Genomic DNA, 144179 nt, shown 5'->3' on the forward strand with positions numbered 1-144179 from the left:
TAGAATCATCAGTAAGTTATCATCCCTTATTTTTCTCAGTTGGCTATCAACATTGATTCAGCTTTCATCATTTAAACACAAATCTCATTTTTTTTTCAATTTAAGATACAATATTAAAAAAAACTCATGCCTGGCTTTATTTCAGTGGTTTTATTCTCTGAATTTAATTGTGCCTATGCATTTTCTCTATTTTTGTGTTAATATTTCTTAATAGCATTTTAAGTAATTTACAACAAAATTCAAGACAATATTGTTAGCTCAGGCCTCTCTGGCTCAGTGAAAAATACTCATTAATTTTTGGGGGAAGAAAACATAGGAACAGTTATACCACACTTTTGATGTAGCACTTGTTCTTAATTAACTCTAATAGACATGATATATTCATTTTCTACCTCCTTCTCTCATATTTCATCTTTCCTGTAATTTGAAAACTTAAAAAAAAATTTCTTGGGTACCATATGACTATGTGTGGACTATTTTTTGAATTTCCTCATCTTAAGTTATTTTAGTTTGATAAAGTCTATTGTGTTCATCATTTTTAACAATAAAGTTCATCAGGTATAAAGAAACTTGTGAATAATAATTTTCATGTCAGTGACATACTATCATGAATATTTAGAATGAGAAATAGTTTACATGATTTTTTGTGGGACTGTAATGGTGACTTTAAGACTAAAAGCATCTCTGTTCTTCAACTGTGCTCTGAGACCATTTGAACTGTGACATAAAAGGGAAATATCACTTCAGGAATTTAAAAGAACACGAAATATCTGGAGATATATCGGAAGGCATATTTGACATTTCTTATATGCATCCTATTTAAAGGCAATCAGAATAAAGTGGAGACATAGTGTGTATTAAGACAAACACTGATTAACAGGTGTGTAAAATTAAAATTCCACTAGAAATACCAAGAAACTTGTAAGCATGAAGGAGGAATATAAAACTCAAACTTAAGTGTAATTTTTTAATTAAATTGCTAAAATTGTTCTATTTAAGCCATAAATATCAACTTTGCTTTGAAAAACACATGGAATGATATGCCATATCCTCCATATTATATTTAGATAAAAATCTAATTACAACTAACAACTGCAATAAATATATATTTGACTATTTTCTTAAAAGATTAAAGCAAATGTATCATTTTCTTAGAGTCCTCCCAACTATAAATACCAGGTGTTCTGAAAAGTCACCTCTGGATCACTCAAAATTTTTGCTAATGAAACACGTATAATTATTCTGGATAAAATTATCAACTTTATTAATTAATTTTAAAACCATGCAACCCCAAATGAAGAGGCACTGCTGAAAGCTCAGCTGGATGAGGCAGATTAAGCCTTTTACTTTGTCTAAATCCTCAACATAAATCTTGCCTTTGAATTATCAAATTTGCCACCCCTTGCCTCTGAAATATTGATTAATAAAGACAGAGGAAAGTTATTTCTAGTCCAGGAGCAGAGAGTAAGATAGAGAGAATATTATACTTGAGTTAAGCAGGTGGAAAAAAGATGTCCTGGATCCTTCTTTGAAACTAGTTAGTAAAAGATGATCACATTTTACCAAAGATCAATCAGGTTGAGGTTACACACCCTTCTCCTTTAGATGTGTTGAGAGGATGGAGTCTTAATAGAAAATTTCCTCTCTTGTTGTTTAAGCTTGAATGTGGGGAAATATCAGTAGTCCTTCCAACTCTGAACACATTCTTCTAGTATCTTTTTCCTATTAGCCTATCAGCATAAAAATCTTAGTTGGTTTTAGAAGAGGAAAGCATTTATTCAAAGTTCCCATTTCAGTGGTTCAATTCTCCTCTGTTGCTACTCTGGTAATCTCCATTGGTCTTTAAGAGTATCAGTTACTTTTAATAAAGTAAGATGGGAACTGAAACTTCCCAAAAGGCTTTCTACCTTTTACTAAGATTTTGACAGTGTTTACATTTGTAAAAAATTTGCCTTTTCTGATGTGTATTTGTGTAAGAGGCTCATTTTAATATATAAGTATTTCCCAGAAATTCTTAAACTCTCTATTTTGGATACTAATATGTTACAGCTGAAACATGAAGGGAAATAAAATGTATGACTATGGTCCTGTGCTACTTTGAAATTATTTCCTACCTCTCAAATTATATGCATTTCTCAAACATATTCAAAATGCTGAATAAGGAGATAAATCAGAGTTCTGAGCTTTGGTCCTCTTTGGCTCCCATTGTTATTTATATGCATATTTTAATAAAATTTAATAATTTTAAAAGTTTATAAACCAGGCCTGTAAGAGGCTCAGAAGTTGCCAAGCTACCCTAACAACAAATAAGAAGCTGAACAAACATAAAATCAACAATTGTTCTCAGATTCTTAAGAGATGTGAGGTCACAGGGCAAACAACTGCCCACAAAACTGGACAAGTAAATACAGAGAATCACAACTTACCAGAGAAGAAACATGCCATAACCAGTGTGGGGTAGGGAAACTAGAACTGCAATTGACAAAATGCTGGAGGCTCAGAGCGGACTGCTCTAAGAGTTAAAAAATTCAGCAGGACCAAGTCATTGGGCACGCTCCACAATTTATTGAGTTTTACTTTAGATAGCTCTAACCAGGTTCCCACAGTCAGTATATGAGAAAAATCATCTCATGCTTCCAGTGTACAGAGGGGAAAGGGAACAGTTTGAAATACTCCAAAGCATTCTGTTCTTAATAAACTCAGCCTTCAGGAGAAACTAATTTACTGGTGCCTAATCCACTGAAGTATTATCAGATCCTAACTAATCCAGGGGAAGGGAGATGTCCAACTACAGATGGGTAACCTTCCACAGAGAAAAAAGGAAATACTAAACTTCAGCCCCCTCTAACCATCCTGTCCTACTGAAGGAAAGAAAGAACTCATGAGCGCATGTGAAGCTTACAGTCTATAGCACAGATTCACTAAATGACTGAGACCTAAACACAGGATAATGGAGTATTTCCCACTCTGACAGCTCATCACCACATTACAGCAGTTACTTATATGTGATAGATCATGTCTAGCTATCAAGAAATAATTACAAGCCATACCAAAAGGCAAAACCACAATTTGAGGAGACTGAGCAAGCATTAGGTCCCAGACATTGTGGGGATATAATTAATAGTGAAGGCCTCTAATGAAAGAGATGGTAATCCTAAGAAAGAACCAAAATGAAATGCTAGAGATTAAAAACACTGTAACCCTGTAACAAAAATGACAAATGCCTTTGCTGGACTTATTATTAGACTGGACACAGCTGATGTAAGTATCTCTGACCTTGAGCATAACTCAATAGAAACCTTAAAAATGGAAAAAAACAAAAGCTATTGAAAAAGGAGAACAGCATATCCAAGAAAAATGGGACACTACAAATGGTGTAACATACAAATAAAAGAAATCCTAGGAGAAGAGAGAAAGAACAAAAAAACAAATACTTAAGGGACTTCCTGGCTGTCTGGTGGTCAGGACTCGGTGCTTTCACTGCCGTGGACCTCAGTTCGATCCCTGGTTGGGGAACTAAGATACTGCAAGCCACATGGTGCAGCCAAACAAACAAACAAAAAACGAAGCAAGCAAATAGAAATATCACTTAGGCTTAATAATCACTTAAGCTTAATAATCATTTAAGCTTAATAATCACTTAAGCTTCCCAAAATTAATGTCAGTCACCAAATGCAGACACAGGAAGTTCAGAGAACATCAAGCAAGAGACATGCAAAACAAACAGACAAATAAAAAAACCCTAAACCCTACATTTAGTCATATAATTTTCAAAGTATAGAAAATCTAATATAGAGAAAAAACCGTGAAGAGATGCCAGGGGTGGAGGGAAACCTCATAAAGTCAGGAAGGTAAGAATTATATCTGACTTCTCCTCAGAAACCATGCAAGCAATAAGAGAATTGAGTGAAATATTTAAAAGGCTGAGAGAAAAAAATAAACCAGTGTAGAATTCTGTACTGTACAAAATTATCCTTCAAAAGTGAAGGAGAGGGACTTCGCTGGTGGCGCACTCTTTAAGAATGTGCCTGCCATTGCAGGGGACACGGGTTCAAGCCCTGGACCGGGAAGATCCCACATGCCGTGGAACAACTAAGCCCGTGTGCCACAATTACTGAGCCTGTGCTGTAGAGTCTGTGAGCCACAACTACTGAGGCCACATGCCACAATTACTGAAGCCCACAAGCCTAGAGGCCATGCTCTGCAACAAGAGAAGCCACCGCAATGAGAAGCCTGCGCACCACAACAAAGAGTAGCCTCTACTCACTGCAACTAGAGAAAGACTGTGCATAGCAATGAAGACCCAGTGCAGCCAAAAATTAAAATTAAAAAAAAAAATGGAGAAATAAAACCTTGTAAGAAATGTTAAAAGTTGTTCAGAAAGAAGGAGAACAATATAGGTCAGACAGAATATACATAAAGAAAGGAAGAGCATAAAAAAAATGAATAACTGAAGGTAAAATAAAAACTTTTATTTTTTATTCTTAACTGATCTAACAGACAATAGTTTACTCAAAGTAATAGCAATAATATATTCAATTATGTAGGATTATGGATAATGTATTTGTGTGTGCTTATGAATAGGTATGAATAAGTGAAATTAGTTATACCAATGACACAAGGGATGAGATGAAGAATTTGGATTATTCTGATCCTATAAGGTACTTGTACTACTAGTGAAATGGTATAGAGCTATATGAAATTGGAGTTGAAAAAGTTGTAAATAAATGCTAACTCCAGGGCAACCACTAAAAAAGTAAATATATATATGTATACATATATATGTATACATATATATATAAACATATATTCTAAGAAATGAAAAAAATGAAATTAGAGATAATGGAGTCATACTAAATGCTCAATTATAACAACAAAAGCAGAAGAAAATTGGAAAACAAATATAGGAACAAAGATCAAAGGCAACAAATAAAGAAACTAACAAATATTGTAGACATTAATCCAATTAAATCAATATTTACTTTGAACATCAATGATCTATATGCATGAGTTAAAAGATTGTTAGAGTGGATCTAAATACAACACAAAAATACATGTTGTCCATACACAGAAAAAAAAACATTATAAAGACAGAGATTGAAATAGGTGGAAAGAGAAACATAGACTGTTTTAACACTAATCAAAAGAAAGTGGGAGTAGCTATATTAATCTCAGATAGAGCTAACTTCTAAGAAAGAAAATTTATCAGGGAACAAATGGGGCACCCATTTTTTTATATGCTCCGAATAACAGTGTGTCAAAATATGTGAGGCAAAAACTTGACATATAGAACTTAGGGGATAAATAGATGAACCTACTATTACAGTGGACACTTAATACCACTCTTTTAGAAATGGACACATCCAGCAGGCAGAATATCAGTAAGGACATAGTTGAACTAAATAACACCATCAATCAACTGGATATAATGGACATCAACAGACTACTTTATCCAACAGTAGAATACACATTCTTCTCAAGTTCACATGGCACATTAGCCAAGACAGAGAAATTATGAGCCATAAAACACACCTTAACACATCTAAAAGAAATCATACAATGTCTGCTCTTAGACAACCGTGAAAGTAAACTAGATCAATAACAAAAAGATACACTGAAAATCTGAAAATACTTGAAGACTACACAACACACTTCTAAATAACACACGGGTTGAAGAAGAAATATCAAGAGAAATTAAAATTTTTTGAACTAAATAAAAATGAAAACACAACTTATCACAATTTGTAGAATACAGTGAAAGCAGTGCCTAGAGGGATATTTACAACATTGAATGTGTATATGAGATAAGAGGAACAATCTAAAAATCGATCATCTAAGCTTCATCTTAGAACTAGAAAAATAAGAGCAAATTAAATCCAAAGTAGAAAAAATAAATTATAATATTAGAGCAAAAATCAATGAAATTGAAAATAAAAAATCAACAGAGAAAACTCAATGAAGCAATAGGCTAAAGAAGGAAAAGCATATGATGATATCTGTAGATACAGAAAAAGCATTTGACAAAATCCAACACTCGTGCATAATACAAATTCTCAGTAAACTAGGAACAGAGGAGAACTTTCTAAAATTGGATATTTAGAATATTTACAAAAATCCATCAGCTAACATCATAGTTAATAGTGATAAGCTCAAAATTTCCTACTAACTTTGGGAACAAGGCAAGGAAACTTCTTTTCATCATCATACTGGAGTCTTAGATAATGCAATAATAAGAAATGAAAGATACAGATATTGTATACAGATATACAGATATTGTATACAGATATTGAAGGAAGAAATAAAACGCTTTTTGTTGACAGATAACATGTTCACTTATGTAGAATATCTGTAAGAATCAACAAAGAAACTACTGGGACTAATACATGATTATAGCACGTTTGAAGGATACAAACTTAATACACATAATTCATTCACTTTTCTTCATACTATCAATGATCAACTGGAATTTGAAATTTAAAATGCAATGTCATTTAAATTGGCACCCCCTACAAAAAAAAGTACTTAGGCATAAGTCAATATGTACAAGATCTATATGAGAAGAACTACAAAATCTGTTGAAATAAATAAGAGCTAAATAAATAGAGACATAGTCCATGTTCATGGATAGGAAGACTCATTATTATCAAGATGTCAGTTCCTCCCAGCTTTATCAATGGATTCAATCCAACCATATTCCCAGCAACTTACTTCATGGAAAGCAACAAACTGAGTCTAACATTTATATGGAGAGGTTAAAAAGTCTTAATAATCAACACCATACTGAAACAGGAGAATACAATTGGAGGACTGATACTGCTCAATTTCAAAACTTACTATAAAACTGCAGTGATCAAGAGAGTTTGCTATTGTTGAAAGAACAAAGAAATGAATGAAGTGGAATAAAGAGCAGAAATAGATCCACCTAAGTACTGTCTACTCATTTTTTAAGGTTTTTTATTCCTCCAGTTTTATTGAGATATAATTGACATATAACACTGTGTAAGTTTAAGGCATACAACATAATGGTAGTCAAGTAATCTATGACAAAGAAACAAAAGCAATAAAATGGAGCAAATATAGTCTTTTCAACAAATGGTGCTAGAAAAACTGGACAACCACAAAGTAAAGAATGATTCTAGACACAGAGTTTATACCTTATGCAAGTGTTAACAAAAATGAATTGAGTCCATTCCATGAAAGAACTGAAAGTTGCGATTCATTAAAATAAAAATTTCTGCTCTGCATAAAACACTGTCCAAAGAATCAAAAGACAAGCCACAGACTTGAGGAAGATATTAGAAAAATACATATCTGATAAACATCTGTTATTCAAAATATACCAAAATAACATTTAAAGCTCTGTGATTAGAAAACAAACACCCCAATTAAAGGATGAGCCAAACACCTGAACAGATACCTCACCAAAGACATACAGATGGCAAACAAGCATATGACAAGATGTTCCACAGCATATGTCATCAGGGAAAGGCAAACTAAAACAACAATGAGATACCACTATACACAACTATGACAATGGCCAAAATCCAGAATACTAACACCATCAAATGCTGACAAGGATATGGAGCAATGAAAACTCTAACGCACTCCTTGTGGGCATGCAGAATGCTACAGTCACTTTGGAAGAGAAGTTGGCAGCTTTTAAAAAAAGCAAAATATTCTCTTGAGATCCCACAATTGCACTCCTTTGTATTTACACCAAGGGGTTGAAAGTATATGTCCATACAAAAACCTGCACATGAATGTCTATTGCAGCTTTATACAAAATTGCCAAAAGCTGGAAGTCACCAAGATGTCTTTCGGTAGGTAATAAACAGCTTATCTTTTTAACCACTGAATAATATTCTATCAAGCCATGAAAAGACATGGAAGAACCTTAAATGTATATTAGGTAGTGAAAGAAACCAGTCTGAAATGGCTATTGATGATAGCCATGATTCCAACTATATGCCATTCTGGAAAAGGCAGAACTATGAAGATAATAAAAAGATCAGTGGTTCCTGGGGTTTGGGAGTAGGGAAGGATGAATGAGCTAATACAGATCATTTTTAGATATCGCAAGATATCGTAATGGTGGATATATGTCAGTATACATTTGTCCAAACCCATGGAATATATAACACCAAGAATGAAGCCTAATGTCAACCAAGGCTCTGGGTGATAATGATGTGCAATGTAGTTTCAATATCGACAAATATACCACTGATAAGGGATGTTGATAATGGTGGTGGTTATGTATGAGTGGAGGCAGAGGGTATATGGGAAATCTACCTGCCAGTCAATTTTGCTGTGAACCTAAAAAAGCTCTAAAAAATAGTCCTTTTTTGAAAGAAAGTTTATTGTCGATCCTTGGTTTAAACAGAGGAAAAGAAGAAAAGGAAAACTAAAAATATACAGAGCACTGGGGTAACACTTCCAACCAATTGTGGATATCAATGAAAACAGTCCTTGTGACTTAGGACTTTTTATTTCAGTTGACAGAGATGGCTAATGCTGTTCATTGTACTTTTTCCCCCCACACATATGAAGAGATACACACTGCTATCTAAAGAGAGCATAATATACTGAACACACTGAGATAATATCTTCTCCAATATATTCTGCAATTGTCATTTTTTCTTTAGTCTCAGGTTATTAAATAGCCTAAGAAGAAACCAGGTATTAGATTCAGATAGACTTACATCTAAATCAAAATCCTACCACATCAAACACAAGAAAAAAATTTTTGAGATAGTTAAACACTCTTATCTTTACTTCCCTCCTTTTACTGAGTGGATAGTAGTAGTCTGCATGACAAGACACATTTTCTCATTTTGGGAACACAGGAGAAGTGAGAGCAGTTTAGTAATACTGAAACAATTTTAACTTTAAAACAAACTAAAACCTTGCAACACTCTCATTTATGGGTTACAGTGTGGGTTCTTCTTCTGATGTTGGTGTGGGTTGGCATGGATTTGATAACACATTCAGTTATCTTATTAGAATTAATTAACCATTTACTATGGACCAGGAGACAAATTAGGTGCTTTTTTTTCTTTTGTAATTGCATGAAGATCTTACAGCAGGAAGTCTAGTGCTGAAGTACAAGAAGGAAAGATTTTGGGTCAAGACAAACCTCATGCACAACTGCATGTATCATTTAAGTCTTTCCCAATAGCAGGGATATTGTTGGCTATATTTAACAAGATGAGACACTATTGCTTGTAAAAGTTCTGTGAAATTAGATGAAAACTAATTCACTCTGTCATTTATCAAAACTTTTGCATACACATTTTGTAAGATCATAAAAAAACTAATTTTTAATATTTGATATTTTAAGAACGACACTTCATCTTTCCTAATCACCTAATTTACTTGCCCCAAAATAAAAGCATCCTTCATTTCCACTTCCTTTTACATAACAATATAAGAAAAGGAAATGTGAGAATTCTGAGATTAGTTATAAACTAATTTATTCTTAGAAGACCTACTATTTACTTCCGATAATTCTTTTACTAGGTTTGGCTTAGAAGTTGTTACCCTGTTCTTTCTATTATCTCTAATCCAAAGTGATCAAGATTTCCAGGTACTAAAAACACAAGTATAAATTATTATATTCCTTTTAGTTGCAAAATCAGCAAATGTTTGAATTTCTACTTAAAGAACACCGTATAAATCCTGCTAACACTTGATGGTTTTCTATGACATTATCAACTAGTGGTTAAAATGCTTATAGTTGGATAACTACAAATGTGGACAAATCAACTTCCAAGGTCAGATACCTTTCAGTGAACTCCCCCAACATATCTTTTGTTATTGAATAAAAAAAAGGATGGACATACTCTGAGGAATTTCAATGTTTTTCCTCCATGGAATGATGCTTATTTAATTGCATTATTTTTAAAGTTTAATTCAAATTTTTATTTTTGCCTTGTCATGAAATGATGTTCCTGGTCATAACAACATGTCCTGTTCCTCAAAAATTTTACAACTGTCTTCTAAAATTCTTTACATTCCATCATATTTAGGGAGTATCAGTTGTTTTTGCCTATTTGGGTGGGACACTGATACAATAAACTTGAGGTTTGCTGGGGAATTCCAGTTCTGGTCATGGGGTAGCTTATATTTTGAATTAAGCTTTCTACCAAAAGCAAAAATAAAAGCTAAAAGTTAAAAAGAAAGAAAAATATATGAAGGCACTAGGGAGCAAATAAAATAGGCAGCAACTGAAGGATATAAGAGTTTTGAAAGAATAGACACCCTTTTTTTGGAGGCATGATTGAGTCAGTTCATAGGAACATCAGAGAATAAAGCTCAAACAGAAAACACAGACCCACTGGAATGAGGAATGAGAGGAGAAAGTTGATGTAAAATGTGGAGGGTGAGGCTTTGAATGAGGAGCTGCCTTGTGGGAGCCTCAAAGTATGCATAAAAGTCATTTAATACATCTGAAAATTTCCAAACTCCTACAGGTGTTCAGAGGGCAATGCCAAGGAGCCTCCTGTAGAAAAGGCGGTGGGCAGCTAAAATGCCATGCATATATTTAAAGAGCTGTCTGGTCCTAGAGAGATAGTATTCTAATTCAGGTTCCAGATACTTAGTGTAATTAAAAAGTAAGGTTTTCCTACACCCTAAAAATAAAGGGGAAAATCCATAATTAATAACAGATGAAAAAGAATACCCCTCAAAAAGGAGAAAGAAACCTAGTTTTACTTTATTAGCCTGCCATGAAAAAGAAAATCTCTTAGGAGAAAAATAAGATCTACCAAAGCACCTAAATTTATGCATTCACAATCTCAGAAATCCAGTTAAAATGACTTAGGCATGCTAAATATCAGAATCAAACAAACTAAGAGAAACAACAATTAAGAGAAGTAGAATGGTAAGTGTTTCATGTTTGAGAAATAGGAAGAAAATTTAAAATAACTATAAAATATAGGAAAAATAAATTGTTAAAAATGAAGAATTTTAGTAAAGAATTAGAATAAAAACTAAAGTTGGTATTCTTGAATTGCAAAACAGTATCTGAAATCACCATTTTATTGAGTGGTTTTAATTAAATCTTAGATATTGCAAAAATAGGATTAAAACAGATTAACACATAATAATTGAAATTTAAGCACAAAGAGTTAAGACTAAAAAACTCAGCAAAGATTGAAAGGCATGTGGCATACTGTCAAAGTTTGTAATGTGCATAATTTGTGTGCTGGAAAGAAAAAATATACAGAATGAGGAAAAACATTTGTTTGAAAAAGAGTACCTGAGAAGTTTATAAAATTTATAGAAGACAGAAATCCACAGAGTGCACTCTGAGCAAATTAATCACACACACACACACACACCCAACAATTAAAGTGTGGAAAATGGCAAAAGCATTAGAGAAATTAATATACAATGTTAGCATAATATAATGTGAAGTATTATATATCTGAAGTAATTATTTATAGAAGGTAATATATTTTATGCATATACAGAAATACACATTAATGCTTGGCATAATTAAACAGCATGTTCTCCAGTGTTTATAGTACTAACATGATGGCATTGTATTATAATTATACCTGAAAGTGTACTAAAAAATCTTCTAAGTTATCAGGGAATATGGGGGGGTGAGACATACGCTTTTCATATAAGCAATAATAAAATTGGTGGTTGAGTTTTCAACAAAAATATAGAAACCAAAAAGACCAGAAAAGTTCAGGACACAATTCTGCAGGTCCTAAAATTTTGCTTGGGGAGTAATAAAGTGATTAAATTGACAAAATTAAAAAAAATAGAAATGAGAAAAAAACGCAATCACATTTTAAGTTCTAAAATTTTAAAGCACGCAAACACTTTTATATGAAACATTTTTTTTTTCAGAAATGACAACATTCACAAATAAAATTATATGGGGAAAGATTTTTTTCTATTGAATACATTTAATACTATCACTAGTGGCCAAAGACTTTATAAACTAGTAGTACATAAACATAGTTAAGAGTTTTAACTATATTAAAGATGGGGAAAGATTTTTTAAAATAATTTTTTGGTAGATCTCTGTAAAAGAAATTGCTAAAAAACCCAACAAAACTAATAAAGAAAAAGTAAAAGGTGATATGTAAGATATTTCAGACATTAAAGTTTTACGGCCATGAATTTGGCCACTTAGATTTTAAAAATACTTGAAAAATAAAACACATCAGAAATAAAGAAGAAATAAAATATTTAAGTAGTTCTGGATCAGCTAAAGTAGTATTTGAAATTTTAAATTTCCTCCAAGAAAACTCCAGTTATTATACCTACTTCGTAAAAGCATATCAAGAGATTTTTCAAACCTTATTTTTGTATTAATAGGCACAACTTCACCATTAAGAGAAAAGATTTTTTTAATCCATCTATCAGCATGATTTAGTAAAGCTCACTAAATATAAAGAAAAGTAACTTTAAAATGCACAACATGGGGGATTTAGTCAATGAAGATTACCTTTCATGCAACCCTATTTGTGAGCACCATATAATTTAAAAGGATCTGGCCTACTCATCAGGAAACCCGTATTCCAGTATTAGAATTTCACTGTCTAGCTGTGTTACAGAGGAAGGCCCATAACTTCTCTGGGTTTCAGCTCACTGACTTTTAAAGTGTAGTGATTTGACTAAATTGCCTTTACAGTCAGTTGTTGGTAAGTATTTTAGGTTACCATGGTTTTTGAACAATTTTAAAAACAGTTTGAACATCTGTATCCGTAACACAATATACTGTAATACAGTTAAATGTAAAAGGGTCAATTATATATAAAGAATACTCGTGAATTTTAAGAGCCCACCTTAAGAATCTCTAGTTATCAAAATATGCTTACATTTTTGGATGCTGTTAGGAATTCATGTTTTATTACATATAGATGGAAAGTAGTGAAGTTAAACAAAGTATTTACAAGACTATCATATTTATTACCCGTTGACTGTTCACATAAAATAATATTTTATTAGGTATGTTGGCTATATTACACTATCTGCTTAAAATATCGTAAATTTATTTTTAAGAAAAAGTTACATTTGTGAAGTGCATGAGCTCATGACGTTAATTTTGGTGGTTATATATAACACAGGTTAAGCAAGAGAATTTATCTTGCTTATGGAATTAGTTCTGGCTCATTATATCATGTTAAGTTTTCTCAGGAAACCTAAATAACAGAGATGTCAGATCATCTAAAGGCACAGATGCATAAAATATTTGTTTCTATGAGCATCCCAATTAACTTTGAAATCTGGGATTCAGATATTAAAACAGAAACCACTTTTTAAAAATTATACCACATGTTGCTTTTCTACTTTGAAAACTATTCCATATATCTCCAAACTTTAAAGGACTATAATCTCAACAAACAAATTATTACCAAACTGATAGATGAAATATTATGTACAGTGGCTCTCATACAGTATTTTCCTTCCTTTAGGAGCAATCTATCTAGTTTTAAGACAAAAAGTTAGCTAGTTGAACAGCACCTTGAACTACATCCCCTTTCCATCTCACCTTTTAATTTGTATGTATAATTAGCAGTTGTTTTTTTTTGTTTGTTTGGTTTTTTTTTTTAAGGTGCACGGGCCTCTCACTGTTGTGGCCTCTCCCGTCGCGGAGCACAGGCTCCGGACGCGCAGGCCCGGGGGCCATGGCGTACGGGCCAAGCCGCTCCGCGGCATGTGGGATCCTCCCGGACCGGGGCACGAACCCCTGTCCCCTGCATCGGCAGGCGGACTCCCAACCACTGCGCCACCAGGGAAGCCCTAATTAGCAGTTTTGTTGGTGACATGCTGAGCTATGTCACTAGTCTCTCTGTGGATTTGCAACAAATGTCCTATAAGACAGATTCCATCCTGGCTATACTTATTATATATTCTCATACAACTTTCCCAGTAGTTGTAGAGTGGTATCTAAAGTGATAACAGTGGCAGCACTTAGTTATACAGATAGGAAAGAATAGGATGCCCCAAATATAGATGTGTAAGAATAGAATGCATTCAAATTTTTGGTATAACAATCAATAATCATTTGGACATATAATGAGCACACCTATTTCCTGCTGTGAAATATAAGTACTAAATAATGAGTGCAATAATAACAATTTTGTAGAAATGCACAGCATTTTCACATGATGCCTAATGCTGACAAAAAATTTATTAGCATGTTTTGCATGCATTTGTATTCAACGTTGTATTTTTTGTATGTACTTGTATATGATGTTGTATTACTGTATTCTATGAAACATTCATTTAAAAATCACTAAATCATACAAATTATGTTTAATTTCTTCATCCCTATTTGATAAATTTTGAAATTTTTGAGGTGATGCTTCCAAAAATAAGTTGGTAATTGGGACAAGTAAATTTTAGGCTTGGAGTGTTAAAGTGGATAAATGTCAATCAGTTTATGTTCTAATAAATTTGTTAAGACATTTTTTGTGACCTAACATGTGATCTAGCCTGGAGAATGTTCCATGAATGATCTAAAAGAATGGCTGTTATTCTGTTGTTAGGTAGAAAGTTCTGTTTGTGCTTGTTAGGTCTATTTAGTGCTATTCAAATCTGCTGTTTCTCTATGGATTTTCTGTCTGGATGTTCCATTCATTATTGAAAGTAGGGTATTTAGTTTTCTACTATTATTGTATTGCTGTCAATTTATTCTTTTAGATTTGTTAATATGTGCTTTATATACTTGGGTGATCTGATGTTGGGTTCATATATTAATTATAAATAAATGATTTTTTTACTTCTTTAGTTCCTTAAAATTTGCATAAAAGTATAGACGTGTTCTTCAACTAAAGATACCTAAGGTGCAGATCATAAAGATTTGTTTCCACACGTATCCAAATTAATTTTAAAATATAAGCTTGAGACATGAAACATACAGAAAACACTTTTATACACTAAACATTATTTTGCTTTTCTAGTTTTAAAACTATTCCAATATTTTTTCCAATTTTGAAGAACTATGAACTTAGCAGCAGTAACAAGAAAACTTGTGAAACCTCTAAAGGCTTTGTAATTCAATAGCTTAGGCTGAAACATCAAGTGGATTCAAGAAGTAAATGATTCTGGTGAATTATGAGGCCAGAAATGTCTTTTGATTCATTTTATACACCACTGCTCCAACTTGTTTTAGATTCCTGAATGGTCCCCTTTAAGAAGTGAACCTTGCTATTTTCATTTTTTGTAAAGTACTTAGATATAATGAAAGAATATTTAAAAGGGAGTAAATACAAGCCACATCTTACTAACACACTTAAAACCTGAGCATCAGCATTTTCCAGTAATACCAACTGAGGTCATAGTAATGTGACATAGGGGAGATATTTTTAGATGTCAACAATTCATTCCTATAGTAAATGGCATTAAGATGGACAGCTTTTTATTTTACTTTACCCCATCACAATATGACACTTTCTATTGCAGACTAATTGTAAACAAATCTTTTAAATAATTCCAAAATCTCCAAATGACATTATATTCTTAAATTCCTTCAAATTTTCAAAAGTAAATAGATTATGCTTATCTTTGCATCTTAGAGAATTGTATCACAAAGATAATATACTGACATAAATTTCACAGGCAGAGCAAATTCTCTGGCTATTGAATGAAAACATCCTTTATGTTTTTGTTACCATTACATGAGTCCTAGGTAAATGTTTCTTCTCTTCTTCTCCCAACCCCCTTTTTGACTCCCTCAACAACTATATTATTACTATATTCTAGTCATATTTCCACTAAAACATTAAGAAACATAGAAGCAGCAAGATTTGGAAATATGAAATAATTTTTTTAATATTTTCTTTCTTCTTTACCACCCACTCCATAGATGTTATACTTCGTTTATTAAGGACATACATTTCTTAATAACATTTAAACTGTGTAATGGGATGTTCAGTTCAATGCATAAATATACTCTCAGAAAACCTGGTCAATTAGAATGGTGGGAAATGGTGCTTCCCTAAGACTACTGAGAGCATGATTTTAAATGAAGCGTGACAACAGCTCAAAAACGTGCTACTGAAAGCTCTCAATAAAAACATAATTTAAAGATGAATATGTTATAGAAGAATAGTGTTGTTTAAATAGGGGTATTTCATTAGAAAACAAAGGCTTAGACAACAAGCCAAAGAATTAATTTCCCAGAGCAGTATTCTTTTGGGTTTTTTTCTCCATTGCAATTGCTGGATACGATCATATAGGTTTTAATGTTAACGTTTAAAGATTTTATTGGATGATAAAATTTTGCTGGAAACTCTACTGCAGATTTTAAGTTTAAAGTAGAATTTATTTGGTAGCGTATGTAGGAGTGTGATCTGAGATAGGAGCACCACCATTATGAGTTATATATGCTGTCCAGGGAGGTGGGAGTAAGTACTGTGTGGCTTTTAAATATAATTTACTGGTTTCCAAGTTCCCAGCTGAACTGTGGTCAGGTATAGCAAACTGGTGAAGCTAGAAGAAAGGTTAAGACAAAAATGTAAAATCATCTATATCCAAAATCAGTGGTTACGGGATACACACAACAAAAAGATGTAAAATACAATGTAAAAACAGTAACATCAGGGGGGGTAAAAATGGCAGGGTTGATAAAAAGTGTTTGAACGTAAGAGGTCAACATTCTAAAATAATCATATATATATATATTGCTATATATAAACCTCATGGTAACCACAAACCAAAATTCATAATAGTTACACACAAAAGAGAGAAAGGAATCTGGACATAACACCAAAGATAGTCATCAGATAAGGGAAAAGAGCAAAAGAAAACAAAGGAACAAAAGCAACTACAAAAACAACCCCAAAACAATTAACAAAATGGTAATAAGTACATACCTAGCAATAATTACTTTAAAAGTAAATGGACAAACTGCTCCAATCAAAAGACACAGAGTGGCTGAATGGATACAAAAACAAGACCCACATATATATTTCCTACAAGAAACTAACTTCAGATCTAAAGATACAGAGAGACTGATGATAGTGAGAGGACAAAAAAAGGAAATGAAAATAAAGTCAGGGTAGCAATACTTGTATTGGACAAAAAAGACTTTAAAACAAAGACTGTAACAAGATACAATGAAGCACATTACATAATGATGAAGGAATCAATCCAAGAAGAATATATAGCCATTCTAAATATATATGCACCCAATATAGGAGCAACTAAATACATAAAACAACTAACAGACATTAAGGGGAAAATTGCCAGTAACCCAACATTAGGAGAATTTAGCACCCCACTTACATCAGTGGATAGGTCATCCAGAAAAAAATCAATAAGGGAACACTGGCCTTACATGACACATTAGACCAAATAGAATAAATATATATAGGACATTCCATCAAAAGACAGTAGAATGCATATTCTTTTCAAGTGCACATCAAATATTCTCCAGGATAGATCACATGCTGGGCCACAAAACAAATCTCAGTATATTTTAAAAAACTGAAATCACATCAAACATCTTTTCTGACCACAAAACAATGAGACTAGAAATCAACTACAATAAAAAAACCCTGCAAAAACACAAACATGTAGAGGCTAAGTAATATGCTACTTAACATGAAGTAATCTAAGAAGAAATTTATAAAGCCTGGAGACAAATAAAATGAAAACAAACTGATCCAAAAATCTATGGGACACAGCAAAAGCAGTTATAAGAGGGAAGCTTATAGTGATATGTCTACCTCAAGAAGAAAAAACAACCCCTCAAATAAAGAACTTAACCTTACACCTAAAGGAACTAGAAAAAGAACAGCAACAATAACATGCAAAGTTTGTAAAAGAAATCATAAAGATCAGAACAGAAATAAATGAAATAGAGACTTTAAAAGTCATAGAAAAAATCAATCTAAGAGTTGATTCTTTGAAAAGACAAACAAAATTGATTAACCTTTAGCCAAAATCAAGACAAAGAGACAAAATCAATAAAAGGAGAAGTTACAGGTGATACCATAGAAATACACAGGATCATAAGTGATTACTATGAAAAATAATCTGCCAATAAAGTGGATAAGTTAGAAGAAAGAGACAAATTAATAGAATGTACAATCTCCCAAGACTGAACTAAGGCAAAATAGAAAATATGAATAGCAATTACCAATAATGAAATTGAATTGGTAATAAAAAATCTCCCAAAGAAAAATGTTCAGGAACAGATGGTTTCACACGTTAATTCTACCAAACGTTTAGATAAGAATTAATTTGTATCCTTCTCAAACTATTCCAAAATATTGCAAAGGAAGGAAATCTTCTGAACTCATTGTACAAGGCCAGCATCACCCTGATACCAAAGCCAAAGCCACCACAAGAAAAAATTACAGGCCAATATCACAGATGAACATAGATGCAAAAGCCCTCAATGAAATATTAGCAAACCAAATTCAACAATACATTAAAAAGATCATACACCATAATCATGTGGGATTTATCCCAAGGATGCAAGGATTTTTCAATATCTGCAAATTCAGTGTGATATGCTACATCAACAAATTGAAAAATAAATAGCATATGTTTGTCTCAATACATGCAAAAAAAAGATTGATAAAATTCAACATCCATTTATGATAAAAACTATCAAAACATATAGAAGGACATACTTTAATGTAATAAAGGCCATATATGACAAACCCACAGCTAACATCATACTCAACAGTGAAAAGCTGACAGCATTTCCTCTAAGATCAGGAACAAGTCAAGAATGCCTCTTTCACCACCTATATTCAACATAGTATTGAAGTCCTAGCCACAGCAAGCAGAAGAAATAAAAGGAATCCAAATTTGAAAGAAAGAAGTAAAACTGTCAGCATTTATAGATGACATGATACTATACGTGGAAAATCCTAAAATTGCCACCAAAAAAAAATGACTAGACCTCATAGGTGAATTCAGTAAAGTTGCAAGATAGAAAAATTAATTCACAGAAATCTGTTGCATTTCTACACACTAACAACAAACTAACAAAAAGAGAAATTGAGAAAACAATCCCATTTACAATTGCATCAAAAAGAATAAAGTATCTAGGAATAAATCTAAGGAGGTAAAAGACCTGTACTTAGGAAACTGTAAGACACTGATGCAAGAAATTGAAAAAGACACAAACAGATGGACAGATATAATGTGTTCATGGATTGGAAGAATTTATATTGTTAAAATGACAATACTACCTGTGGCAATCTACAGATTCAATGCAATCCTTATCAAAATAACAATGGTATTCTTCACAGAACTAGAACTAATAATTCTAAAATTTATGTGGAATATGAAAGGTACCAAATTTCCAAAACAATCCGCAGAAAAAAAACAAAGCTGGAGGTATAATGCTCCCTGATTTCAAAATATAATACAAAGCTACAGTAATCAAAACAGTATGGTACTGGCACAAAACAGACATATAGATCAATGCAACAGAAAAGAGAGCCCAAAAAATGAACTCACATTTATATGGACAATTAATATATGACAAAGGAGGTAAGAATATACAATGGGGAAAAGACAGCACCTTTAAGAAATGTGGACACACACATACACGAAGTGGACTATTACTCATCCATAAAAGTAAAAAAAAAAAAAAACAATAAAAAACCACACACACACAAAATTTTGCCATTTCAAACAACATAGATGGACCTGGAGGGTATTATGCTTAATGAAGAAAGTCAAACAGAGCAAGTCAAATACTATATGTTTTCACTTAGATGTGAACTCTAAAAAAAGAAAAAACGACAATAACAAAACAGAATCAGACTCACAGATATATATAGTGAACTAGTAGTTACCAGAGCGGAGAGGGGTCGAGGGAGGAGCAAGATTGCAAAACGTAATCTAGGAATAAAATAACTAAGATTCAAGGATATAATGTACAGCACAAGGAATATAACCAATATTTTATAGTAACTTTAAATGGAGTGTAATACATAAAATATTGAATCACTATGTTGTATATGTTAAACTAATATAACACTGTAAATCAACTATACTTCAATTTAAATGAAAGCAAAGAAATACAAAACTAAAACCAGAAAATACCTTATAAAAATATGCCAGGATCTGTATGCTAAACCTAAACAGGTTGACTTGACTGTTGAAACATAAGACTTAAATAAGATCCAGAGTCTCCTAACATAACTGGTAAAATACACAGCAAAAAATGTTTTAAATACCTGTCATTCCAAGAGACATAAAAATCACAACTGGAATGAGAGAAGAGAACTGATATCAACATTAAGAATAATCAGATGGTGGAATTATCCAACAAGGGCTTTAAAGCAGCAACGATAAAATTTCAACAAGAAATTGCCAATTTCTTGAAACAAATAAAGAAAAATTTTAAATCTCAGCAAAGACATAGAAGTAACAAAAATAAAAAGGAAATTATAAAACTGAAATACACTCTAACTGAAAACAAAACAACCCTCACTGGGTCTGTTCAATAGTAGTACAGAGATGACATGATATAGTTAGGACAGATACATAGAATATACCCAAATGAAACATCAGAGAGAATGTAGAATTAAAAAGAATACATCCTCTAGAACTTATAGGACAGTAAAAATCAACATTCATACCACCAGCATCTCGGAAAGGAAATACAGAGCTGCTGAAATAATGGCTGAACTTCTCACAGTTAGTGAAATATATAAATCTACAGATTCCAGAAACTGAGAAATACCACAAATAGCATAAATCCAAATAAATCTATACTGAGGTACAGCAAAATTAAACTTCTGAAAACTAAAAATAATCTTGAAAGCAGCCAGAAAAATAAGACATTACCTATTGGAGAATCCCTAGTTCAAATTACAAAAAAAATTCTTATCTGATATCATGGAGTAAGTAGCACAATATTTTTCAATTACTGAAATAAAAAAAAAGAACTGCCAACTGTGTCTTTCAGGAATATTCTTCAGGAATGGAGGTGTTTAAATAAATGAAGACCATTCAAATAAGAATGAGCAAAGCTGTTTGTTCAGGGCTTGCTGCAACAAACGAGTCAGACATCATCAGTTACCTTCTACAGAGACTCCAAGACAAGCAGAGGAAATGAAAAACTTCATAATGATAAAAAGGGAGGCCTTCAGGTATGCCCTGATTGGAAGCTGTTGACATGGAGAAACTGGAGGCAAGCTAACTAGTAACAGGGTATCCTAAGGGATTAGTTAGAGGAACATATTTGGCTTTCACCACTTGGTCCTACATTGGAAACAGGGACAAAAAAATAAGCTGTCAGTTATTGATCAAGTCCTGACTGGGGCTGTCTGCTACAGAGGTTGTGGTTTGGCTTCCTGGACTCACTACTGCAGGTTGCAGGTAGAGTACTATTTTAAAATATGGTGTGACTGTTGTGTGGATAGTCAATCTCTAAAAAAATTAATAGTCATTCTCAGATGAAGGAAGCTAAAAAACCTACTGTTGAAGAATGGCTAAAGAAGTTCTTCAAACAGAAACAAAATGATAAAAGATGAACTCTCAAAGGATCAGAAAGAATGAACAATGGAAAGAGCATAAATGTGAGTAAATGTAATAGACTATATTTCCATCAAGTATCTAAATACATAATACAAATTCAAATTAAAATAATAACTGATACTCAAAGCAATGATCTTTAAAAGGTGACAAATATAAAGGGACCAAAATAAGATTTTTACACTTCACTGGAAGTGGTAAACTTATAGCAGTAGACTGTCATAAGTGTGTGTGTGTGTGTGTATGTATATCCCCACTAGGAAAACTCTACAGAGCAATATAATAATTTAAAAATACCATAAATCAGTCATCATGAATCCTAAAACATGCTTGTGTAATTCATAAGAAAGAGAAACAAAAGAATGAGAAACACAGGAAACAAATAGAAAATGAATAATAAAATAATAAGCAAAGGTCATTTACCAATATTTCCTGCAAGTGTATACACATGGCAAATAAACACATGAAAAAAAGTTCAATATAATTAGCCATTAGAGATATGAAAAATAAAAGCACAATGAGGCATCAGTTTACACCTATCAGAATGGCTAAAATAAAAAATAGTGACAATACCAAATGCTGGCAAGTATATGAAAAAATTGAATCAATCTAACATTGCTGGTGGAAAGGTAAAAATGTCACAGACACTCTGGAAGACAGTTAGGCAGCTTCTCATAAAACCAAGCACACAATTAACATACAGCCCAGCAATTCAGTCTTGGCCATATACCTCAGAGAAATGAAAACTCATGTTCACACAAAAACCTGTGCACAAATGTTCATAGAAGCTTTACTCAGAATAGCCACAAACACCATATACATCATTCAATAAGCAAGTGGTTAAACAAATTGTAGTAATCTGTATTACTCAGCAATAGAAAGGAACAAACTATTGATGTACTCAGCAACTTAGATGAATTTCAGAGGAATTATGCTGAATGAAAAAGACTCAAAATATTACATATTTATGATTTCATTTGTGAAATTCTTGAAGTGACAAAATTATAGAGCTTGAGAACAGATTAGTGGTTGTCAAGATTTTTGAAGGATTGGGGATGGGAGGAAGGTGGGGAGGAAGGTGCTTATAAAGGAAACAAAGATTGACATTACTAAGACAGTGGAGTAGTAGACCCCAGCCTCCATCCCCACACAGAGATCAACAATTGACAGCCAACCATGAACATAAAACAGTTCTTTGAGAGCTCTGGAATCTGCTTGGCAAAACTTCAGCAACACTGTGGAACAAAACAACTTGAGAATAACCACCTAAAAAAGTGAAGAATACCTTTTTTTTGCCTGCATCATCCCATCACTCAGCATTACTCAGAGCCAAAAGGAGACTAGCTAGGAAAAGCTCTCCTCAACTTAATTGACTTTTACTCTACCCACAGACCAGCAAACCAGACATACAGAGATGGCTAGGAGTAAGGAAGAAAAGTGGGGGCTACCAGTATCAGCCAAGCAGCGGGAATGACCACAGTTCTCAGACATCTACTCTGCAGACAACTCCAGCAGCTTCTGGCACTGAAGGCACCAACAGCCAACACTGGCATCCCAGACTCCCTGCAGATTTCACCATTTTTCACCCAACAGGTATCTGTGTTTACTTTTGCCAGCCACCTGAGTCCCTCCCTTCTCCCTCCCCATCTCCCTTGCTGGAAACCAGGACCCACAGAGGCAGCCATCCCAGACCTCTGCACCTCTGAGTATAAGATGCCTATCTAGAACCCCACAGCTGACTGCAATCTGCAGCTAGAACAAACTACCAAAAAAGAAAAAGGTGAAATAAAGATGTTTTCAGACATACACAACCTAGAATTTATCACCAGCAGAACTTCAGAAATTCTAAAAAACAAGAAATTTTAAAGGAATTCCTTCAGGTATAAGTACTATAACACCAGATTAAAAAGCTCAATCTACACAAGGAATGCAGAGCACCAGAAATGATAAGTATGTGTGTAACTCATGAAACTTACATTCCTGGAATATATTCACATTTTCTCTACCTCTCTTCTTTGGCCTATCTGAAGTTTAAGTCATCTTCATGATACAAGGTTATAAATTTGGAGTCTAAAGGAAAAACCTGAATGAAAATCATGCCTCTACGACTCACTAGCCACGTGATCTTCAGCAAGTATTAACTCTCAAATATTACTTTTCCATCCAGAATTAGCGTGTCAATACTGTTCTGACATGATTAGGTATGGGGATGAGGTAATGTATGTCGAAACAGCTAGCACATTATCAGATTAATAATAGTTAATCATAAAATATTGCCACAGTTTCTTTCTTGGTCCAAGATTTTGTCTTTCTAGTCTTGCCCCCAAATAACCTTGTTATTACTGAGATCTCATCTAATTTTCTAGCATTAACATTTAGATTCTCCATCTTATCTCTCATAGTTTAAAATAAAATTTCTTTCTGAGTTTACAGAATATGTTTAACAACAACATCTTATTTTCTTGAAGCATCTCTGAAGCGTTTTTGTTGACTTGTGTGTTCATTTCTTTGCTATCACCATTTTAGGACAACTCATTGTTGCACTGAGAGACTAGGCATGTTACTAAGAAATTTTTTTCAATACTGTCTTTAAATTGTCAGCAATTCTTTCATTTCTTTAAAGTCGTATAAATATACTGATTATGATAGATCTTATCTTTATAGATTACAAAGGACAATTTGCTGTTACTGATGGTTGTATCAGTCAGAGCACTAAAGAATTTTTGAGTTAGGCAGAAAATATACTACCAATATTGTAGATTCATTATCTTTTGGTGACAATGTTTTTGTTCAGGTCAGATTATGCTATACACAAATGTTAATTTCACACTTCTGTTTCCTGAACTCTTAAAATTCAATTATATAAATATTTATTAAACATCAACAGTATCTCATGTACCATGACTGATATAAGTTACCATGTAACTATGTAAGATATTTATGTTTTCAGCCCTCAAGAAGCCCAAGGTCTCAGGCTGTTTTCATCCTTGCTTGCTTCATCTAGGAAATATATTTCCATTTAAGACTCTATTAAATTTAAATAATTTTAAGTAAGTTGCTTGAGTATTGGGAATCTTCCCCCTTCAACCTCCCACCTCCAAAAAAAAGAAAAAAGAAACCAACAGTGAAAGAGAACTGGCTGGTACAATTAATAGTGAAAAGGAAAAATATAGTTTCCAGTATTACATATTCATGCAGTTCTCATAAGAATTAAATTATAAGCAATGCTATACTGTTTATGGAAGCATTTCTATATCTGTCAAAATAAAACATGCTAATATGAATTCACCAGAATTCGAACAGTTAAACACATTTAGTTTGTCCTCAGTTTTTTTTTTTTTTTTTTTTTTTGCGGTACGCGAGCCTCTCACTGCTGTGGCCTCTCCCGCCGCGGAGCACAGGCTCCGGACGTGCAGGCCCAGCAGCCATGGCCCACAGGCCCAGCCACTCCGCGGCATGTGGGATCCTCCCAGTCCGGAGCACGAACCCGCGTCCCCTGCGTCGGCAGGCAGACTCTCAACCACTGCGCCACCAGGGAAGCCCTTTGCACAGTTTTATACTTTTTTCCTGACAGCTATTACTCCTCAGTTAATCAGCAAGAATATGAGAACATATAAATTAAACAAAAAACTAATAACATCATGATTTAATAGTATTCCTTTTTCTCAACTTGCAGTTATTAAAATTAAAACTCAGACTTCATTCAAATGAACAGTGGAATTTTATACCATTTTCAGATCTACTTTTAGCTTCAGCCCAGCAGTAGCAAAAGTATTCACTCCTTTGCAAAAATCAGTAGGACAAGAGACTCAGTCCTGTTACATGTTTTTTTTTTTAAGAGAACATTTTTACTCCAGTAAGTTAATTAAAACTCAGCAAACATTTTATCAGCATTATGAAAAATAATTTAAGTAATAGTAAATAAGATTGTTCTTCTGATTTATATTATATTTTTGTGGGTATTTTTAGAATCTTATTTGTAAAGCATCTTCATAACTCAGTAATGTCTAGATTGCTTTTCCTTTTGAATCATATGGCTTTTCCCCATGAATTTTGAATGAAATCTGTATTTATATCCTATATAAACTCCTCTGTAAGCAACACATAACTACTAACAGTGTATAAACAAGTATAACGTCAATAATGCAGAAAAACACATTCAATATATTTAGTTGTTATGAAGCTGTAGTTCTGCATAAGGTTTTTCTTCACTGACATATAACAGAGCTCAAATATATGGGAAAAGAGATTGCATAAATATGAATGGTAGCCATTAGACTGATACAAATGTTTATCAATCTAACCATTCATCTATTTATTAAACAATTTTATGGACTACATTAAAAATATACTATTAGATATTTTAAGCAATGTGCAAAGTTATATAAGATGGGAAATAATTTAAAGTTATGTACAATCTCCTTATGGTGATATCCAGATACTATATGAAAATTCTCAATACATAAAATGTTTTTGGATTTCTGCTGACAATAATGTTTATCTACACCAGTTTGAAAAGAAAGGTAAAATAATAACCTCCTGAACGTTTTCCTTTTCCTACTCATCTCAAAGATACAAGAAACTGTTTACCATGTCAAAATTATGCAACACTATTAGACATACTGAACACAAAATACTATATTTTCCAAATGTATCAAATAAAGAGAATTTTAGATCAAATGCAGTTAAGCATTTTATTTTTAAAAAATTTTAACTTTACTTACGAATTCAGAAGAATTTAGACTAGTATTATTAATTTATGGTCACTCTATAGTTCATTTAGTTTTTAAGTCCTGAAAACACTCACTAGAAACAATATTATTGTTCTCTACTTCTTGCCTTATAATTTTAGATGGTAAGCAAGATATGCACAAAAGTATATTTGGTTTTTACTTATGGTTTAGAAAATAGTAAGATGGTGAAATGTTTTGATTTAAGTCTCTAAATACAGACTAAGCTCTCAATAATTGAAGTTCCATATTTTTGTTGATTTAAAATATACAAGACTCACTTTGGTCTAAGAAACTTCTTTGTCCAAGGAATTAAGTACAAGAAAAGTACTGGTCATATATGAAAAAAGAAAGGAGAATGTATTGTGAAATACATATGAAATATTTTGGTAACTTGAAGGTAGTTAACTAGAATCTAAGTAACGAGCCTCAGCATGTGTCCTATTATTATCACATTAGATCATTAATTCTTGAGGAGATCTATGTCCTCACATATATATTTTGGACTCTCAGCAGAAAATTATGCACTGTACTCACATATATACAGTGACTTTCATTTGAAATAGAACAATTTATCGTTTTATTAATTAACAAAGTTATTTATTAACAACTGTTAATTAACGATTGTGTGCATGTATGTACACGTGCATATGAATGTATACACGTATGTGTTGTATATACTTACACGTATACATATACACTTACACGTATACATATACACACATAAGTAGGTAGTTTATTTCTGTCCTTCAGAATTTGTAGTGAGAACTGTGTCCTGAGAAAACAAAATAAGATTCCTATTTAAACTATCTAGAATGGATTTATACATTCTCCTCATCTAAACAGTGATATAAGACTTGGAAAGCTAAAATATCAGGGCATCTTTCCCTACTAGCAATTAGTAAAATAATAAAAGTTAAAATGATACTAAAATATAGGCATTAATTATTTTGCATAGATGTCTCATAAAAAGTTGAAGAGAGTCATCCTGGAACAATATCTCTACATATCATAAATTGATATTTTCCCTTTTTCCTAGATATGTCCTCTATAAATTACTTTTTATAATCATAGGATTACATCAAATTTACAGTTTTTTTTCAAAAAGAAATATATTCAACTGAACTTCAAAGGTCAAGATACAAATTCCATTTATACATACTTGTATAAATAGTTTCATGTTAAAAAACACATAAAATTGCATAGAACGAAATGTATGCATGCATGCACAAGCACATGCACTCACGCACAGACACACACACAAGTGCAAGTGATACTAGTGAAATCTGAATAAGGTGAGTGGGTTGTATTGATGTCAATTTCCTAATTGTGCTATTGTACTATAGCTAGGTAATAGATTACAATTGAGAAAAATTGGGTAAAAAGTATAGCAGCTCTATTATTTTATAAAACTGCATGTTAGGGCTTCCCTGGTGACGCAGTGGTTGAGAGTCCGCCTGCCGATGCAGGGGACACGGGTTCGTGCCCCGGTCCGGGAGGATCCCACATGCCGCGGAGCAGCTGGGCCCGTGAGCCATGGCCGTTGAGCCTGTGCGTCCAGAGCCTGTGCTCCACAACGGGAGAGGCCACAACAGTGAGAGACCCGCGTACCGCAAAAAAAACCAAACAAAACCAAAAAAAAACAAAAAAACCCTGCATGTTAAACTACAATTATCTCTAAATAAAAAGTTAAAAGTCATATTTATATATAAAAGATATGTATCAAAATTAAAGTTCAAAAATTCTTTATCTAAGATACTATATGTAAGATATGACATAGACAGCAAATAACACAAAAAATCCTCTACATTTACCATCAAAACTTTATCCCGGGGCTTCTCTGGTGGCGCAGTGGTTGAGAGTCTGCCTGCCAACGCAGGGCACATGGGTTCGTGCTCCGACCTGGGAAGATCCCACATGCCGCGGAACGGCTGGCCCCGTGAGCCATGGCCGCTGAGCCTGCGCGTCTGGAGCCTGTGCTCCGCAACGGGAGAGGCCACAACAGTGAGAGGCCCGCGTACCGCAAAAAAAAACAGCAGTTTGTGCGCTTCTCTGGTGGCGCAGTGGTTGAGAGTCCGCCTGCTGAGGCACGGGGCACGGGGGTGGGGTTTGTGCCCCTGTCCGGGAAGATCCCACATGCCGCGGAGCGGCTGGGCCCGTGAGCCATGGCTGCTGAGCCTGCGCGTCCGGAGCCTGTACTCCGCAACGGGAGAGGCCACAACAGTGAGAGGCCCGCGTACCGCAAAAAAATCCAAAAAAAACAAACAAAAAAAAACTTTATCCCATCCATCTGGTAAACATATCCCTCCCATAATTCTAAAACTAGCTACATTAGGTTTTGAAATAAGAATACATTCATTTTCTTTAAAATGTAATTCGTTCGTATTTTCACTGAAGTTTGAAGAAGCAACAGTGATTCTAGTTCTTTCTGAATTCCCTAAGACCTGAATCCATCTGTTCTAAATATACTGGGAAAAGATTCAAAATGAGTTTGTCAGGGTTGTAGTCATACATAATTTTAAGAATGTTTATTTCAAGCAACAATATAAACCATTTCATATTAATATTAATCCTACTTTTTTGTTGTTGTTGCTTTTCTTACCTGTTCAGATTAAGATCTTCTGGACTCATTCTAGACCCAAGTCACTGAAAGGCACTACACTAATCCTCTATTTATGGGATCATTCTACCTTTTAAACCTACGTTCTTTCAAATGAAACCTTACTCCCCTCTGAGGTAAATACAGCATTTCTTTCTTTTATTTTTCTGTTCCTAAAGTTCCAAGACCCCCACATTAAAGTTCCCACCCACATAATTCAAGAACAAAAATAGTATCAAGGAAATGGAGATCTAATATTCAAAAGAAAAATCTGAATTCAAGTAGAATAATTTTAAACTTCCCTCTTGAATCTCCCTCTTGCTCTCCTTTGCAAAATGTCCTCCTTGATATGTTGGGATTCCCTGAGTCCTAGTGTGAGACCCTTTCTTTCTCAGAGTATACTCCTTCCCGAAATAGTTGTAACCAGGTCATAGCTTTACTGATCATATGTACACAGATAATTCATTTACACTGACCTCCAGGACAGGTCCTCCTCCTGATATTCCAAATACAAATAGCCCGTTGTCGTGTCCCACTCGGCTTAGCTGCTGGAAACGGCACGCCAGATACCTCGTCAGGAAGGAGAGACTTATTTACCTAGCTCCCAGGAAGCCTAGCGGCAAACAACCCTCAGGTGTCAGTCCTTTCAAGAATTGATTCAGCTGAAATGAGTCATCACTCCCAAGGCCATTCCCTCCACCCAGGGTAGCTCACGTGAAATCACTTGTTGAATGAGGGCGTAAAGGCCCAGCACTCTCACCCTATATGGGGATAACTGTGAAAGTCTATCCAGCATCAGAGGAGTTGGCTGAGATTTTCTGCTGAGACTACATCCCAAGGCAACTTTTCTCTCTGCCCAATTCTGCTTCTTTCGTTTATCTTCCGGTGATGGTCCTACATCTCAGAGCTTGCTTCCAGTGAAGCACGATCTGTGGCAATTGGTACCAGGTGTGGCCCAACAAAACAGATACTAAGATCAGATGCTGAAGGTACATCCCACCTTACCCAGCTGGCAGTGAAGATACAGTTAATGGCTTGGGCAAGCTTAGTCTCTGGCACGAAATGGGAGCAATTTCTAAAACATTCCCTACTGATGAACTAGGATGATGTTCTGTTGGAGGAGAAGCCACTAGCTGCTTGATGTAGCAAGTGTCTGTCAAATATCAAAGCAATAATACTTAAGAGGGAGAAGAATTTGGTGTTTGTTACTTAGTTTGACTGATATCTGAGGCTTTGGAAAAAGATAAAGTGTGAGAGTGATTAATCAGCAATTAAAAACCAAGTGTAAAGGCAGAAGGCCTCCTTGGTAGCTTGTAAAGAGGCTATCATCTCTTACAGCCTGAAGGTAAAGAAAGCTGAAAACAAAGCTTGGGACTTAACCATATCCAAAAATACAAAGAAATTCAAAGAAAGTTAAAGTTGTGACTAATGCTAGGTTGCTATGCCATAATTAGGGCCCTAGAACGGAAAAACTGTGACCCTGACATATGGGATGAGAATATCTAGGTTGATGCATCTGAAAATCCTGAATTCCCCAATTCCCCTGAACCCTCTGATCCAGAGGAAGATGTCCACTCTTCCCTCTGAAAGACTAGCAGTACACCCACCCCTTGCTTGAATACGATGCAGTGACTTCCAATAACTAAGACCATGTGGGTGTCATAAACCATCCAAGGGCATACTAAACCCAAAAGAGAAGAAAGAGGACTATATACCAAAAGAGTTATAGTACCTAAACAACATGTACCAGGAAGGGCCCAGTGAGTACCTATGGGACTATGGTCTGAGGATGTGAGATCAAGTGAGAACAGGAGAGAAGGTTGTTAAGGAAGGATTTATTAATGTGGGAGCACTCCCTAGGATTCAAGATTTAATGCGATGGCAAGAATCTTGGGAGGTGGCACAAACATGCTACACAAGATGGCCTGTAGAAACAGAGGAAAAAATGGCCAACTCTAACTGAGGTAAAATGACAGAGTGCCATGGAAGACTGTGGAAATGATATAAAGGCCTTTTACTGCCCCTTATCACAGGGAAACTCTGAAGATTTATCCCAGCTTCAAGTTCCCTATCATGTGTTCTGAGGCCTTCATTAGATTGCACTGCCACGGGCCAATTTTCCTTTATATCTAATCCTGCTTTCTACCTTTCTAAAGGTTATGATTCCCAGTGCATCCCAGGCATAAATCTATATACTAATCACCATCTCATTGTTTGCTCCCTGGAACTAAATTTGAAACTCTGTCTCAGGGGTCTCAGATATGTCTAAATACAAACCCATGATACTTTAAACATACTCCCAAGTCAGATCATAGCCTTATCATTCTGTTATCTTAGGCAGAAACCTAGGACTCACCCTCAACACTGCCTTCTTGTTTTCTACATAATCCATGAACTTGTCCTATCAATAATACCTTCTATACGTATTTTAAATACACATAGCCTTTTCCATGTTCACTGCTTTAATTCAAACCTCACAAAATGATTTTACCTCTAAAGAGTGAAGAAGCATCCCATCCCATCACATCCACCATGAATTTCTCCAAACTATTTTCCAGAGTAGTGTTTTAAAAACCAAAGTATATTAATACAATTTTAATCCCTTAAATTGCTTCCTTTGCTTCTAAGAGCAAATCTTTACCATGGCTTCAAGGCCCTGAACAATCTAGCTTATTTCTTTTCCTGCAAGTGCATACACTTATGTTCATTCTCAGTGTTTCTGGCTCAGAGAATTGATCCTAAATAGAGCCATGCTTCCTCCTTGCATGGGGCCTTTGAACATGCATATATATTTTTTTTGTCTGAAGACTTCCTTTCCTCCACCATGGTCCTCCCTTATTAATTACCTTTTCTCTTTATTCTGGGAATCCTTTCCACCTAGTCTAGATTAAATCTCTCTGTTCATGGCACATATTGTTTATTAATAGACAAGACTAGAATATGCAGCAATTTTCTTGCAAAAGTAGCAGATGCTAGCAGAGCACAACAGAACAATTTGTTGCCTCTGAATTTTTTTTTCATTACCAGTAAATGCAAAATATAATGACAGGTTTACTATTTTTTTTCCATTGCAAAAATAATACTTATAAAACAATATTTGGAAATATAGAAAGTTAGTGGAACTATATCCATATTTTTGGCATTTAATAGCAACCAGGTTTAACATTTTGTACTGTTTCTTTCTTGCCTTCTCTTTGTAAAAAAAAAAAAAGGTTTCTGAAAATGTTTTTGATCAGAATCTGTGGGCTGATGGCCTCAGAGATGTGGGTTGAGGACCAAGAAATGAGGTAATTGGCTCCTCTATAATAAGATAACATTGTTCTTCATTTTTAATTTCTTGTTTAATATCTAACATCCCACACACTTTACATTCTGGACTATGGTTCTCTGTTGCACTGCAGTGCTTTGCACATACTAGATTCTTATCTGTTGAATGAATTAAAATGTCTTTTACCAGTTTCCCTCCTCAAAAACAACTCACACAGTTGATATCTGCTTAACATGAATTTTAAAGAGCATCTTGAAAAGGCAAATATGATGTAATAAGCATCTCAGAGATATATGCAAAAGGTAAGATGGAGAAAATTTTGGCAGCCTTCTAGTGGCACAGTTCCTTGGTGATAGGAGTGTTTGGCAGTAGAAGAAAAGAGTTAACTAAATAAAGTTATTCACAACACCCTCTTTCCAATTTGCTCTTTTGCTTATATCCTCCTCCTAATTCCCAGTTGATTACTTTATTTACAGCCATTTGAGCCCATCCCAAAATGTGGAATCCATGTGATAGCAAGTTTATGAAAGTCAAACAATGCCAAAATTCTCATTAGTGTTTTGAGTGGCATAGTAGAAAATGTCAAAGACCTTTAAGTCAGATTAGATTTAGGTTCAACTACTGGCTCTGCAATTTACTAGATGTGTATTGGGTAGTCTTGGTCAAACTTCTTAACTTCTCTGAGATTTAGGGATGGTATTATCTACTGACTTTGCATGCATAACAAATATGCACATGCCAAACAAAAGAAACGGAGTAAAATTGTTCTATATCTATATACAATGTGTATACATGTGTGTATACACAGTTACACATACATACAATATATATGTGTATATATATGTGTATATATATATATATATATATATATATATATGTGCATTCACACACATTGCAAGCCAGTATTTTTTCTGCTACCTGTCAAATCACTGTCAAATCAAATTAATTCTTTTTACCACAATCCCCTTTCAACTGCTCATTTTTAACAGTGTGTTAACTGATGCTGTCACAGTGTTCTTATGATCTATCTTTGACTCTGTGCAAGTGTTTGATATCTAGGATGTGTGAAATCCTCTTCTGAAGCATTATTTTTACTTGCAAAATTTTGTACATGTCAATAGAGTAGTCATGGAAAACTATAGCTATTTTTATTATATTATTTTACACTAAAGTATTCAATATTATAGTATTTTATTTTAATTACTATAATTAGTATAGTTATGAGGAAATGATATTTAGAGAGCATAAATCACAAACTTTCCTTGGGTTTGGTCACAATTATTTCACTGACATCTATTATAGGTTTATGATCTATAGCAGCTGGTCGGGAAATATTTGTTGAGTTAATTGAAAACTAAGTGACATGGCACAGCCAGCATTCAATCTCAGGCTTGTCTGTGTCCAAAGCCTGGACATAATCCAAAATCTTACCTTTCCTCTCAAATATTGGGCATAGCTCTTATATATGGGAGATTATATTAAAAATATTAAGCAGCTTTAAACTTTCTCGTGTTTTACATTATTCATTTCCTAACAAATATCAGTCTAGGGTGTGTTCAACTTTGTGTTAACAGCTTCATTCTACATTAGCAGTGTTATCACAGTTAAATAATAGAGGGTACTTTCATTTTATCTTTATTTTAAAATTAACCTTTGGATTTTATTGAGTATTTCACGATTCTAATACCACTGGTGCTGTTTTCCCTTTGGTATTGATTAAAAATTTGTAGTTCTCCTTTTTAAAAGTGGACTGCACTTGGGTAGGATGGCATATATTATTAAATTCTCTATAAAATACATTTCACATACCATTAATGAAATACCATGATCCTTTTAGCTAAATTTATGGTAATGTTGCATACTATAATAATATATATACAAATAATTTATTTAACAAATTAAATAAGTTAGACTACAGCCAATTAAAAAAGGTAGTTACTCCAACATATGCTTACTTAAATTTTATTATAATGAGGGGAAACAGCTAGATTGAGGCACTATGTAACTTTCACCAGACATGTACATAATAGAAAATTAATATTATATTATATTATATAATTGTATGACACATATATAACATACCCATATTAGAGGGTATTAGGAATATAAGCAATTTTGGAATATTTGTAAATATCTCATGTTGGAGAGGTTATTGACAAAAAAAGACATATGAAATTCTGTTTTTATTAGCTAATAGTATCAAATAATTTCATCATTATAGTCTCAGATTAAAGCCAAAGTAGTAATTTTTTCATAATGCTTTTTGGACAAGTCAATAGTTAACATTAATAATTGTTGTTATATCTCTAATTTCTTTTTTAGCTAATCATCATAACTATTTAGTAAGTTGTCTCAATAAATCTTGAGTTTTTGAATATTGAATTTGGGTTTAGGGCAAATCACATAGATTATATTATATATATAAAAAAGTGAGCCTCAGTATAGGAAGAGAAAGCACTTGTTTCTTTTTCAATTTTATTTCAATTCACACTCTAGATATTGTTCCAATTCTTAGATAGAAAAATCAGAAATTGGAAAGAAGTGAGGAGTTGCTGAACAAATTTCTCATTCTATATGATACATGAGATGAAAGATCTATTTTTAATGCTTTAACTTCTTTAGATTTGGGGTGTGGTTGTCTCCAAGGAAGGAAGGGAAAACAGCTATCTTCTTTTATACACTGAATCTGTCATGCTAATTATTTTTTAAAACATTTATTCTTCACTATCATATGCACAAAATTGCTAGGGACTAGAATTAACACAGTATAATCTATTACATAGATTAATCATACAATAATTAACATAGTATAATCTATGTTATTATCTATTACTACAAAACATTGCAAATAATAGTTGTTACTAGAGATTCTATTAATATGAAGGAGAGGAACTTTACCCGCAAGAACGAGAATTACAATTCAGCCACATTGTTCCCTCAATCTAGTAGGCCATGTCCAACGTATCAGCCCAGCATTAAGAAGAGACTTTTTCTACACACAAATTTTGAGTTACTTAGATGAAAGATCTTAAGCAACTAGAAATATATTATAAAATTAACTCAATATCATTTGGAAATGGGGAGAACTTTAGAATCAGATCAAAGTAGAAAGTCCCTCCCCAATTATAAATTAATAACTTAAAACTCTGGCTTTGTACTTATAATATTGTGGGGGCGGGCAGGGACGTTTGAGGATGATAATTATCATAAATGGCACCTCACCATTTCTAATCAAAATGAAAAAACATACTTTCAAATTAGTTATATTAGGGCTTCCCTGGTGGCGTAGTGATTGAGAGTCCGCCTGCCGGTGCAGGGGACACGGGTTCGTGCCTCGGTCCGGGAAGATCCCCCATGCCACAGAGCGGCTAGGCCCGTGAGTCATGGCTGCTGAGCCTGCGCGTCCGGAGCCTGTGCTCCGCAACAGGAGAGGCCACAGCAGTGAGAGGCCCGCATACCGCAAAAAAAAAAAAAAAAAAAAAAAAATTAGCTATATTACACTTAAAGCTAGATAAGAGAAGATTGCTTGAATCCAAAGAAAAATAAGTTTTCTATTCTTTCTTCTTAATGCCCCCAGGATAAGCAGCAGGGTATTTTAGAATTTTTTCCTGAAACTTTCCCAGTGTTTACTTCATGGAGAATAAGGGCAGAAAGAAAACCATATCACTTGCAGAGAGATTTCTCAGAGTATTGAAACATGGTTGAGTTAAGCAAGCTGAACCTTGTGTCAGCTTTGACAATTATGTGGCAATCTTTCTGTGGCAAAGAGCAAGCCATGAGCAGAGAGGACCAGACTGGAGGCATTCTTCCAATACTATTCTATTCTTCTTCCAATAGTATTCCAGTAGAATACTACACTATTCTTCCAATACTCCCTTCTGGAGAAACGGTGCAATACCTCTCTCCTCTGTGAAAATGGGGAGAGGGGAATACAAGCTTCCCACATAAGCCATGTGTATATTTTTCTTTGTATGTGTAGTTCTATCTCTACCTAGCTTTAAGTCTACTGTGTTTATATTTGTATTCGTCTTTTATCTATGATATTAGCTTTCCTTAGAAGGCTGTTATTTTGAATCTGAGTGAAGCTTTATGAGTTTCAAGTAGACACCGCACTCAAATTCAACTACCCAGGAGTCTAATGGGAAAGACAAGTTAACAAGTTCAACTCAAATGAAGTCATGACCCGTGTAGATAAGTTGCAGAGGGGTTTCCCTTCCAAAGGAGCATAATATTAACATAAATTCTGATATTTACTTCCCTTCCTACCTTTGAAGAAACCTCCAAGAACACAGGTAACAACAATCTCTTCTTTTCTAACACCAGAATCTTTTTAAGGTTTCTCATGCCTCATTCATTTGGTTCACAAATGCCATCTCTCCACCATATCCTCCCTACCTTTCCAAATTTGCTGTTATCATTACATGGCACATCTTTTATCTATCATCTACTAGTATTTGGGTAACGAAATTATGTTTCTTTCTCTCTGATATTCTTGAGACAATCTCCCTAACTGGCATATTTTCAATTTCTGATGTTATTCTCGAAAGTCTGTAGACCCATTCTTGGTTGGTGAAATTCTAAAGAGGAGAAAGGGAAAGTAAGTGAAGACATAAACCCAGAATCTTCTTTAGTGGACAGGAAGAAGAGAGAGCTGGGGTACACTCTAAAAGTAATTATCTCTGTCTCATTACACTAGGAGTTGTGTGATACATTGTAAACATAAACTGTATGGGAGCACATAGGAAGGGCATGTAATCTATACATTTTTGCTATATTAAATGATTCTAAATTACTATATGAAGAACAAATGGGAGTTTTAGTTGAATAAAGGGTAAAGGCACTTCAGACAGAACTAATAGCATATGCAAGAGGCCAGATTTGAGGATGTAGACTGCATATTTGTGGATTAATCCATCAGTTTAGTATGCCTGGAGTTTGGTGTGCAGAGGAAATGAGTTTAAAGAACTTAGAAGATTCTTGACCTTAAAGGGGTTCCTATATAATGTTATTGAGTTTAGTTATGTGGAAGACAATGAAATGACAGTAAAGATTCTAAGTTTAGAGAGTTACATGTGCGGATTTGCATTTTTACAATGCTCATTCTGACTGTAGGGTGAATAATTGATTGAAATAGAATTATCATGTGATATATAATGGCAGGCTCTTCATCAAACCAATTTTCCCTTCTTTCTGGGAACACAGCTGAACTATACTTCCCAGCTTGCTTGCAGTTAGATATTTTCATATGACTGAAATCTGGCCAGTAGACTATGAGTCTGTGCTATTTCCAGGACTGAGTATAAAAGCTTTTCACATGTAGTAATTTATAATTCTTTCTTCCTTCTCCTGGCTTAGTGTCAAAAAAGAGAGAGCTCTAAGAAAGAAAGAGTCTGGCTCCCTGAATCATTCTTTGGAGTGTTTCAGGAACATACATTTTAGAATTTATATGTGTGAAAACTTCTATCATATTTGACCATATTAGACTTTTTGAGTTTGCTTGTTACAACAGCTAGCATTATCTTAACATGTAATTTAAAATTTACTACCTGATATAACAAATAACTAAAAATAAAAAAAATCAAGCTAGAGTCCAACTGAATTATGTGCTAGCATCCTGAAAGGAGTTAAAGATTTTTCAGTCTTTGTGTGGGAGTTAAACAGTAGGTCTCTGGGTGTATAAAAAACTGGATGTGACTTAGTGTATAATTATAGCTGTGATATAGTAAACTATAGACTTTTACTACACTTTTATAGACTAGTTATCAGAGATTTTTGTAGAGCCATTGGTGAGGTTAAGGAATTCTGCTTGTGTGAACATTCAGATCTACTCTTTTATGTCTTTCTGAATTACTTTTTGTTTTACACAGCTCTAACATTAGTTTTTCTTAGGGCGTTTTAAATATGTACTGTATTGTTTGAATTTCTTAGTTGTTAGCAAAAGGAGTGATTGGTTAACTGGACTGGGTCCCACTGCTGAGAAGGAACCAAAAGAGGATATGTAGCAAAAAAAGTTTGAACAGGACCTCACCATTATTATTTGGTGATAATACCATCAATGAGAATCTAATATCACCATCACCACCATGTTTTAAAAATCATTTTGCTTCACTTGCTTAATAGAATCCCAGTTGGGGATCCACTTAGCCAAGTCTAAATAATATTCCCATGCTCCAACACCCACAGAAGTCGCAGTGAAAAGATCCATACCGTGCCTACTTTTCTTCAATTTTCCAAGGTATATGATTTTTAATATTCATTTTTAATGAAATGGAGCATTCCCCAAAACAAAGAAAGAAATTTGGATACAGGCAGCAATGAGAAAAATTAATAAGTGACCATTATATTACCAATCTATCAATATATTGCACTGGAGACATATCTTCTCGGCAGTGTCTCTATTCAGGTTACCAGGGTAGTTGGGAATACCTTTAAATCTCTTTACATGTAGCACTACCTATGAAGGCTATAGTTAGTCTTTAATACCCCCAGAATTCTCTTACATACACATGCAATTTAATTTTTTAATTAAAATTATACCCTCCAAGAATATAGGAGGGTATAAATTTATTGGGTAAGTAGGGAGAAATGAACAAAAAACACCCTTTTTTTTTTAATGGTGTGCTGTATTTTAGAACTTACGAAGCTTTACAAAGCATGATGGCTTTGTGAAACTAATCGCAGCGAGGTAATACTTGATTTTTGAAAGTAACATATCTAACAATGAAGATGGGTTTGAATGTAACCACACCTCTTCTCTGTAATTCTACTTTTTCTGTTATGATCTATGGCTCAATATTTCCTTCATGCATGCCTATGAATTTCAATAAAGAGATGTGTAGCTTTTAACTTGGGGGAAAAAATTCTAAAACAGTAGTTGTGCTAGGTGATAGCACTCTGGCTTTTGGTTCTAAATATATGTTTATTTGAAACTGTTTCTGTAGCTCAAAATATGACATACATTCTGTAATTCATTGCATTTTCCTTACCTCAAAAGCAAAACATTAAAAAAATGAAATGATATGAGAAATTTCAAAGTAATTTTAAGGTTATTGATGAGAATCTTCTTTCCTTTTTGTTGTTACATTTCTTAAGAATAAGCTTGACAATTATAGGTGTCACTAATTGTAAAGACCCTGGTTTTATTTAAACATTTTTGTCATTTAAAATAATACGTTATCCTGTGTTTGAAAGAATGTTCCATTGGGCTACTCTGCTAGAAACATAATCTGGCAAAAATAATAAAAAATTAAAAAAAGAAACATAATCTGGCCATATTTGCTAATTTTTTTCTTGTTATATCATGTTTAGATCCATGTGAGCTAAATTATGCTGTTGTAATGAACAACCTTCCAAACTCCCTAGCTTAGACTAGAAAGGGTTCATTTCTCATCTATGCTACGTTTCCATTTTTGCCTACCATTTCCTTAAAAGTTCTCCCATAATCATTTATTTTGTTAAAATATACCCTTTTGAGGGCTTCCCTGGTGGCGCAGTGGTTGAGAGTCCGCCTGCCGATGCAGGGGACGCGGGTTCGTGCCCCGGTCCGGGAAGATCCCACATGCCGCGGAGCGGCTGGGCCCGTGAGCCATGGCCGCTGAGCCTGCATATCCGGAGCCTGTGCTCCGCAACGGGAGAGGCCACAACAGTGAGAGGCCCGCGTACAGCAAAAAAAAAAAAAAAAAAAAAAAATATATATATATATATATATATATATATATATATATATATATATATACACACACACCCTTTTGAGAGATTTTCCTGTTAAGCCACTGGATTTCTCTATGTACTAAGAAATTTATTGGGTTTTTTTCTTGGTTTTTACACAGAATTTTAAACACTTTCAAATAAACAGATCTTGGTTTAATGAAGATGATCATTTTTGTAGCATCTTCCAGAATGTTTTCTTTTTATCTCTAAGAATTTATGCAGCAACACTTCTCTGTGAAGAAAACTGTTCTGAATGCATCAGAATTTCCTAATTTCTTTCTTTCTTTCTTTTTTTTTTTTTTTACAATAGAGGCAGCATCTGTCATGGAAACAGCCATTGATGGGCAACATCACTATAAATGTCAACATAGTTCCTCTTAGAACAATTCTTTTCTGATATAAAGAGAAAACTTTAAATATATCTTGGTCTTTGCTTATTTCAGTCAGCTCTTTATAGCAGAAAATATTTTCTTTAATTTCACAATCATTTACAGATTCCGTTAATGTTACATCATAAAGTACATTGGTGAAATTTGTTGACTAATCAGCCCAGATAAGGGACCTATTATTTTCCAGTTTAATATACAAAACCTCTTCAGCATATGTGACATATTATTCACACATTGATTCATTTTATTGTTTTTGTTTGTTTGTTGGTTTGTTTTTTCTGCGGAGCACAGGCTCTGGACGCGCAGGCTCAGCGGCCATGGCTCACGGGCCCAGCCGCTCCGCGGCATGTGGGCTCTTCCTGGACCGGGGCACGAACCCGCGTCCCCGGCATCGGCAGGCGGACTCTCAACCACTGCACCACCAGAGAAGCCCCATTTTATTGTTTCAAAAAGGAAACCTTTTAATTTATTTTACTGTACTTTTTCTACTATTTCACTCTTCCTAATTTTACACACTAGTAATTTTTAATTCTTCATTATGTACCTATCATTCACCTCATTAGAATTGTCCAAATTCTAGGATTAGAATTCTTCTCTTCCATCTCATAAATTTGCTTCAGAAAATTTCACATTGAATTGTTGGATACCTTATAAAACACAAACTTCAATGTCATACAACATATAATAGAAATGAAAAATAAGTTAGTGAAAAAAATTACAAAAAACATAACAACATTACAATATAACTTCTAACCTATCCAATCCAGGGTTTGCCACATCTGCAAAAAAGCACTGTTACAGTGGAGGAGCCGAGTTGCAATGCATAAATATTCCTTCTTTATAATAAAAGTTTCCTCCAGTTTTCTATTACACTAGTAGAGATTGCTTGCTGCAGTATGTCTCTCAGTAGGGTGTAAGAGGCCGGTGAAGGAGGCAATTTAGGAGGGAGAATCTATGTCATCAGCCTACCATTTTCCCCTCTGTGCAATTCCACACTCACCCATTATTTGTGGTCTCCCCTTTTTCATGTCGAAGATGAAAACAGATTCAAATACAAGTACATGGTCTTACTGTGCACTACCATATGAGGATGAAACATAATAAAATTGTAAGCAGGGCTGCATGGTTACTATACTAGCATCATGTAGCACATGAAGTCCAGATATCAGTTTTTTTTCACATCAGAATCACCTATGACAGCTAAGGATATCTCCTAGAAACCTAGCATTCAGAAGAACTCTCCTTGAAAAATTCTTTTTTAGAACAAATGAAGAAATTGCAGAATGGAGTTTGTTTACTTTCCTGTTGTTTAAATTTGTAAATTTTATGGGAGTATAAGAAATATGTCTATTTCCAAAAGAAAGCTTTTTATCATGGTGCAGATGCCTTTGATAATTACTGGTGTAGTTGACTATGCACCAACCATAATTTTGGTTAAGCCAGAGCTATCCAAAGAGTTGATTGGTTACTCTTAATAGTTTCTGTATCATCACTTTTCTCTTAAGATTGATGCTACAAGTCAAGTTAAATAAATTCAGTGCCCATTAATTCTTCTGCATAAGTTCTGAAGTGTTCCTTGACATCTTTTTCATTATTTAAATTTTATCTTCCATCTCATATTTCTCAGATTCTTTTCTTCAGTTATTCTGTATAGTTGTCAAAGAAAAGATGTGCCAGACAACTTAAACAGTCAAAGAAGACTTTATTCAAGATTATTGCAGTAGGGGAGAGAGATTAAACTCGACTCTGATGAAACAAAAGCCAGGAGAGATTTTAAGCACTGTCTTGAGCTAGTGAAACAGTTCTGGAGGATGTTAGTGGGGAAATTTGTCCATGTGATTAGGCCTTCTGTGTTTGCTAATTGGTGCTTACCAAAGTGAGGCTCCTCTTGTCCCACAAATACTGGGAGATGGGGCCATATAGTTCTTTCTTTTTTGCCAACTTTGAGGTATAATTAACAAATCAAAATTGTATATCACTTAAGAGGATTAATACATTTCAAAGGATGGCTCCAGGTTCTTTAAAAAAGACATTCCTGGGTTTTAAAACTGGGAAGAGGCTGAGAAAAGATATACATCTCAAAGAAGCAGAGAATTAATTTTTAATTGCAAGTTTTCTGAAGTAAGAGCTCTTAACAAAAGAATAAACCTGTCTATAGTAGTCCCCCTTAATATATGCTGAGATTTTAACAATATAAGTGACTGTTATCTCCTCTATTTGATGTCTATCAAAGGTTTTACAAGTTGGAAGCTGTTCTGTCTTCCCAATTTGAAACGTCCCATAATGTCTAGATTTCTTCTATTTCCTCGACATTTCTTAAATTGAAATTTCTTTTCTTCATTGAGTTCTGGAGAACTCATCTAAAGCTTGCAATTTTTTTTTCTGGTGCAGTCTATAGGAATCAATACATAAAATTAGCTTTCTGTTTTCCAGTCTCTGCCCTTGAAGGTAGAAGTTCACTGGCTGTATTAAATGGCTTCCATGTTATCATGTGTAATTTGGCATTCTGACCCAATATTTTTTATAACTGCATAACGTAGATGATTATCTGTTTTCCAACCAAAATATCCTTTACTGCTCATTGTCAACCTCTAAGCCAATGCTATATATTGTAGAGTGTGTTTGTTATAGCAGTGCAACAATTCTACTATTAATCAGCTGAGACAGGCTAGGTTATGTTGAGATAATAAACAATACCAAAATCTTATTGCTGTAAAGCAGAGTTTGCTTTCTTGGTTATATTACGTGTCGTTTTGTGTCTTCTGGGTACTCTGATACATACTTCCTTAATAGAGAAAGTATAGTGGCAAAAAGAAAAAAAGTTTTGGACTGTCTCACACTGACAATTACACTATCCAGCCTGAAAATTACATGTGCCACTCTGTGCTCACAAACCATGGGCCAAAACAAATCTTTTAACTACATCCAAATACAAGGGAGCTGATGAAACAATTCTACACTAGGTCTGGGAGTAAGGAGGTAATAAAAATACCTGGAAAACAATATTTATGATTACCAACATAACTATTTATTCTTGTCTCCTGCCACTTTCTTCCCAAAATGAGTTAAATATGATAAATGCATTGTTATCAAAATCTAAATGTCACCCAATATTTTTTAAAAAATTAAAATAGAAAAATTTCATTAATGCCAAAATCAGCATTACTTGAAATGAAAACTATAGCCATTATAACTTGATCTCTAACAATCTAAATAACAACCATTACAATAGATAGCAGTTATTAAAATACTTGTTTGCTTGTTTCTCATATATAAAACTGTAAATCGGTTTTAAACTGCAGAGGCGTGGTGCTGGACCAAAATGCACGATGAGATTGTTTTGGATAAAAGTAATAGAGAAAATTCTAGTACAATGCATTAGTGCTTCTGTTGAGCCAGGAGTAATAATGAAACTTCTGAATCTCAATGTAGAGGCATTTTCAGTTAACAGTGAACCTGTTAGGAAGATGGATTTGAGTCTTTTGCTTCCATTCTGAAAGCCATACCTGAAAAATGTGATTCTATATATCTGTCATCAAGCTGAAAGCCAGAGGAGAATGGGCTTCTAAAATCAGTTGCAGGTACTGAAACATGATCTCCATGTTGCTAGCTCAGGATAAATTTTATGAGAGATTTTAGGGCTATGACAAGTCATATCTGGTATAGTTGACTGAAATTTCCATAATTTTCATTTTTTGAGCATGTGTATGAGATAATACAAGTACAATTTTATTGTCCCTTTAAGAAAAACATTAAAAAGATAACCTCAATAACTAAAGCATAACTAAAATAAAATATTGTGAGGAATGTTCTAGCTCTTTAAAAAAGTTTTATATGTATGTGGGTAGGGGATTAGATTTTAGTTTAAACATTGTCCATATTCATTTCAGTCAGAGAACATGTTGTGATTGAGAATTACTGAGGTTAATATAAAAATAAAAATAGAAAATCTTCTGATTTTTCAAATTATACTTTTTTGTATGCAACTCTGCCTAACACAGTGCTAAGATGTTAACTTTCCAATATTTGACTCTTTTGGAGTTCAAATTCATAAACACGTGCAAAATACATGCACTACCTCTTATGTCATCCAACAAGACCCCTGATAGGTAATGCATGATTTTTTTTCTAAATTAGTTAAAATTCAATCTCCATCTCTGGTATGCATTATGGCTCAAGACAAAAAGTGGCTGTGTCAGTAACATAGAAAAACATTAAGTTCACACTTCATGTATGACTGGAAGTACATCATCTTTATTCTAATTAATATGTTACACTTATCTAATTTTCTAATGTTTTCTAATTTTCTAATATACTTCTACTTCATTTCATTGCCATGAAAATTCTGTAAGTTTCAGGAATGACTTTGTCAATATTAAAGAAACAGAAGCTCCAAGACATTAAAAGACTTTTGCAAATTTGGAAGTCTTGTGTCACAAAATGAATTCCATTTTTCTGATTCTAGATTCAGAATTCTTTCAATTATACACCATAAGCATATTGCATTCATTAGGGCATCCACTTATAAGTGATTGGTTTGAGTTATGTGGTCGAACATTAATTCACAGAATTTAAACCAGGGCTTAGGGACTCAGAAATACAAGTGTATTTAATTATATCTACTTCTCAAGTAACCGTTTTTCAGTTGTTCATAATTAGGATGTAAGAATGACTAATACTTCTGGGCAAAGATGGTGAAATAAATTATAATCATAAAATCACTCTCCCAAAATACATATACTTCTTGCTATTGAAATTCTCAAGATCAAAATAGTTTCTATAATTTTTTCTAAAACTCAATGTCTGAATAAAAACTCTGCTGTAATCAACCTGCATGCATGCCAGGAGGGAAACGTTTTGCTTAAGTCCACAAAAAGAGCATGTAGAATGCACTGCGGTTACATATCAGCTTTTCTCTCAGTAGGCATCTCTTTGCTGTTCATGCCATTTAAACATATTTTGCACTGTTATTATCATCTTCTCCATCTTTTCCCTGAGGCTTAGCTTTTCATAGATTTCAGAGTGTACTCCTGCTAGACACTGAGGATATCATCAATCTGTACCCAGTGAAAACAGTATTTTTAATATCATTAAATTTTTTTCATTTTTATTACAATATATGATCACTGATATGCAAAGAGAAATCACAATTTGTATTTGATAATGTACACGATCGTCGTAACTACAAACAAGCATAGTCACTAATTAATTCATTAAGATTTAAACAATTGGGTTATTGATGTTCTAAATGTTTAATATTATGATGACATAGAGCAACTTTAACCTTTAAATCTTTAAATGTTCTGTCCTATTAGGCTACCCCTTTCTTCATCTTTAGCTAGAGAGCACACATTTGTTGGGGCTTTTTTGCCTGCAGTAAGTGTTTCTAGGTTGCCATTTTCTTCATCTTCAACTCAGGGATATACTAGACAGAAAGAAGTACCAGGGAACTCACCACTTATTGTTCCTTGGACCCTGAAATCATTAACCTGTCTTCCTCTCTTCACCTTTCAGAGTTCAGAGTCTTCTTATATTTGTTTCATATATCATGTCCAGGGATTTTAGTTGTACTTACTAGGAAACATAGGGAAAAGTGTCTTCTTCATCTGTTCAGAATTGGAAATCCTATAGCAGCATTTTATTTTGTTCTTGTTCTAGCGTCAAACTGAAAATAACCTAAATGACTATTAAAATTAACAGTGGAATGGATAAACTATGATCTATTCATATCATGGAAATCTATACTAAGATGGAAGAGGATAAAATGCGAGTTATGCATCAACATGGGTGACTCAGATATAATATTACACTTGATCTTAGCCAAAAGGCCGAAAAGCAATCAGATATAATATTAAGAAAACTAGCCAAAATAAATGAATATTTAGCATATGATTCTGTGTATATACATGTCAGTATAACACAAAATAAATACTTCATGATAAAACTCAAAAAATTTGTTCCATTTAGGGAGGTGTAAAGATTGAAAAAGTAGCATGAAGGAAGTTTTAGGGGATCTAAAAATATTCTATATCTTGAATTATTAGTTTGCTATACAAATGTGTTCACTTTGTAAAAAATTATAAGGTATACCTAATCTTTGTACACTCTACCATATGTATCTTATATTTACATTTGGTTACAATAAAACATTTCCAAAAAATCTACCAGAAACATTATACATAATTTTGACTAATTGAATCTTTTCTCCTAGAGACTTGAAACAAGAGAATGGAACCTGCCATTTATACTTCTATTAATCATTACAGCAGAGATCCTAACCAATGTAAAATAGTAAGAGGGAAAAATAAAAGATAAGATAAATGGAGAGAAAGAAATTAAAGGGTAATTATTAGAAGATGATATAGTTGTTTGCAAGAAGATGTATACTCTAAAAATTAGTGTGTTCCAAAATAGAGAAATCATTTTTATATACTATTAACAAAATATTAGAAATATTAAATAATATAAATATAATGTAATATAATTTAAAATAAATATTAAATAATATAAATAATTAGAGATATTACATAATTATCCAATATTCTAAAATTACTAAGTAGTACTTACAGAAATTAATGAAGACATAAGAGGAAAAATATACTATGCTCATCTACTGAATATCTCAATACTAATATATAGAGTCAATAAAATTTAAATAAACCCAAGCAGGAGATTTTTGGACATTAAAAAGCTGATTACTAAGTTTATACTAGCAGACACAAGGTGAAGACTAGCCAAGCCAACCTTAAAAAAATGAACAACTTTGACGACCTATACTATCTGTTAAAAACCACGTGCTCTGCCAATTCCATGAGAAGAACATGTCCAGACTAGTATGCTGGTTCAAGGAATAGGGATGAGAGACATGTGGAGCAGAGGCCCCCTTAGCTGAGCCCAGCTAGGTCTGGTGACCTCCAGTCTTGCACAAAAGTGAAAATAGAGCTTTCTTGGTGGCGCAGTGGTTGAGAGTCCGCCTGCCGATGCAGGGGACGCGGGTTCATGCCCCGGTCCGGGAAGATCCCACATGCCGCGGAGCGGCTGGGCCCGTGAGCCATGGCTGCTGAGCCTGCGTGTCCAGAGCCTGTGCTCCGCAACGGGAGAGGCCACAACAGTGAGAGGCCCGCATACCGCAAAAAAAAAAAAAAAAAAAAAAAAGTGAAAATAGACCAAGCATAAATTAGCTGATTAGTAAACTGAGCCGACTATAAACTCATCTACAAGTACATGATTTAATATTAATATGTTGCATATTGGTGAGATTTTATGATTGTTTGATACATAATCATATTGTGGCTACTTTTATATGTGTTTATATATACACACACACACAGACAACCATATACTTCACATATATTTATGATAAAGCATAAAGTATTTTATTCTATAAATACACCATATAGTCACACTTTCATATTTAGGGTGAGTGAACCAATATGAATTTGTTAAAAAAGTCACCAATTGTTAATTATTCATTTCGAAACATAAAATTATAGCTTGAAAAACCAGTTGCAGAATGGTCAGATCACCAATTTACTCTTCTTTAAGTCTACTGATCACCTCCAACCTTCCAACTTGTTCTTATTATTTCACTGAAATAAGACTTAACTCCCTAGTCTTACATCCCATGAGATCTAGAGCAGCAGTCCCCAACCTTTTTGGCACCAGGGACCAGTTTTGTGGAAGACAATTTTTCCAAAGGCCGGGGGTGGGGGTGGGGGGGGTTCAGGCAGTAACGTGAGCGGCAGAGGAAGCTTCGCTTGCTTGACCACCACTCCCTTCCTGCTGTGCGGCCTGGTTCCTAACAGGCCACAGACTGGCACCGGTCCATGGACTGGAGGTTGGGGACCCCTGATCTAGAACATCTACAACAGTAGCATTCCCAATTTCTTGCACAAATGGAAAGACATTGCCAATAACACTTGTGGATGATCTGGGTGGCTAGGTCACATGGTCAAGCGTGAATGTTACTTTGAACTTAGACTCCTTTTCCTATCCTCTGTCGTTCAACCTCTGGGTTTTCCCACTGTTCTCCTTCTTATCATAAGCAGAATCCCTTGAATTTAGAGCTAAAATGAGCACCTTCTACGATGAACTTCACTGTACAGTTGTGGAAACAGACCCAAAGTGACTTCTCTAAAGACATTATGTTGGTTAGACACAGAGCTAATGCTAAAAATCAAGATATTCTTATTCATATCTGTAGGTCTTTTAGGATTCCCTAATATCTTGCTCTACTATAGACTACTCCTGACATTTATTCTGGGTTCCTGGCCAGAAATTTGGAAACTAGTGCTGACATCTTTGGTGCCTAGCAATAGACAAAGAGGAAAATTCTAAGATCATTGCTAATTTAGCTAATCTATAAACATATGCTCAAAAGTCAACTGTACCCAGGTTTCATGTATAAATTTAAGTATATTAAAACTTATAGAGCTTAACCAAATGCTAGACTCTGTAACAGTTTAATTTACTTTACATTAATTCCTATAAGGCAGTTAAAGTGAGATTTCATTTAAGTTCCAAACAGATTGTTCTTTAACATGTGATTTACCAGAGTCATCAGTAATTTATTAAGAGAATTTGCTTTTTCTGGGATAAATAATTGCACTTATATATTAAATCAAAACTGTAATGTTTAATGACAAGATTGCTACATTTTCTATCTTGCTCTTTTAAAGTGGACTAAGCCCCTATATTTTTCAAAAGAGTATTCTCATTTTTTTCCTGGTAAAGAAAACCTGGGGATAAAAAGGTATTGAAAGCAAAGTTGAAATAAGTAAAGGAACAGAAATTGCAGAGCTCTTCATTTGAAGATGCTTGCTTAAAAAGAAGGCCAAAAAAGCACAAGTATCAAAGATATTAAGATTTAAATGATTCTGTGGGGCATATGAAATGTCACAGTTATTTTTTAAGTTACACTGAGAAAAATATATATTAATACTTAGATATTATACTGCATTTTAAAATGGACAGTGCTTTACAAAAATTAATAAATTGTGATTACATCCCTTTGAGGTGGACGAGTGTTTTTAAACACTGTCAGAAATGCATTAGCTCTAGCGATAATAGTTATTGCCTTAGTCACATGGACACCACAGGCCCAATACCAAAATCTTTACTCGTGCAAAATGTTCAGTGGCTTTAATGAGCATTCTCTGTGAATCCAGATCCAAATTGTGCCCCATGTGCTCACTTCTTTGAAAAATGTTTGAACTCAATATTGCTTTATTCTTGTTAACTGTGTATAGTACAGCACATGCGAGTCACCCACAACAGCATGGGGTAATTTAGGCTGATACTGCAATTACATTTAGACTTCATCATTTGGGTCAAGCAAATGAATTTCATACAGATAAGCCTGGTCCCTTATGAGGGGTGGCTTTGCCTAACAAAGAATAAAGGCAATGAAAGTCATTTTTGAACGTGTGCTTTTGATGGTCACAATTCAGTGAGTACGCCACTGGTGTCTGTGCAATATTAGAAAACACTATCCTTTCATAGCTGGATGAGTGCTTTAAATTTCAGTTAGAACCTCCATGAGGGCAACCTTGGACAACCTCATAGGAGTATATGCAAGTCATCTTCCCAACTAAATTCAAATACAGAGCAACCAAATTTAGAAATTTTTCAATAATGATCATGAGAAATGCAACACTGATAATCTGAATAACAATATATGATATTATACATCTTAAATTTTGCACACTTTTTGTTATTATACATTATCTAATTGCTAAACCAGACTGTGAGGCAGATAGGGCAGAAATTGTTTTCAGCATCAATCTTGAACGTACAATTCAAGTCTGATGCCAGGGAAGTAAAACAAACAAACAAAGCAAAGACACACACACAGGAAAACAATATGTGCTTTAAAATTGGGACAGGGCTTCCCTGGTGGCACAGTGGTTGAGAGTCTGTCTGCCAATGCAGGGGACACGGGTTCGTGCCCCAGTCCGGGAAGATCCCACATGCCACGGAGCGGCTGGGCCCGTGAGCCATGGCTGCTGAGCCTGCGCATCTGGAGCCTGTGCTCTGCAACGGGAGAGGCCACAACAGTGAGAGGCCCGCGTACCGAAAAAAAAAAAAAAAAAAATTGGGACAAATTTGACCTCAAACCCTAACTCTGTCAGGCCATGGAAACTCTTTCAACCTCAGTGTCTTTATCTGTAAAATATGGATGATAACAGCTATTTCTATTATTCTGTGTATTTTGTGATGAAAGGTAAAGTTATATTAATTAATTTTAATTAAAGTTAAGTATTTTAGGTTAATTTTTTGAAGATAACAACTCACAGAATTTTTTAATTTTCAAATCAGTAACAATACAGAATGAAAATGAAAAAATATTTTAATCAATACAAAAGATGAGGTGAGATTAAAAAGAAGTATAGCAAAGTATGACAAAGACAACACAAAAGAGAATGACAGAAATAATCCAAATATATAAAATAAATATAAGTAGACTAATTTGATTAATTTGGATAAAAAGTCATCTATATACCACTTATGAGACACATTGTGATGGTTAATTTTATGTGTTAACATGACTGGGCCACAGGGTACCCAGATATTTGGTCAAACATTATTCTGGGTTTATCTGTTAGGGACATAGTTTGGATGAGATTAACATTTAAATTGGTGGGCTGATTAAAGAAAATTGCCCTCCTTAATGTGGGACTGCTCAGCCTTCATAATTGTGTGAGCCAATTCCTTATAACTGATAGATAGATACATAGATAGATACATAGATAGATAGATACATAAACATCCTGTTGAATCTGTTTTTCTGGAAAACCTTGACCAATACACATATGAAGACATAAGGACCCAGACAAAAGAGTTTGAGAGTATATGTATGGAAAATACACAAAATCAAAAGACTCTATTAATCTCAAATTAAATAACCTTTATGGTAAAAATTATTATTAAGATTAAAGAGAATAAAATGTTCGATTAACTCCAAACCTGTATAAAGCTTATAACTTCAAACTATATGAAGCAAAAAGTGACAGATTTACAAAAACTATTGACAAAGCAACAAATATAATTGAATCATTTAACACTATCTCTATTTAAAATAATAGACTTCAAAGATAAAATATTGCTAAAGGTATACAAAATGTAAATGATATAATTAATGATCATGACCAAATTAACATATACAGTCTCCTCCTTCAACAGTTAGGTAGGAAATGCATACTTACTTTTTTCAAGTACACATGGACATTTACAAAAATTTACCACATTATAGGCCATAAAGCAAACATTAACACATTTCCAACAGTGGATAAAATAGAGGATACTCTGACTACCATGTAAACAGCAAAAATTTTTGAAAAAATTATTCAATGAACACAGCCAGAAAACTAGAAATTAAGAATGAATGGGCCAAAGAAGAAGTCATAATGGATATTAGAGAATAATTTGAACTTTAAAATAAGGTAAACACTTCATATCAATATTTGTGGGACACAGGTAAAACAGTCTGTTAAGAAAATACATATCCAAAAGTGCTTATATTAGAAAAGAAGTAAAAATAAACACTAATGAGCTATTTTATTCAACATTAGATTTCCCAATTTTAATAACTGTACTGTATTTAGGAGAATATCTTTGTTTTTAGGACAATATAGAAACAGATATGTAAAAATATTTACAACCGGTTAATCACATCATTGAGAAAATAAACTCTCAGTTGGAGAGGATAATGCTATAGACATTTGTGATCTTAGTACAAGGACTTTGGGTGAATGTTATGTTCAAGGAAAATGATTGAACTAGGGAACTTATGCTAATGCTTAATTGCATCACTTTGTCCATCCCTTTCTTAAAGAGACTTCCTGTATAGGTTTTTCATGGAAGGGACTTATATACCTGCACTACACAGCTTGAACATTGTTTCTTGTGCTTCTGAAGAAGGAAATACCATTCTTGAGTGATAAAAGCAGCCCTGGGAAGGAGGACTCAAACAATTGAGCCATGGCTAGGATAAACAATGCATTCTTTTTTTTTTTTTTTTTGTACGCGGGCCTCTCACCGCTGCGGCCTCTCCTGCTGCGGCCTCTCCCGCTGCGGAGCACAGGCTCCGGACGCACAGGCCCAGCGGCCGTGGCTCACGGGCCCAGCCGCCCTGCGGCACGTGGGATCCTCCCAGACCGGGGCCCGAACCCGCGTCCCCTGCATGGGCAGGCGGACTCCCAACCACTGCGCCACCAGGAAAGCCGCAATGCGTTCTTTTTTTGACTGCTATCCATATCAAATGCTAAAGCCTTTAAGAATAAACACAGAATAAGTTCCAAAAAACAAGGATTTATGTGAAAATTAAACACACAAAGGAAATTTAAAACAATGGAACATGTCAGAAATTAGAAAAATGTATAGAATTTCAAAGCTCTGTCTCATTACACTATAGGATATATATTTCTATTTTTACATGTACTCATGTTATTTCCTTACTCCTGTTAATAATCAGCCTTTGCAGTTTTGTGACCACATTGTTCAAATAGTGTTATAAACAGCAAATATTTGATATGTATTCATCAAATTATGCAAGGGAATAGAGCTAAACACTATATTGAAATAACTTCTATTGTATTTTTTGTTAGCTTTTTACTTTTGTGAGTTATTTTCAACTAACTTTTTTCAGTGCACATTAAGAACATACTATGCTTCAACCAGTTACAGTAACCAAGACACAGAGGCAGCCTAAGTGGATAAAGAAGATGTGGTATATATATATATATATATATATATATATATATATATACACACACACACACACACACACACAATGGAATACTACTCAGCAATAAATAATGAAATAATGCCAATTGCAGCAATATGGATGGACCTAGAGATTATCATACTAAGTAAGTCAGACAAAGAGAAATACCATATGATACCACTTATATGTGGAATCTAAAATATGACACAAACGGACTTATTTACAAAGCAGAGACTCGCAGACATAGAAAACAAACTTATAGTTACCAAAGGGGAAATGGGGGGGGAATAAATTAGGAGTCTGAGATTAGCAGATATAACATATTATATATAAAATAAACAGCAAGGCCCTACTGTGTAGCAGCATAGGGAACTATATTCAATATTCTATAATAACATAATGAAAAATAATATATATATGTATATATATAAAACTGAATCACTCTGCTGTACACTAGAATCTAACACAACATTGTAAATCAACTATACTTGAACAAAAAAAGAACACACTATGCTTCTTTTGCTATCTTTATGGTATCAGTCCTTTTATAGTTAATATTTATGGTATAGCCCATTATAACACCTTACATAAAATACTTAAAATATCTCTATGCTTGCATAGTTTTCTATTGCTGCCAGAACATGTTGCCACAAACTTAGAGGCTTAAAAAAATACCCATCTATTATCTTACAGTTTACGCTGGCCAAAAGTCCTAGCACAGGGGGACTCAGCTGTTTCCTTTCATCTGGTTCTCATAAGACCAAAATTAAGGTGTTGGCTAGGCTGCATTCCTTTCTTCAAGATCTGGAGAAGAACATTCTTGCAATGTTTTCAGATTGTTGACAGCACTCAATTCCTTGAAGTCAAAGGACAGATCCTTACTTCCTTTCTGGCTATTAGCCGGGGGCTGACTTTAGCTCCAGAGGTCTCCCCAGTCCATGCATGCAGCCCTCACCATCTCAGAACCAGCAATGACATTTGCAACCAATCTCCATGTGGAATCTCCTTGACCTCCCTGACTACTGTATCTCACCAGACTACTCTTCTGCTGCATTTCACTGATTTCCTCCTTCCCCAGCTGCTTTTAAGGGCTCATATGATTAGATTGGGCCCACCTGAATAATCCAGGCCATTCTCCTTAGTGTAAGGTCCTTAACCTTTATTACATCTGCAAAGTTCCTTTGCCCTGTAAAGTATTATATTCATAGCTTTCTGGAATCAAGCCATGGACATCTTTGGCAGTTCACTAGTCATCTGCTCTTAAGTATTCAAATCCACAAACATCTAGTTACTTGAAACAAGATTTCTGAAAGACCTTGAGGCAACTAGGTTGCTTTATTGTTGTTGTTGTTGTGTTCCTGAGACAAAAATCCTATAAGATAGTAGATATTATACTACTAAATTTGCTTAGCAAAATGTCATTGACAAATCCAAGCATATACAAACATGTACTAATTTTTTAGTCATTCATTATGTGGAAACTCAGTATTGTTTCCCAGAGAAGAAATGCATGAAAGATGTGTTGTTCCTGCTGTCTACTATTTCCTGCTTAGTCAGAAATTCCAAACCCATGAAAATTCTAAATCCATACATTATCTTGTTCCAAGGCCTGCAGATTTTGATATTTAGCTATACTACTTCAAGGCATTAATTTAAAGTAAGTTATTTAGCAATTTGTCCATGTTCAAATTCTTAGTATTTGGTTGTTTTGTAGGTAATCCTAGTAAAGCTACTTTCTGTAACTGTTTTTAAATTCTTGCAATTCATAGGGCATAGGGCAAAACAAAATTACAAAACACATTATAAAAGATCTTATATTTTAATATCAATAATAATAATACTTCTTAGTGAAATAATAATCAGATAATATTGTTTTGATGATATGTCATAAAGAGAAAGAACCATGGGGATTTTGCTTTGCTTTGCTGTTTTTTTGTTGCTTCGTTATTGTGGCTGTTTTTAATGAGTGTGAGAAGACACGAAAGATTCAGTAACATGAAACTCCTTATGGAAGTAAATTGAGCCAGTCTAAGAGAAATAGCCCATCTATTATGACTGAGGAAAAGATTAACTTCACATTAAAGGAAAGCTGGAATGCACAGACATACTGACAGGCAAAAAAGACCATTAACAAGGGACAAGTTCTGAGAGAGTGTAAAATTTACCACAGATTTAAAATATTTGCTTTACTCATAAATTCTCAGAATTTTGAGTAAGTTGTTGAGGCCCAAGGATAATCTTGAAGGTGCTTAAGCTTTAGCATTTATCACCATGACACTCCTTAAGAGGGTTCCTAGTGCTGAATTTGCAATACTCTTTTCCTAATCAATTTCACCCAAAGGCCTCAGTGGAGTTTGCTACACTACAGCCTATTTCAATCACTGGCCAGTAAGAAAACTAATATTAAGGCTTATTTAAGAGAAAAGAAAGTAATTATTCCCCAGATATTTTGACTTTCTTAATGGGAGTAATTCCAACTTTTTTATTTTAGAATTTTAGAGGGCCAAAAGTGCGACATTTAAATTTATCTGATTATGTATCAGGACTATTAATAATTATAAGTATATTACTTTTGTATGATATGCTCATCTTTATGCTATGAGAAATACGTATAATTTCCTAACTATATTACTTCTGTTATGGCACTGGAGCCTTAATGCAGGAGAGAAGAGAATGAATGAAGAAACATAGGGAGTAAATGCTTCCCTGAACCAGACTAGGTTATTTTATTATATGATTCAGTTTCTACTGCCCTGTAATCCCAATTCCTAATCAATTTATTGTGTTATAACCAAGGCCTAAATGCTAATTTATTATGTATCTACTTAAGGGAAGCTTTTAAAAAATAATGGCAACAATCAATACAAAATTCATTTTTATGTAGTTTGAATAGCTTTATCATTGTAATTGAGTGTCTTATAGAAAGGATGCCCCACTAAGGATTTAAATTTCATTTTTTAAACAACTTTTTGTTAGAAGATCAAATTAAGCTTTCCCTTGAAAATATGAATGGGAATAGGAAATCTTGAAATTGTTTTGAATATTCAATTTATCTTGGAAACATCATCTTGGAATGACAGAGCACAATATTCCTTAGGAAAGCAATTGATGTTGGAATTAACCCAGGTTGTTCTCTTATATAATCAGATCTCGTGTTTTGAGGAGGATAAGGAAAACCAAGCTAAAGTGAACGCCCCTCCCAAAAAAAAAAAACCCACACAAAAAAAGCCAAAGAACAAAAACAAGCAAACAAATTAAAACAATAATAAATCTCATGCTAGAATATTATTTGATGGAGAGGAGGGAGAGATTATAATACTGGTATACAAGTGGTTAATTGTCTAAGAAGGCCTTATTCTATATCCTGGGCTCAGATTTCACCTCAAGATGTAGTTTGTAGATAAAAAAAGAGATGATTTCTAAAAAAAACTTTGAGCAAGACATGGAGAAGAAAGTTGTCCCCAGAGAACCATGATAATAAGTTTCTGTTTCACCTTCTATGGGTAAAGCCTTGATAGAAACTATGCTTCTGCTTTCAACTACTTTGGTACCAACATTTCAACATAAGCAATAGTCTTCCTGTAGTCTGCATTTTTAGCAAGAGCAAATCAAAACGGAGCCATTTACTGAGAATTCTCTTACAGTCTGTTGGAAAGATGCAACAGTCATATCTTCCATTTGTATGTTTTTGTCAATCCTCACGGATCCCAAATTTGTAACTTTACCTTCTTGCTAAAATTTATTTGTAACCCCCAAATTAACAATTACAGGCACTTTTGCAATCATTCATGGAAATGCACAGAGTGGCAAAAAATTTGAGTTGCCCAGTCTGTGTGTTCCAGCTGAGGACGAACAGGAACCTTCTTGTTTCAGCTCTCATGATCTAAACAAGTGTCCTTTTCATGGTCTGTTTAGTGTCATGTTTTCCACATTTTTGTGCTTTTGGTTGGTGATTTCGCTATTTAAAATCCCCCCCACACACACACACTGTGCTGAGGTGCTGGCTAGTGTCCTAGATGCAAGTCAGAATGAATCAACAACATATATTAAATAAATTATCTTTAACAGGAACACATATAAAATGAGGTTGTGTATTGATCAGTTGACAAAAAGGTTGTGACCAAAATTCACAGGAACTTGGCCCTTCATTCCCTTAAGATCAATAGTTCAGTATTTGCTAATTCAAAGTTCAAGGAAACTTAATAGAATGTAACTACTGCAAACGAGATTTGACTGCGTGTGTGTGTGTGTGTGCGTGTGTGTGTGTAGATAGATATATAGATAGATTGAAACAGGGTTTTTGTATCGTATTTGAGGTATAATTTTCAGAGTTAAATGACCTGATTGTAAATATTTAGTTCAGTAAGTTTTGACAATTATATACTATTTGTCCACTATATAAAAACTATACATATTAGTATAGTCACCATAGAAGATCCTCTTGTGTTTCTTTTCAGTAAATTTTTTGCAAGATAATTCTGTCACTGAAAACTACTTTTGACTCTTCTTGGATCTCAGAAATGAAAGCATACATTTTGTATTTTTCTATATCTGGCTTTTTTCACAAACTATGATTTTTGTGACTCATCCATGTTGTTGTACCTATTGTATAAATAGTTTAGTCCTTTTTAATGAGCAGTAGTCTATTACATTAATGTGCCACAATATCTTTATCCATTGTCCTATTAGTGAATTTTAGTTTTGTACCCAATTATTTACTATTTTAGTTCACCATTCTTGTAGACTATGTTGAACGATTTTCATGAATCTATTACTCAATTTACGTTTTCTTTTGTGAAGTGTCAATTCAAGTATTTTTGCACGTATTTTATTTTTCACTATTGATTCATAGTTCTTTACATACTAACATGTCCTCTAAGAGATATATGTATTGTGAATATCTTGCTCCAAGTTGTTACATGCATCATCATCTTCTTTATGGAGTTTTTTGATAAGAAGTTGCCAATGTTCATTAAGTTCAGTTTAGCAATATTTTTTATGATTCTTTCCATGTTCTAAATAAGAAATCTTTCCCTACTCCAAGAGTCTTAAGGCAATTCATATTTCCTTTTACAATCTTTATGACTCTGCCTGTTATGATTAGGCCTACAATACATATTCAATTCATTTTTGTGTGTGGAGTGAGTGATGAGTAATATGTTTTCCCATAGGGTATCCATTTTTGAGCACCATTTATTAAAAAAAATAGAAACTTTGCTTTCTTTAAAAGAACTGAACTATCTCTTTTTAAAAATACTAATAGATTATTTGTCTATTTCTAGCCATTTTTCTTTGTTCCATTGATCTGATTGCTTATGCTCTGTTTCCCCAGAAAGACTCATTATGTAATTAATAAATATTTTAACTGATGTTGATCTATGCCACATGCATGGGATCATAAGTCTCAACATCCAAACAAAATTTTGGATGGGGTATTAATCTTGTCCTCTGTGAGGCAACAATAAGGCAAATAATCTAATACTGATAGTTTCACTTCTTTCTCAGACATTATGTTTATTGTTTCATTTCTTTGCTCTAATGTATGGGCTAGGACTTCAGTACAATGTTGAATAGAAAGGATTATAGTGGAATCTTTCTAAATATGATGTTATCTGAGTCTTTTTTAAAAAATAGATGCCCTTTATAAAATTGATAAAATGCCACTCTATTCCCAAATTGTTGAGGTGTTTTATCTTAAATAGATGTTCAATTTGGCCAAATACATTTTTGACATTTATTGTAATAACTCTTTTTAAAATTTCTGATTCCACTTTATGAATGACTTTTTACCATTTATTCTTTGTGTTATTTATAGTAATTGCTCTAGAGATTACACCATGTTAAGTTCCACAGTTTATACTCAAATGATAATATATTATTTTACAAAAATACAAGAACCTTATATTAGTAGATACTATATAATCTCTCTATATATGCAATGATTCTATTTCCAAATAAGGGTACATTCTGAGGTCCTAGGGGTGACAACTTTAACATATGAATTTGGTAAGACATGACACTCAGATTTCCTGCCACACACCCATTCTTCAGAGAATTGATACAAGACGCTCATTGCAGTCTTGTAGAGATTTGGAGGACTGCATTTCTTTCAGCACTCTTGCCCTGTCCCCATCTTTTGGCTGGCTATCACCTTTTAATTAGAGGATGACCTCTATAACTATTGGACAGATATTTCTGACATTTCTCTTACCCTTCTCCAGCATTCAATGGGCAGCTGCCTTGTACTCAAAAAAGGCTCTCTGCCTTCAGTTTGGGGGAATAGTCATGTACCTAGGAGTGCTATCCTGTCCCGTCCCTCCCCACAACCCCCATGCCTGCCCACCAAAGAAGATGGTTGCCTTCCACTTGATTAGAATCTTGTCAGCCACTAGGGTACGGAAACTATATATATAGTGAGCTTTTCCTCATTTTGAAACTCTACTAGGAATAAAATCAGCCATGGTCATCACTTTTCTCCTAGGAAGGGCATGCCATTTCCTGGAATTTAGTTCATTTAGATTTTTAAATTTTTTTTGCATCTTCACCCCTCTGATTTTTGTAAAACTGATTTTTTGCTCATATGTCTTGTTATAAGGTTGGTAGAAATATTCTATTGTGATTTTTAAATTCTAATCAGTATGCAGTCCCTCCATCATGTCTTTCTTGACAGGAGTCACATAGAAAATGCAAGACTGTTGCATTAAACAACTCCAGTGATACCATTCCCATCATAGTCTATGTAAATATTGTCCCCTGGAGCCATACAGTTCTCAAAATACATGGCTGGACATACTGTTCCAGCCAGCAAGTGCTTCAGTGTTAACAGGTCTCATTCAAGAAAGCCTGAGTCTGTTCTGTGTAGTGACTATGAGCTGGGAGAGAATTGAAATAATTTATTTGAATGATTCAAGCCTTGCGTATTCTCACTGGAAACTTTTCTTCCCTGAGTGAAGAAATAAAAAGTATTTTAATCTGATGGGCTCTAGTGTATTTTCTTGGGAGAACTTGACATGATATAACACAGAGTGATAAGAAGCCCGCCACCTAATGCTTAGCTTCTGAAGTGAGCAACACATTTCTAATAACCCAAGGCAATTAAGGTAGTCAACAATTTTACCTCAACTTCCACAGAACCAAAAACCAAAGTTCATTTTGCACAATCACCAGCTTTCCTCAGTTTGACAGAGGTAAAATCAAATAGATGTGAATTCTCTTTTAAGATTCTTTTCAACAATAAAGTAGTTTTCTTTTGGGTTTATCAGATGGTAGATTAAAGACATGAAAAAGAGTAATTTGAAATTCTGTAATTCTATGCTTTTCAATATTTTAGGATCTAAGCACTTTCCTTCCTTAGTTGGACCAGGATATATTATTTGCAGTGCCAAACTTTGTGTAAGAATGCCCTCGGTCTATAAATAATTTAGAAAATTTTTTAAAATTTAAAAAATCATGTAACTCTTGTGTTGTCTCTTTAATATCCAATGAAAGTATTTTTTGTACTTTTTTCCTTTAAAAAATTTACTTTTCCAAAAGAAACATAATTCTTCTATATTTCATACTGATTTAATGATGAAAACATCATTTTAAAAGAGTAAAATTAGTATGGTAATGTTTTATTCTAATCTCTGGAAATAAATGCTCTTTTTCTTTCTTTTTACATAAGACACTTAAAAACAACTAAAATTCAAATAGTTATTTTGATATATAGTTTCAAGAAGTGTATTATTAGAAAATTCAAAGTGATTATATGAAATTATATAGCCTATCTATCATTTTAACTTGTCCACATTAGTACAGTTCTAAAGATTCTGCCAATACAATATCTTATAAAACTTCAGAAAAAATGAAAGAGGTGTATTAACAAACAGATATATAGATAAATAAATATTATTACCCTAAAATATGTTGAGAAAAAATACCCCAAAAAAGATAAGTATAATTTTATATAATAATCTTTATATACTCTGTTACATATCTCTAAAGAACAGCTTATAAATGTTTAAAAGCCAAAGGTTAAATATATTTGTCCTTTTTCAGTAGATCTACAGGCAGATCTATGAAATCAAGTGCAAGTTATTGCTCTGTCTGAATACTACAGGAAGAAAACAATATAACTTCATATTTTTACATTTTTAAACATCCAGGACACACACACGCAGACACACACACTTGCACACTTAAGCACACAAAAACCTATACCAGAATCTATGGACAATTAATTGAAACTAAAAATAAGACAAAGGACATAAGCTAGAGTGACAATCTATTTCAACTACATTGTTATGAAATTTTTTTCAATAACATGGTCATTATTTTTGACACTTTGGGGCTTCAGCTAAATGAATTTGTATTCTAAAGATTCTGATTTTGGTAGAGATGATTCATTAATAATAGTGAAATAGACAATATATATTACATGGAAAAATCAAACCACTTACAAATTCTTTAAAACAGACAGTTTCCCTTTGTTTTTTAATGCAATATGGCTTACCACTTTTTCTTTCTTTGCATGGTGCTGAACTGTATTTTTTGTTTTTTTCACATCTTAAAAAAAGATTAGTTAATACATAATACATAACAAAGTACTCTCATAATGGCATTAGACACCAGTTGAGTATTATTACAAATAAATGATAAATTTGTAGGATAGTACATTATACAGCACATCAATTAGTATGTGAAACTGTGCTCTAATTCAATCAACAGAACACAGACCGCACTTAGTTTTTTTATATTCTATCTTTACTTTTAAGCATAAATAAAACATACTACCTTTCAAATTGTTGAAGTAATGTAAATCACCTTAAAACATGCCATAAATATTACTGTGGGACAGTCAGGCTCTAAATTGCTTTCCAACAATGTAGAAGTTTTTGTTTATTTTGCAATGTGAATGTATATCTTAATATTGATCTTGAATCTACTTTTAGGAGTACACTAAGGCTCTAATTTTCTTAAGTATCATGAGTGTATTACTCCTATCCATGAGGTCTGTGATTTTTACTTATTGCAATGTGCATTCTTTCCACTGGCCATGGAGAATAAATCCTTACACTGCTTGCATTTAAATTCTAAGTAATCCATTTGCTCACTCTATTCAACTTTAATATACTTTACTGAACACTTATGAGTTTTGATTTTGTAAACAACAAAATGCAATAAAGAAAATTTGACTGGAATGTATCCCTTTTTAAAACAATGTGTAGATTTCTCTCCATTTTCAAAAGAAAATTTGATTATGTTTTTATTTAACTTCATCATATGCATGTTGAGAGCCGCTCTTTCACTACACACATTCTAAAAGGTTATTTGGTGAAAGTTTGTTTAATTGAAGTTAACATAATTATATCAAATCTTCTGTCTACTTTGTTTCCTCCTTTTCTGAAGCCCAAAGGTCAGAATGATTTTAATTAATTTGCAATCATTGTCATCAGCTAAGAGCTATACAGTAAGAGATAAGAATACCTAAGGGCCATTGACTGATGAAATTGTGACTAAAATTCATTTTCCAAGGAGGTCAAAATACTTCAAAATCTGGTCTAGCTGAGGCTGTCTCTTATTTTCTTTCAGAAAATAAGTAAAATCTGTGCATTCCTTTTTCATTCTTGTTATTCTTACATTCTCTTGCAAATGTCCATCTTTGCTTTCATATTTAAGGTCTCTTTTCTAATTTTGTGACATCCTTCTTCAATACAACACAAAGCTTATCCATAACATATTTTTTCAGCAACCAAGAATTCATTTACTTCCACCACTGGTTTTTAAGTCTTGTATACATGGAAGTAGAAAACATCCTGAATGTAATAATGTACTTTGAAGATCATAGGAAAAGACTGTGATGAATACCTTTGGTTTTGACTGGTTACACCCCCTTAAAATCCATCCCAAGAAATTCATTGTCTAGATTAACGTATGTTTTCTTACAAACTGCAAATATTTTGTGATTGGCAATATTTTGATTAGTCAACCTGCTAACGTTAATGCAAAAGTTTTTAAAGAGTTTTAAACACAAAGCTGAGGTTACCATTTTTAACACAGCACTGAAATTATCAAAATTAGAGAAATAAATTATACTATAAATAGAAAATCCATGGAAAACTCAGAATTGAGTAACAAAGAGTTAATACGTCATAAGGCTTTCTTCTGTTTTTAAACACTGATAATTCCATTCCAAACATATTGCTTAGTTTTTATGCACTGATTTGTTAAACAGGCTTTAATGAATTCTTACACAAGTAAACCAGGCCAAGCACCCTGTTTGAAACTTCAGAGACAAAGGTAATAAAGTTATGCTACCATATTATTGTACCCTCACTTAATCCTCACAAAAATCCTGTTAGTTGTGTGTGCATTATTATGTATTAGTATGCTATGATTGCTGTAACAAACTACCACAACCTGGGTGTTTAAACCACAGACTTTTTTTTTTTTGCCTCACAATTCTGGAGGCTAGTAATCTGACATCAAGGTGTCAGCAGGGTGGGTTATTTCTGAGGGCTGTAAGGAAGACTTGGTTCAGTGTCTCTCCTGTAGCTTCTGCTAGTTTTCTGGGATAATGAGTTCTTAGGTCATCTGTGTTTGCTAATTGCCTTTACACAAAGGAAAAGTGAACATTCTAGTATCTTCATGACAGAACATAGGTTGACAACTTGGAGAAGAGGTGGCCAAGGAAGTTAGGCTCCTACCCTCTCAAAGACTAGGAGATAGGGGGTGCTAATTTCCTGGGTGATTACATTTCAAAGGGGTGGTTCCCAGGTCCTTGAGAAAGACAGTTCTGGGTTATAACCTAGCAAGAGACTCCTTTAAAGATTTTACATTTCAAAAGGTCAGGCGAAGGATTTACAGTTGTACATTTTCTAAAGTAAATGGTCTAAAGAAAGGGAGATCTGAGCCTTCAGGCAGGAAGAAGGCTGCCCAAAGTTTGACCAAGCTCAGAGGCTGTCTCGGTCACTTGTTTGGTATCATTAGTAGTGTAACCTCCAAGATAAAAGTAAGTTCCTTGAATGAAAGAATTTATCTGTCTTGTACAAGATTTCATCCAGAAGATATAGCACAGTATCTGGCTCAAAAAAAAAAACCCAAAAAAAACAAAAAAAAACCCACTGTTGGTGGAATGAATGGAATGTATTTAATAATGCTTTCCTGGAATAAGCTTTCAGTTCATATTTACAAAGGAGCCAATGAAATTGTCTAGAGTAAGAGAGCAGTCATGATTGTTGTTTTTTGGATTTCTCTGATTTCAGTACTATTTAGGTTCTACTATATCTCCATAAAGTCTTTTCTGCAATGATGTTTACTTACCATAAAAGACTTAACCTCTATATTTAAATAGAGGGATTTTAAGTGCTCTTTGAAAATTGGTCCTCTTTTTTATGTGTTGCAGAGTATCTTACACTAAATTGTTGCCTGAGGACATTTGCTTGTTTGTTTCATTTATTCTCTGTTTGCTGAATACCACAACTAACATCTATAAATTAAGCATTTTGTGCCCTTTATGGTCATTGTTTTGCTCACTTTGCATTCTTCTTGATATGCAGTGAAAAAGGGAGTTTTTTCCTATTTCTTTGAGGTTTAAGAGGAAAATGGACTTTTCCCGTTTGGAAGAAAATACACAGTCAAAACTTGCTATTTTGGCATCAGGATATGCTCCTAGTAGTGTTTTCTCTATGGTCACTTTGTATTCATGTCACATCCTTGCAAATTATATAATTTGTCCAAATTGGGCTCTCTTCAGCTGTGTAGCATATAAAGAGAAGTTAGGATTTTTCCTCTTATGAAATGACTGTGATACTATATGCATTATTTACAAAATACCATGTTCTTTAAAATGAAATCTTCTAAATAAATTAAATCAGTTGTTTTTAGTCATTTTTTTTCCCTTCAGTAATTGTGCCATGTTATGCGACCTGACTTCTTTCCCTCTTTCACCCATCACATTCCCCACCCAGGGACAGACAAAGCCCAAGTGGTAAGTGCCAGCTATGTGTCTAGAAATTGAATTTGCAAGACAGGAAATAATTTAATTTCCCTGATTGACAAGAGTGTTTGTTGGCTTCTTTTGTTTAAATTTGTGTTTTGCATCCTTTTGATCTCAATATTTGGTTAACATTTGAAACTAAGTCTTAGTATTACTCTCTTTGCTATGCTGTCAGACATATGGTTGTAGTGTCTAAAATCAGGGGAGACACGTGTGAGGACAGGGAAAGCAATGATTCCATTTTGGTAAAACAGTAGTTATGGGCAAACTACAAAAAGGGAAAAAGAAGATAGCTGCTTGCAATTCCAATCTCTGCTGCTCAACCAAGCAGACTGAAGGTATCTGCTGGCTGTGAAAGCAACCACTAGCTATATAACTTTGAGCCACCAAGAGGAATCATCCTTTTGAAAAAAATAGGAAATAAGAAAACTTGCTTTGAGGGCTTGGAAAGGAGAAATAACACAAGTATCAGTTGCTATGTAAAAAAAGAATTGTTGTACAATAAAAGTTACTTTTAAAGAAACTATGGCTGGTCATAATGCTCTTTGAAATTCACTTTATTTTTATTAAATGAAAATACAGTACTAAAATAAGTCAAATATTTCAAAAATATCAAATACCATTTCTACATAATTATATAGGACTTAAATGAGATAGCATATAAAATAATAAAAGCTCTCATAAATACAACTATTTCTCTCTCTTTTTCTGCCTCTCTGCATGAGTTCTAGCAAATCCTTTGCTATGCATTTTTCACTTCTAATATTACTTATTACCTTTTCTATGTTGGCTTTTCTAACCCTAAAAGGCAAATTTCCAATAGACCTTGACATATTTTTACTTTCATTTAAGAGGGATAAATGTTCCAGCATGCATAAATGATGGAAATTAATTTCATCTAAATGCTCTTTGGCTAGCTATCTGGAAATGTAAATATTCCTACTGTAAATTTTGTTGTCAAAGGTTTTTAATTACTAGCGGGAGCTCTGACCAGATTGTAAGAAAGCAACAAAGTCCTACTGAAAAAAAAGCAATCTGCTTTCTTTATCTAATTACCCATGAGTATCAGATGCATCACTGCATTAACAGGGAAATCTATCCACCTTCCACAAAGGTTTCCTTTGTAGCTTTGCACTAATGTCAAGTGATGGAAAGATGATCACATTTGATGAGTAAGATTAAGCCCTAGAATGAGGTCTATGAACGATGATGAGCATTGTGCATCCAGCAGGGAATTTACTACTGCAAAGTTAAACTTGAGGCACACTTTTGGTCCCACAGACAAAACAAAACAAAAGCTACAGATTTTTTAATAGGTGAACTTTCATTACTGATTCCATATGACTTATATATTTTGATTTCTAGTCTATTTCATGATATATAACATGGATCTTTTTCTTTTCCTATCTATTTTATTGATACATAAGTTATATATAAAACAAAGTACACTTTTCCCTGTGCATTTCGATGAGTCTGGGCAAGTATCAACACTCACATAGACACCCACTCAATCTCTTTATACAAGATGTCCATAAACGCAAAAAGTGTCACTGTGCCACTGATACCGAGTAGGGCCCTGTGGGCTCCTGGGCACAATGCCTTTCTGTGTCCCCCATTTCTTTGATTACAGGAAATAGCCTTCATTCAGCCTCCATGACTTTCCCTGAGTTCCAACGGGCAGATTCAAGCAGCTGTTAATTACAGAAGGGAGGGGATACGAGACAAGGGAGAAACAAAGTTGGGAGAAAAAATAGTTCAGACTTGGGGCAAGGTCCTGGTTCCTCATCAATGAACATGCACAACAATATCTTTGAGTTGTTTTGCAGGTACTGAAACCCCCTCCAGGTAGGAAAAGTTAACGATTAATGGTGGTATGCTACCCATAAGCACGTAGACCCCAGACCAGTTGAAACAAGAACGTTGATGATGCTGACTCCCACTTACCTCACCACCACCCAATCAGAAAAATGTCCACGAGCTGATCATGCATTCTTTGAACCATTACTGTAAAAACTCACTACTCTCTCCAAGGGGGACACAGTTTCTAGAGGTGCTAGCCTGCTGTGTTCCCTCTTTTCCTGGCAAAGAAATAAAGCTACTCTTTCTCTTTCCTCCTAAATTCTGTCTCTGTATTTCTATTCGGCACCAGGGTACAGAAACCGAGATTTGGCAACACCGCAATGCAGTCAATTCCACCTCCACCAGACCAACGCTAATCTGCCATTATTGATTTGTTTTCCCTTTTTTAGCATTTTATATAAAGAGAAGCATATTATAAAAGCTCTTGGGGCTTTCCTGGTGGCGCAGTGGTTAAGAACCCACCTGCCAATGCAGGGGACACGGGTTCGAGCCCTGGTCCGGGAAGATCCCACATGCCGCGGAGCAACTAAGCCTGGGCACCATAACTACTGAGCCTGCGGTTTAGAGCCTGCGAGCCACAACTACTGAGCCTGCGTGGCACACCTACGGAAGCCCGTGCGCCTAAAGCCAATGCTCCGCAATGAGAAGCCACTACAATGAGAAGCCCGCGCACTGCAATGAAGAGTAGCCTCTGCTCGCCGCAACTAGAGAAAGCCCGCACGCAGCAACGAAGACCCAATGAAGCCAAAGATAAATAAAATAAATTAATTAATTAAAAAAAAAAGCTCTTTCATTCCTGGATTCTTATATCCAGCACAGTATTTTGGAGATTCATCAAAAATAATTCTGCAAACTGAATAACGCACTTCGTTTTATTACTAACTCATATTTCATCATACTAATACACCAAGATGTGTTTGTTTACTCACCTGACATGAACATTTGTACTCTTTTCAATTTGGGTTAATATGGATAAAGCTGTTATGAACATTTGTGTATGAGTTCTAGAGTGAATGTAAGTTTTCATTATCCTTGGGTAAATACTTAGGAATAAAATCATTCGGTCAGATAGCAAATGTAAGTTAAACTTTATAGGACACTGTACAATTATTTTCCAAAGTGGAAACCAGTAGTGCATGAGAGTAACAGTTGCTTCACACCCACCTGAATATCTAGAATTGTCAAACATTTAAGAAACGTTAGCCATTAGTGGGTGTAGACATTGTCTAGTGGTAGTTCGTTATATTTGCATTTCCTTGATGACTAATGGTACTGAGCACCTTTTCATGTGGCTATTTGGTTTTTAAATACTTTCATTGTGAAGTGTCTGCTATAATCTTTTTGAAGTTTTTAAAACTGGATTGTTTGTCACTTTATTTTGGATTTGTAATACTTCTTTAGGTATTCTTAATATAAATCCTCTCACAGATATATGTATTGTAAATATAATTTCATAGTCTGTGGCTTGCCTTTTGATTACATTTTTAAAAGGTAATAAATAAACATTAACTGTTTAAGCAGTCTCAAACGTACAGCAAAAATGCAAGTAGAATTATAAAAACTTTCTTTTCCAGAATCAATTTAGTGCAATTTGCTGACCTGATGCACCACCATCCCTGAACCTGTTAGTGTGTATTTCATAAAAACAAGAACATACTCCTAAATAACCAAAATAGGACCATCAAAATAAGGATATGAATACTCATATATTACTAATATACATATAACCCTATGATCCCATTCAAGTTTCTTCAATTATCCCCAAAAGTTCTTTATAGTAAAATAATCCAGAAAAGAACCATCACTGCATTCAGTTGTCTTTTATCCTTAATCTACTTCCATCTGGACATGTTCCTCAGTCTTGACTTGACTTTTATGACCTTGATATTTTTGAAGATTATATGCTGGTGAGTTATGGAATGTCACCTATTTTTTTTTTTTTTTGGCGATACGCGGGCCTCTCCCTGCTGTGGCCTCTCCCGTTGCGGAGCACAGGCTCCGGATGCGCAGGCTCAGCGGCCATGGCTCACGCGCCCAGCCGCTCCGCGTCATGTGGGATCTTCCCAGACTGGGGCACGAACCCGTGTCCCCTGCATTGGCAGGCAGACTCTCAACCACTGCGCCACCAGGGAAGCCCGACATTATATTTATAATATTTTTCAGGTTTTGGCAAGATTATGGCTCAATCCAAAAGTAGTTTGACTAAGGGATATATACTTTATTATTTTATTGAGGGAAATAAATTTTATTCTGTTGGATTTTCCAATGTAAATTTTACAGAAGATAGGTATGCTTATAAATATTTGCAAAATATGCATCTTTAAAGATTGTGAAAATCAGATGTAATCTTTAAGTACAAGAGCTGTTAATGTAAAACATTTATACCTTACTTTACCAGAGAAGAAATTATAGGTCCTTTAGAAGGTTATCATCAAAAGGATTATAACTACCTTATCACAAAGGAGGTAACAAAATTTTACAAATTTCAATTAGATAAATATCACTTACTTACCAATTATTATTTAAGAGAAAATCATCCTAGCTCTGAAATTTGTTTCTTCTTTTTTAGTCTTAGTTAGATTTATTCAACTACCTATTTTTTAGCAAAAATAAAATCCCATGGCATATCATTATATTTGAGATACACACACACAGACATACATATAAGTTTGGATGTGGAAATGTCTTACATTTATATAGGCTTGTGTGTGTATACATACACACACGCACACACACACACACATATATATATAGTTGTTGTTGCTTTGTTTGTTTGTTTTTGATGACCTTGACAGTTTTGTGGAGTATTGCTCAAGTATTTCATACAATATTCCTGTATTGGACTTGGTTTTGGGGTAGCCCACACATAAGGAGTGGGGAATTATGTTCCACCTCTTTGAGGGCTGAGTATATATATAAATTATATAGAAACCTTCTTTATGGGAGATTTCTATTCGCCTCTATTTATTTAGTTACTCATTTACTTATCTATTTATATATGTATATTTGTAGTTCTCTCATTATATCAGCATTGAGTCATAAATATTTATTATACTTTGGATTATAATCCGATACTACTTTGTTTATTTTGTTTCTCATATTTTTCCAGGATTGGCCATTGGGAGTTTTCTCACTGGCTCCTGTGTCCCTTTGACATACTCCATCATTTTGTGTGTGTGTGTACATGTATGTCTTTTTTCTTTTTCTTGTTTTGAAGTGTTTCCTTACATTTCCTTATGATATCCTTCAAGCTTATCTTGTGTATTTACTGCTTAATCTTAAAATCAGCCAAGGATCCCTAGTTCCTTTTTTTGGTAAATGGTATTAGAAAGTAATATCTAGGCATTAGGTATGCTCATTGCTACTGGAGTGCTTGCTTCTACTCCTAGCTCACAGAGCAAGAAAATACGCATAGGTATGCTAAACTGTATATATACATGTATCTATGAATATTTATATATGCAATCATCAGTACCTATATTAGTCTAAACTTCATTACCACATGGGTCATTCTGGTCTCCTCCCCATGTTTATCTATAACCTCCCACTCCAACAGTGAGAAACCTACCTCCTAAAATTAAACATCCATTTACTTAACTGTTTAATTTCAGTATACGTATATAGTAGTTTAAGAATTGTTAACTTACATACACTTGGGAAACAACTTTATCAAGTAGAGTATTCTGCTTATGAACAGTTATGTTTACCTTTAATCTTATAGACTCTACTAATTTCTGAAATTATTTAGAACTGCACCTTTTCTGCCCACTTCATTAAAGTTGTTTCATACATTTGTAATACAGTTGGATGCTTTTGGCATATTCTGCACTCCATCCCTGATCCCTTGACCAATTAAAAGAATTTTTAAGCTGGCAAATGTTAAAGTCCACTCTTTGTGCTGTCAAATTCTATGGGTTTTAACAAATGCATAGTGCCATATATACTCCGTTACACTATCATACAGAATAGTTTCTCCACCTCTAAAAGTCCTCTTATATAACAACACCCCACAGACCTCTAGCAACCACTGATCTGTTTGCCTTCTCTACAGTTTTGACATTTTCAGAATTCATATAAATGGAATCATATAGTATTACGTAGCCTTGCAGACTGGTTTCTTCTACTTATCAATATGTATTTAAGATGTATCTATGTCCTTGCTAGCACATTTCTTTTTACTGAGAAAAACAGTATTCCATTGAATGGATGTACCACAATTTGCTTATCCATTAATCTATCAAAGAACATTTTATTTGCTTCTAGTCATTGGTGATTAAAAAGCTATTATAAACAGTTTTGTCATGATTTTTGTGTGAGTATAATTTTTCAAATAAAAATTATATAAAAATAAAATAAAATAAAATAAAATTTATAAAATTTTATTTGAAAACATTTTATAAATAAAAATTGGATAAATATCTAATAGTAAAATTCTTTAACTATATAGTAAAACTTTGTTTACCTTTGTAAGGCACTGCCAAACTTCCAATGTCTATGTATTAGTTTATATTTCCACCAGCAATTAATGAGAGCTCCTGTTGTTTTACATTTTGTCAGCAGTTTGTATTGTCTGGCTTTGGATTTTCACCAGTTTAACATATGTGTAGGGGTATAACATTTTAATTTACAATTCTAAATGACAAATGATGTTGAACATCTTTTCACAGTTTCTGCATTTAATACCATATGATGAAGTGTCTGTTTAGATCTTTTGCTCATTATTTTACTGGGTTGTATATTTTAATCATTGAGTGTTATGACTTCTTTGCATATTTTGGATATTGTATCTTTATTAGATATGTTTTGCAAACATTTTCTTCTAGTCTATGACATACATATTCATCTTCTTCATAGTGATTTTTATAGATTATAAATTTTAAATTTTAATATATTCCAACATACCAATTTTTTTCCTTCATGGGATATGCTTTCAATGTTGTATCTAAAATCTTGTCACCAAACCCTAGTTTTCTCCTAGAAGTTTTATATTTTTGCAATTTACATTTAGACCTATGATCCCAAATTTGGGTACCCAAATTTTCTAGGACATTTGTTGAATAAATAAAATGTTACTTTTGTACAACTGTCCTCCCCATTAATAACATTTGTGTCATTTCCACATCAACCACATTTTCAGAGAAATAAAATTACCCATCTATCTACCACATCTCAACCAACTGTAATTTGTCCTGGGCTCCACTATTCCAATGAGTTTACTCTAATCAGTGATGTTAAATTAGCAAGTACTTTGAGAAATTCTAACTTACAACTTTACAAAGAGGGTGAATAATTTCAAAGTTACTAAAATTATTTTCCAAATAAGAGCTTAATAAAGCTAACTATAGATGCTCATATATAATAAATAATAAATTACTTTCACATGAGTAGTAATACAAATATCTATCTACTTTCTTTGCGGTACGCGGGCCTCTCACTGTTGTGGCCTCTCCCGTTGCGGAGCACAGGCTCCGGACATGCAGGCTCAGCGGCCATGGCTCACAGGCCCAGCCACTCCGCGGCATGTGGGATCTTCCCAGACCGGGGCACGATCCCGTGTCCCCTGCATCGGCAGGCAGACTCTCAACCACTGCGCCACCAGGGAAGCCCCTATCTACTTTCTTTTAAGGGACTTCTGAATATTATTTCATCTTTCGTCATACTTGGTTATTTTGTTCTTGGCTTGCCTATCTGGCTGAATCTCAGTTATATATATCGCAGTGTTTGCCTTATAAATTTGCAGAATGTCTATTATTTTAGATGGAAAGCTTCAGAAGAAGGACAGCGATTTCTACTCATTTGAGTTCTCTAGATTGGGTAGCACAGTGCATTGAAAATAATTTAATTGATTTGCTGGGGGGGAGGACAATAAATAGTATAGTTATATAATTTGTGAGCCTCTGTATTGTTCATGATACTTAGTTGCAGGTAAACTCTATAGATAGTTTAAGATAAAAATAGTTTATTACACTATTGATTAATTTACAGTATCTCTAGAAGGGTCAGAAAAGTGGGCTTGAATGAAACGTGTTAAGGAAAAGCAGTCGGGGCAACATCCAGCCAGAGGACATGGCTAATCAAGCATGCAATCGTCACTGCTGCCAACTGGTTGCTGGAATTTCTGCCCCAACACTTCCAAAATTGAATGCCTCTGTATAAGAAATATTTTATGTATACATGCGGTATGTATTCATGTGTAATATTTTTTAAGAAGTAGTAGCACATTACACATACTTGAGTGTTATTTTATATCAGTATATACACATATGTTTTATCCTTTTATATGGATGCATAACATCACATTTTATTTGTTCTTATTAACAATCTAGAAATACAAAATCATTCTCAGATCTCCTTGTGAAAATTTGATATTCCTAGCAGTGTTATTGTTAGGTAATTATTTTAAAAATTAATTTTTAATTTACCTCTAATTGTACTTTTAATTATAAAATTTTACTTTTAATTTACCTTTGAACAATTATAAATGACTATTTTTATATACATTATGTGATTCCTCTTTACATTATCTGTTCATTGTCATTGTGTGATTTTTATATGACTGTGTCTATATTTTTTTTGATATTTTTACAAGTCTATATTTATTGATTTGTTAGATTTCTTTTATACCTTGGATAACAATATTTTGTCATATCATTGTCTATATACTCATATTCTTTATTGTTTAAGTTTTATAGTAGTAAAGAAATATTTCAAATTTGATGATATCAAAAGTACAAATATATATCCCTCATTATTTGTATTTGGTATTCATCATTAGGATAACCTTTTCTCATTGGAAATATCCCTCCTTTATATTCTTCTAATAGTTCGCAGCTCTCATTTACACTCCTAGGTATTTAATCTGTCTGAGACTATGCAGAACCTAGAATTCATTCTTGACACACTTAATGATCCATGATCCATGGGTAATGATCCATGATTTAATCTCAAGTCTTATTGGATGGCTTGTTCATAAGCCTTCTGTAAGTTTTGCTCTTGGAATGATTGGCTCAGAAATGAAGAAGATCTTGAGCTTGTAGATAGGGCACAGATGTCTTCAAGAGGCTGCAGGTAATAAAAAATGGGGAAACTAGCTATTGCCTATTTTTGCCTTCATTTTCTGATCTAAATTAATCAATGTTTAATATGGCCCTAATTATTTGCTTAGTCTGACCATAATACATCTTTAAATTTTACAAAATCTTTTATTTAAAAGGAGCAGAGAACTGAGGCAAGCTAATTTAAAATAAATGTTTTTTATTTCCATTTAAAGATATCTATGTCCATTTCAGATGTTAAAGAAGAAGGAAAAAAGACCTTTGTTTTTATACTATTAGCATATGGAAGTATTTTTCAATCTCTCTTTTTAAAAGGTTAATTGTTTCTTTTTTAAAAGACTATACATTCAAATTTGCATTCTGCCATTATCTGCTTAGTATTATGGAATAAATATTTACTATTATGTTACACTGTCTTTATAAATATAATTTTAATGATATTCTAATTGTGCTGCATAAAAATAAGATTGCAATGGGTTGACAGATTCCAGGACAAAGATTTAATGATAAAAGTACAGAACTTGAATATTTGGTTACATAAAGAGCTGAAACAGCATATTTCAAGAGATTCTAGTGGCTTCCAAGTTCACCCAGGGCATCCCATGGAAATCGTAAACTATATATGATGCTAGTCAGAGTAAAGATTCTGTCAGGCATGAGATGCTCCCTTTGATGTTCCCATGGGGGTTGTCTCTTAACTCCCATTCCCTCCAGACTGATGTGAAGTCTGTGTAATGCTGCTATTCACGTGTGGCAAACATCTCATGCCAAAATACCAAGGCACCCTCATTAGTGTTTAACGTGAGACAAGGTGATGCTGAGGATTATGTCTAAGGAAGTTCCTCCTGCAGGCCCAAGTCTGGGGTGTCGGGGCCATCTCTGAAATGACAGTACAATGAATGGATGTAACATTGTACACCTAACAATTCCTCTAGTATTTGCTATTCAGGTTATTTCCAATTTTTCTCTACTACGGTGCAAGAAACAAATTGTGCTAAAGCCTTTATCTCTATTTTGAAAACATCTTTCATCTAAAATAGGAAGCAGGTTCTTGACTTAATTGATCATGAATGAGTAATGTTATTAAAAAGAGTGAGTTAATTAATCACTGTTTGGGGGCTCAAAAATATTGAGATTGAGAGTTGACATGATCTTAGTGTGCCCACATCTGGCTCCACAATTTTTAATCTATTGTAGTCAGGTACTCTGACCACAGAACAGAAGGAGAGAGGTCTTAAGTCATGGGCCAAATACAATGTATTCCTTAGTTTGAACAACTTTTCTAAGACAAATTCTTTCTCCATAGTCAAGGATTTCTGATTATGACTCTAATAACCCTGTGTATCATAAATTGAATAATTGGATTTAATTTGGCGGTAAGAATTCTTTCTTACATAGGTATTGATGGAGAATATTTTATTTCATTAGACTGGCTGATACCAGAGGAAATCTGTCCTATACATGTAGTTAAACTTGGATATTACTTATCTAGCCGTTCTTTGACTAACAGTTTACTATATGCATGAAATGTTTATTTATATTATTGATATTGCATCATCCTTACAAATTTACCAAACTGTTTTTGGCCTAGACTACTGTATTTTAAAATAAACTACTCTCCCTCTTCTCTGACTCCAATATTTAAAATAAATAAAATTTTGAACTAAGTAAGACTGTCAACCATAAATATATATTTTTCACAAGTTATTTTGAACATAGAAATGAGTTTCTCATTATTTTAACTTATGATACATGTTCATTACTAGTCTTTTTTTGGAGTGTCCTGCCTGGATAATGTATCATGTCTGAAAAACTCAGTCTAAGAAGATGTCATCTTAGTTAACCAGAAGACAAAATCAGCCTCACTCTCTTCATGGATTTTGAACTTTCTCTTCACACTTCTGACACCATTGCTTTAAGTTTATGCATAAATATTCTACTCCTGCTCAAGAAAAATTGTCAAATGAGATGTGTTTAAATAATTCAAATAAAATTTAAAATTAATACCAGTGATTATATTTATAATGAATGCTCATGTTGATATTTCATTTTCTTAATTTCTTTCATTTTAATTTCTTGAAAAGGAAAATTAATAAAATTTAGAAGTTCATAATCCCACACTTGTACTCAGTTTTCACTTTTGAAATATAGCTATATAGAATAGCTATATTCTATTGAGTAGAAATTGGAATGTGTGATTGGATACTGAAAATTGTCAGTACCCATATTTATTTGTGGAATAACCTCAAGCATTCAACATAAATACGTGGTAAATATAGAAAAAAGGAAATGGGAACAACATGGAATTGCATTGCTATTAATCTATGTAATGTCATTTGAATCATATCTAAATGGTTTCTTAGTACTTGATACTATCACCCTGACTCTATAAACAAATAAAAGCTAAAATAGATTAAGTAATCCTTAATTCTAATTACAGATGATTCATTCCTTCTGACTTTGTGTTTAGTGACAAGATTTGCACATATGCTAGATAATTCTGGGTGTCAAAAAAGTCAAAATTTATATCATTTCCACTTGCTCAAATATTCCCTCAAATAAATTTACTCCATCTGTTCTTCAGGCTCACAGGTAAGCTACAGTGTTCATAATGGAGTTTGAATACATAGCCTAGTAATAAAAGGTTGGCCTGAGCAAACTTTAAGAGGAAATAAATATAAATTTAATGGTCATTTTAGTGCTAATTACTATTGTACTTGCAGAACCTGAATTCATCTCAAGAGTAATGTTTTCCTGTTATTACAATATTTTATTCCTCAACTATCAACCTTTTTAAACTTGATATACCTAATTTTTATGGTGTCATCAAAGGAAGTACACTTCATGTCAATTTTCTGCCTTAAGGAGAACAGATATTATTATTAAAACACAACTGTTTTCACCCATTGCTACTCACTGCTTCCTAAAGGTTCACATTTCCACACACTGCTGACCACCCTCATTCTGTAATTTGAAATAGGAAACCAATGTGGATATAATCACAAGCAAAGGGAAGAAATTCACTGTTAATTGACACAGAGAAGTTTCCACCCTCAGCATTAGCTATGTAATATAGTAGCTTGGAGGGCAATGGATGTAGAGAGAAGTGAGAGCAATCAGCTGGCTTTCATTCAGTGAGACGGAAGACCCTGTCAAAGACACCAACAACTAATCAGCTGCCGACACTGATTGATGCTTTTCCCTGCATTCAAATCTATCATAGTAACCAAGTAATATCTACCGTTTACCCAGTGGATAGATAAACTGGAGCTAATATATGGCTTCTAAGCAAATAGATCATTAATTCTGTTTAATATGTGGGGTTAAAGCTTAAATCTTCTTCCAAGTAGCAACCTTTCCCTTAAGAGGGGGAGAGGGAAAAAAAGCGAGTTATGGTTGACTAGGCAATAAAGATATTTTTTACAAGTAACAAATTTACTGTGTTAGATTTTACTTACTTTGGCTTGCACTTTGCAATTGTCACTTGCTATTAAAACTACAGGGAATTTATTAACATCTTAATTAAAATGGCTGACGACGATAAGAACTGATGGACTGAAGGAGGCAGAGAATTTCTTTTTTTACATTCCTTCCTGGAGTGAAAATTATTTCTCCTTCTGACTTTACGCTCTTTTCTTTTTCATGAGATGATTTTTAAAATACTTGCAGTCATTGAATTAATTGCATTTTATTATTATTTGGCTTCTAATTATTTGCAGGACACACCGTAGAATGGCTTATAAATCCAAAATTTTTCACCAATCAGTATGAAAGAAAGATGGTTCGAGATATGCATTGTCATGCGATAATTAGAGATATAATTAAAAGACATACCAAGGTCATGGTAAATAAGATCTGACAAACTACTACAGGAAGAGGAGGTATACGTTCAAAAGTGTCATGGCACAGCTCAGAGTATTTTGCTAATCATCAAACTTTTGGGGTATCACAGTTAATAAAATTATTTATTCCAAAAAATGTACATAGAAATCTCTGCAGAAAGAATGTTTCTGAGTGATACAAGGAAAACTCAAGTGAATTTATGTCAATAATAATAACTACAATTTCTGAAGTTACTTTTGCTCATATATCTGCAATTATAAAAGGTATTACATAATTTATAACATTCAAAATTCATGTGGTATGTTTTTGTAAATAATTTATATAAAGAAACTCTAATATATTTCTTACTATGCTTAGCACAGATAAGCTAAACTTTGTGAAATACTTAAGAAAACATTAAAAACTTATAAGAAATAGTAAGAAGTTCTACCTTTAATAAACATATAGGAATAAAACTTGCAATTTCTTTAGGCAATGCTATTTTTACACAATGGATTAAATCCCTCTACCATGACACACTGTACATTTTATCCAAGAAATGTTTTAAAAAATCAATAAATTAAATTTATTTGAGTGTTCATGATATCACATTACCCTATTATCTAAGTGATTACTACACAGAGTCCAAAAAATATATATGTTAATTCTGTGAAAAGACATGGGAATGAGATAACTAATTTTAAGAAAAACAATCATCTGTACTATTCAATGGCAAATATCTGAGCTTTATTAAAAGGCAATAACATAGGGAATTCTGCTTATTAATCCTATCTTTGTATATTTTAATATACCATACCAAAACAACTTTGGAATTACTGATCCCTATAATAATGAATAAGGAAATTCACATATTAATAAAAAACAAACTTTTCATTTATAAAGATAGAGGAAAACATATCGTTAAAAACTATGTGTGGGGGAGTGTGGAACCCTATCCAACTAGTAATTAAAATAGTAAACTAATTCAAACTAAGGCAGAATGTATGCCTCATAAAGAACAGTGTGAAATATAACAGAATTGGTTATGCTGATAAAAGACTTTACTATAATTAAATATGTGGATTTAAATCATTCCATGATTAAAAAACCTCTTAAGCAATTTGTAAAGGGAGTCATAAAAAACTGGCATTTCTTGATCTTGTCAGTCTAGTTCTGGAATCTATCCTCAGGAATGAATGTGAAACACACACACATGCGCACACACACACACACACACACACACACAGACAGAAAGTTTTGTGGCATAATTAATAATAGATTAACTTTGGCAAAAAGCATACATTAAATGTTTAAGAATAGGAAAATGATTAAGCAAACTATAAGATTCCATACTATAGAACATTCTACAGTGATCCAATTGGGTATATAATATCTTATGATGTTAATTTTAAAAAGTAAACAAGCAATACATATTTTATAGTAATATTATATATGTATATTTATACATTGCACGCTGGTTTGTTATTTTTTACACATTTACATGCAAATACTTGAAATATCTAAAAAACAAATATAGGAAATATACTTTTTGAATTCTCAGTAATAGAACTTAGTAACCAAATAGATTCAGACATTTTATGTGAATCTCTTGCTATCTCATTACTTGATATTTGAAACTCAATATTTGGACAATACAGTATACCTCAATATTTGAACTTAACATCCAAATTTGCATTACTTGAACTCAAGATACAAGAGATTTGGAAAAGAGGGCATATTTGTATATACAAATATTAAGAATTGTCTTTGGATGATAGAACTATGGGCCACTTTTTCCTTCTTTCTATATTCTATATTTGTCAAAATTTATAATGAGTACTTATTTTACTTATTGATGGTGCAAATAATGTATTTGACAAAGAGAAAGAGATGGAAAAAGATCTTCATAGTAGACTAGATCTCGGCAACTGAATTCAATACGTTTCCAGTCCATTCATGTCCTCTGACATCTGTTTTCCCACTTCTGGACTATCTCCTAATCTATGATGTTTGTACTTTACCTGTGTCTACACAAGGCTTAAACGCTCCTTGATTTTTGTGTAAGGATTAGTATATTGGTCTGTAAGCTGCAGATGGGCTATACAAAAGATTTTAGAGACCAATATGCTAAAAGGCACAGAATCTGATAAGTGTTCTGAAAATTCTTATTAATTATGCCAGGACTATGCCTTATCATCTGAAGAATCACAGGAAGGTCCTGTACAGTCTTCAGGCCTTTGATTCTGGTAGGAAGCTAAAAGCAGTATGAATGATTCAATGCTGAGATCCTTCATTTAGAAAATATACAACTAAAAAACACTTCTGTTGATAAGAATGAATGTCAGTTAGATACATTTTCTCATTTCTGTCCTTTATGAGAAGTGGTAGCCAAAACCAAAACAAAACAAACATTATTTTAAATAAGAACATTTTCTACTTAAAATTGGCAATTCAGCATTAGAGAAAGAACTGATGAGTAGTAACTATTCAATTATGAGCTACTCCATCTTTGGAACATAGAGAAAAATCAATACTGTAAATTGAACAATGAAAAAATATCCATGAAAAGAAATGATGGACTTAATTTAGTAAGTACATAAATTAATAAATGCATGTGGACAGTGAAAAATAGAATGTAAATTTAATTTAAATCCAAAGATAAAATTACTATCTAAGGAAGCATTCAATAATATTGGGTACAATTTCTAGAGGAAGACCACAGCAACATTTGCTCTGAGGTCCACTGTAGTCAAAACAAGGGAGAAAAGAAATGATCTATTGTATTCCTGAGAAAATAAACCAGGAACTCAAGAGAAGCACACTTTCCTGGATACCAGTCTACTTGGGAATTATTGAGTCACTAATGATAGGATGGTGATGAGAATTTTTGCCTCTGAGAGCATATAGGCCAGTATTTGTTTCACACACAGTCTGTGATATTATCCTACCCTTGATCCCTAATAGCTGAACATTGTACTATATAAAGAAGATGAAAGCCATATGAAAACTTAGATTGTTTTGTACTGCTCTTCATGGTAATTGAAATATTATATTTTACTTGCATTTATTTAGCGTATTTCAAAATACTCTATATTTGAGAACCACTCACTTGGTTTTGAATTATATCTTTAACAATTAATACCTGCATGACACTGGGTAAGTAATACTATTTTTATGTATCTTTGTTCATTGGTAGGGATATTAGTAACTTCTACCAAATAGGTTTTCTTATTATGATATATTAAGATAATACAAGTAAAGTACAGGAAACAATATGTGAAACATTTTAAGTGTTCAACAAGTAATAGGTTAACATAATAATGATGATGATAATTTTTAAATTATTTTATTAATTATTATTTAATTATAATTTTAATTATAAACTATAATTTATAATTATTATTTAATTAGTATTATTTAATTATCATATAGCTATGTGTTGCTCAAAGTGACACTCAAGTTAATATCAGGAAGAGATGAGAGTCAATGGCAGTTCTTGGCAGGCTTGTTCCTAGCATCCTGCAGCTGTGGCTTTGCTAAATCACATGGGGCCTTTCTGGTACAATGTCATGCTGGTTCTCAGCAAGAACCCACAAGAGTGGATTTAAATATCATGCCAAGAGGCAAGGCTGGAAGCAATCCACTGTGTTACAGCTACCAGAGATTGCTATATGTGACTCACTGCTCACACAGGATATCTACCCCCTGCCACTGCCACTCCCACTCCTTCATCTTTACTCCAGTAGTTTTTTTTCCAGTCCATTTTCTCTTCCCTCTGCACAGTCTATTACTAAGTGTTTAGTAATGGGACCTATTACTAAATGTTTTCCTGATACAAGACTCCAGCCCCAGGCAGGGGACTTCTTCATGGCAATGGCTGGGGAAGAGTTGTTCATTAGAAGTTTCACCTCCAGAGTCTAGCCCAGCACAATACCTGAGCACCCACCATTTCCACTTTCAAAGGGAAAAAGCAAGATCTGTAAATAGATACTTTACTCAGTCTGGTCTCTCAATGCAGATTCAGCTTTTTTTTTTATCCTTGCTTGTATAAGATCTTTTGCTTCTCTCATATTTACCTCCCATTTTCTGGCATAGTGCTCAGAGTATGCCATACATTTAACATATTCTGCATGAATATATGCATATTTGAACCAGCATGATGAAATATGGAACTTAAAAGCTGATGGTCTCAATTTCTGCTTAGCACTGAATGGAACAAAACTGAAAGAGGAAGGAATGGGAAGATGAATGGGGCACTTGAATCATTCTTACTCTAAAGAGCCTTAACAAAGATTGTTAACCTTTATTCCTGCCTATTAAAATTATCTTTGCCAAATTATTATTTTAGAAGCCTGGTGGCAGGTGTATTGCTTCTAGCTCACTGATCCTGCAGGGAAACCCATCATTCCACAGCTGGCTTTGCGAATTGTACCATAGATTAAATTGCTTGGTTAGAGGGGAAATCAATTGCTATTTTCACAAAAACTTCACAAAATGCTTGCAATCTACAATCTAGTCAAAATCTAAAAGCCCTTTGTAAATTAGTTTTATTGGCTCACTTTATACTGCAGAACCGATGGCATTTCTCACAGAACCTATACTGCCTCATTTCTTCCAACTACAGCACTGATTTTCCTGTTACCAGGAGGAAATGAGTTCTTGCGCAGTTGCTCATCTTCAGAGCATTATTTTTATCCTTTTTGTTTATTTTTCTAATGCAGCCAAATTTTTTTTTTCCTATATGCATCATTCTATTTCTATTTATGTGGCCATTTACTCCAATTTATTTATCTCAGTGGATAGGAACAGCAAGTCACCTATCATCAAGGATAATTGCCCTACCATTCCAGAATTACTTAAAAGGGAACCAAGCATTCATTCAATAAACATTTATTGAATACGTATTTTGTGTTAGCAAATGGATTACGGGAGTTGAAGAGAATGGATAAAAATTCACTTCTAGAGTGCCAAAAAGAAATATATATATATATGTATATATACACACACACACACACACACACATATTCAAATATACATACATATATATTCAAATATATTCAAAGGTTGACTTTCTCTCTCTCTCTCTCTCTCTCTATATATATATATATATATATATTCAAAGCTTCAGAAATAGCTGAAGTATAACCAACAAATCACTGAAATACTAATTAGCAAAAGTTTGTTGTGCACACAGTAAAAAGACAGTTTGCAAACCAGACGCACTCAAACCAAAATATGGAATGAGGCTCAGGGGTACACTGTTATAAAGCAGCTTATATAGTGAGAAAGCAGTGACTGTTTATTCTTCCAGTGATTGATTGTAATATTGGAAATTTCAGTGGTTACCTCATGTCAACCTTGGGAAACAGTTCAAATTTTGCTTGATTTCAGGAGGCATAAGCAAGAAATGACCCAGGTCAAGTTAGTCTTGCAAAATAAGCTAAATTAAGCTTTATTTGTATGACTAAACTAGCTTTGTCTGCTCAGGGAATTTTCAAGGCTGGTGTCTGTTTTTGATTTTAAGCAATACAATATCTCACATCTACTATATAATATTAAATATATATACACATCATATATAATGCACTTGTAAATGAATTATTTAATACTTAATTCCAGCTCACAAAATAGGGACTAACTCCTTATCCTCCCACACATGCCTGTGAAAGCGCACACTATGGTAGCCCAATTATTTACACAAGCTTCCTCTATATCCTTCAATTACTTGTTTAATAATAAATGGGTTGTATTCCTAACACGTGAAATTTTAGAGGTGAGATTGTTTGCTTTTGTGTTAGTATAAACATGTTTTTTATGAGTCTCAAGCCATTTTAAAACAACCTCCCTCTGAGTCCAGATAGTATGCAGAGTGTTGGCATGACCATTACTGACCAGGGCCAGAATTAATTTAGATACTTTTGAAGTTGAGAGAACAGGAACTTTCTGCTTCTGCATTTCAGTGTCAGCACTTCATATCCAACTGATTGAATTATAAACTACTGAAGAAAGTACAAGCATTGCAAACATCTATTTGAAATGTAAATATCTTTCTTTGAAATGCCTTGTTTCCATGACAGAAATAAACTTCAAACAAAGCTTTATACATGGACTGCAATGGAAGAATATTTTAGACACTAACAAGTCTTGATACGACTGATGTAATGATTGTTTCCAAATGAAAAAATTATCATGGTAACCTAGACAAAGTAACTGACACATGTGGGTAGGAAGACTCCAGAGACAGATGGTTCCTATAAAACAGCCAAAAAACTAAGAGTACTTGTTCTAGTCTAATACTTTCCTGCTCAGTTAGAGCATTGTGAGATTCTAGAGTCTATTCAGAACCATCTTCCTTGTTTCTTAACCACTTAGTACTTAATTTCCTCTAGCAGGAAAACTTTGCCCTTTTCCCTGAACAAACTGTTCTAGTTCTTGTGATATAAGGGCAAAAGCTGTATCAAAATTTTGAATTTGAACGGATAAAACAGTCCTAAATATTACCTTGGCTTTTTAGTAACTTAGGAATCCATAAAAACAGGCACAGTTTGTTTTGATGGTATCCCTTACTGTAGCTTTACCTCACACACGTCCTTTCTGTTACCTCCCAGCCGCCCAGCACACTAGAAATATGTTCCTGTTAATAGTGCAAAATGAATCACATTAATGATTATTGAGAGTAACTGATAGCCTACTGCACCATACTGCACCACTCTTTCCCTCCATCTTTGGAATAATCTTGAGAGCTCTACATTTTATGTCCATTTTTACAACTTGAATTTTAAGGTTCAGGAAAATTAAATAATGTTCCAACAGTCAACTGTGACTAAGATTAACTCAATCTTTCTACCTCTGGAATCTGGTTCTTCACCAAAAGATATTTATTTATGCTTTTATTCTTTTATAAAATGATCAATACCTGTCTTAGACTGTGCTATGCTTTAGCAATATAATGGCGAGCAAAACAGGCCCTAAGGATCCTTAATGTTAGAATGAATTTATTACCCTTCCCATTGGTATTTTTATTTCATATGATTTCTTTTTTTTTTTTTTTTTTTTGCGGTACGCGGGCCTCCCACTGTTGTGGCCTCTCTCGTTGCGGAGCAACAGGCTCCGGACGCGCAGGCTCAGCGGCCATAGCTCACGGGCGCAGCCGCTCCGCGGCATGTGGGATCTTCCCTGACCGGGGCATGAACCCTGTCCCCTGCACCGGCAGGCGGACTCTCAACCACTGCGCCACCAGAGAAGCCCTGATTTCTTAAAGTAGAATTCTAACCCAGTGAAATGTAGTATTCTAATCCAGTAACTGCATCTGTAAGAGCAAAAATTTAACCTCTACCCAACCTAACAGAAATGTTTGGGGATTTTTTGGTTACTGTTTGTTGAGTCTAAATTCAAATCCGAAGATGAAGGTTTATCCTGCCCTTTGTTCAAGACCTTTCTTGCTGAATTTGTTCAACAATGTGAAAAGAGTGGATCAACCTCTTGTAATGTAAGAGGCATAGTTTTTCCATTATACCAGAGGCTTTCCAACTGAAAGAAAAATCAGGTTCTTATAATATTTTGAAGAGCCATTTATTATGGTTGTATTTCTTTATCTTTTAGCCAATTAATATATTTATACTATGTAAAGCTTTACTAAAACATATTAAAAGCCTGGAGGTTAATCCTGCATCTGATAATTCCCTTATAAATCAAAACACTCATGTTTTTCTTGGTGTAGCATCTTGTAGTATTTGATGCCTAATGACATAAATGTAACCATTTAGCATAAACCTCTTTATTATGAATGATTAACCTGATTATCCTAATACTAAAGCAATGGAAACAGCAATGTCATCATGTATGATTTTTCATATTTGGATGCATAAATGAAAATCATACCAATAAAGTATTCTCTGGATTTGAAACTGAACAGGACCTTGTGGGGCCCTCCTGGGTACAAAAGCCTGTCTGTGTCCCCTGTCTTGTTTATAGGAAAAAGGCTTCAGCTTCCTAGACCTTCCCTGAGTTCCAAAGGGCATATTCAAAGAATTACTAATTAGAAAAGAAAGGGAATGCAGAAACAAAGGAGAGGCAGTCAAGAAATAATAGTGCAGCAATAAAGCAGGGTCCTGGTTCCACCACAAGGAATATACATAACCAATACCTTTGAGTTCTTCTGTAGGAACTAAGGCCCCCACCCAGGTGGAGGATGGTAACTTCAGGCTAAGCACAAGATTCCTAGAATACCACCCTGTTATCTCACCACCAACCAACCAAAGAAAGTCACACACCCTGCAGCGCTCACCCCAGATTTTGCCTTTTGTACATGAACTTGCATTTGGCAACAGATTCAGAGTCATGCCAGTCTCTAAGAGAATTAGAATAGTTGCTAAACCATAATGATATTCTCATTTTACCATTGGAAATTTGCAGATGTAGCAAATATTGAGGTGACAATTTGATCATAAAAGTGTGTGTGTGTGTGTGTGTGTGTGTGTGGTGCGTGTGTGAGTGTGTGGTGGGGGGAGTACCTAAAGTGTGGGTACTTCAGATAATACCATGTGGATACACACAATATGCATGTAAGTTTGTAAAGTATGCTATGATGCATGAAGATGATTCATTATATTGTATATTATCTATAACCCCCAAAATTATATTTGTTCAGGAGGAATAAAAGGTTAGAGATAAAAAATAAATGGATACCTCTCACAAGCACATGAAAATATAGAAAGGCCCAGATTTTTCCTTCCTATATAGGAAAAAACCCAGTTCTTTCCTACTATGTTTTCTCCTGTGTCTCTCTTTTACTTCTCATAGGAAACACTTCACTTATGACACTTTGGGTAACCAAATATGTGGGAGTTTTCCTCAAAACAATAACAAGCAATTCTCAGACACCAGCTAGGTGTACGACAATTCAACTCCATTCTAACATGCATCAGATTCCACAGGTTACAGATTTAGTCTTACAGTACTGCCTTCACACCCCCAATTCCATTTTCTGATTCCAATTGCAAGCTTTTGACCTGACTGCCTACAATTTAGGGGTCCTAACAAGCCCCTCCAACTCAAAATGCCAATCCCAAGTCCAAGTTTTTGCCTATACTTCTGGTCTACCGGCTATCAGTCAGAGGTTCCCATGACCCCCTACTTTGTTTCAATTAATTTGCTAGAGCAGCTCACAGAACTCAGAGAACCATTTAACGTATTAAATTTCCAGTTTATTATAAAAGGAGATAAATCAGAAACAGCCAGGTGGAAGAGAAGCATAGGGCAAGACATGGGGAAAGTGCATGGAGTTTCCATGCCTTCTCCAAGGGTGCCATTCTCACCACATCTCCACGTATTCACCAACCCAGAATCTCTCTGAATCCAGTCCTTTTGGGTTTTTACAGAGGCTTCATTGCATAGACATGGCATTAAATTGTTGGCCATTGGTCCTTGATTCAACCTCAAGCACTTCTCCCCTCCCTGGAGGTGGCATGGGGTAGGGTGGGGTAGGACTTAAAAGTTCCAAATGTGTAATCACTGGTCGGTTCTCCTGGTAACCAGTCCCCCTTCTTAGGTGGGTCTTAAAGTCATACCACTGAGATAACAAAAGACATCTACCACTCTCATCACAGGAAATCCCAAGGGTTTTAGGAGCTCTGTGCCAGAAATAAGGAGGAAAACCAAATATATATTCCTCATATCACACAAATATAAAGAATAAACATACCCTAAGAATACAATTCCAAACACATGTACAGATCTATCTTGTAATAGCTCAGGTTATTCCATTAAAAAAAGAAGCTTTGCTTACTATGCATTAGTATAAAGTTTAATTAAGCATTTTACTGATTTATCATAGCCAGATTTTAGTAAACTGCTATTGTCATTCAGTATACAGATAATTTATATACACATAGTATATTATATATAAATGGACTTATTTAGAACAATATAAGCTTAGAAAAATCACAAAGAAACACATTATTCTTAAATAAATTTATCTGTCTTCTTAACATAATAACATTATAAGCAGCTCCCAATATGTAGACAGCAGTCTAACAAATAGCCTAAGGATATGACAGGTTAGGGTAGCCTTTTACTGGGTTTGAAACCAAGCAGGACACTGTGGGACTCCTGGGCATGGAAGCCTTTCAAACAGTTGCTAATCAAGGAAGGGAGGGGATGCAGAGACAAGGGAAGAATAGTCAAGAAACAATATTGCAGACTTGAGGCAGGGTCCTGGTTCCCCCTCAAGGGATACACATAACAATATCTTTGAGCTCTTTTATAGAACTAAAGCCCCCAACAAATGGAAGATGTCAGCATTCTTCATTCCAGAGAAGATCACAGTTTGGTAACCCAGAGGAGCTCATCAGGAGACCACCTGAGGCCAGACTAAGGAGCGCAGGCCCTGCACACACCCTGATCCTTATCAGCAACTCCACCCTTGAACCATTGCTATAAAACTCCTCACCAAATCCCCCTGGGTAGGGACACACAGTTTTTGAGGGCATGAGCCTGCTGTGTCCCTCTTTGCCTGGCAAAGCAATAATGTTATTCTTTTCTACTTCACCCAAAACTCTGTCTCCAAGATTTGATTTGGCACCGGTGCACAGAGGCCGAATACTTGGCATCAGATTGAGAAAAATGTTTTCATTCTAGACAGCAAGTGATTTCTGTGTGTGGAAACAAAATCTCCTCTTTAACAGTGCTAGCAAATATCAATATGGTTCTCTATTCTGTACTCAGTTTTAGTGATAATGTTTTTTGAGCTTCTAATGGAATGCCAGGTCGTATGCATACATAGTAAATAATAGCTTAATTCGTAGTAATGACTACATTACCTATGTCAAATTGTAAAGAACTATAATTAAATACTATGATTAGAAAATAAACAAGATTTAACTAATATTTATATAAAGCAAATTTAGTTCAATAGCTTAACTAGTTCATAATTAATCTGAAAACAAAATTTAAAAGCTTTATGTACAGTCACTATTAGTCTTTCATTTGATATGTAATTTAGTGTATATCTTAACTTCATGGCATTCCAACGCTATTGAATTAATGTTGATAACCAAACTGGCAAAGAAATCCTCCTCACGGATCACCAGAGAACAAAGAGATATAATTGTTATTACAGAAATTGTAATTGGTTTTAGGGCAGCCCAAGGGCTTGGGAGTTACACAAGCATTGGTACAAATTCCAGCTCTGCTCAACAACTTCATGTGTAATTGAGCAACTTATTTATTTTGTCTTAGCTTCCTCTCTTCTTATGAGAAGTGAGGAAATTCTAGCATCTATGTTATGGCTTGCTGTGGGATAAAGTATACATGCCATAAACATTAGCTAACCTCATGATCATCACTGTCACTTTTGTATCACCATCATCATCCGCATTAGTGTCATTAACAATATTGCAAGCATGGATTTGTGACTATTTTCAGATAAACATAAAAACCAATACAAACTTGGCAAGATATGACTTGGAAATGGTGTCTTTTTAAAAAATATATGAAAATTTCAGGAACAATGCAATCTACTTTATAAAATACATTGGATCATTTATTTAACTGGTCTAGCTGGGAAAAAAAAAAGTTTAGGTAAGTCCCAAGATTGTTTAAAAGTGATATATTTTTTTCCATTCCCAATAGAATGCCTTAACAAACAATGGGTACATTAAGATATTCATTTACTTGTAAGCAGACACTGCTTTATATAAGGTTTTTACTGGTTTACTTAACATTTTATTTTAGCAAACCTGCAAAATACACTCCTTACCCAAGTCTTCAAACAAATATTACAGATCATTAATTTTTCATTTTTTTACATTTCTTCCAGCCATTTTAAACAATTGTGAATTGAATCTAGTGGATGTTTTAGGGCCATGAATTTTTAAAATTCATATAGCTTATTTCCTCATCTGTGTGTTAGCATAGATTTTATTTTGATTTCAGAAACTGCTGATTCTGAATGTACCCAGATATTTTTATATAATCATCATCAAGTGGAAAAAATTAATTTCTGGGACCATATTAACCGCTTGAAGATAAACACAAATTCAAAAAGCTTTAATTGAGTGCTTACTATATGCCCTACAAATGTGCTAGATGCAGGAGCATTATATTTTCACACTTTATACTCAACGTTAGCATTTTCAATTGGTTTTGAACTTAGGGTTTAATTCCTCAATAAATAAGTAAATAAATATTTTAACTTAGTATGCAACTTTTACATTGCTTAGTTTAACATTTCAACAAAGTATTGAATGATGTCTTCCTTCTGTTTTGACCACTAGTTCATTTCAGTCATATATATTTATATACACATAGTATAGCAGAATTTCTCTATAAACTCAAAGCATAGTATGGTTTGTAATGTAAACAGCCCTTTAAACAGTAAAAAGTCACCACTGGCAACTATGCTCTGTTTTATCAAGAAATAAGTAAATAAAGCCAAAACCTGGAATCAAATGTATGGACACTATGACTGCTTCTGTGTTTATTTTGAGCTTTAGACATTTACTCTAAACCTTAATCAAACAAATAGTTTCTTGAGCTCCTCTTTTGAGGATCCCAAGTTGATCCTTCTATTATCAAGTACCAGCATCAGCTTCTTTGACCCTGGTTTACTTCTGTGTTCCTCTTTCTGTCTTATTCCAAGCCCCCTGGGACTCACTCTCCTTCCTTTCCTCTTTATTACTGTCACTGTCAACTCTATACATTGGCATGCCCCTCCGCCAGGACCAACTGTGATATAGGAATCTTTCTTTCTGTCTCCCTTTTTGTTTGTTTCTTTCTGCCAACAAAACAAATGTAACTAGAATGTCATTCTTCTATACTCCCAGTGATATCAAGATCATATCTCCCTTCTTTTTCCAAATTAAATTAAAATCACATGGAATAATTAAATTTCAGATAGGTAAGAGGTTTAATATCACATCCCCCTAGATCACATTCTACCCGAAATATTTCAGGGACTTCCCTGGTGACGCAGTGATTAAGAATCCGCCTGCCAATGCAGGGGACACGGGTTTGATCCCTGGTCCAGGAAGATCCCACATGCCGCAGAGTAACGAAGATCGTGCGCCACAACTACTGAGCCTGCGCTCTAGAGCCCGTGAGCCACAACTACTGAGCCCATGTGCTGCAACTACTGAAGCCCATGTGCCTAGAGCCCGTGCTCTGCAACAAGAGAAGCCACCACAATGAGAAGCCCCCGTACCATAATGAAGAGTAGCCCCCACTCGCTGCAACTAGAGAAAGCCAGCGCACAGCAATGAAGACTCAACACAGCCAAAAATAATAAATAAATAAATAAATAAATAAATAAATAAATAAACGTGAGTCCTTAAAAAAAATGTAGCTGGTCATGGAAGGTTTAAAAAGAAAGTTGCAATCTATAAAAAATATATATATTTTAAACAAGCAACCAAATACATGAAAAACTAAAACAAAGTCCATCAAAATCTAGAGACTTACATAGTGCACAAAGGTCTTGCACCTGACTTCTAATCCCAACTTGCAACAGCCCTGATTCATGTCATTCTCTTGGGCCAGTGTCCACTTTGCTCGGTGTTGCCACACTATGACATCATAGAAAGCTGCTCAAGTATTTCTTGCTCTGAGATTCCACTGTGGCATCCAGCCTAAGTGGAGTTAGGATCCTTCTCCTCAATATTAAACTAAGAATCAAGAGGTCTTACTTTTAACTCTTGAAACACAAATAGTTAATTCCATTGCTTATCCTAAACAATAAGTTTAATGTTGGAAATCCTAAACTCTGAAATCTCTTTGTAAATATAGGTATTCTTAATTTCTATAATAATAGCTCCACAAAAGCAGTTGCCTTAAGGAAGAGGGGGTAACAAGTATATGTTGATTTTTTAGTAAGACATTCTGTTATATAAAAGATAATCTTGGGCTTCCCTGGTGGTGCAGTGGTTGAGAGTCCGCCTGCCGATGCAGGGGACACGGGTTCGTGACCCGGTCCAGGAAGGTCCCACATGACGCAGAACGGCTGGGCCTGTGAGCCATGGCCACTGAGCCTGCGCGTCCGGAGCCTGTGCTCCACAGCGGGAGAGGCCGCTACAGTGAGAGGCCCGCATACCGCAAAAAAAAAAAAAAAAAAAAGATAATCTTTAGTTTTAAGGATTTAAAATTTAAATACAATGAAAATTGATATAAGATTTTTTTAAATGGAATTATTCCCAAACAGAAATATAAAAATAATCGTTTCAAGTGTATCATTTTTGAATTAAAGAATCTCTTAGTGTTTCAGTGTACAGGATTTGATGTTGAGAAAATATATTTTTAACTGTTATTTCACTATGGCACCAAATCAAGGTAATTAAATCCCTTTTGTACCTGGTTCTCTAATCCATAAAATTAATATTACTTAGTTTATAGTATTTGGATCCAATTACCATATTTTATTAGTTCTAAGTCACATAATTTAATTCCTTCATATTTTAACATCTCTGAAATCAAGGTGCCTTCTACAATCAATATGGGAGAAAGGCATTGTGAAATAATGTATTTGGCAAAAATAGAACATCCTGTAATTTGATAAAATATGAGATATGATATATCTCATATATGATATATGAGATATATGATATATGAAATATGATGTATAAAAATGAGAGGGTCTATGCATGGGAATTAAGAGCTATGCTTTGGAATGAGACTGCGTAGGGTCAAATCCCACCTCTGCCTCCAACTAGATATATGACATTGTAAGAATTATTTAACCATTTTTGGCCTATTTTTCTGACCTTTGATATGATAATGACATAAAAAATAAATGCCTAAGTTACTTCATTGTTGTCAGCAGAAATGGTGTGATGTTTGAACTCAAGACATTTAGCCAGTGCTCACAAACATTTAGCTACCTTTAACTCTCTTTAAATCTCTTTTAAACTTCAGGCATCTGATTTTTTCAGAAACAAATTAACTAGTACTCCACAGCCACTGAGATTATACCAACTTCCTCCATGAAGTTTCCTTTTCTTGACATACAGGCTAGTGATGCAATCAGAGCAAAGCATTATTTTATACTAGTGTTCATTCAGTCACTTTCAATGAATGATTTTCAGAATATTCACTGTGTTCTGAACAGTGAAAAGTCTTTCAGAAGTACATACATTTTTAATAATATGTACTAGATTTCTGGTAGAAATGATAGACCAGTAAAACATGATAAAGTAGATTTCAGAGAAATCGGTTTCCAAATAGTTTTCTATCTGTGTAGTAGAAAGGGTTTCAGAAAATCTCTTCTCTAAATAAGTGAGTTGTCTTCTAGAAATTTACCTCAAAAGGAGACAGGCTCTAGGCTTTGTCCTCTAGAAAGTGTTGCTTTACTTTTCCCATACATGAACCTTCTTGGCCAAGTGCTGCCTTTCCCGTCATTTGGAAATTTGTAGTCCGGCTCCCATACTGGAACTGGTTTTGGATTGAAAGGAACTGCATGAAGTCTATACAACTGAAGTGAGGGTAACCATCACTTTCCAAACATCCCTAAATATGTATAACCATCTATACTAGTTTCATAGGGCTTCTGCAACAAAATATCACACACTGGCTAGCTTAAAACAACAGAATTGTATTCTCTTACATTTCTGGAGACTGGAAGTTTGAAATCCTGGTGTTAGGAAGGCCATGGTATTGTAAAACAAAGAATGTTGCCCACTATCCAGTTCTACAATGATTAAATCATTAGCCACTGCAATCACTGACCAACAGTGCTCCCAGGAAGGAGTTCAGGATGAAAAACAAGATGAGACATTCTGTGCTTTGGAAAAAACAAGCCCCTTAGGTAGTTAGGTGTATATCTCAGGAGAAATTTTAATGAACCAGATTCTTGCATCTTCCCATACATAGAAAAGCACTAAATCATTAACTAAGATATTTGTTCCTTGGGACTAGTGTTAATCTCTTACTGAGTTGTGTGATTCACTGCATGTATTCCCTAGCCAAAAATCAAATTTACAAGGTTTCTCCCCTTACCTCTTTGGAGCAGTCCCCTCAGAGCTAATGAGAGGCTGTTTCCTGGGCTATAGCCGTCAGTAAGTTTCCTAAATAAAACTGAAACATACAACTCTTAAACATTTTTCAGAGTTGACACTTCCTCTGAAGGCTCTAGGGGAAGATTCTTCCTTGTCTTTTTCAGCTTCTGGTAGCCCCAGGTGTTCTTTGGCTTGTAGATGCATCATTTCAATCTTCTATCATCTTCCTCTGTCTTCACATAGCATCTTCATGTGTGTTTCTGTGTGTTCACACGGCTATCTCCTCATAAAGGCACCAGTCATACTGGATTAAGGTGCCATCCTATTCCATTATGACCTCGTTTTAATTTAACTAATTACATCTACAAAAAACTTCACTTCCAAATAAGGTCACATTTAGAGGTACTGGGGATTAGGACTTAAACATGTGTTTTTGAGAACATATTCCAAAGTATAACAAGATCACACAGATATATGTCCTATCGTAATTCTAAACACTATTATATTTTATAATATGGCTGAAGCATCACTTGGTCCTTTGGACTTTTGAAACTCTGTATATCTTCCTTAAGCCTAATATCTAGGGAAGAAACCCAAATTACATATTAACAGAGCTCAACCTTATGTGAGATCCCCCAATGCAAATCTAAGTAACAAGTGTTTACATACAATTCCCCTATCCCTAAAAAGACATAAATTGATTTCCTTCAGTGTGCTCATATTAGAAAATCCTTACTTTGTAGCCTATAGCATAGGAAAAAATGTTGCAGACACATGTTGCCTGGAGTTTAATGAATATTGTCTCCTCAACTTTTATTACAGAGCATTTCTGGACAATTTCTAAAACTCATTTGAATGTACCATGCAAAACCTGTCCTTCTAGTTCTTTGGTCTCTCAGTTTCAAAAATTTCCCCTTTATTATATTTAGCCAGCAATTCCCATATTTATGTTATGAACTTTATCCTTACTAGTAAATACATCATCTCCAAAATCTGCTTCAAAAATTCCACCGTCTGCAATCATCACCTCTCCTTCCAACTCATTTACTTTAGAAACACCCGAGCACAAGTTTTAGCCTCATAGGCACATTCACTGTGTGGTATTCCTCTTTTTATTGTTTCTCCTACTTTTCTTTATTACCTACCTTTGACTCATTGGTCATGAAGGCATACTCAATACTTATGTCCCTCTCTCTTGTCTGTCTTTCTGGTCTGAACAAAATTCCTAAGGATGGTTGAAATCAACTACTCATTTCACTGGGATTACCCATGAATAGTTAAGTATTGCTAAAGAAAATAATAAAAATGATTTAATTACTATACTTTAACTTCATGATCAAAAGAATAAATATTGAACACTCAAATAGATATTGAAAACTTGTCAGTAGTCCAAGACCAATTTTCTCATAAGTTTACATTCCCACCCTCTGAGGTGTCTACTGTATTAATTTACTCTTCTCTTTTCATTTCAACCTGTCCATTTTTTTTCTCTTCAACCTCTCTTCTAACCATATTCTCAACTGATGGCCTAGCCTCATAATTCACTAGTGATGTGGAATCCATCTGAGAAAATATACTCCTTTTCCCATTACCAAACAACACACCAACTTGTATCAGTAGCCCTGTATCAGTATTTCTATCTGTGACTTTGACCTATTTTGTGTCATCTGACTTTCAATTTCTTTGTCTTCACAAGGCCATTCCCATTCACATAAAAGCCTGCTCTAAAACATACTTTCTAAACCAGAAAGGAAATAAAATAAAATCAGAAAGAGAAACAAAGAAACATCAACAAAGCAGCTCTACCTTGACTTCATATCTGCTTCCAGTATCCTAGTCCTTTGTAACTCCTGAAACAATTTATCAGCATTGTCTCAAAATTCTCACCTTTCATTCATCCCTTGAAAAGAATATTTTATTTGATGTTTTCCAAGTTACAAAATAATATCTATGTTTTGAAACATAGTGTTAAACACTCTTGTCTTTGCCAAATAGTCCATTAGCTGTAATTCAACCATATGGCCACATGGAAGAGACTTATAAATATTGTCTGGCTATCTGTCAAAAGGAAAGATGAATATTTTTGATGAATAACTATCACTATTTGCCACATCAGCTTATTGAAAGTTCATATATGTGGAAATTGAAATCATCATAAAAAACAGCAAGGTTACAGAGTTAAACAGAGCTAGGAGCTAAAATATTCAACAAAAAGGGACCTGGAATTCTGTATATTATTAAAACAAAGAGCAATAACGTGTGGTCCAGTCTAATATACAAAGCTCTGTGCTTTTAAGTGTAAGTGGAAGGGTGCAGAGTTTGGATGTAGCAATGAGAAATAAAAGGGTGCCAAGCTCAACATCAAGCCAGAGGTCCAAGGGATATAAAATGCAAAAGTCACCACTAGGAGGAAGGAGGCTATAAAGTAAGTAGTGTTCTCAGAAAAGTGGTAGATTTCTGTTAGAACATAAATGGGAAAGAAAAATCACAAAAAGGCTTGAAGATATGGGGAAGTTTCTGATATGCAAAGGGATAGGCAAAGATGTTAGAATAGGATGTGTATAGACCAAATGGGGAACAATGTATGTTTAGAGTCCATGGGCATATGGGGGGGTTTGCGGGGTTGAGTAGTGGATGAGGAATAACCTGAGAGAACTGGGCTTCTCTGTGATGTCTTATAAGGAGAGAGAAATTGTTCCTAATGGCCCCGAGGCAGATTGTCATGCAGTATCTAGGTCTCCCTCTTGCCTTCTGCTGACGGAGGTCTCCAGGCAAAATATGAATGAGCCAACTAAGGAGCAGGGCCCACTCTTTGACTCTTTCTGGCAAACATATCAACTATATATTTTCCATTTAATTTATTGATTTAGTTAATTTTATGGAGTTCCTAATATTGAATCGTCCATTCATTCCTGGAATAAGTTCTAATTAATCAGATCTCACTTTGATATTTTGGTAGGTTCTATGTGAAAATATTTTATTTAGAATGTTTTCACTTATATAAAAATGTTTATGTATTTTTCTGTTTTCACATCATCTTTATCAAGTCTTTATAGAGGGAAAGCTATCTACTTTCTTGGTCATGAATAGTTACAAGGAGATTAGAAGTATCTTAGTTGCTAACAAATAACAAAGATGTGATATGGATTTTGGTGTACTTTTGACAGATCTTTACTCACTTTTCCAATATTTTCCATAATAATAAGTCTAATCAAGTTTTCTTCTTTCTGGATTAGTTTTTGTATTTTATTTTTTAGCAAGAAATCATCTGTTTCCTCTCATATGTTAAACATTTTCCCACGGAATTGTATGTGGTATTCTCTTGTGATTATTTTAATATCTTTTCTAAAATTGAAGAGGTTACAGCCCACTTCTCATTCCTAATTTTACCTATTATGCCCTCTTTTTTGTTTATTAATCATATTAGTGATGCTTTTTGTTCACTTAAAATATTTTGCCTTAACAATAAATCCAACTTTAGATTATTTTTAATTACACTAACTTCTACCTTTATTTTTATTAATTTATATTTCCTCATTTCATTTTTAAAATGTTCTTTCCTTATTTTGAAAATATGAGAAGTAGGTAATTTTTTTTTAATTAATTAATTTATTTATTTATTTTTGGCTGTGTTGGGTCTTTGTTGCTATACGCAGGCTTCTCACTGCGGTGGCTTCTCTTGTTGAGGAGCATGGGCTCTAGGCATGTGGGCTTCAGAAGTTGTGGCTCGTGGGTTGTAGAGTGCAGGCTCAGTAGTTGTGGCACACAGGTTTAGTTGCTCCGTGGCATGTGGGATCTTCCTGGACCAGGGCTCGAACCCATGTCCTCTGAATTGGCAGGCGGATTCTTAACCACTGCACCACCAGGGAAGCCCAGAAGTAGGTAATTTTTAAAGTTTCTCTTTTGTAATGAACATATAAAAAGCTTTGCTGACTAGACTAAATTTTCTTCTTGTATTTGCTATATCCCATAGGCTATGATATATTTTTTCTAGCTAATATATTATTTCAATTTTTATATCCTTTTTTGATACAGTGCTTATCTAAGAATATGGTTCAAAATGTTTTGTGGTTTTAAAATATATGTATTAATTTTTACTGTATTATGATTAGAATATATGCTTTTCAAATTTTCTATATTTGAAATTTTCTTCAGTTTTTCTATTTGGTGTGGTAACTAGACAGAAAAGTAAATAAATAAACAAACAAATAAATAAATTGTTCATGAGGAATACAAGTTTATATATTTATCTATTTCATTAAATCTGTTGATTAGAGTATTTTATACTTTCATTTTCACAGTTACCAAGTCTCTTTGTCTCTAAATAATACATGGAAAATTCCAAATATAATTGCATTTTATCTCACTTAGATTGACATCTGATAAGTTTTGCAATATATAATGTGTTGGCATTGTTGACCTAAAACAGACCATCAGCAAAAATGGGTTTGTTCTTGATCAACAAAGAATTGCAATTCAGGGTCTGCAACTATGGCCAGCCATGTGCAAGTCCTCAGCAAAAATGGAGAGAAATCTTTAATAGATGGGAAACGGTAGTTGGGAAGGCTTTTGTAAACAAAGAGTCTGTGGATTTTCATTGACTGAGTTGTGACTGTCTCTCATTTTCTGAGCTCTTGTCAGGCAAGAATAGGGATACTTTCTTCTTCCTGTTGGACTCTGCTCTCATTGTAGGACATGAGACACCCACCTTCTGTCTTCCAACTCTATTTAAATCAGGTTCCATTTATTAACTTTTTACAGCTTGCTATCTATGTATATACAATTATGGCACTTGTATTTTTCTAAAAGTGTATCTTTTATTTTACAAAATATCTTTTCATCTTATTGAGAGTTTTTAACTTTAAATAGTATTTTGTTTGATACAACTATTTCTATGCCTACTTTTTTATGTTTATATTTGTCTGGAAGATATTTAATTAACCCTTTATTTTTAAATTTTCTTTATTCTTTTAAATATATTTCATAGAAATTTAACACTCTATAATGGCTTAATTTAATTACCTATGTTTAATATACCAAATGATGAACAAAATTTTATTGTTTTTATTTTATCATTTATTTTATTTTTTCTTTATTACCTTGTAATTATTTGTGCTGATTTAAGTGAGTTTATTTATATTCCTTTTTTCTCCTTCCCTAGAAGATTTTCTACTTTTTTAATTTCATCAATGATTAACATTAATTGTGCACCCCTGGTGCATATAAACAAACAAAACATACTTCTCTTCTATTACATGAGAACAAAACAATGTTCCCTCACTGTTTCCACTCGCCAAGTAAATCAAGACTTTTGAACAGTTGCACATCTCCAATACCTTCTACTCTAACTCCAGGAAATGATGATAGCTAATATTACAGAATGTTTAGTGTAGGCCAAGCACTGCTCTTTGTACTTTACACATACTAACACATTTAATCATCAGCAAAAGCCTATGAGAGTGACTATCACGAGCCACACTAAACTGAAAACTCCATGAAAGCAATATATTTCTGCTGTTTTATTCACAAATGCATCCCAAGCACTAGAATGGTGACTGGCATATAGCAAGCATTCAAAAAATATTTGTTTAATAAATGCTTCTACAATTTTACACATGGGAAGCACGGTAGAACAGAGCGGTTATATGATTTATTTTAATTTCACCACCAACAATTGGTAAAACCTAGATTGAAATTCAGACACCTTGATATTAGAATCTGTGTTTTTAACTATTACAAAGAGGTTTATTATGATGATGATGATGATGGTGATGTTTTTATCTCTCCCTCATGAACCAAAGTCTATGTTTTATCAAGATAGTTTAATAATTTTAGTTTCAGAATGTCTATTCTCTTTTAAGTCACCATTTTCATCCCATAATATTATATACTCTCAGATAATATACCAGGATCAAGACACTTCCTAGGATCTGCTGCTTTCTTGTCACTGCCCTGAGGCTCTTTTATGATTACCCCTAGTCTATGTGTACCTGAAGTCTTGGTACAATTAGATGGCATGGTGTTGGAGTTGGAGCTGGTGTTATAAGTGGAGGGAAGTTGGCCACCACTCACCTGTATCTCTCTATTCTCTCTTTAATCATACCCAGTATGACTTCAGTCCCCTTTACTCTGATATTACTCATGGTCATAACAACGCCCATGTTGCCAAATATAGTAGCCCCTTCTTGCTCTCATCTGTCTAAACCATCAAGAGCAGTTAATAGTTGTTCACTTCCTCCTTCTTGAAACATTCTTCTCTTTTGTCTTCCATGGCATTACAATTTTCTTTCCGCTTTTTAAACTGCATATTCTTAAGGTTCCATTGCTAAATTTTCCCCTTTTACTTAACCATTAAAGATTAGATTTTTTCAGGGCTTGTTCATGGGTCTGCTTCCCTGGTTTTATTTTTATCATCACCATAGACAATAATGCAATCTGATGGCCTTAAATACCTCTTATATTATGCCTTTAACTGTATACCATCAATTTAAAACATTGCTTCTGAATTTCAAAGACATATATTAAACTGTCTCTCTGATAATGCTTCAAAAATTAATCATATACATTAAAATCTGAGTGTATATAAAAATAGAACTTTTGATCCTCATCCTGCTCCATCCCACAAACCTGTTCTTCCCAGGTCTTTCCAATTCTATAAGTGCCTTCAGTTTACAACAACCTATGAAAAGGATTGTTTTACTCATAAATAAGAGCTTATTTCATATATAGGTTATCCAAAATATTTAGCAAATACTTTTTCTTCTCTACTTCTCATGTACCACTACCCAGTTCTAAATTTACATCTCTTCTTGCATCAACTGCTACAATACCTTATATTTTCTTCTCTTTCATTCTTTCATCTCTATAACCCATTTTCCATTCAGCAACAAGAGTAATAGATTAAAATCATCAGTGAGAATCTGCCAGACCCAGTTTACAAACTTTTCACTTTACCATAATCACAACATCACATGTCTAACATCATTTTGCCCAACTTCCTCTTGCCTCCCCAAATCACATGAACATTATTTCCTTTCCTCAAGTTAGACAAGTATCTTTCCCAAAAGAGCCCTCTCTCACGTCCATCCCTAGGTCATTTATATCAATGGTATCTTCTTTTTCTTCAGATATCACACAATATTTTACCTTCTCACAAATTACTTTCCACCTCAGTTCATCTTTACTAGATTACCATCTTTATTTTCTTTGATTTATCACAGTTTAAGAAATTATCTAGCCGATATGTTACTTGTTTTATGCATTTCTCTCTAAAACATGAGCTCAGGGACTTTGTTTATCTTGTTTACTACTCTCCACTTCCTAACAGAATGGATGGAATATAGGCATAAATGATCATAGAAAACCATTCAATTATGCTGCTCAATGTTCTTTAAAAAAAACATTGCTTTGAAATTCAGAGACAGTTTTAATAGTACGCAAACTGCTCTTTTACATTACAGGAGGAGGCACGAATCTAAACTCTGGTTGGAATTTTAGAAGCCAGAATTAGGCATGGGAATGAGGTTTAGGTTGACCCTTGTTTAACAGGCACTGGAAGAAAGAAGAAATGGTAATAAGCCCCCGGGCATGGGCAAACACAGTGACCATGTGATAGTTCAGAGGACATATCCAATCCAAAAGAGCCAAGCAGAGGGGAAAAACTGGATCAAAGGCAAAGAGATTTCAACCAGTTCACCCAAGAAAGATTGAGAAGGGTGAAAAAAGGGTAGAACAATAAAGTTTCTCTGAGAAGGAGAAAATGCATGTCATCAATTCTTTTTTTTTTCTCTTTAAAATATTTTATTTTTCTAGAGGAGTTTTAGGTTCACAGTAAAATTGAGAGGAAAGTATTCCCTGCCCCTGGATATGCAATGCCTCCCCCATTATCAACATCACCCACTAAAGTGGTACATTTGTGACAACTGATGAACCTACACTGACACATTATAAACACCCAAAGTTCATAGTTTACACTACAATTCACCCCTAGTGTTGTAAATTCTATGGGTTTGGACAAATGTATAATGATATGTATCCGTCATTATAGTATCATACAGAGTATTTTCACTGCCTTCGATATACTCTGTTCAGCTTATTCATCCAACCCCTGGCCACCGGATCTTTTACTGTCTCTGTAGTTTTGCCTTTTCCAGAATGTCATATAGTTGGAATCACACAGGATGTAACATTTTCAGATTGGCTTCTTTCGGTTAATAATGTGCATTTAAGTTTCTTCCATGTCTTTTCATAGCTTGACAGCTCATTTCTTTATAGCACTGAATTCAATTCTCTTTTTAGGAAGAGAATGTAGGTCTGTCCTTGAGAATGGATCAGCAATTAAGACTACGGGGCTCATTTAGCACTCTCCAGCACAGGTGGAAGAAGTGATTTCTATCGCATAACTTGATGGGATAAGTTAATACCCACAGAAAATTTTTCAAATACAAATTAAAAAGTCTGCTTAACTCATTTCTTTTCTATTATACCATGCATCATTCCAGACCATGACTGCTTTTCAACCCACCATTATATGTGTAATAGGTCTCAATATCATACGCTAGTATACGAGAATAAGACTATATATATCAAGACAAAAGAAGGGATTGGGAAGTTTGACTGGGATACAGACTAGTAAAAATCAAGGCCAAACTGCATGATGAAGTCATTCATTCTTGAAGAAGATTATTAAAGCTCAAAAGACATTAATAAGTGTGTGGTAAGGAACGATGTTGACTTGGTACACACTGGAGAGAGAAGTTTGTATAAGCTAAATAGAGTTGAGGGAGATGTGGGCAGGCAAAGAGCAATGCAAAAAAAGACATGATGATACAGTTGTTAAAGGATTTCCAACACCAGGTAAGGCTATCTTTCTATGAAGCTGAGTTTGGTGTGTTCCAGGGAAAGCTAGCGGTATGAGATATCCATCAGTCTCTTGGACAAATGGGGCCAAATTCACCCCAAACGTGAGTATCACATTTGCTTATATAACACCGGACCAATGTTTAATACCCATTTCAGATTTTATGTTTATCACCATGCAGAAACATAGATTATCATGCTGTTCAACACAGCTTGAAATCGCTATGTGCCTTAGAACTGTCTGTATCTCTTTGAAGCTTTACAGTAGACTTGTTTTTCTTGTTTATTTATCTTTTCTATCAGAACTACGCATATTTTTAGACTAGCAAATTCAACCCCCCTAGAAAACTTATTTTATTATATTACAAAGATTACACCAATGAAAGCAGATTTATTGAGCAAACGAAAAGATTTATCAACAAACAAAAATAAGAAAACTAGTGTCTATGAACTCCCTTATACACTGAAATATTTGTCACTATTTTATTCTAGAAAGAAAACATTTTAAAAATTTAAATTTCATATAATGTGCACTAAATAAAGATACTGAGCACTGAAAAACAAATATTACTAACTATATAGCCAATAAGTAAATTGTGGCTACTAATACTACACTACTAATTAGTGGTATAAAAATAATATGAAAGTGTTCATATTACAAACCATGAACATTGTCATGATTTAACACTATATGCCAATACTTTTACTGAGTAAACAAAGGGATCTCTTCAAAACATTTATATAGACTTAGGATTATAGACTTTGAAGATCCGTTCTGGGATAATTTACAGGGGCAAAGCTGATACAGCTAGACATAGAGCAGAATTAAGGCCAAAGTTCTGGAACTGATCATGAGAAATAATGAGAAGTAAAGTCAAAGGAGAATTAAACATCAGGTACTAGCAAGGTGACAGGAAGACAAAATTGCAAGTTCAGCTATATCATTGCAAAATGTTCTACTTTAAAGGTCTATGACTAGACCCTGTGAGTTCCACTGGTCTTAAATTAGTGGAAGTAAGAATACCATGTCATCATATTATAGAGCTCCTGACATAGCTTTTTAATAGATCAGCATTCCTCCTCTACAAATTTATTTCCAAGATTAAAAAATAATTTTAATCCTGATTTCATATTTTATCATAATGCTCTGTAAATTTTCTCCCTTTGGATCTGGAAGTGTTTAGAATATGGTAAGTACTGTAATAGAGATTTTCGTTTGTTTTGTTTTTTAAAATGCTGTCTTGACCCAGTATTGAGACACTGGTTAGACGGGTTAGTTCCCTTTCTTGAGCAGCTAAATAAATCCACATTCCAACCACTTTGGTTATGGGGGCTTTCATACTCCAGGCCAATATGTACCAGCCCTAATTGCCCCAGAGCCATGTATCAGGCAACTGAAGGCTCACTGCTGTCTGCCTCGTCCAGAAATTATTCATATTAGTCCATCCACAGGAAGCCCACATAACCCAGCTAACCCCAGGCTACTTGTCATACACAAACCGCCCTGTACAGCTACAATCTGCTGTTACCCTGTCCCTGGGTGTAATCCGCTATGTGGCCGTGCTTGGCAGCCTTCTCTACTTTGAAGCTGTAAGTTTCAAAAAGTCCTGCCTTTCATCTAATCAAGTGCCATTGTCCTGTCTTACCATCAAAAGAATCTTTAAGTCTTACAAAATTGGCACACAATCTGTGTTTGTGGAATCAATCAATTTACGGTTGATTAAGCACCTACTTGTGATTTTTAATCCATGAGGCAAGTGAGACTCCAATTCCTGGGAGTATCAGGTGTAATTACAGAGTATGCGGTGTCTGACAAGAAAGCATGGAATACCCATGCTTGCTTTTCCAAGGACACTGAGTTGGAAAAACCTTATCCTTCTTACCATACAATCACTGCAGCCATCAATCCTCAAGACTGAGGGTTACAAAGATTGACCAGTACCTGAGGGTACCCACAATTTAACAAGAGCTTTCCATTGTGTAATCCTGCTGCTGCTTAATTGTGGCCCCTATGGACTTCACTTCCCTGCAAATCTGCATATACATTTTTAAAGACTTTTCAAAATATTATATTCAGTGTTTTCAAGTGGTAGATTTTCTTTTGTTTTGTTTTTCTCTCTTTCTAATTGAAAAGGTTTTTCAGGATATTTAGTTCAACCTATTGAGAGAATTCATATCTGCTAATACAATTAATAATTTTACAGAGCAAGAAGAGTGGGAAGGGCCAAGTATTCTATAATACACTCATCAAACTCTATCCTAAGATCATTGCCAAAATTGTATGGTGCTGCAATTACAACGTTAAGATTAGACATTCTTAAGGACATTAGCTATAGTTGGCAATATGGAAGAGTAAACTCCAAGGGGACATGAAGTTTATCTCAAACTTTTGAAATGGTGATTTTAAAAAAGAGATACTTGCCCTGCTTCTGTGTTTCCACATCTTTTCTAAACGGCATGCCATTTGTACCATTAATAGAACCATAATTTCTAACATACAACATTTTTTATAACATGTAATAATACAGAAATTTTGTAAAGCATAGAGAGAATGTATTACACTTGATAAACATTACTTAAAATTAGCTTTCACTTATAAGTCATTCACCTCTGAGTATATTGTATAAATATTTTGTCCGATGTTTTTGGTTTGGGATTTTTTTTTTCTTTTTCAACATAAACAAGTCTACTTTTGGTTCTACTAATGATTGCTATTTTGCTTTAGGACCCCTGAAACAGACTCTCTTTACTATATACAAAACAGAAATGCAAAAAGAAGAATGTATCTACACAAGAAGTTTTGAATTGTTTCCATAACAATACTGACAATAAATTGTCCTATATGTAATATTGTATTTGTAGTATACACATAAAATGACTTGGTTACAAAACTCAATAAAGTGCTTTATTCCCTGCCAGCTGGCATCTGTTCCTAAGAAAACTCTTTTTAATGTGCTGTTATCTATACACAATCATTTTTTAATGTACCCTAAAGCCCACTTTTATAACAAGCTTCATTGCTGAGGTTGTTTCGTTGGTGCTATATGCACTGGAAATGATAAAAGAAAATTAGTGATATAGACACAGAATGAAAAAACAAACTTCATTTTGTTTGTAAATTGTGCCCTGTTTGACTGAGGTAGATATTTATGAATGCTTTGTTGGATTCAGGTGTGAAGAGACCTGTGTGGGAACACATATTAGAAGCAAAACATGTTTTCATTTTTTTACTTATTATTCAGTCATTCTGAATTCAATCTTTTAAACACTTTCCCTGACCTCAGGTGTGACACTGATAGTTGAATGATGCTTTAAAAAAAATAGAAGTGCACTTATCTGTGTGTTGCAGGGATGATATTCTTGAACAAGTACAGATGTCTGGGATTCCATAAGAGTAAACTGCTATTATTTTGTAATGTTGTAAACAAATATGAGTGCAGCCTCCTTTCTTTCTTATTCATAAGTATTACGGATGCTAAATGTTCATTGGGTCATGATGTAAATGCTTTGCCAGAAATCTCTTTCATTAGTGATTTGCTAATTTATTTTAACAATGAATGAAACTGGGGTTTCTTCACCAATTCATGGGGAGATAATTTCAACATTTAAATGACCTTGATGTATAGATAATTTTTGATTCCAGAAATTTTTTTAAAAATGTTCTCTACTGACACAGACATATACATACACACACACACATTTCAGATATATAAACAAGCATGTTTTATAGGATGTAGTAAAAATAAACCATATTTTTAATTCTAGCTACCCCTTAACATTTTTTTGGCGGGTTTCTTCTTTCCCTTGACCCTAGATGAAAATTCTTATAGTCCTCATGATTTTTATGCTCATTAAAAGCCCTGTACTCCTTTAAGTCAGAGAACACAGTCTAACATTTAAAAAAATTATAAATGTCCAGATCCATACAATAATCAATGTTTCATTTTTTATTCAAAGATAAAACTTTTCTCCCCTCTTCTTTTAAAGACCTTCTGTAGTCAGGAAGCAAGACACTCTGCAGCATGAAAAAGAATTTTATTGGCTTTTTCTTCTTTAACACCATATCTCTTTTTCCATCTCTGTTAAGGATAGGAGTGGGACAAGAATTTAATCTGATCAAAATCACTCTGACTTCGCTGGCTTTGTCATCTCTGGCCTGGCACATACCTGAAAATGGACTCATTCTCTCAATACTTACTTTTGAGGTTTCTTCTGTTCTTTTTGTTTTGTTTTGTTTTTGAATTATACCCCCTATAACTAGGGGTTTTTACACAGTTGATGACTGTGTTCATCCCCCCCCCCCCACCCTGCTCCCACTGACTGGTTCGTTACTCCTTCTGCTGAATGCAGGAATCCAGAGATACCATTATTTCTCTTTCAATCCTGTTTTATTGCTCTAGGTGGCCCTCTTCTGTAGGATGAAAGACTGCCACTTCAGTGAGCTATCCTCATTCTTAGCCATATATGCCTCATAAGAATCATCAATATATCCTTTATTCTAAGAATACCTTTTGGCAGGTCTATCTGTGGTTGGCTTACCTATATAACAATATTTGTTTTTTTTAGGCTGGATACACAAATTCCTTTTTCCTCCCATAACTGCAATGCTTCTGTTTAAGTTCCATTTCCAAGGCCAAGGTAAGGACAGGTAAACTATTCCTGATCCCTTGGTAGTTATCTGTGCTTTCTCCTTCATGTATTCACTCTCCTGACCAATTTATACCCTCCACATTGTTGGCTTAAGAACCTACTAACTTTTTTAAAGTCACCTATTTTGAAATATCTTCATGGTGAACGTTCAGAATATAACTCTATTGTCTTTACTCATCAACTTCTAATTGTGATAGGAGGAGCTGCCTCCTAACACAGAGTTAGATAACATAAGGATTAGAAATAGAGTGTGGGTAGTAAGAGCTTCTTTATTGTGCTGTATTAAATGTGAAAATCACTTTCAGATTTCTTATCTTACTTAGGCTGGCAAGTCAGCTCAGGTTGACAGACCATTTAGCAACATAAAAAAACACATGCTACAAATAATTGGTGATGGGTATAATCCAAAATTACTTCTGATTAATATCTGCCAAATGGTTGAAAAGATTCATAGTTACAGACTCTGATCTGGAAGTATACAGTCCATCACTTCCTCTACAGCAGTGTCTTTTGGACTCTCATCAATGCTTATTCACTCTCTAATCTGTATAGATCTACAGAAGATCTGTCAATCATTGCTTTGTATAGTTTTTATTTTTACAATAATCTGAGTATTGAATATGTGTTTTTAAAACATATTGCATCCCCTGGAGGTTATGATAAACAGCCTTTGGAGGTGTACCTTCTTCAAGATGAACATCATAGCTATGTAATATTTAAAATCTCTTTTCTTAGGGCAGACCATTAGATAATTGTCCATATAGGGTGTGTGCATTGATCCCTGGTAATTTTTTTTTAACAGAACTATGCTTTGGCACATCCTAGAACTTATAGTACGAGATAGCATAAGGATTGCTTGTAGGAAAACCATACACTCATTAAAGAAGTTTTTATTGCCACTATTGTTTGTTTTATAGTAATTCTTTCATGAAGTATCACAGGGAACTATTTCTTTTATTGAAAAAAGTTTTAAAAATTTTACAGTTTTAAAAGTAACTGTTGTACTTATATTGAATAATCTATATTATTTTGTTTTGTTTTATGAATATTATAGATAATGAAACTTGTCAGGCTTCCTTCTTTGCAATATATTCTAGAATGTTCAGAATGTAATTTTGAGAATTTAGGGATCACAGATAGCATGTATGCAAAATATAAAGACAACTATTTTCTACCTTAATTTATTTTGGGGCTCATTTTATTTTCACAACTTATATTTTCCTTTCATCTTTTTCTTTCTATCATTTCATGGAATGTATTTTTCACAATTTGCAATACATGTTTTAGGGAACACAATAGAATATACTTTTAAAAATTACATTATACTTATTGTTCCATAAATGTGGTGTAAGATGAGAAATTATTAAGCTCCAAATTATTATTGAAGCCAAATCTAAGAAGCTCTAACCATCTATAGCTACTTTTTTCTACAGAAATAGTTACAGATGAATTTCTGCCAATTTTTTTGTGTCATTTGACTCTACCACCTTAATCTCCAACACTTTGATGAAGTAATGGTGCCAAAACAACAACAAAATCAATAGATTTTTATGGAGTCAAGGGACGTGTAATTTGTCTGCACCAAAACTCAGTCAAGTTGTAGTCTTCCATTTAGAAAAATGCAGTGGATATAATAATGGATTTTTGGTCTCTGACCATATCTGAATACTCTTCTTGAACTTACAGAATTTTGTGAAGAAGCATGTGTGGTAGAGAATCCACTCTGATGAGTGAGCTGGCAGTTATATCCACCTCCAAAGGTTAGCTGTGTAAGAACATCCAGTGTTCAGATTGCATGGTGACTCCTGAGGTGTTCATGCCCTCTGCCAAATGTGTCCTGTGCAGGTAACTTGAACATTGTTTTTGTCTTCATTACTCTATTCCTGTGTCTCTGCTCCCTCCTGTATTTTCTGTGAGCTGACCAATAATTTTTAAGTTAAAATATTTACAGTGGATACTGTTGCTCATAAATAAAAATCCTGATTGATACAGTTGGTACATAACTAACCTAAGTCTCTCTTTTGTAGAATTAAAAATATGATACAGAGACAGGAGTCAGCAGAATAAGAAGCAAGGCTGGAAAATTGGTGGAGCAAAGAGAGACAGAAGCAGATCCACTAAAGAGAAGAGGAGAGGATATCAACTTCCGAAGTACAACCAAGACAGTGGAGCCACATGACCGTCTGTAGCACAACACAGCTGCTTTTATTGAATCCTCTTATCCAAGGAGACACCCAGGGACTTTCCTGGCGGTCCAGTGGTTAAGACTATGCCTTCCAATGCAGGGGGTGTGGGTTCAATCCCTGGTCGGGGAGCTAAGATCCCACATGCCTCATGGCCAAAAAACCAAAACATAAAACAGAGCAATACTGTAACAAATTTAATAAAGACTTTAAAAATGGTCCGCATCAAAAAAATCTTAAAGAAGCCACTCATTATTTCATTACTTCATCTGACCTTTGTGTTTCCATCATAATGGGTACTTCTGCTTCCTCACATCCAGGAATATCCTTTAGAAGTCCCGTACCAGACACACACGCGCAAACATAATTACCCACCTTATGTTCTTTTCATTTTTACAATCTGAAATGATAGAAGTATTTCTGATAGGTGGCTAGGGAACATCGGACACATTTACTTATTCAGACTAGAAAACTTTTCTGGTGAAAGAGCTGATTTTTTCCCCTCTTTCTTTATAAAATTGAAAGTCTTTCTAAAGAAATGCGCACATTATTAAAACACCTATTAGTACCTTGTATTGCTTATCATTCCAGTTTTCCATCTCCTGCTGCACTAGCTCTAAATTCTGAGACAATGTTTTTTATTGTTTTATTTTATATTTTGAAAATTTATTTATTTGTTTGTTTGTTTATTTATTGGGATCTTTTAGTTGCGGTATATGGGATCTTTTTAGTTGTGGTGTGAATGTGAGATCTAGTTGCCCGACCAGGGATCAAACCCGGGCCTCCTGCATTAGGAGCATGGAGTCTTACCCACTGGACCACCAGGGAAGTCCCCCTGAAACAATGCTTTTTAATATTTGCCTACAGAGCTTTCCTTCCACTGTCTTCAACAGATCTCCTTTCCCCAGAAGGTTTTCTTTGCTTAATAACATCCTGTAAGTACTTAATGTGGCATTATGATTTGTCGCAAAGGTAGCCTGAACAAATGCTTGACCTTGCATAGTTCTGTAGATCACTATTGATTTAAAGTGACAGACTAAATTTTCCACATTAGCCTGCACCACATTTTTTTTTTTTACATCTTTATTGGAGTATAATTCCTTTACAATGGTGTGTTAGTTTCTACTTTATAACAAAGTGAATCAGTTATACATATACATATGTTCCCATATCTCTTCCCTCTTGCGTCTCCCTCCCTCCCACCCTCCCTAACCCACCCCTCGGTGGTCACAAAGCACCGAGCTGATCTCCCTGTGCTATGCGGCTGCTTCCCACTAGCTATCTATGCACCAATAAAACAGGATTACTCCAAAGGAAACAATTTTTTTCAGTGTCTCTAAAGCAGTAAACAGAATACAAATATCAGCATACTTTTCTAAGTTAAGGAGTAAATACATCTAAGAACGAAATTGTACATCACAGAAATCTGCTACCTTGCACAATATTTTGTAGAGAAAAAGAAAAGCATTACTCTCATATCAGGGAAATATTTAAGGATTTCAGATATATCAAAATTATCAGAATAACATTTTTTGGTTTTGATGAAGACTATGCCTATTTTTAATCTCCTTTTAAAGGAGTGCATTCCCTTTACAGTGTAGTATAGTCTATATAAACCTTTGAAACCAAAAGCATCTCTACATTGTTTCAAATCAGAAAAGTACCAAGAGAGGTACCCCACAAACTACTGGATTTCCTGTATCATTGTTCTCTTTTAAATTAAATTCTCAGGGCAACTACTGTAGATGGCAGGTGGGGACATTTCTCCTTTTGAATTTATAATACTGTTCCTTCTTCTGCTTAATGTCATTCCTTACAACCCTAATCCATGTAATCCAGCACATGTACTAAATTTAGATGGACAACACATTTTAACAGTAATTTAAAGAAATTATGAGTTCTACCTAAATATTTTATAGTTTAGTTAAATCTCCAGTCTCATTTGTGGTTTACAATTGCAAATATTGAAATATTAACTAGTGCTTAATCATCATTCCTTATTTTTATATTCCTTATTCTGGACTCCATGACTATTTTCTACAACTTTACTTATGGAATTCTTTTCTTTGTTATATCATTGTCCCTCCCGCCCAAATCCAGGTTTGATCATCTGTTCATCTATACATTTTTAAAAATTTCATTAATGCCACTCCATTCTAGGTTTATATTTACCTTTACAACTTTTCCTTTATAATAAATGTATTTTATTTTTTCCTGGAGATGCATGAATCATTGTTGTTGGAAGTGAAGTTCTTCTTTGATTAAATCCTTAATGATGATTTGAAATGACCTGTTTCAAGAACTCAGCACATGTGCCCCTGGATGCTCTCCCAGGTTGCCTTAACCTTTCTGCTCTCATAGGAATAGCTATGCAATTGTCTACTCATTTTCTCTGAAATGAATGACCCTCTCCATCAATACGACATCGATTAATTCTACAGACATGGACTGAGTTCCTATGCTTGACCATTCTATTTAGATGAATAAGTTAAGTGTGTCAGGCTTTACTATAATTACTTGTTTCCATATCTATTTTTCCCATGACTGCGAACTCCCCAAGTCAAGGAGCCATGTTTTCCTTTTTATATAGTTACAAGGACATAATTCACAAAGGTCATTTGAAAGAATGGTTTAATGCATAATTAATTTTGACAGAATAAGAGTGATATTTACCACATTGCACTAGATATACTCAGAATTCTCTATTCAAAAGCATGTGTCCTTTGAAAAAAATGTGAAGGAAGAAATCAGTATATATGGGGACAGGTAACATGTAAGGTAAAAGTGACTAAGAAACCACTTATTTTAATAATTTTTTCCTTTTGCAATATGTACTGTCAATCAGTATATGCTTCACTTTTCTCTGTTCCTTGATTACTGTCTATGATATGCCTTTTAGTCTGTAAACAAGTTTGTATAAGTATGTATTTTCCCTTAAGCCTTATCATAATTGATAATATATGCAGCATAACTCACATACATTATTTGAACAAGTTCGGTTAGTATGGGAGAGTACAGAAATTACCAAAAATTCCTTTCATCCTTTTATGCACAACTCTAATATCACTTTCCCACCCCTCCCATCAAGAAGTAAAGTCTAATACTTCATGCTTTGTGTCTGGCCTTCACCATTTGCCTTGTTTAATCCAATGGACATTAGCAAATGTGACCCAAGTAGAGGTTAGGAGGCGTTTGTGCATTGGGTCTTGCTTTCCTATGACTATTTGGAATCCTGAGATTGCTCATGTAAAGAAAAGTCTAGGATTGCCTATTGGAGAATCAGAAACCACACAGAGCAGACACACGCTCTCCCTTCTGAACTCTTCTAGACCAAGCAGCCTGTCTGCAGTTATGTATTAGCGAGACCATTTGAATCATCAACCACATACCAATTGAGGAATAAGAAATATCCATAAATTGCAGGATTATAAGAAATAAAGTTCATTGCTTTAAGCAAATAAGTTTTCTTGATTTAAGCCATTTTCCTCAACAAAGCAAATAAATTCAATTAGTAAGTAGACAATCCAAGAAATAAGCAAAACAGTACTATTGATATTAATCAGTCTTATTTTGCTACTGGTTCACTTACTATATTGGAAGACACTGAAGCATTTTCCACTGGAAGACATTGCAGCACGTTCCAACAGCACCAGGTTCTGCACTGGATGTTAAAAATGATTCTAAAGTTCATTCTAAAAGAGAAATAGACATTTTATGCAGAGTATTGTTAGTAACAAGATCTTTGATAAAGAATGATATCCCTCTTTTCACCCCTTTGAGAGTTCGGTCTTAGGTTTGTTTCTTTGTTTTTGGTCATCGTGTTTTCTTTGTCATTTGTTTCTAGGTATTTTTTTTATTTCCTCTTTGATTTCAGTGACTTCTTGGTTATTTAGTAGTGTATTGTTTAGCCTCCATATGTTTGTATTTTTTACATATTTTTTTCCTGTAATTGATACCTAGTCACATAGCATTGTGGTCAGAAAAGATATTTGATACAATTTCAATTTTCTTAAATTTACCAAGGCTTGACTTGTGACCCAAGATATTATCTATCTTGGAGAATGTTCCATGAGCACTTGAGAAGAAAGTATATTCTGTTGTTTTTGGATGGAATGTCCTATGAATATTAATTAAGTCCACCTTGTTTAATGTTTCATTTAAAGCTTGTATTTCCTTATTTATTTTCATTTTGGATGATCTGTCCATTGGTGAAAGTGGGGTGTTAAAGTCCCCTACTATTACTGTGTTACTGTCGATTTCCTCTTTTATGGCTTTAGCATTTGCCTTACGTACTGAGGTGCTCCTATGTTTGGTGCATAAATATTTACATTGTTATATCTTCTTCTTGGATTGATCCCTTGATCATTATGTAGTGTCCTTCTTTGTCTCTTGCAATAGTCTTTATTTTAAAGTCGATTTTGTCTGATAAGAGAATTGCTACTCCAGCTTTCTTGTGATTTCCATTTGCATGGAGTATCTTTTTCCACCCCCTCACTTTCAGTCTGTATGTGTCCCAAAATCTGAAGTGGGTCTCTTGTAGACAGCATATATACAGGTCTTATTTTATCCATTCAGCCAGTCTATGTCTTTTGGTTGGAGCATTTAATCCATTCACATTTAAGGTAATTATCGATATGTATGTTCCTATTACAATTTTCTTAATTGTTTTGGGTTTGTTATTGTAGGTCTTTTCCTTCTCTTATGTTTTCCACTTAGATAAGTTCCTTTAGCATTTGTTGTAATGCTGGTTTGGTGGTGCTGAATTCTCTTAACTTTTGCTTGCCTGTAAAGATTTTAATTTCTCAGTTGAATATGAATGAGATCCTTGCTGGGTATAGTAATCTTGGTTGTAGGTTTTTCTCCTTCATCACTTTAAATATGTCCTGCCACTCCCTGCTGGCTTGCAGAGTTTTGGCTGAAAGATCAGCTGTTAACCTTATGGGGATTCCCTTTTATGTTATTTGTTGCTTTTCCCTTGCTGCTTTTAATATTTTTTCTTTGTAGTTAATTTTTGGTAGCTTGATTATTATGTGTCTTGGCATTTTTCTCCTTGGATTTTCCTGTATAGGAGTCTTTGCGCTTCCTGGACTTGATTGACTATTTCCTTTCCCATGTAAGGGAAGTTTTCAACTATAATCTCTTCAAATATTTTCTCAGTCCCTTTCTTTTTCTCTTCTTCTTCTCAGACCCTTATAATTTGAATGTTGATGCATTTAATGCTGTCCCAGAAGTCTCTGAGATCGTCCTCAATTCTTCTCATTCTTTTATCTTTATTCTGCTCTGTGGTAGTTATTTCCACTATTTTATCTTCCAGGTCACTTATCCATTCTTCTGCCTCAGTTATTGTGCTATTGATTCCTTCTAGAGTATTTTTAATTTATTTATTGTGTTGTTCATCGTTGTTTGTTTGTGCTTTAGTTCTTCTAGGTCCTTGTTAAATGTTTCTTGTATTTTCTCCATTCTAGTTCCAAGAGTTTGGATCATCTTTACTAGCATTACTCTGAATTCTTTTTCAGGTAGACTGCCTATTTCCTCTTCATTTGTTTGGTCTGGTGGGTTTTTACCTTGCTCCTTCATCTGCTGCATATTTCACTGTCTTCTCCTTTTGTTTAACTTACTGTGTTTGGGGTCTCCTTTTCACAGGCTGCACATTCGTAGTTCCCGTTGTTTTTGGTGTCTGCCCCAGTAGGTAAGGTTGGTTCAGTGGCTTGTGTAGGCTTCCTGGTGGAGGGGACTGGTGCTTGTGTTCTGGTGGGTGGGACTGGATCTTGTCTTTCTCTTGGGCAGAACTGTGTCTGGTGGTGTGTTTTGGAGTGTCTGTGAACTTATTATGATTTTAGGCAGCCTCTCTGCTAATGGGTGGGGTTGTGTTCCTGTCTTGCTAGTTTTTTGGCATGGGGTGTCCAGCACTGGAGCTTGCTGGCCATTGGGTGGAGCTGGGTCTTAGTGTTGAGACAGAGATCTCTGGGAGACCTCTGTCCAATTGATATTACGTGGGGACGGGAGGTCTCTGGTGGTCCCGTGTCCTGAACTCGGCTCTCTCACGTCAGAGGCTTAGGCCTGACACCAGGCCAGAGCACCAAGACCCTGTCAGTCACATGGTTCAGAAGAAAAGGGAGGACAAAAAAAGAAAAATAAATAAATAAATAAATAAAATAATTTTTTTAATTATTAAAATAAAAAAGAAGAGAGCAACCAAACCAATAAACAAATCCATCAATGATAACAAACACTAAAAACTATACTAAGAAACATTAAAATCAGAAACAAGTCCATTACAGACAGCAAATCCCAAGTCTACATTTGCTCCCAAAATCCCCCACTCAATTTTGTGTTGATTCATTTTCTATTCAGGTATTCCACAGATGCAGGGTACCTCCAGTTGATTGTGGGGATTTAATCTGCTGCTCCTGCGGCTGCTGGGAGAAATTTCCCTTTCTCTTCCTTGTTTGCAGAGCTCCTGGGGTTCAGCTTTGGTTTTGGCCCCACCTCTGCATGTAGGTTGCCCTCAGGCTTCTGTTCCCGCCCAGACAGGATGGGGTTAAAGCAGTGCGTGATTAGGGGGCTCTGGCTCACTCATGCCAGGGGGAGGGAGGGGTACAGTAGTTATAATTGGAATGCAGGGCAAGCTTGCCACGGCAGAGGCCAGCATGATGTTGCAAAAGCTTGAGGTGTGCCATGTGTTCTCCCAGGGAAGTTGTCCCTGGATCACGGGACCCTGGCAGTGCCAGGCTGCACAGCCCTCTGGGGAGGGTGTGTGGATAGTGACCTGCACTTGTACACAGGCTTCTTGGTGGCTGCAGCAGCAGCAATAGCGTTTCATGCCCGTCTCTGTGTCTGAGCTGATAGCCACGGCTTGTGACCATCTCTGGAGCTCATTTAGGCGGTGCTCTGCCTTCTGTGGGTAGACAGGGAAGGAACCCCCTCTTCTCGCACACCCCAAAACAATGGTCTCTTGCCTCTTAGACAAGTCCAGAGTTTTTCCTGGACTCCCTCTCGGCTAGCTGTGGCACACTAGCCCCCTTCAGGTTGTGTTCATGCAGCCAACCCCAGTCCTCTCCCTGGGATCAGACCTCCAGAGCCTGAGCTCAGCTCCCAGCCCCCACCCACTCCGGCAAGTGAGCAGACAAGCCTCTCAGGCTGGTGAGTGCTGGTCGGCACCGATCCTTCCTGTGGGAATCTCTCTGCTTTGCCCTGTACACCCCAATTGTTGAGCTCTCCTCCATGGCTCAGAAGCTTCCCTCCTGCCCATCTCCGCCAGTGAAGGGGCTTCCTAGTGTGTGGAAACTTTTCCTCCTTCACAGCTCCCTCCCAGAGGTGCAGGTCCCGTCCCTATTCTTTTGTCTCTGTTTTTACTTTTTCTTTTGCCCTACCCAGGTACATGGTGATTTTCTTGCCTTTTGGGAGGTCTGAGGTCTTCTGCCAGCGTTCAGTAGGTGTTCTGTAGTTGTTCCACATGTAGATGTATTTTTGATGTATTTGTGGGGAGGAAGGTGATCTCCACGTCTTACTCCTCTGCCATCTTGAAGGGCCCCCGACCCCAGTCTGAAGTTTTTAAAAGCCTTTTAAAAATGGTAGCCTAGATAAGGATTGATGAATGTTTATTTTTCTCAGTTACCAAGGCTTTTGCTTGCTACTACAGTTAAATATTATTCTAATTATATGGAAATTCACAATAATGATAGTAATGGCAAATGCACTTTTAGTTACGACTTATTAAGTCTTTGCCACACAGTAACCAAGTACTGTACTAATTGATTTATATATTCTGGCTAATTTAATTGTTACAGAAGTTATTATCTCCAGTTCACACATAAAATGCAGACTAAGTACTTTCTCAAACACCATGCCATCATTGAGAGGTGTAGCTAGGATTTGAATGTTGCCTCTTTATTGCAAAACCTGTGCTTTTAACTGTAATGATATGTGTTTAGGCTCCTGTTTACAGTAAGTTTGTTATTAAGTGTATTCTGGAAAAAAAATAAGCATGTCTTCCTTCCTAACTTGATTATATAAGAATTCTTTTTTGGTTAGAGATGTTTTAGGGGCTGCAGCACAGTATCACAGCACCACATGTAGACTCAGACTTGTTTGTGATAGGTCAAATGTCCTCAGCATCAAAGCTGATGAAAAGGGATATGCATGACTGACAAAGAGTTCCCAAACTAGGGGCTATGCTGGTGCCCATTCTTCCTATTTGACATCCTTTTTCTGGATTTCATCCATTACTATTTATATTTATAATATTAGTATTTAATATGTAGGAAATGTATCAGTGTTATATTACTTTCATAACTGTTGGGAAATGAACAGGAAAACTGGGAAACTAAAACAGAGCTTAGAGACTTGCCTGAGGTTACTCACAAGTAAATATTAGAGCTTAAACTTAAACGAACTTCTGTGACCAAATAAATGTTCTTCCTATTCTTTCCAGAAAAAAAGTGTTTCATGAAGAGTTGTTGAAGTATGTTGATTGTTGGATGGTTTATGGAGTCAGTAGAACATATTCTGAAGCTTAATTCTGCTATTTATTAACTGTGTTATATTAATTGTTATGTGTTATGTTAAACTCTTTGAGTCTCTTGATTATATTATATTACAAAATAAGAGTATTAGACACCTCCCTTGCAGGCTTTAAGAGTATATGTAGAACAATTCTGACAAAACAGAGCCTCATTAATGGTAATTATTATTATCAATAAACCATGTTTGACAAAAAATACTCTCTTTGAACCTCTGCAGAATAAATGAGAGAGAATCCATCACTCTTTAGTATAAAGAAAAGAAGAAAGAATTATTCTTGTAAATCTATCTACTCCTAGTATCTTGAGAACGTAGGATCTTTTATTTGCATTGGAAAACTTTCATGGATCATATACAGGTTAAAAGGAGCTTATTATTCTTCATGCTTAAAATCACCTGTCTTACATGGGTCGGGGGGATGGTAATGCTCTTAATGGTTATAGATTTAAATCCATCTTACAATCAGTATAAATATAGCCACTATGATCAGAATTAATTTAGTAAGTGGTGTTAATTAGTGTTTTAAAATAGACTGGTGATAAAAATACCAGTTGAAATATATTATCCAGTCTTATAACCCTAATAGAGTATTTAAATCTAATAATTTGTCTATTGGTCTACAAAATATACCTCCAAACTTTTACATATATTATCATAACTTATCAAAAGTTCCAGTCTTTATTAATGCCATTTTACCCAGTGACTGACTGACCATGGGAATCACATGGATTGAATTTCAAACAAATCATTTGTTGGTTGAGAATTAGATCTTGTGAGATAGTTTTTAAAGTCCAGAGCTAAATATTCTACCTCCCCCACTAACTTTACAGACAAGGGAACTCAATTCTGTAAATCTTATAAATATGAAATTTGTTTCAGGTCACATACTATAGAAGGGGTATAGTTAGGATAAGAAACTGTAAACCATCTAATATTTCAGAATTGGCCAAATTGTTAAAATTTGTTATAATAAGAGGATATTAATTTCTGTTAGAAATCTATAGAATTCTAAATTAAGAATTCTAACATTTTCAAAATATTAAAAGTGTAATATAAATTGATATAGTGACTTCTATAACAAGATCACTCTTAACTGGATCAAATTCTTAATCTTTGTTTCTGTTGATTACAAATGGTTCTGTTTTTCTTTCATATTATGTCATTTTAATAAATTGGGCTTTTAAATTAATTTTGGAAATAATTTATTTTTCTATTACCTATTTTTGTACGAATTGCATCAGGACCCCAAGACATTTCAATGTTCTTTTTTCTACTCAGTGTATTTTAGTTTCACAAAGAACTCAGTTACAGTGTGTTGGGGGTCTATGATTTGTATTCCTCTTTCCAGTTTGGCAGCTCTTTTCTAGGCACAGCTGCCCCTTATTCTTAGCTCCTTAGTAAGTGTGCTACCACTCTTTGAATTGTTGCTCCTACAACTGGGTACCACTCATTCTCAGGGCATGTATCACCACTGATGCTCTGCAATCATACATTGTCATTTTTCATGGAAAAGAAAAGGAAGACACACTCCTGGTGTCCTGATGTGAGGGATGCAAGAATGTCTATCCCCTTGTGGGTTACATTCTTTTCGGGATTTTTCAAAGTAGCACTGCTTATGTCTCAATATCTACAGAAATTTTATTTTAGTATGATACTTTCTTCATATTTTGTTTATAATGCAATAAATCACTTAGGAGAAAATTCAGCTAAAAGAAGATTGTTCAAATAAGCTTAGGCCATTTATCTTAGGCTCAAAGCAGACGAATAATTCTGAAAAAAGCATGACATATATTATTCTATATACCACCTGTCCAATCCTTCTGGGAACTGGGTCTGAGTTCAAGCAATGCAATGACAGGTCAGGAATGAAAGCTAGAGATATCCTCTGCAGCATATATATCATCATGCTAACATTTTTCTTTTTAAAAGAATATAATTTAGATTAGAAGAATAAACACTGTAGGCTTTTTTTTTAAGTACAACTGTATATGAATACACATACATGCACAGTGTACAAGGAATTATTTTAAGTCATGAATTTTAAAAAGAACTTCCTCAGAGAGAACAGATTTATAACCAGCTGGTGTCAGGCTATATTTGGCATATGGAACCTAGATTTAGTTATCATCTTCAAAGTCCATGAATACCATTCTAACAACACTATTGTGTATATAAGACAAATGGTTGTGGAATTCCTTTAAACAATCTCCAGGTGATGAGAACAAGGTCAAATGTCATCACAATGCACTGATGTTGCCAAGGTTTGAGTCCCTAACTAGCTTCTCTGATGTAGCTGGAGCTGTCAGTGCTGCAAGGGAAGCCTATGGTATTTTGAAAGATGTGAAAGCAGCAAGGTGTTTTTCTGTATTTTTGTATGCTAGTATAGACACATGGTTTGTTAAATGAAATATGTGAAAGATGTTAACTTCTAAGAGCCAGACTACTGGGGTACAATGAGGTCCTTGTCTTAACTTAGGAAACAGGCACTAACACATCCTCTGTGCCTTTGTCCTTAAAGGGACCCCTGTGCTCTTAGCTGAATAGACAGAGTTCTTCTGAGTCAGGAGTCTTTCCCAAATCATCACAGGCTCCCTATCTCCCACCTCAGTTGCACTTACCAACAAGAAAATAGATTTTCTTCTATACCTTAGTAGGGAATTCCATTATTTTATACTAACTTCTCTGACAAATGCTTATCTCACCTACTCTGTCTTCTGCTTACTTCTCAGAAAGCTTCCTCCTATTGCCTCTTTCTGAATTATGGCTTAGCCCATAGCTGATTGGGCCAAGGATTGACCTCTGATCCAACCTGAGCCAATCAGATTATCTGTCTTAGAAATTTGAATTTGGGATCCAGAAAATTCCATTTGTTTCTTACTAATAAAACATGAGAATTACTTTAAATATGAGACTGAAATGGCCATACTGGGTCTTTGTTCAAGTTCAACAGAAAATGAGCTGCAGTTGGTTTCAGTTTCTCCTAAGAACTTGATGAACATACAGAAGTGTGATAGTCTTCTTATAGTTTTCAAACACACTGTCTTATTTTATCTGCCTTAGCTCAGGTGGGTTCTCTTTCTTGCAATCAAATATTTGCTGAACAATACCTGGGGATACAAGGGTCTATTAGTGAATCTGCATATTCAGCGTGACCAGTGGAAACAGGCCTTCTCCTACTACAAAGATTTTGCTCTTTGTTATTTCACAATGGACTTGCTTTACTACAAGTGCGAAGACAGAGATGTATCATGGCTCCCGTGTATCTGTAAGAACTGTAGTATGAGGGGGAAGGAGATGCCTTTAAACTTTGTTCCATTTTGACCGTTGTACATGGAGTCAAGTTTATTTATGTTTTATAATTTTTCTGGAAGATTTATCCTTTAAAAAATGAATTTGAATCCAAATGGTATTTTCTCAACATTACTGATTTTTAAAATTTCTATGAACCCTGCTCATATAGGATTCAATGCTGACTAAGATGTGTTATATAAAAGTTGAATGCTATTTCCCATATGAGCCTGGCTTCTCAGATATATTTATACCTAAGAAACCATGAGACTATTATTTTGATCCCCTCTCACTCATACTTCTGTCACCAGGAAGGTTTTTTGGTTTTGTTCCGATTTTTCAGCTAACTGCACAGCTCAGACCACCAAAAGATTCACATTCTATTTTTGAACGTTTGAAATAAAACTTTTTTTTTTTTAGAAAAATGCATATGAAATTCTGTTAACAACTGACTGCCCCAGCTAGGAAAAGTGAAAACTTCCCTGAAAAGAGTCTTGTGTAAATAAAGTTGGGTCAATATTCTTACAAAGAAATGTTCAAATATTAACTACTTGTCATTAAGAATTAGAAATTTTACCGCAGAAAACTCTTGGCAAATAATAAAAGAAGTCCTTTAAAAATGTTTTTAAAAGAAAGGGAAAACTGTGCCTGTGCACAATTAAAAAGTGGCTCTTCCAAATACTCCAGTATTTTTTATTTCGTTTCATTTCTTTTGGGAGAAAATGACACCATGGCAACCATTTTTTAATGGTTATGAAAGGATTCATTAATTTTTTTTGTTTTTGTTTTTTGCAGTACACGGGCCTCTCACTGTTGTGGCCTCCCCCATTGAGGAGCACAGGCTCCGGACACACAGGCTCAGCGGCCATGGCTCACGGGCCTAGCCGCTCCGCTGCATGTGGGATCTTCCCAGACTGGGACATGAACCCGTGTCCCCTGCATTGGCAGGCGGACTCTCAACCACTGCGCCACCAGGGAAGCCCCCGCTAAATACTATTTTAAAAACACTTTTAAAATGTATTTTACTGGACTAAATACAACCTCCACCACTAACTCTTTAGTAAAAGCATATATACTAACTAAGTATTTACAAGACTGTTTTGTTTTGTCTTGGGTTGTTATGTTTATAAGAAATAATGAAAAGTATGTGTTTCTTATTTAAGTGATGTGGTGCATTTAAAAGTCACATAAAAGGAAGTAGGAAGTGGAGTAAGAAATGAAATTATGTGTATTTAAGCTTGCTAGGAATTGAAAGGCAGTTTGGAGTTGTAGGACTTTGACATGAATTAGAGGTTTCAGTCAATCCTACATTCCCTTGAGGATCAGGGACTTTTCTGTTATCTATTCCATCTCCCAACTCTGTATAGTTTACAAGTCAAAATTCACATAATAATGATAGATGAGTATTTCTCCTGTTTTGGCAATTCTGAGCTGCATTTGTCAGAGGAATAAAACATATGTGAATATGTCTAGAGAGCCTGTTGGATGCTACCATCAGGTGTCTTTTATTATTTGGACTGTGGAAATGTCTGGAAAAGATGTATCTCAAAGTAAACTTTAAGATATACACACAGTAACATAGGACAATGCTTCAGTTTGTGGAAGTAAAGATTATTCTGAGTAAAATTTAAAAACTTTCTCTCAGATAGTCCTCTGATTCAGATCTGCAGACTTATGCTTGAGATACAGAGAGAGAAAATGGCATTGAAAATGTGAATACAAGCTATTCAAAGCCAATTTATAGGGCTTCCCTGGTGGTGCAGTCTGCCTGCTGATGCAGGGGACACGGGTTCGTGCCCCGGTCCGGGAAGATCCCACATGCCACGGAGCGGCTGGGCCCGTGAGCCATGGCCGCTGAGCCTGCGCGTCGGGAGCCTGTGCTCCGCAACGGGAGAGGCTACAACGGTGAGAGGCCCACGTACAGCAAAAAGCAAAACAAAACAAAAAGCCAATTTATAAATTAGATCGTATGTGAGAGAAGCAGAGTATAGAACCAGGAATAAAACGAGCTATTGAAATCCTCTATTCCAAAATAGAAGCTATGAGGCTTTGAAAAATCAAAGCAAAATCAGAAGATGAGCATTGACAGAGAATCAACAATGACTCTGGGAATAGCATGACAGTTCCAGGAAGTCCCTTCACAAACTTCACATAGGCTTCTCAGAAGTAACATATGGCCCAGGCTTCAGGGGCCTTAGAGATGATACTTCAGCCTTACAGTGGACAACATACAGGGATACAGATCAGGACAAGGTAAATATATTTCATGACATGTAGTAATGGAAAGGATGACTTTAGGGTAGATGAGGAGTTGCTCAGTGACTTGTAGATCTACTTTTGAAAGAATTCCAGGAATTGGGAAAAGCTTGTCACAAAGGTAGATGGGGATTTGAGCCGTTACAATAAAACTACCTTAGATTACTTTGGAATATTGGAATCCCCTTTTTTTGTTTGTTTGTTTTGGGTTTTGTTTTGTTTTGTTTTGTCTTTTTTGTAGGGAAGGAGGCGGGTGTGGGAGCATGGTCTATAATCACAAATTAAAGGAAAGATTTCAAGCCCTTTTCAGAGTATTGGTAAGTTGTAGTTTTTAACATAAGGTTATCAATTAGCCAATACTTTTTCTTGACTGAAAACAAGTTGACAGATTTAAGAGTTTAGAATTAGTAAAGAAAGGGAGATTGTATATAACATGGTAGGGACATACTCTGTAAAGAAAGACCAAGTATCCTGGTATTTCTGAATAGGCCGGTATTTAGAGATGGATTACTTTTTTAGCTTTTGAGGACTGAATCACAGATATAATGGATAAGGGCTGGCTCTAGGCTCATCTAGTAACTGTACCCTAATATTCTAGCATTGCAGATATACCCTGCAGAGCATAGCTGTGTGTGTATGTGTTGGATGTTGTAGGTTAGTCCTCAACATAACATGTATATTGTGTAGCTACGTAACATATAGGCCAAACACCTTTGACTCTACAGGTCTATAGTACTTAAATATAAAACTGCAGGTGAGATTCTTCTCCCCCAAATGCCCAGAGACACTGTTATTGCTAAGAATAAAAGCAAGGAATAGCAAGGAATTAAAGTTCACACTCTGATGGTTTAATTGTCTATGACCTAAAAATCACATGATAGCAATTAAATTTTTTTTTTTCTAAAGGGGATCACACTTCTCTGAAGAGAAGGGGATTTTTCTAGTTTCCTCTCTCCAATACAATTGACTATATGATTGAACTTATAGATCACATAAGACCTAGGGAAGGTGTGAGATTTATCAGATGGAAAGTAAAGAACTTGGCTTGGACTTTCTTTTTTAATTTTACAGTCACTCTGACAGTTTTTCAAACCCCAAACCTAAAATTAACCCTTCTCTATTAGTCAAGAGAAGAGATACACTCTCTTCTACTTACTATTCTATCTTCTTTTCCATACATCATCATTATTTTCTTTTCTAATGGATCATTTCCATAAACATACCACAATACTACTCTGTTTCCTCTCTTCAAAAAAATTCACCTAATCTATGACAAAGGAAGCAAGAATATACAATGGAGAAAAGACAGTCTCTTCAATAAGTGGTGCTAGGAAAACTTCACAGCTACATGTAAATGAATAAAATTAGAACACTCTAACACCATACACAAAAACAAACTCAAAATGGATTAGAGACCTAAATGTAAGACTGGACACTATAAAACTTTTAGAGGAAAACCTAGGCAGAACACTCTATGACATAAATCACAGCAAGATCCTTTTTGACCCACCTCCTAGAGAAATGGAAATAAAACCAAAAATAAACAAATGGAACCTAATGAAATTTAAAAGCCTTTGCACAGCAAAGGAAACCTTAGACAAATTGAAAAGACAACCCTCAGAGTGGGAGAAAATATTTGCCAATGAAGCAACTGACAAGGGATTAATCTCCAAAGTATACAAACAGCTCATGCAGCTCAATATCAAAAAACCAAACAACACAATCAGAAAATGACTGAAGAAGATCTAAATAGACATTTCTCCAAAGAAGACATACAGATGGCTAAAAAGCACATGAAAAGGTGCTCAACATCATTACAGAAATGCAAATCAAAATTATTAGAGAAATGCAAATCAAAACTACAAAGAGGTATCACCTCACACATCATCAAAAAATCTACAAACAATAAATGCTGGAGAGGGTGTGGAGAAACAGGTACCCTCCTACACTGTTGGTGGGAATGTAAATTGGTATAGCCACTATGGAGAACAGCATGGAGGTTCCTTAAAAGACTAAAAATAGAAATACTGTATGACCCAGCAATCCCCATCCTGAGCATATATCTGGAGAAAGCCATAATTCGAAAAGATACATGCACCCCAATGTTCACTGCAGCACAATTTACAATAGCTAGGACATGGAAGCAACCTAAATGTCCATCAGCAGAGGAATGGATTAAAGCATGTGTGATACATATATGCAATGGAATATTACTCAACCTTACAAAAGAACAAAACAATGCCATTTGTAGCAACATGGATGGACCTAGAGATTGTCATACTGAGTGAAGTAAGTCAGACAGAGAAAGACAAATATCACATGATATCGCTTATGTGTGGAATCTAAAAAAAAAAAGGGTACAAATGAACTTATTTATAAAACAGAAGTAGAGTCACAGATGTAGAAAACAAACTTATGCTTACCAGGGGATAAGGGGGAGAGGGATAAATTGGGAGACTGGGTTGACAATATATGCACTACTATATATAGAATAGATAACTAATAAGAACCTACTGTATAGCACAGGGAACTCTACTCAATACTCTATAATTGCCTATATGGGAAAAGAATCTAAAAAAGAGTGGATATATGTATATGTAGAACTGATTCACTTTGCTGTACAGCAGAAACTAACACAACATTGTAAATCAACTATACTCCAATAAAAATTAATTTTAAAAGTTTTTAAAAATGATAAAAACCCTCTTGTCCCTACATATCTTGTCTCATTTCTTTTATCCTTTTTAGAATGTAAAAGTTAATTTATAAGAGAACTTGGAAATACTAACTTTTATGTGAAATTTACTGATTCACTGTGTCTAACTGATATGGAATTTTAACATATAGCTTTTGAACCCAGCCCTAATATAATACTTGGATTTTACTACGGGAATTTACTGCATATCAGAGCTTAAGTTCCATAGTAAAATATATTAATGGATATATGAAAATTCCCACAGGGAGTATGATAGTGATTTTGTGTCTTGAAAATTCTGGGGGGCTCCTACACATGTGTATGTCCTAGTTTCTTTGATATTCACAGGAAATTTAAGGGGGATGGATGGGTTTGAGGAAAGAGGAACATTTTGCTCTCTCTTTATCTCTCTTCTAAATGAGTCAACAGACATTAAAATTGCTGAATAAATCTGGTGTGTTTATATTCAGTTGTCTTATTAATAAAGATTTTTGTAATTCTCTGAATTCACCGTCAGCTAGATATGTTTTAAGTTCTTTCTATAAGAATAGTATATAATAGCATATTGTAATATGCTGAAACATCCACATTTTCTTGCCTGGTTTTATAGGCACGAATAAAAAGTGTGCTTTAAGATCAAGGGGAAATGTGTATATTTGAACATCTTTCTGACAGTTTAAAAAATTAACTTATCCTATAGTGTTTGCATGGCAGTAATAGAGGCTAGATAAATCCAAAAATAATGCCTTGTGACAAATCAGAAACTATCTGTGAAGCAAACAGACTCTACTCATATAGACTCAGTCACTAGCATCAGCAAGAACAAAATCGATAATAGTTCAAAGGGAAAAAATTACTTTTTAGTTATAGCATATATAATAAAATTGTGGCTTCATTACTGCTGCATATCTACTGAGATAACCACCTAAGACCAAGACAGAGATAGCATTTTTGTTTTGCAGTCTTTAAAAAAATACAGAATAAATGTAACTGCTCATTTTCATTGAAACTTTCATTTTCATTACTCTTAGAAAAATATCTATACACTTGTATCACCTAATAAATAAGCATGCTATGATATAGATATATAGCAGAAGTTATTATAAGATCTCTCACTAAAATAAAATTTACTTTACCAGTAAACCAATAGACACCAAACTGAAATAATGTGCTTTCAAAGCCAACATTGGGTATTTCCAATCACAGAATTTAAATTACATAATGGTATATGAAAAGAACAGAGCACAAAAATGTATGTGTGTGCATGTGTATGTGTATAGTGATGTCAACCATATAAAGAAATATACCAGAATTTTATGTGTCACAATATGCCAAATCTACCAAAATGTTTGGTTAAATTATTCATGGTTTTGATTTATTCGTGGTCCATCAGTCATCATTTTTATAACTATATTTTCCATAAATCAGAAACCAAAATTTATATTTGGATCCATTTTCCTATCTGGACTATACAACCAAAGCTCACAAATCTAACTTTGAAAACTTGGCACCATAGCAAATACCTAAAACACTAAAAATCAGTTAGACTTAATACCTAATTTTATGTCTCATTTTCTTGTCAGTAATGTATAACTATTTTGGCTTCTTTGATGAATTTGTATTACATCATAAAATATAGCAAAAAGTAAATAAAAGATATGCCTGTCATAATTCCTAAGTTTTTGTTTTGTTTTGTTTTCTAATATGTTTCATTTTTTTCAAATTATATTATACAAAGAAAGAAAAGAAAACCCAGTAATATATTTGCTAAAATAAAATAAAATACAATCATCACTTGGTATTTTTTTTAATTCAAGGTATCAAAAATGGCATCAGTTTGAGGATGTTTTATTAATGATCATGATTTAGTAATAAGAAACTGATTATTTTAATATTTAATAAACATTAAAATAACTGATACCATCAAAACTTTTCTCAACCAAAAATGTATTAGAGCATAGTGAACAAAAAAGTACAATTTGGATCAAAGGTACCTGGGGCAAATTTCTACTCTGACACTTAGAATCTGTGCAGTATTTGTCAAATTCCTTCAACATTTTCTATACCATTATCTTAAATTATAAAGCAGTTATGAAAATTCTGTATTTGTTTCCTCAGGCTGCTGTAACAAATTACCACATGTTGGGTGGCATAAATCAACAGAAATTTATTCTCTCACAGTTCTGAAGACTAGAAGTCTGAAATCAAGGTGTAGGCAGGGCCATGCTCTTTCTGAAATAATAGGAGAAAGCTCTAGGAGACAATCAGTTCCATGCCTTTCTCTTAGCTTCTAACATTACAGGCCATCCTCAGAGTTCCTTGTAGTACATTCCTACATCTATCTCCGTCATCATATGATGTGTCCATCTCGTCTCTTCTTTTCTTATAAGGACACAAGTCATACTGGATTAAGGGCCCACCCTACTCCATAGGCCCTCATATTAAGTTACACCTTAATTACATCTGCAAAGACCCTATTTCCAAATAAGATCGCATTCACAGTTAGCAGGAGTAAGAACTTCAACATAACTTTTGATTTGTTTTTTTAAAAATGTGGGTTTTTTGGGGGGGAGTCACAGTCACCCCACAAAAAATACCTAATTCAAAAAGGTTTCAGGGAAATTAAATACAATATTATATTCAAACAGATTAGCAAAGACCTGTACATTGTGGACACACAATGTTATTTGTTTTTCCCCATTTTTGCCTCTGTATATCATGTGAATAATGGTGACAATTCAATATAGTCAATGTAATGTCCTTTAACTTTTCTACATTATCCCTGCTTCTAAATTATTTAAGGAAAAAGTATGAAAGACTTTGAAATTGAATGTTAGGTGTCACCTAGCACACACTTCCTTATTAGTTGATTCTATAAAGCTCCACACTTTTTGTTGTCTTGGAGCTATTTTGCAACTCTTCAAATTGTAGAAAACTACTAGTTATACCAATGAAATGATTTTCTATTGTGATGCAAATAAATTTTGTCAGATGGAAATGTAAATCATCTCATCCATAAGAAGCTATTTTTTACTAAATTCATTTGAACATTTTTGTCTGCTCTTAGGATTCTCACTTGAAATGGTTTTTAATATCTTGCTGCTTCTTCCATTAATTGATGAGTTTAATAAAAATCTTTGTGTTCACTTTACATTTGCAAGATGGTTATGATTTTACCTTAAAAATCCTTTAATATTCCATGTCATTTTAAAAAAAGCTTTGATGAATAAAGAGATGAAAAGATCCAGTCCTTTAATATCTCACCATCTCTCAAACATGATATGCAGCGCCTGTGTGGAAATGGACTGAACCCAAAAGCCTCATAACTTTTGAATTAAAGGGCAATTCACAGGAAAAAGCCATGGAGTAATTTCTTGGCAAAAAAAAAAAATAGTGTTAGATAATTAAGCACTTCTTAAAGTAACAAGATTAAAGATTGCTTTACAGTAAGACTTAATGCCTTGGAATTTAACAACCAAATTGCTGATCTGGTCCATATCACTTTAGAAAATGAAGCTTCAGAGCTAAGAGGAGCTCTTGCTTTAGTTAAGGGCCAGTTAAAGAGATTTAGCCATATAAAAACAAATGAGGGGGCTTCCCTGGTGGCGCAGTGGTTGAGAGTCCGCCTGCCGATGCAGGGGATATGGGTTTGTGCCCCGGTCCGGGAAGATCCCACATGCCATGGAGCGGCTGGGCCCTTGAGCCATGGCCGCTGAGCCTGCGCGTCCGGAGCCTGTGCTCCGCAACGGGAGAGGCCACAAAAGTGAGAGGCCCGCGTACCGCAAAAAAAAGAGGGAAATCTACTTTAGGAGAAACTGTACAACGGTATCTGAAAAATATTTGGAGAAAAAAAATTTTTTTCTATTCTTTTGTGTAAAGAAATGTTTTGAAAACTAGACAGTGATGCTGGTTGCACAACATTGTTAATGTACTTCATGCCACTGAATACAGACTTAAAAATGGGAAAATGGTAAATTTTATGTTATATATATTTTACCATAATAAAAAATCAATTGATTACAAATGTAAGGATTTGTTTATAGTCTCACAATCTGTTCCATCCAGCTACACATCTATCTTTGCACAAATACCACACTGTCTTTTTTGTTTTACATAAGAGTTGTGTTGGGTTTCCCTGGTGGCACAGTGGTTGAGAGTCCGCCTGCCGATACAGGGCACACGGGTTCGTGCCCCGGTCCGGGAAGATCCCACATGCCATGGAGCGGCTGGTCCCGTGAGCCATGGCTGCTTAGCCTGCGCATCCGGAGCCTGTGCTCCGCAACGGGAGAGGCCACAACAGTGAGAGGGCGTGTACCGAAAAAAAAAAAAAAGGAATTCTGTCTTTATTTACACTATTGCATTTTATTATACCATGAGTCTTTTAGAAAAATAAAAGTTAATACCTGTTCCAAATGCCATCTTAAAATAATAATATAAGAGACTATAAAAGGTGAATCAGCAGAGCTCAATAGTGTTGAGAATAAAACAAGAAAATTTTTGTATTCCTTTTGTCACTGATACAAGGACAAATGTTACTGTAGCTAACATTTAATAGCAACATCTATGATTTAACATGTTAATTTTCTATTGTAAATGATAAAAAGAAGTTGGAACTTACATTGGCTAGTAAACTTGAAATGTTTATAAACTGCTAAAGTTTTTTTAAAAAATACTATTTATTTTTGTATCTAATATTATAGACACAAAGTGGTATAAGACTGGTAGATCTAGTCTCATTGGAAGCTCTGTTTGAAATTTGTTTTGAGTATAGAGTTTGTCTCAGACTAGAAATCTCAAGGAAGTAGGTGAATGATAGAAAATCTTATTTTGGTTTCTGTTGCCTCATGATCACTCAAGTCTCATCCTATCATATTTTGTTTTATATATACCTCTTCTAAATAATTTCTTTCAATGCATTTTAAGTAAGGAATTGTATTACAAATAAGTAAATATCTACTAAGCACTTACTAATTACCAGTCATTGTGCTAGATAGGTCACAAGGAATACCTTGTTCGAGATTTACAATATTCACTAGGATCTTATAAGATCCTTAGGTAATATTATTATATTCATTTTATAAATGAAGAAAGTGAGACTTAGAAAGAAAAAAATTCTAGGAGACTCAAATTAAATTATTTTCCCGTGGCTTGTGAAAGTGGAACCAGGATTCAAGTCAGGTTTTTTGTGACCCTGGGTTCCTGTGTTTTTAAGTACTCTACATTTAAGCAAAGTTCATGGCACTTTACAAGCAGAATGAAGGTATTTCAGACTCTGTCAATTCCAAGATCAAACTGGTTTCCAAGATAATTGCCCAATTCCTTAGAGCTTTTATCTGTTCTAGGCTCTATTATACATATGATTAATTTTTCCCATACATTTCAAAATAAATATAGGCCAAATCGCTCTGTTTGTCCCTGAGTAGCTGATATGAAATATTCTGGGGAAATCTCTCTAGATTCCACATGGACTATGTAAGGTTATTTAGTTTATTTTATTGGTCATACTGTGTTGTGTGGTTTTAAAGTATAAATCTCAGGTCCCTAATTAAACTTAAAAGCTTTTGCACAGCAAAAGAAACCATTGGCAAAATGAAAAGACAACCTACTGAATGAGAGAATGGGCAGAAGGCAAGACATTTTTCCGAAGAAGACATACAGATGGCAAATAGGCACATGAAAAGATGCTCAACATCACTCACCAGAGAAATGCAAATCAAAATCACAATGAGATATCACCTCGCAAACCTGTCACAATGGCTATCACCAAACGGAACACAAGTAACAAATGTTGGCAAGGATGTGGAAAAAAGGAAACACTTGTACACTTGGTGGGAATGTAAATTGGTGCAGCCACTGTGGAAAACAATATGGATGTTTCTCAGAAAACTAAAAACAGAACTACCATATGACTCAGCAATTTCTCTCCTGGATATATATCCAAGAAAACCAAAAACACTAATTTGAAAAGATATATGGACCCCAATGTTCACAGCAGTATTATTTACAATTGCCAAGGTATAGAAGCAACCTTAATGTCCATCAGCAGATGAATGGATAAAGAAGATGTGGTATGTATATACAATGGAATACTATTCAACCATAAAAAAGAATGAAATTTTGCCATTTCTCACATGGATGGAACTGGAGGGTATTGTGCTAAGTGAAATAAGTTGTACATTATATAATATTGTACATCAACTAGACCTCATAAAAATAAATTAATTAAATGTAAATAAATAAATGAGAAGCACAATTCATAAACTTGAAAATTAGAAATTAATAAGAGTTTGAACTTAACTATTACAGATTGAGTTCAGCAAAAATGAAAGTCTGGTCTGTAGATAGTGAATGAGTAAAATAAAAACCAAGGTAGAGAACAAATGTATGGACACCAAGGGGGGAAAGTGGGGAGCCAGTGCTGGTGGTGGTGGGATGAATTGGGAGATTGGGATTGACGTATATACACTAATATGTATAAAATAGATAACTAATAAGAAACTGCTATATAAAAAATAAATTAATTAAATTAAATTTAAAAATTAAAAAAAAGAAAAACCAAGAATTACTTTCTTACTCAGGTTCACATTAAAATTTTCTAGAGCTTTGATATTAAAATTAATGTCTTTCCATTGAAATAATTAAAATAATGTGAAACTGCAATGTTGCCATAAAAATTACTAATATTACCAGAGTTGATGTGAATGTAATTGGTATAGTAATTTGGAAAGTACATGGCAGTACTTAGTGAAACTAAGAATGTGTATTTCCTAGAACCCTAAAATTCCACTCCTGGGTGTTTACACTTCAAAGAAATTCTCACATGGGAGCACAAAGAAACATAAAGAACATTTATCACCAATATTGGAAGCCAACCTCATAGTCATTTTAGGGAAGATAATTAATAACATGTGGTAGATACCTAAGATGGAATATTGTACAGATGTAAGGAAAAAATTAACAAGATTTACTTATAGCAACACGGGTGAGTCCTCAAAACATATTACATGTAAGAAAGTAAGAAACAGAATGAGGTACATCAGAAGTAAAAACAAAATTTTAAATGAACACATGTAAATCAATGCCATATCTTATTTACACATATGTATGCAAATTAGCATATTAAATTTATAGATAAATACACTGAAGGGTAAAAACTCATGTTATGATCGAAATAGCTTTTGGAAAGGAAGAAGATAAAATGGTATAAAGAAGTAGAAATGCATTAAGTAGCTAACCAGGGGCTTTAAACACAATGAAAATAATAGCATATAATGAACTGAGACAAATAAAACAATTCTATACAACATATTAACAAATATCAGGTTAGGATATGGAAAAGAATGAAGAAACATTCAATACGTACAAGTCCTCAAAATTATGGCACTCTATTTTCATTCCCAGGATGATCATCAAGTAAATGTTCAATAAACAAGTTTAAAAAATAAATCACAGGTCCCAAACCAAAGAAGATTGTCCCAGACTAAACTGAGCATCTTATGGGGTAGGCTTAGATAGCTGAACCTAGGACATGGTCTCTACTTTACAATTAAACTCTAAGGCCTATAATTGTACCTAAACTAATTTATGCCTTGATATAATTTTACCCTTTGATATAATTTTATGCCTTTTTTGTTTTTTTAGGATGCCTTTCTGAGATGCATACAATTTTACCAAACACTCTAGCCTAGGATGATTTTTTTTTAAGAAGCTAGTGGATTAAAAGACCATTATACTTTCTGAACAAGCATATGGACAGTAAGGCAAGCAGATATTAAAGGGTGAAGGAGTCTTCTGGCCCTTCCTCAATTTATTTATTTATTTATTTACTGCCTCAACACCTTCACTAGAAGTATAAGAAATTTACACAAATTTCAGAAAAAGTATAACAAGTGCTAATATGAAACTTACTCCAGCTTTGTGAAGTTGGCACTTGTTAAACACAAAACATTAAAATAAATAATGTTCCAATTATGAAAATAAAAACTCTAATTACTTAATAATTTACCAGTCAAAACTTGGTAATATTTTAAAAATTATTGCCATTGAACATATTACCTGACCCTTCTTTTGGTTTTGAGAGGAAAAATGAAATAGTGAAAATATATAGAGAATAATTTAATTTCACTTATATCTCTTCAGTTTGGTAAACTTGCAATTTAGACAATATTAATTTACTTGAAGAAAGATGACCTACAAAGTTATCTGGTTTTAACTGACATGTTTACAATGTCGAGCAATCAAATATTCTGAAATTACTTCCTTGAAAGAAAAACTTGGTCATCACTGTGCGATTGCGATCTCTAGGGTAAAGACAGAAAGGAACTTTCCATACAAAGAATTACTAGCAGTAATGCTATGTTAAATCCAATTATTATACCAAACAAGCAAATGGTAAATTCTTTCCAAATAGTTTCTCATATTTTATTCTCATACTTTAAAAAAATGGAAGATTAAATGGCTCTGATAAGTTTTATTTTTTGAAATTCTACATAATAACTGTTTCTCTCACCTTTTTAGATAAAATAAGTCGAAGCTGAGAATTGCCTAACAGCCAAATAAATTAGATATTGGCTGTTGGTTTCAAACCAATCTAGCATGCTTGGAATAAATCCCACCTTGCCATGAGGTATGATTCTTTTTTTTTTTTTTTACATCTTTATTGGAGTATAATTGCTTTACAATGGTTAGCTTCTGCTTTATAACAAAGTGAATCAGTTATACATATACATATGTTCCCATATCTCTTCCCTCTTGCGTCTCCCTCCCTCCCACCCTCCCTATTCCACCCCTCTAGATGGTCACAAAGCACCGAGCTGATATCCATGTGCTATGCGGCTGCTTCCCACTAGCTATCTACCTTACGTTTGGTAGTGTATATATGTCCATGCCACTCTCTCGCTTTGTCACAGTTTACCCTTCCCCCTCCCCATATCCTCAAGTCCATTCTCTAGTAGGTCTGTGTCTTTATTCCTGTCTTATCCCTAGGTTCTTCATGACTTTTTTTTTCTTAAATTCCATATATATGTGTTAGCATACGGTATTTGTTTTTCTCCTTTGACTTACTTCACTCTGTATGACAGACTCTAGGTCCATCCACCTCACTACAAATAGCTCAATTTCATTTCTTTTTATGGCTGAGTAATATTCCATTGTATACATGTGCCACATCTTCTTTATCCATTCATCCAATGATGGACACTTAGGTTGCTTCCATCTCCGGGCTATTGTAAATAGAGCTGCAATGAACATTCTTTTTATGTATTGATGAACTAGATTTGCTTGTATTTTCTTGAGGATTTTTGCATCTATGTTCTTGAGAGGCATTGGTCTGTAATTTTCTCTTTTTGCAATGTCTTTGTCCAGTTTTTGTATTAGAGTAGTGCTGGTCTCATAGAATGAGTTAGAAAGTACTCCTTCTTCTATCTTCTGGAAGACAGTATAGAGTATTGGTTTAATTTCTTCCTTAAATGCATGGTACAATTCACCAGTGAACCCATCTGGCCTGGTGCTTTCTGCTTTGGAAGGTTAATTATTGATTCAATTTTAAAAATAGATAAAGGGCTACTAAGATTGTCAATTTCTGCTTGTAAATTGTGACAGTTTGTGTCTTTCAAGGAATTGGTCCATTTCATTTAGGTTTAAAATTTTGTGGACATGACTTGTTCATAGTTTCCCAGTATCCTTCTATAAATATCTATGGGATCTGTAGTGATGTTCTCTTTTTCATTTCTGATCTTAGTAATTTGTGCCATCTTTCTTTTTTTCTTAGTTACCTGACTAGAGGCGTATTGATCTTTCCAAAGAACCAGCTTTTGGGTTTGTTTATTTTCTCTATTGATTTCTTATTTTCAATTTTATTTATTTCTGTTCTTTTTATTATTTCTTTTTTATGCTTACTTTAGATTTAATTTGCTTTTCTTTTTCTAGTTTTCTAAGGTAGATACTTAGATTACTGATTTTAGATATCACTTCTAATTATGCAGCCGCTCCTATATATTTCCCTCTAGGTAATGTTTTTGCAGCACCTGTCAAATTTTGATGTTTTGTTTTCATTTTCATGTAGTTCAAATATTTTAAAATTCTCTTTATCCAGATTTATTCTTTGATCCATGTGTTATTTTTAAGTGTGTTGTTTAATAACCACATATTTTGGGATTCTCCACATACTTTTTCCCTTAAATACTAGTTTAATTCCATTGTGGTCTGAGAGTGTAAACTGTACAATTTCTATTCTTCTACATTTGTAAAGATGTATTTTATGGCCCAGGATGTGTTCTACCTTGGTGAACATACTGTGTGAGCTTGAGAAAAATGTTTATTTTGATGTTGTTGGATGAATTAGTCTATAAATGTCAATTAGATCCAATTGATTGTTGTTGCTTTGAGTTCAACTTATGTCCTTACTGATTTTCTGCCTATAAGATCTGTCCATTGCTGATAGAGTACTGTTGATATCTACAGTTATAATAGGGGATTAATCTATTTTTCCTCTCAGTTTTATCCATTTTTAAAAAAAAACTCACATATTTTATTAGGTGCATACACATTAAGAATTGTTATACATTTTTAGAGAATTGACCCCTTTATCATTATGTAACATTCCTCTTTATTTCTGATGAGTTTTCTTGTTCTGAATTCTGCTCTGTCTAAAATTAATATAGCTACTCCAGCTTTCTTTGATTTTGTTAATATGATTTATCTTTCCCCATTGTTTTGCTTTCAATATATAAGCATCTTCATATTTAAAGTGGGTTTCTTGTAGACAATATTAATTTAGTATTGTTTTTTCATCCATTTTAACAATCTCTTTCATTGGTGCATATAGACCACTGGCATTTAAAGTGATTACTGATAATATTTACCTTTAAAAACCAATGTATAAGACACTTTTTAAAACTAAGATCATTAATATATAGAGATAAAGGTGTAAAATAAATAACACATATATTTTTAGCTAAAAAATAAAATATTATCTACTAGAAACACTACGTATTGATAAGTTTCTTACTGAAATTCCAATCTGTCTGGAGCATTTTAATGTGAAATATCTGCATCTTGAAAAATGTGGCAAGCAAGACATGATATGAAGGCAAGCGTTAGTAGACTCATTTGTGAAAATTTTTCTCTCACGCCCAGAATCAACAGCATTTGTAAAGCAAAATAGCCAGTATACTTTTATGAGATTAAAATGAAATTGTTGCCTTTTTTACAAAGTTGGGGATGGAAGACAGAGAATATAAGCATCTGCTATTCCCAAATTTAAATCCACTAAAAAAGCTTCAAAGGACAACAAGCCTGTGGTGAATGGCGACCCTCATAGGCACAAAAAGATTACCTCAGGAAACGCCACTGAGACACTTTGACTTGGGTAGACCTGGAATCTCAAAAAATATCCAGTTGAGGTATAACTTACCACTAGTCATCATCCAAATCTCCTTGGTTTGGGTTTTAGCTATGAAAATACACAGTAATTACCTGGGGTTTGTAATGAGCATCGAGGCCAACAAGTAGCAGATGGATCAGGTTGAAGAAGCTCAGTGACTATTGCTAGGCTATACTCTGCTAAGTCCTGACAGAGAGAAGCCATTATCTGTCATTAACTTGTTCCAGGATCATGAAGCTAGGCTCACCCAAACCACTGCCAAACTAACCAACAAAAACCAAAACAATAACCCAAATTCTGGTTTCTTATTTCTCCAGTGATGACATTCTTAAAATGTTGGCCTCATTACAAAACAAGAAGTAAAACAAATTATACAACAACATAAGAAAATAATCATACTAATACATTTATTTATTCCTGTAGAGAGATATATAAATTCATAAAAATAATTTTATATATTGACACATCCATATTTAATGTATATATAAGATTATATTTAGGGGAGGTCTAGTCAAGAAAGCTGTGTGGGAGTATCCTGAGAATACCTCCTCCAATGGACACAACAAATCTAAAATTACATATGGAATAATTTCCTCTGATAAAAACTGAAAACTGGATGAACAGAGCCTCTACAACTAAGGATAAAACGGTGCCACTGAGACAGTAGGAGAGGCAGAGATGTAGTCTTGCCAAAGAAAGAAACCCAGCCCAGGCACAGTGATCCACAAGTGGTAAGGAATTCAGAGATACAAAACATTTCCCAGAGGAGTTAGGGGTTTGTTCTCCCAATCAAGCACCTCAACCCTTAGATCCGGTAAAGGAGTGGCCAGCCCCAAAATCTATGGCTTTGAAAACCAACAGGCATTACAACCAGAAAAATCATAGAACGTACAGAATGGAAAACCTGCTTTTAAAGGGCTTGTGTACTGACTTACTGATCCCAGAACTCAATGCAAAAACACTAGATTGAAAAGCGCCTATTCTATATGAGGAGGAGACCCACTTACTAACATTAAAGCGTATGCTGGAGACATGTGTTTGAACTCTTTCCAGGGACAAAGACACTGGAAAAATCAATCTTTGCAATCTCATTCTACATTGTTAATACCAGCACTAGTGAGTGCCATCTTGGAACTCTTTCTCTAAACTGATAGAGCTGGAGGGAATGCCCTGCTGGAAGCCCCCCCGCCAATTGCACATTAGCTGTGTGCTATAGCCAGGCCAGCTGAGAACTTCACCCACCCCACATGGCAGCTGCAGCTCCACGTAAGCAGGTAGCCATGTGCTGCCCACACAGGAGATGCCCTTGAGTACCTATCTCTGGTGGCCATGGAGGATCATGTATCATGGCCCCACTGGACAACTCCCACACAAGTCTTCTCCATCAATTCTGAGAGAGGTAATTGATTCACATAATACAAAGAAACAAACACTGAGGGTCAGACAAATAAGGAGACAGAGGAATGTATTCCAAATGAAAGAACAAGACTAAAACTCAGAAAAAGGCTCTAATGAAAAGGAGATAAGCAATCTACCCATTAAAGAGTTCAAAATAATGGTGATAAAGATGCTCACCAAACTTGGGAGAAAAATGGATGAACATGGTGAGATATTGAACAAAGACAGAAAATATAAGAATGTTCCAAAGAGAAGTTACAGGCTGAGGAATGCAATAACTGAACCAAAAGATATACTAGAAGGGTTCAACAGGATACTGGATGAAGCAAACGACTGGATAAGCAAGCTGGAAGACAAAGCAATAGACTTCACCCAGACAGCCCAAAAAGAAAATAAATAATTTTTAAAAGTGAAGATAACTTAAGGATCTATGGTAGAACATCAAGTGGAGTAACATTTGCATTATAGGGGTTCCAGAAGGATAAGAGAGAGAGAAAGGGCCAGAAAACTTATTTGAATATATAATGGCTTAAAAAATTTCATAATTTGGAGAAGGAACCAGACATCCAGGTCCAGGAATCCCAGAGAGTTACAAAGAAGACAAACCCAAAGAGATCCACATCGAGACACGACATAATTAAAATGGTAAAAGTTAAAGATAAAAAAACAATCTTAAAAGCAGCAAGACAAAAACAACTAGTTATATAAAAGGGGAACCCCATAAGGCAATGAGCAGAGTTTTCAGGAGAAAGTTTGCAGATCAGAAGAGAGTGGTATGGCATATTCAAAGTATTAAGAGGAAAAACCTTCCAACCAAGAATTCTCTACTCTGCAAGGTTATCATTCAGAATTAAAGGAGAGATTAAGAGTTTTTCACATAAGCACTAAAGGAGTTCATCACCACAAAACCAACCTTACAAGTAATGTTAAAAGGACTTCTTAGAGGGATTTGAGAAGATGGCAGAAGAGTAAGACACGGAGATCACCTTCCTCCCCACAGATACATCAGAAATACATCTACACGTGGAACTGCTCCTATAGAACACCCATTAAATGCTGGCAGAAGACCTCAAACCTCCCAAAAGGCAAGAAACTCCCCCACGTACCTGGTAGGGTAAAAGAAAAAAGAATAAACAGACACAGAGGAATAGGGACGGGACCTGCACCAGTGCAAGGGAGCTGTGAAGGAGGAAAGGGTTCCACACACTAGGAAGCCCCTTCGCGGGCAGAGACTGCAGGTGGCGGAGGGGGGAAGCTTCAGAGCCATGGAGGAGAGTGCAGCCACAGGGGTGCGGCACGCAAAGTGGAGAGATTCCCGCACAGAGGATCAGTGCAGACCAGCACTCACCAGCCTGAGAGGCTTGTCTGCTCAACCGCCGGGCGGGTGGGGGCTGGGAGCTGAAGCTCAAGCTTCGGTCGGATTGCAGGGAGAGGACTGCGTGAACACAGCCTGAAGGGGGCTAGTGCCCCACAACTAGCAGGGAGTGAGTCCGGGAAAAATTCTGGACGTACTGAAGAGGCAAGAGACTTTTTCTTCCCTCTTTGTTTCCTGGTGCGTGAGGAGAGGAGTTTAAGAGTTCCACTTAAAGGAGCTCCAGGGAAGGGCGCGAGCCGTGGCTGCCAGCACGGACACCAGGGACGGACATGAGACACTAAAGCTGTTGCTGCCGCCACCAAGAAGCCTCTGTGCAAGCACAGGACACTATCCACACCTCCCCTCCAGGGATCCTGTGCAGCCCGCCACTGCCAGGGTCCCGAGATCCAGGGACAACTTCCCCGGGATAACACATGATGCACCTCAGGCTAGTGCAATATCATGCCAGGCTCTACCGCCGCAGGCTCACCCCGCATCCATACCCCACCCTCCCCGCGGCCTGAGTGAGCCAGAGCCCCCAAGTCAGCTGCTCCTTTAACCCCGTCTTGTCTGAGCGAAGAACAGACACCCTCAGGCAACCTACACGGAGACGCGGGGCCAAATCCAAAGCTGAAACCCGGGAGCAGTGGGAACAAACAAGAGAAAGGGAAATCTCTCCCAGCAGTCTCAGGAGCAGTGGATTAAATCTCCACAATCAACTTGAGGTACCCTGCATCTGTGGAATACCTGAATAGACAACGAATCATCCCAAACTGAGAAGGTGGACTTTGGGAGCAATGATATATATGTATATATTTTCCCTTTTTCTCTTTTTGTGAGTGTGTATGTGATTACTTCTGTGTGTGATTTTGTCTCTATAGATTTGCTTTCACCATTTGTCCTAGGGTTCTGTCCGTCCATTTTTTGTTTTCTTACTTAAAAAATTTTTTTTCTTAATAATTATTTTTTATTTTAATAACTTTATTTTATTATATCCTCTTCCTTTCTCTCTTTCTATTTTTTCTCCCTTTTATTCTGAGCCGTGTCGCTGAAAAGCTCTTGGTGCTGCAGCCAGGAGTCAGTGCTGTGCCTCTGAGATGGGAGAGCCAACTTCAGAACCCTATCCACAAGAGACATCCCAGCTCCACATAATATCAAATGGCGAAAATCTCCCAGAGATCTCCATCTCATCACCAACACCCAGCTTCACTCAACGACCAGTAAGCTACAGTGCTGGACACCGTATGCCAAAAAACTAGCAAGACAGGAACACAGTCCCATTCATTAGCAGAGAGGCTGCCTAAAATCATAATAAGGCCACAGACACCTCAAAACACACCACCAGACGTGGAGCTGCCCACCAGAAAGACAAGATCCAGCCTCATCCACCAGAACACAGGCACTAGTCCCCTCCACCAGGAAGCCTACACAACCCACTAAACCAACCAGAGCCACTGGGGACAGACACCAAAAACAATAGAAACTGTGAACCTGCAGCCTGCGAAAAGGAGACCCCAAACACAGTAAGATAAACAAAATGAGAAGGCAGAAAAACACACAGCAGATGAAGAAGCAAGGTAAAAACCCACCAGACCTAACAAATGAAGAGGAAATAGGCAGTCTACCTGAAAAAAGAATTCAGGATAATGATAGTAAAGATGATCCCAAATCTTGGAAGTAGAATACAGAAAATACAGAAACATTTAAGGACTTAGAAGAACTAAAGAGGAAACAAGCAATGATGAACAACACAATAAATGAAATTAAAAACACTCTAGAAGGGATCAATAGCAGAATAACTGAGGCGGAAGAACGGATAAGTGACCTGGAAGATAAAATAGTGGAAATAACTACTGCAGAGCAGAATAAAGAAAAAACAATGAAAAGAACTGAGGACAGTCCCAGAGAACTCTGGGACAACATTAAACGCACCAACATTCGAATTATAGGGGTCGCAGAAAAGAAGAGAAAAAGAAAGGGACTGAGAAAATATTTGAAGAGATTATAGTTGAAAACTTCCCTAATATGGGAAAGGAAATAGTTAATCAAGTCCAGGAGGAAGAGAGAGTCCTATACAGGATAAATCGAAGGAGAAACATGCCATGACACATATTAATCAAACTATCAAAAATTAAATACAAAGAAAACATATTAAAAGCAGCAAGGAAAAAACAACAAATAACACACAAAAGAATCCCCATAAGGTTAACAGCTGATCTTTCAGCAGAAACTCTGCAAGCCAGAAGGGACTGGCAGGACATATTTAAAGCGATGAATGAGAAAAATCTACAACCAAGATTACTTTACCCAGCAAGGATCTCATTCAGATTTGATGGAGAAATTAAAACATTTACAGACAAGCAAAAGCTGAGAGAGTTCAGCACTGCCAAACCATCTTTACAAGAAATGCTAAAGGAACTTCTCTAGGCAAGAAACACAAGAGAAGGAAAAGACATACAATAACAAATCCAAAACAATTAAGAAAATCGGACTAGGACATACATATCAATAATTACCTTAAATGTAAATGGATTAAATGCTCCCACCAAAAGACACAGACGGGCTGAATGGATACAAAAACAAGACCCATATATATGCTGTCTACAAGACACCCACTTCAGACCTAGGGACACATACAGACTGAAAGTGAGGGGATGGAAAAAGATATTCCATGCAAATAGAAATCAAAAGAAAGCTGGAATAGCAATTCTCTTATCAGACAAAAGAGACTTTAAAAGAAAGACTATTAGAAGAGAAAAAGAAGGACACTACCTAATGATCAAGGGATCAATCCAAGAAGAAGATACAACAATTTAAATATTTATGCACCCAACATAGGAGCACCTCAATACATAAGGCAAATACTAACAGCCATAAAAAGGGATATCAACAGTGACACAATCATAGTAACGGATTTTAACACCCCACTTTCACCAATGGACAGATCATCCAAAATGAAAATAAATAAGGAAACAAAAGCTTTAAATGATTCATTAAACAAGATGGACTTAATTGATATTTATAGGACATTCCATCCAAAAAAAACAGAAAACACATTTCTCTAAAGTATTCATAGAACATTCTCCAGGATAGATCATATCTTGCATCACAAATGAAGCCTTGGTAAATTTAAGAAAATTGAAATCATACCAAGTATCTTTTTCAACCACAATGCTATGAGACTAGATATCAATTACAGGAAAATATCTGTAAAAAATACAAATACATGGAGGCTAAACAATACACTACTTAATTACCAAGTGATCACTAAAGAAATCAAAGAGGAAATAAAAAAATATCTAGAAACAAATGACAATGGAGACACGATGACCCAAAACCTATGGGATGCAGCAAATGCGGTTCTAAGAGGGAAGTTTATAGCAATACAATCCTACCTTAAGAAACAGGAAACATCTCAAATAAACAACCTAACCTTGCACCTAAAGCAATTAGAGAAAGAAGAACAAAAAAACACAAAGTTAGCAGAAGGAAAGAATTCATAAAGATCTGATCAGAAATAAATGAAAAAGAAATGAAGGAAACGATAGCAAAGGTCAATAAAACTAAAAGTTGGTTCTTTGAGAAGATAAACAAAATTGATAAACCATTAGCCAGACGCATCAAGAAAAAAAGGGAGAAGACTCAAATCAATAGAATTAGAAATGAAAAAGGAGACGTAACAACTGACACTGCAGAAATACAGAGAATCATGAGAGATTACTACAAGCAACTCTATGCCAATAAAATGGACAACCTGGAAGAAATGGACAAATTCTTAGAAATGCACAACCTGCCGAGACTGAACCAGGAAGAAATAGAAAATATGAATAGACCAATTACAAGCACTGAAATTGAAACTGATTAAAAATCTTCCAACAGGGCTTCCCTGGTGGTGCAGTGGTTGAGAGTCCGCCTGCAGATGCAGGGGATACGGGTTCATGCCCTGGTTGGGAAGATCCCACATGCCGTGGAGAGGGTGGGCCCCTGAGCCATGGCCACTGA

Source organism: Stenella coeruleoalba, assembly GCF_951394435.1.
Source record: "Stenella coeruleoalba genome assembly, chromosome: 7".
Lineage (NCBI taxonomy): Eukaryota > Metazoa > Chordata > Mammalia > Artiodactyla > Delphinidae > Stenella > Stenella coeruleoalba.